Consider the following 119,218-nt stretch of genomic DNA (forward strand, 5'->3'; position numbering starts at 1 on the left):
GGTGAGTGTTATTTTTCTCTCCCTGCTCTGCTGACAAGTATTTTTCTCTGCTCATACAGAAGTATTAAAGGCCTAGTGCACAAATTTGGTGGAAAAAATGTTTTTATTATTCTTTATATTAATTATTTTTCATTGATTTGTCAGGGGGTGCTGTAGCACCCTCAGCACACCTACTTTCCCACGGTTATGCATATGCAGATCAACAACATGAAGAACTACCCATTTATAATGGGTTTAGCCACCACACACACACCTGCAGTACACTTCTCACCTGCCCCCTTTCCCCTGCCTGCCACATACTTACTCAAACACCTGAGATTTAAGGACGATTTAGGTCTGTATTTACAGTGTCTCAGAGTAGCATTGCTGATCAAGGATTACTGATCAGGTCCCACTTGACCATGTAATCAGCAGACGCAACTGCTATTTCAGCAGTGTTCAGCACTGAGGAGTGGTCCCCTGATTGAGTAATCATTATAGGAAAACAATTTTTTATACATTATTGTGGAGATTATTTCTCTTTATATTGAATTGTTGTGTCCATGTATTACATTTTATTATAGGTAATATCATGGAACGTAAACTGTATATCATGTTGTACAAGATGTGCAACCAGTGTATTTTTATGAGACAAGTGCACAGGTCTCTCCCCTCTATCCTATCAAGGGACATAGACCCTGTTATCCTGATTCAGACTCAGACCTGTTTCTTGTGCCACAGTGAACAAAATATTATAATGCTCTCTCACCTATGCAGAACTAAAACGCTTCAGTATTGATCATCAGATATGTGCTTTCTTGGTTATAAACAATGATTTTGGGGGTTCTTATCAACATTTCAGAAAAAAAGCTGATTTAATTAAGTTCAGTTGTATGCATAGAGTAGCCTCTTAGAATATCACTTGATGGCAGTAAGGCGCAGCAATTAACCCTGGAGTCTATTTGAACCCTGTTGGTATTTAGAGCTTTGAAATGTCAGATGATAAGTAGGAGTGACACACACAGAGCATTTAAAAGAGAGGCAGTCAGACTTTTGTATCACTATGCTTTCTTTATGGTTATATTGCATTTTACCCACCCACTCACTAGCCGTCAAAATCCTTGCATTCTTAGTCCTTGTTTCCTCCATTCCTTGCCTCTCTTTCAAAGCACATCGTAGGAGGAGGCTAGAGGGGAGGAACCTTCCATCCTCTCCCAAAATGTGCTTTGAGAACAAGGTCAGGCATGAAGGAAATACGGACAGAGGAAGCAAGGATTTGACAGCTAGTAAAACTTTTAGACTGTGAGTGAGTGAGTGAGTGAGTGAGTGAGTGAGTGAGTGAGTGAGTGAGTGAGTGAGTGAGTGAGTGTGCTAGAGCAAAACAACATGTACGTGTTTGTGAGTCTCATCATTCCTTAGAGTGGTCATATTAGATTGTAGGTCAAACCGTTCGGACGCTACATACGTTTTCATGAGAAGACTGATTGTCGGAATGTCTCATGGTCTGACAAGCACCGCTGTAGCTCAGCCACCTTCCACCGAAGTTGTGGAAGGTCGCCATTGTCGGATGTGGTGGATAGAGACACAGCCCATGCAAAAAAAAACAGATAAGCTAAATAGATTATTGACTCAACGGTTAAAGAGAGGAGAGTAATGGATGATGCAAGGATTTGATGGCTAGTCGGTGAGTGGGCAAACTGCAATGTAACCATAAAGAAAGCATAGTGATACAAAAGTATTTATTAAATGGGCCTTTTCCTATAATGGGAACCTCCTTGGTGCTGAAATAGAGGCTGTATCTGCTAATTACATGCACAAAGGGGACCTGATCAGTAATCCTAGATCAGCAATGCTACTCTGAGACACTTAGATCTTCCATAAATGTTAGGTTTGTGACATAGTACATAGCAGAAAGGACAAGGGGGGCGGGGAGAGGACTGTACTGCAGGTGTGTGTGTGGTGGCCTGGCCAGTCATTTGTCGGTCGTCTTTGTCACCTCAGACCTTTGGCTCTTAATCTGAATATCTCACCCTGCTCTCTACCTCTTCATTGTCACTCTGTTGAATTATGTAATTCTCTGACCCCTCCACTCTCCTCCTTTCCTGAGCCCATACCCTCAACAGACTTGCAACACCAGCCGAGCTACAGTACTGCACTTCTAAAAATGACACCAAATGACACCTCTCGCTAGTGAATGACACTCAACCTGTCTTCATCACAAGGTTGAGTCAGAGGTGAACAAGGTGATTAGCTCACTAAAGAACTCTAAAACCAAAGATGTGTTTGGGCTGGACTACCATTCTTAAAAACTACAAAGAGTCACTCATTGGCCCCATTACTAAGGTTACCAACACATCTGTATTCTATAATAACGGCCATATTTAAATCAGATGACCCTGCTGACGTGAGTAACTACAGGCCCATTAGTATACTACCTGTGGTGCCGAGGGTTGCTGAAAATTGTGTGGCAGAGCAACTGATTGCACACCTCAACAACAGCCCCTTCACATTACACTCCATGCAGTTTGGCTTCAGAGCAAAACACTCCACAGAAACGGCCAACTGCTTTCTTCTTTCTTCAAGATGGACATAGGGGGCGTTGTTGGGGGTGTATTTATAGACCTAAGGAAAGCTTTTGATACTGTTAACCATGAGATTCTCATCACAAAACTGTCCAAGTTCAACGTTTCCCCCCGATGCCTTGAGTTGGATAAAATTCTACCTTGAAGGCAGAATCCAGTGTGAGCTGTTGGACACTCTCAGTTAGGATTTGGGAGTGCCCCAATGGTCAATAGTGGGGCCCCTCCTGTTCAGCCCGTACATTAATGATCTGCCTTCTGTCTGTACTGGGTCTGAAGTTAAAATTTATGAAGATGATACAGTGATATAAGATAACAGTCAAAAGTTTGGACACCTACACCTACTCATATTTTTACTATTTTCTACGCTGTAGAATAATAGTGAAGACATCAAAACTATGAAATAACACATGGAATCATGTAGTAACCACAGAAAGTGTTAAACAAATCAAAATATTATTTATATTTGAGATTATTCAAAGTAGCCACCCTTTGCCTTGATGACAGCTTTGCACACTCTTGGCATTCTCTCAACCAGCTTCATTAGGTAGTCACCTGGAATGATTTTCCAACAGTCTTGTAAGAGTTCCCACATATGCTGAGCACTTGTTGGCTGCCTTTCCTTCACTCTGCGGTCCAACTCATCCCAAACCATCTCAATTGGGTTGAGGTCGGGTGATTGTGGAGGCCAGGTCATCTGATGCAGCACTCCACCACTCTCCTTCTTGGTGAAATAGCCCTTAAACAACCTGGAGGTGTGTTTTGGGTCATTGTCCTGTTGAAAAACAAATGATAGTCACAGTAAGCGCAAACCAGATATATTGTATTTTCAGCTGTTTGGAGCTGGTGTACAAACCCGAAAGTAAAAGATGCAAAAACTAAGCTTAAGAACGGGAAACATATAAATAGAGCACAGAACAGATCTATCGCTTCTTAGACTTGCTTTCAATGAGAATTACATATCTATAACTCACATTTCTATGTGAATTTGGTCAGGTCACCCAAAAAGTTACATATTGCAGCTTTAATAGATAAATGAATAGCTATTAAGAAGAATCCTAGAGTGTCAGCTAAAGACTTACAGAAATCTCTGGAACATGCTGAAATCTCTGTTGACGAGTCTACGATACGTAACACACTAAACAAGAATGGTGTCATTGAGAGGACAAAAAAAAATCATTGCTGCACGTCTGAGGTTTGCAAAAGTGCACCTGTCCACAAAATATTCTGTGGACAGATGAAACTACAGTTGAGCTGTTTGGAAGGAACACACAACACTGTGTGGAGAGAAAAAAGGTATAGCACGCCAACATCAAAACCTCATCCCAACTGTAAAGTATGGTGGATGGAGCATCATGGTTTGGGGGCTGCTTTGCTGCCTTAGGGCCTGGACAGCTCGCTGTCATCGACGGAAAAATGAATTCCCAGGTTTATCAAGACATTTTGCAGGAGAATGTTAGGCTATCTGTCCGCCAATTGAATCTCTACAGAAGCTGGGTGATGCAAGAGGACAACGACCCAAAAAACAGAAGTAAATCAACTACAGAATGGCTTCAACAAAAGAAAATACGCCTCCTGGAGTGGCCCAGTCAGAGTCCTGACCTCAACCCGATTGAGATGCTGTGGCATGACCTCGATAGAGCAGTTCACACCAGACAACCCAAGAATATTGCTGAATTGAAACAGTTTTGTAAATAGTAATGGTCCAGAATTCCTCCTGACCGTTGTGCAGGTCTGATCCACAACTACAGAAAATGTTTGGTTGAGGTTATTGCTGCCAAAGGAGGGTTCACATTCTTTTTCCACCCTGCACTGTGAATGTTTAGACAATGTGTTCAATTAATACATGAAAACGTATAATTGTTTGTGTATTGTTTGTTTAAGCAGACTGTGTTTGTCTATTGTTCTGACCTAGATGTAGATAAGATCAAATATTATGACCAATTTATGCAGAAATCCAGGTATTTCCAAAGGGTTCACATACTTTTTCTTGCCACTGTATACTGGAAATATAGGAATAAAGATTTAAATGATTAAAAACAAATCCTAAAGTAAATATTTTATGTTATGGGCCTTAATTCAATTGACTGGGAAATGTAAAATGTTGAATTCCAATTCAATTCCAACGATTACTTGGAATTGACCCCAAACCTGCTCTAGGTTGCATCTAATGTATGTAAAAGATCATCCATAGTAATTACAATGTCAGGTCACCACGTTAGAGTTTACAACAAATCTGAAATTTACTGGTCATTATTTGTCTTACAAATGTGTTACATTATATAACAGCCAATGCAAACACTTTATATGTCACCAAAGCAAATTCAAGCCAATTCACTTCTTGATTTACCATTTAAACTCTATACATACAACTTTTGAATGGTATCTAACGCAGGGACTTTTATAAACTTGTAAGGAACCATTCCACTGTAAATTTGACACCCGGCGCATGTGACCAATAAAATTCGATTTGATTTGTTAAATGTGTGTGTTTGTGTTTGTGCGTGTGTGAGAATGTGTGAGAGCATGTGTGAGAGCATGTGCAGGGCCGAATTAAGAAACCTTAGGCCTCGGGCCTTTGTTTTTTTATAGTCACACATTTCCCAAATGCTGCCTTCCCGACTGTAGGCATACAGTCAACTGCCAAAATAAAGGAAACACTTGAGTAAATATGTTATGGTGTGGGGTACATTTTCCTGGCATGGTTTAGGTCCACTTGTAGAATCTATGCCAAGGCACATTGAAACTGTTCTGGCAGCTCATGGTGGCCCAACACCAACATGTACGACGTGTTTGTGAGAGTCTCACCTTTCCATAGAGGGGTCATATTATTGTGTAGCCCAAACTGTTCAGACGCTACAGACAGAAGATTGGCAGTACCGACTTCAGATGGGTTCTATGACGCTTGTGGGGGGCGTAGAGCAAAACGGAGAACACCATCGTGTTTGTGAGAGTCTCATCTTTCAATAAAGGGGTAATAGTTTGTAGGCCAAACTATTACCCCTTTAATAGTTGATACAGTGTCGTCTTTATATCCGAAAATAGAAATTTTGGGTATCATCTTTCCAAGGGCGCCATCTGAATTCACCTGCCGATGTTCCTCTGCACTGCCACGCACAACTTTTTGTCAGCTGGCACAATTTGATTGGCTGCTGTCCAATTCAAACTGTAATCCGTTAAATGAAGAGTTGATGTGGTGCACACTTTTCTTAATAGCATAATTGTTTATATTTGTGTTTGGGGATTTTATCAAGTCAGGTTGAGTCAAAAGGCTCAAGTTCAAGTCAAGTCACGAGTCATTGGTGTTAAAGTCAAAGCCGAGTTGCAAGTCATCATATGTGTGACTCAAGTCTGACTCGAGTCCAAGTCATGTGACTCGAGTCCACACCTTTGGTTTGTAGCTTGTTAGCTAGCTAGCGTTATATCATATAGCTGACGACGTCTTAACTTTAGCTAATTTGTATTCATTATTACAAGAAAATAAACTCACAACAAGATCATTATTTACAAGATAATGGCAAGCTAATTACAGAAAATAGCTTACGGGTGTGAGTGTGATGAAATAAAAGCAGGGCATTCTAACGGATAATTTTTGAACTTGGACACTGTCTTGTTGGCCTGATGCTATATCCTAATTTGACTTCGGTGCAGGTCATGTTGTTCTTCACATTACCGTGTCTGATAAACACACACTATATAATGAATTCAAAAGTTTATTTGTCACATGCACAGGATACAGAAGGTGTAAACGGTACAGTGAAATGGTTACTTGCATTGTGGAGTCTTTTGTTTAGACATGTAGCTAGCTAGCTAAACAATGACATTACCATATCAAGTAAAATCAACGTTTATTTGTCACATGTACAGGATATAGAAGGTGTAAACAGTACAGTACATTGAAATGTTCACAATCTGTCAATCAATGGTGGTTACATTTTGTGTGTTCTCATGCACATGTTGGACAATACGTGGAGGTTATTGCATATGCCTTGCAAATATATGCACTGCATTTATGACACATAATGCTCGTTTTGACATCTCTTGGTGCACACCGATTGCACCTCTTCCTTTTGTCTCTACTGTCTCTGGCGGCCGTAGATATTTTTTTCTGGCCCTTGTATATCTCTCACCAATCCAGCAGAGGATGGTGTTGGAGGAAGGTGTTGGCGCCTTTGAGTGAGGGGTACCACCATGGCTTTCCCCAACTCTTCTAGGAATAGTCTCCTAATGAAGAATTTCCCCTGCTTCCAGCCTGGAATCACCTCCATCCACACCACAAACGCGTTGTAGGCCGACACATCTAGAATGTTGAAGAACACCACCATGAGCCAATGTGCCGTCATCCTCTTACAAGAGTATGTGTCAATAACCTGCAAAAGTGCAACAATCAGTAAATAAAAGAATGAGTACATACAAGTGATATTTAATGACTTGCATAGTAATGTGAAAAATTGCATCAAAGCGCTGTTTTAATTTATCACATAAAAAACATATTTACATATTTAAATGCGGCCTCTACATATTCACTGGGGCCTCTGAGTGAGCATTTTCTTGTTTGCTTATGGCGGAATACAGCTCATTCAATGCTGTCTTAGTGCCAGCCTCTGACTGTGGTGGTATGTAAACAGCTACGAAGAATACAGATGAAAACTATCTCGGTAGGTAATGTGGTCTACAGCTTATCATGAGATACTCTACCTCAGGCGAGCAATAGCTCGAAACTTCCTTAGATGTCGTGCACAAACTGTTATTTACAAAAATACATAGTCCGCCGCTCCTTGTCTTACCAGACTGCCTGGTATGGCAACTGCTCGGCCTCCGACCGCAAGGCACTACAGAGGGTAGTGCGAATGGCCCAGTACATCATGGGGCCAACCTTCCTGCCATTCAGGACCTCTATACCGGGCGGTGTCAGAGGAAGGCCTTAAAAATGGTCAAAGATTCCAGCCACCCTAGTCATAGACTGTTCTCTCTGCTACCACACTGCAAGCCGTACCGAAGTGTGAAGTCTAGGTCCAAGAGTCTTCTAAAAGGCTTCTACCCCCCAAGCCATAAGACTCCTGAACATCTAGTCAAATGGCGACCAAGTCTATTTGCATTGCTCCCCCCCTCTTTACACCACTGCTACTCTCTGTTGTCATCTATGCATAGTCACTTTAATAACTCTACTTACATGTTAATACTACCTCAACTAACCGGTGCCCCTGCACATTGACTCTGTATCGGTACCCCCTTTCTATAGTCTTGCAATTGTTATTTTACTGCTACTCTTTAATTACTTGTTACTTTTATCTCTTATTCTTATCCATATTTTTTTTTAATTTGCATTGTTGGTTTGTTAACAAGTAAGTAAGCGTTTCACTGTTAGGTCTACCTACACCTGTTGTATTCGACGCATCTGACTAATAACATTTGATTTGATTTCAAATGAATAGAATTGACTCCATATTGTTCACAAATTCAATAAGCATTTCACCAAACAACATGTATTATTTTTATGTTTTATGTTGCAGATACAAAATCTTTCCCGGTGTAAACCTGCATGTTCCAGGCATAACGTGTCCTGGCATCACATGCTGCCCATATCTTCATTCCATATTTAGATGGTTTGCTTGGCATGTACTGTTTGAATGGGAAGCGTCCCCTAAAAGCGACCAGACGCTCATCCACTGTGATGTCTGGACTTGGGTTATAGATGAGTGGCAGGCGCTCCACCCACTTGTGCCAAACCTCTCTGATCGCTGCCAGCTTGTCTTGTTGACGGTGGCCTGGTCTTGTATCACGGTTGTCGAAGCGAATCACCCGTGACAACACGTGAAATGTCTAGAGTGACATAGTGGCACGAAAAATTGCCCGACCAGACTCTGCATGCCATATACTGGTGGTAGATTCGTTTCTGGATCTGTACACATTGGCCAAAATCAAGAGACCCACGTATGACTGGACGTCTGTCCTCCTTCCAGTTGTCTTTGTTAACTTCTCCAAGTTTGTCAATTTTATCACTATAGTTTCGATTGACTCTGTCAGGAACAGTTCGAAGCAGGATTTTATGTCATCAATATGACGGATCTCGTTGGCCCTGGGGTCATCCTGATAACATTTTCAGCCGACAGCCGACCTCTCCTCTCAGATGGGGATGACGACCAGGACAAATTCCCGTTCTTTGACCGGAATGTAACAACAACCTCAGCAGGTGCCTCTTCCTCATCACTGGATTGTCCCACATCGGTTGTCCCTTGGTCTGGATCATATTCTGTGTTGTCTTCAACTTCTGACACTTCCTCCTTTAATGCATCTTCACTGTCAGTTTCCTGGCCTCTCTCCTCCTCACCAGTGTCATGTCCAAAGATATGATTAAGATCCTCATTACAGTATATCATTTGGTCATTGTGCTGCCAACAGAATGAATTGTGAGCAAGGCTTCAAAAAATCTTTATATACCAGAGCTGCGAGAAAAGTTCTATATATCAACAATGTTGCGATTGTTTGTGAGAATGCCAACATGTGTGCTTCCGCGTGGGGGAAATATTCTTTTGTGGAAAGGTTCCCGTGGGGTTTGCCACATAAGCCAAGAAAGGGAGTGAGGTGTGTGTGTGTTGTTGTGTGTGTGTGTGTGTGTGTGTGTGTGTGGTGTGTGTGTGTGTGTGTGTGTGTGTGCTCAAACACACATGCATGTGGGGGTCTGGGAGAGGAGGTTTGTCCATCTGATGAATGGGCATGTGCCTGAACTCAATTGTATACACCAATTGTAGTCTCACCCATACATTTCTAATGACGGTCATTTTTGACCGGGAACACCACAGGTGTACAAAAGTTGAATGACCAAAGGTGTCTGTACAGTGTCATGCAATATGGAGTCTTTATGGATGTGGTTATGAATGACCGAAGGTGTCTCACTTCAAACAAAGTATTACAGTACCTACATAAAGTGTCATAAATAGGTTATTAACGTTCTGCTGATTTATGAAGGTTCTCTCATGAGCCATAGGTTATTGTAGGGGGTGTGAGGTATTTAAATTGTTAATGGACCTGCAAAGCTTGTGTGTTGTGTTGTGTGTGTGTGTTGTGTTGTGTGTGTTGTGTGGTGTGTGTGTGTGTGTGTGTGTGTGTGTGGTGTGTGTGTGTGTGTGTGTGTGTGTGTGTGTGTGTGTGTGTGTGTGTGTGTGTGTCAGAAACAAGATGATTTGGAGTAGTCCAACCGGAGACTACTGCACCAGGTATTCCCCTTCTGTTCCCATGCTGGAGACCAGGGCTTGACTACAACCTGTTACAATGATGCCAATATTTTGAGGCTGATCTTTCTGCGGGGGAGTGGGTGAGTGTGTCAAATACCTGACTGGGTCCAGCACTATGCGGTATTGCTCGTTTTTGCTGTTTGTGTACTGAGGGAGATATAACTTGGTTTCAGAAGAAAGACACTATCAATTTCTTTAGGTTGGGGGGCGTTCATCAAGGTAAGTATTTATTGGTGTAACGTCTTCCCCGGGTAATTGCACACACAGCACATATAAGGCTGAGACATCAACCATTCAAAGTCGGGCTTAGTGGGAGTGAACATAGAATTCTGTAGGAGTGACCTTACTGAGTAAAATATTTGTCATCATCACTACTTAATACTGTCCCAAAAAATTGCTAAACCCTGCTCATTTCCACAAATGATCTTCTTAAAATGTTGGTTATTATAGCACCTTAGTGTGTATTTGACCTGTTAAGAGAGTTAGTAATTATTAGTTGGTCGAGCGAAAGATGGTGCTGGATGGAGCATGTTAATTTGGTAATTGTATTAGGTCCAACCCTTTCCGGTGTCTTTATAGGAATTAGTCACATTCCATCCATTCAGTCATTCGTAATGGCCTAGTCATTGTTTTACTACTGTCACCTAGTGGTGCTTTAGTTTAAGCCCTTTGTGGTAACATGGTTATAGTGATGCCTTTATAGTTTATATTCTAAGTGGTGTTATATAATGTAATTGTATTTCTATGTATGTTATCATGATATTAATGGCACTTTGTGTTCTGCTCTCTCCTACCGCACCCACACATTCACCCTTCTACGTCCATAGTTATGGATCCGTGGTACAAACAGTAGCCTTCCACGCCAGAACTGAGAGATACACTACAGTGAATCCAGGCTGTATCACATCCGGCCGTGATTGGGAGTTGCATAGGGCGGCGCGCAATTGGCCCAGCGTCGTCCGGGTTTAGCAGTCATTGTAAATAAGAATTTGTTCTTAATTGACTTTCCTAGTTAAACAAAGGTTAAATAAAAAACAAAAATGAATACCCATGTATTGCAGTCTAAAACTGCCATGTGGGTATATTCAATTAAATAAATAAGTTAATGACAATGTTTTTATATTTCAATCTTAAATATTGACTGGGTGTTAATTTAATGAATTAATTGTTGTAACTCTTTTTGGTATTTTCGAGTTGAACATTATTTAACTGTCTTGTGTCCTGCATTATGTTAATTCAACCACAAGTATACTACTGTAGTACTGAGCTATGCCTATGCCATGTGGTGGGAGGGAGATATATGATTCATTTTTTTCTTAGGACTAATAGCATATTTTAGTGTACTGTACGCTCTTCGACAAAAAGGTGCTATCTAGAACCTAAAAGGGTTCTTCGGCTTTCCCCTGTAATGACTGTCCTTGGGGGAGTATCATAGGCGCCCCCCCCTCCACAGTTTTTTAGGTCGTAAATTCCTGGAAGGGAACCTCTCCCCCTTTGGACATGCAGTATTGAGGGAGAGAGAACAAAGAGAGACTTGGCCAAACTCCTAATCCTCAAAATGGGAGAATTAAACAATATTTCTACTTTTCAGAGTGTGGGAATGGTCCGTGGACACTTAAGGGACAGTTATGATGAGTGTTTCATTTGGTGATCTCATGAAGGACATGAAACACACATAACTGTATCTCTTAAAGTGTACATTTCCCAGCTGTCAGGTTTACATATAAATATTGTGAAACGTATGTGATTAAACATGAAAATATTTGTGAACAAATGTAAGGTGATGTTAACCTTCTAAATGAGAGTATGGATTTTCATATAAAGATTAACTAGTCAGTGGCCACACCCCCGTGAGCCCAGACATCACATTAGACGTCATAGAACTGCCCCTTTTTCCACAGAGTATAAAACACCATCTGACAAAATATACATCAAGTCAGAGAACGCCGGGACAGAGTCCCCACGTTGGAATGGCTACAATTCTATAGACCATTGGATCATACAGCTCTAGTTTTGGCTACATGGCTAGAAATTGTTAAACTCAGACTATCGATTCACGGAGCAAATTCTAGACGACACAAATTACTAGTCTGCAGCTAGAAATTACGTAAACCTAGAACGAGAATACCGACAACCGCCGAAGCACCTATTCTATGAGAACATTTCTGAATAGTACTCTGAAGTATCCATCCTAACCATCTACAACCACGAAAGACATTGCGACTTCTGGGAAAGTTAACCAGAGACTCTCTGATGAACTGACTCTCCAGCAGACGGACAGGCGATTCCAACAGAGAAGACAACAAGGACATACGGGCGTAAATATATACATTGCAATTATTCTCGAATGAGCAGCCGTTCATGTGCACAGGATTAGCATTTCAATGAATATAACTATCCACTGTGTGTCATGAATCCATTTTGTCTTTCCCACTCTTCCTCAGTCCCCACCGCTTTCCTTTGTCTACCTGCCGTCATATCGGCTTCGTCCGCTAGGGACTTTTTCTTTGTAACCTAAATATCTACTGTTTGTTTGTTATGTAATTCTGTGTGAATATTTAGTTAGTTAGTAAATAAATAATTACGCCAATTTGTATAATGCTGATTCATTATGGAAACTAGGGTTTGTGTAGACAACCAGGAATTTATGACGTTTGGAATGAGAACTGATGAGGTAACAATAATTCATTAATAGAAGACTAATTGATCAGATATTAAAATATCTGAAGAGTTATATTCGGGAAATTATAACTCTACCTCTAAACATTTTCCGTGGTGCCCCGACATCCTAGTTAATTAATGTTTGCATGATTAGTTTAACCACGGAATAATTAAACCTAGAGAATTGATTTGATAATATACAGTCTTTACATTTAATGATAGTCCAGACACGACACCCCATAGGAGAACCCTTTGAAGAACCCTTTTGGTTACAGATCAAATATTTTTGGGCTCCAAGTAGAACCCTTTCCACAGAGGGTTCTACATGGAACCCAAAAGGGTTCTACCTGGAACCAAGAAGGGTAATCCTATGGGGACAACCAAAGAACCCTTTAGGAACCCTTTTTTCTGTGTGCAAGACAAGGGGAGGGAAGCACATGTATGAATTGAATTGATTTTCACATTCATTAAGTGATAATAGCTGCATAGCAGCTCACTTTGCAATCTGAAAAGTTAGTTAATGTGCAGTTTACACGTTCTTTGCTATTTAGAATCGTAGAAACGTTTAAAACATGGATTTTAATGTTGTGTATTCTTTATGGAATATTAAAACATAAAATCTACCTGCAGTGATGTCGCTCAACATTTACATTACATTCAGTCATCTAACAGACTGCCATCCAGAGTGACCCACAGAAGCAACCATGGTCAACGCCCTGCCCAAGGGCACGTCCACAGGTCTACCACCTACAATGGGGTTCCCGAACCAGCGACCTATCGGCCACCGGTCCAAGCTCCCAACCGCCAGGCCACCAACCCTCCAAGATCCCCCCAACATTCCTGAGAGCTGCCTCTTAACCATCTGAGACCCCTCCCTCCCACCCCCTTCACCAGTTTTGATCCTTTATATTGGGCAGACAGACTAGTTCCCTACCTCCTCCCGTGTAAGGGGTGCCTAATCGGTGGCATGGAAGTCAGATGCAGGAGAGCAGAACTTGGTAATAGCCGGAGCAGTTTAATAGCAAAACCCACGGCATAAAAATAACAAGAATAATTGGGTACAAAAACCCGTCGCGCACCAAACACATGCACTTACAATAAACAATCCCACACAAAGACATGGGGGGAACAGAGGGTTAAATACACAAAAATGATTGAGGGATTTGAAACCAGGTGTGAGGAAAAACAAGACAAAACACATGGGAAATGAAAAGTGGATCGATGATGGCTAGAAGACCTGCGACGCCGACCGCCGACCGAACAAGGAGTGGACCCGACTTTGGCAGAAGTCGTGACATCCCGCCTCCACCTGTCTCCTCCATTTTTGGGGCAATGCTCTAATCAATTGGTTGTGATCAATGGAGGAGACAGCAGACCTTTCCACACAATTCCGATCACTCCATAAAAGACATCACTTTACCATTCCAATTCACAATATAATTTAAAAACAGAATACCCTTTTCAAATATCTTTTCCATAAATACAGGTATTTTATCAACTAGCACATTTGAGTTCAACCATAACATTTGTACTATCTTTTCAGGGAGGTGAAATTGGAATTGTAAACAGCTCTGCAATGCTTGTTTGAAAAAGAGCGATACTTTGAAAGAGGTTTCATTTTCAATTAATCGAAAATGAGACGTGGCAATCTGCACAAATTCAAAAAGGCAATTTGTAAACAATGGATGAGCTTTTCTTAGTAATCTACTTGAAAACAATTTTGGGTGCAAGTAAAACTTTTGTATAAGTGAAGCTTTTAGAGAGAGGTTTAGTGCTTTTATATTTAATAATCTCAACCCACCTAGTTCATATTCATTATATAGATAGGCACGCTTTATCTTGTTTGGTTTAGCATCCCAGATTAAGCGGGGGAAAAATTGCTCATATGATTTGGAAAACTAATCATCAGGGGTAGGCAGCGCCATACGTAAGTGGGTAAACTGAGATAACTAAGGAGTTAATCACTGTCATTTTTCCATAAATATACAGGTATTCACCTCTCCATGGTTGCAGGATGTCTATTTTGACTAGTTTTCTATTGAAATTCATTGTGGAGAGCTCATTTATACATTTTGTGATATGAATACCAAGTATGTCTACTTCACCATCAGCCCATTTAACAGGTAATGTAAAGTTGTATTTTTAAAGATCCAATACGTAATATGATACACTTAGAGAGTCCAGAAAAGTTATATTCAATGAGACATTGCATGGATCTACCTTGCAGACTTAATATAAAACTTAAATCATTGGCATACATTGACACCTTTGTTTTTAAGCCTTGGATTTCTAATCCTCTAATGTTGTTATTTGATCTGATTTTAATAGCTATAACCATAACAAATAGATATGGTGACAGTGGACATCCTTATTTAATTCCTCTTGACAATTCAAAACTCCCTGAGAATTATCCACTATTTACTATTTTACATCTGGGGTAGCTATACAGTACATTACTTAACCCATTAAATAAGACACACCCCAAAATTGATCAAATCCAGGCATTTATAAATAAAATCCAGTCTGACTTTATCAAAGGCCTTTTCAAAAGACGTTATAAATACCAGGCCTGGCTTCTTAGATGTTTCACATTGTTATATTATTTCTAGTAGTTGTCGTATATTATCTCCAATGTAATTGTCCATGTAAAAACCTGTTTGATCAGGATGAACAATACCTGGTAAAACATTTTTAATTCTGAGTGCTATGCATTTCTCAGGTATTTTTTTTGCATCACAACATTGTGTGCAAGAGGTCTCCAGTTTTTTTAGATGGATTGGCTCCGTATATTTTCCATCTAGGCCTTAATAATAGCGAACTCAGACCTTCCTGCTGAGTACATGACAAACACTCATTTCTATAGTAGTTAAAACATGCTAATAATGGAGCTTTGAGTATATGAAAAAAAGGTTTGATATACCTCTACCGGTATGCCATCAAGCCCTGGGGTTTTTCCAGACTGAAAGTATTTAATAGCCTCAAAAAATGCATTCCTCTGCAATTTGGACTTCACGCTGATCTTTTTGTGCATTTGTTAATTTCAAAACAAATTTGGGGGGTGAATAATTCCTTACAGTAATCGTCATTCAGAGGCTGCGGATGAGACATCTGCTTAAAATATTTAGCTTCCTTTTTAAAAATATTATTCTGAGAATCATAGATGACTCCGTCTTTAGTGACAAGTTTCTGCAAATTCTTTTTAGTAGCGTTCCTGTGTTGGATAATCAGAAAGAACTTGGTGCATTTCTCTCCATATTCTATCCAGTTTGCTTTGTTTTTGTAATAGAATACATTGAATAAGTTCCTCCAGTTATTCCTCTAACTTACTTTGTATCTCTGTAGAACTGTTTTTATTGCTATCTACCTGTACTATTAGTTTGTGTATTTCCCTTAGTCTTGTCTCTTTTTTTGCTGTTGAAATGTTAACAAGGTCGTCAAAAGTAGATTGAAGTAATGCATTCATCTTATTAGCTAAACAGAACTAGTTTTTTAGCAGCAAAATCGTCACTGAAATCAACTTTGTTTACATAGCGGGATGAAACGAACAGTATTTTGGCTGTAATGATCTCCAAAATTCTAAGCGTTAGCTCTTCACACTGTTAGTATAGCAACAGACACTAACAGCTAATTGAATCCGATTGTGAAGCAGGGGTGGACATATTTTGGCAAGTGGACACTTTGGCATGGACAGGGCTTGGTCCCAGCTGCTTCAGCCACTGAGCATGTGCGTCCCATTAGTCTGTATCTCTCTCTTTCTCTGCACAGCTACCGGTAGAAAAAAAAAAAATTACTGAGTGAAGCAGTTCACTCATAAACACACTCAGAAAAAGAGACTGAGAAACACATTATGTGTTCACACTTCACCCCCTACTTTCATGCTGGCAGACAGACGCACCATTTGATTTGCTCTTAACTCTCTGGTACCAGTGTGATGGTAGCGTCCCACCTCGACAACAGCCAGTGAAATTGCAGGGCGCCAAATTCAAAACATCAGAAATCCCATAATTTAAATTCCTCAAACATACAAGTATCATCCACCATTTTAAAGATAAACTTCTTGTAAATCCAACCACAGTGTCCGATTTCAAAAAGGCTTTACTACGAAAGCATACCATGTGATTATGTTAGGTCAGCACCTAGTCACAGAAAACCATACAGTCATTTTTCCAGCCAAAGAGAGGAGTCAAAAAAACTAACCTTTGATGATCTTCATCAGATGGCAGTCATAGGACTTCATGTTACACAATACATGTATGTTTTGTTTGATAAAGTTCATATTTATATCCAAAAATCTCAGTTTACATTGGCGGGTTATGGTCAGAAATGCATTGTCTCAAACAAACATCCGGTGAAAGTGCAGAGAGCCACATCAAATTACAGAAATACTCATCATAAACATTGATAAACGATACAAGTGTTAATCATGGGAATATAGATAAACTTCTCCTTAATGCAACCGCTGTGTCAGATTTCAAAAACGCTTTACAGCGAAAGCACACTTTGTGATTATGTTAGGTCTGCACCTAGCCACAGAAACCGATACAGCCATTTTCCAGCCAAGGAGAGTTTCACCAAAGTCAGAAATAGCATTAAAATGAATCACTGTTATCGCAGGGTAAGGCGGATCTGATTGAATCTTAGATCCTTAACGGCAAACATTACCTCTAGCCAGTCTGTAATGGAGAGGAACAAAATGTAATCATTCTCGTAATACAAAAATATGGGGAAAATAACTGTCTCAAGGCTATTGGGTTGTGTTCATTAGGGCACGCAATGTCAAATGTAAAAATTACAATTTTGCAATGGGAAACGAAAATGAGCAAGGTTAATGTTAATTTTAGTGGTGTATAAAAACCAATATTTCACAAAACACATTTAGATTGTCATTATGTGTACCTTTCCAGCCTCAATGAAATCAGCTTTCACCTAGAAACTATTTAAAGCCAGGGGCCATTTCTATCTCAAGTGCTTAAACACAATGAAGACCAGGGCCATGCTCATTAGGCACCAAATGGAAGAAACGGACTGAAACAAGGAGGCACTACCTGGAGTTTTCCAATAAGAAATGCTCATTTTCGTTTCCCATTGCAAAATTGTAATTTTTACATTTGACATTGCGTGCCCTAATGAACACAACCCAGCAGTCCCTTTGGCGCTCCAGAAGCTTGTTCTGTCAACTAAATCCCACATTCTATATTTAAATCCCATATATTTTTTGACAGAAATCCCATGTTTTCAATCAGCAAGAAATAAGATGCAGCCCTCTGCTGGAAACTTGGAACGATCCTGGGAGAAAATACTGCTGGAGTGTCTTGAGAAGACAGGAGAACAAATAAAAGCACAAACATTGGAAAAGATGGAGTTGATACAAAGTGGTGGGACCGTGTGGGAGGGAATGCACTTCTAACGTCATAGAATATAGACTGATGCCAGTAAAACATAATGACGACCAGGCTCTCTTTGCACGCAAACACATGCACAAACACATGCACAAACACATGCACAAACTTTCCTTGGATTCAAGTACATCTGTCAATGTCTGCTATGGCTGTAGAGTGCCATTCGAAAGAGACAGATTCACACTCTAACCCACACATACACATAGACACATAATCAGTACACACACACTCACACACTCATGTGTATAGTACATACAGTACATAAACACTGACACTTTCACACACAGGCAGTGACATTGTTTGTCATTGTATACATTTTTGACACACACATGCATTTAATTTGACAGAGGCTCATGTTCAATAACGAATACGACCCACCCAGCTCCCTCAGGACGTTCCCATGGTCTTGGCTCTGGATGTACAGAGAGAGACTCTGTATCTAATTGGTATCAGTTGAACATCTGACTCAGGGAGCTTACATGTATGCAGATGGTGCCATCATTCTTTTTTTAAAGGCCCAATGCAGCCGTTTTTATATCATCAAATCATTTCTGGGTTACAATTAGTACTGTAATAGATTAACATTCAAATGGGAGAAAATAACTTTCTAGCAAAAAAAATATATTTCTCAAAACAGAATTTTGCTAGGACTGTCTGGGAGTGGTCTGAGTGGGGAGGCGAAAACTGAAAACTAGCTGTTATTGGCAGAGAGGTTTGGAACTCTTTGTTATTGGTCTATTAACCAATTTACCGCATGGTGATGTAACCATGGAAATCCGAACGTCCTGCCCATGCAACTTGCTGATTTTAAAAGGTCCTGTGTAAATTGTATTTTCAACCAACAACTATTAGGAAATGACATTGGTCAAATATTTTCAGACTTTCACAATGTTAGTTTCATCAGCTGTTGTACAATATGATATAAAATACAGGAAAAACTAAATATTGACTAAATATTGACTACACTGGGCACTTTAAGCCTTAAAGTATGCTCAGTCAAATTCATACTGACGCCATCCGAGATTAGCATTGTCAACAAATGGAAACTTTGTCTGGCTCAACTTGGTCATTGCATTTCTGTTATGAACATCAGAGAGGCTATATTCTTTTAATATTGGTTCCTCTCTCTGACTATTATGGTTGAGCACGGTCTGTTGACTTGGCATTAGCAGTTACACAGCACCATACTCAAAATATTTATTTTTTGTGGTTTATGCCATAACCCTTCTCTTTTTCAGATGGTACGTTTTAGAGTCTGGTTACGAGGTATGTCCACGGCCAGTCAAGGTCGAAGATACGATTGGTGCCTTATCAAGCCTCAATTATCTTTAGTGTACCATTTCAGTATAAAAATATGCTGCATATGCTGCAAAATATGCTGCATATACAGTGCATTCGGAAAGTGTTCAGACCCCTTCACTTTTTCCACATTTTGTTACGTTACAGCCTCATTCTAAAATGTATTAAATTGTTTCCCCCCTCATCACTCTGCACACAATATCCCATAATGACAAAGCAAAAACAGGTTTTTAGAATTTTGGGCAAATTTATAAAATAAAACAAACTTAAATATTTACACTGCTACATACAGTGCATTCGGAAAGTATTCAGGCCTTCACTTTTTCCACATTTTGTGACTTTAAAGCCTTATTCTAAAATGTATTAAATAGTTTTTTCCCTCAACAATCTACACACAATACCCCATAATGACAAAGCAAAAACTACTTAAAAATAAGAAACGGATATATTACATTTACATAACGTGCTTCGGTCATCAAGTGGATGATGGCGCCGGAGGGAGGAAAGGTTCACCTTCCAACAGGACAATGACCCTAAGTACACAGCCAAGATAACACTTTGGGACAAGTCTCTGAATGTCCTTGATTGGCCCAGCCAGAGCCCGGACTTGAACCCGATCTAAAAAAATGTAGGGCCTTCCTCCGCCTGGTATAGAGGTCCTGTGAACTTTTCCCTCGATCCTGACTAGTCTCCCAGTCCCTGTCACTGAAAAACATCCCGACAGCATGATGCTGCCACCACCATGCTTCACTGTATGGATGGTGCCAGGTCTCCCCCAGACATGACGCTTGGCATTCAGGCCAAAGAGTTCAATCTTTGTTTCATCAGACCAGAGAATCTTGTTTCTCATGGTCTGAGCATCTTTTAGGTGCCTTTTAGCAACTCCAAGCGGGCTATCATGTGCCTTTTACTGAGGAGTGGCTTCTGGCTTCAGTCTGGCCACTCTAGCATAAAGGCCTGATTGGTCGAGTGCTGCAGAGATGGTTGTCCTTCTGGAAGGTTTTCCCATCACCACGCAGAAACTCTGGAGCTCTGACTGAGTGAACATTGGGTTCTTGGTCACCTCCCTGACCAAGGCCCTTCTCTCCGATTGCTTAGTTTGGCTCTAGGAAGAGTCTTGGTGGTTCCAAACTTCTTCCATTTAAGAATGATGGAGATCCCTGTGTTCTTGGAGACCTTCAATGCTGTTGACATTTTTTGGTACCCTTCCCCAGATCTGTGCCTCAACACAATCCTGTCTCGGAGCTCTATGGACAATTCCTTCGACCTCATGGCTTGGTTTTTGCTCTGACATGCACTGTCAACTGTAGGACATTATATAGACAGGTGTGTGCCTTTCCAAACATGTCCCATTGAATTTACCACAGGTGGACTCCAATCAAGTTGTAGAAACATCTCAAGGATGATCAATGGAAACAGAAACCTGAGCTCAATCAGCAGATTCTGACGTCATTTCCGGTACCAACTTGTGGACTTGTTTACATGCTGCTGAGCTGTTTCTTGCTAATGTTACTTTGCTACCTGCCAGGTTGATGGTTTTGAACGTTTTATGTTTTCCCTCGCTCAACTTTTTTCATTAAAAACTTACTCACCCCGAATGCTTTATCTGGACATGGTTCTACAGGACCTCCACCAGCCGAAGCTAAGTAGTAACATTAACATTATGCCTTCTATTAGTCACTATACTAATAATATACAGGAGAATGATCGCCTTGTGGTGAGGATAGCCGTGCTGCAAGCCCAGCTTCAGACGCAATCGTTAGGCAGGGTAATTTAAGTGTAGGAAAGGATGAAACAGCGTCTGTGCCACCAATAAGTACAGATAGTAGTATAAATCCCCTCGCATAGTCCCCGCAGCCGGACAATTTTCTCATGGCTTCTGGAAGGAAATACTGTTGGAATGCTCAACCGGTGTCGTTCATTCAGCCAACAGAAACTTTCAACCTAGTTCTCCCCATTAAGCAATGAGTCGGAGTCAGAGGCCGAGCCTTCTCTGGTCTCTCCTCCACTCGTTACGGGGTCTGAGATGCCGAAGCCTCCCACCATTAGCTCTGACAAATTGAAAACCCTAGTCATTGAGGACTCCATTACTCACAGTATTAGACTTAAAAAGAATCATCCAGTGATCATACACTGTTTACCAGGGGGCACGGCTACCGACGTTAAGGCTAACCTGAAGATGGTGCTGACTAAGGCTAAAACTGGCGAGTGTAGCGATTATAGGGATATTGTTATCCACGTGGCCCCAACGATGTTAGGATGAAACAGTCAGAGGTCACCAAGCGCAACATAGCTTCAGCGTGTAAATCAGCTAGAAAGTTGTGTCGGCATCGAGTAATTGTCTCTGGCCACCTCCCAGTTAGGCGGAGTGATGAGCTCTACAGCAGAGTCTCACAATCGCTGGTTGAAAACTGTTTTCTGCCCCTCCCAAAGTATAGAATTTGTAGATAATTGACCCTCTTTCTGGGACTCACCCACAAACAGGACCAAGCCTGGCCTGCTGAGGAGTGAAGGACTCCATCCTAGCTGGAGGGGGGGCTCTCATCTTATCTATGAACATAGCCAGGGCTCTAACTCCACAACTCCACTGTTATCAGGCCAGGCAGCAGGCTGTTAGCCAGCCTGCCAGCTTAGTGGAGTCTGCCACTGGCACAGTCAGTGTAGTCAGCTCAGCTATCCCCATTGAGACCGTGTCTGTGCCTCGATCTAGGTTGGGCAAAACTCAACATGGCGGTGTTCGCCTTAGCAATCTCACTGGAATAAAGACCTGCTCCATTCCTGTCATTATTGAAAGAGATTGTGAAATCTCACATCTCAAAATAGGGCTACTTAATGTTAGATCCCTCACTTCCAAGGCAGTTATAATCAATGAACGAATCACTGATCATAATCTTGACTAAAACATGGCTTAAGCCTGATGAATTTACTGTGTTAAATGAGGCCTCTCCTCCTGGTTACACTAGTGACCATATCCCCCGCGCATCCTGCATTGCCGGAGGTTTTGCTAACATTTACGATAGCAAATTTCAATTTACAAAGAAAATAGACAGCATTTTCGTCTTTGAGCTTCTAGTCATGAAATCTATGCAGCCTACTCAATCACTTTTTATAGATACTGTTTACAGGCCTCCTGGGCCATATACAGCGTTCCTCACTGAGTTCCCTGAACTTCTATCATGGCAGATAATATTAACATTTTTGGTGACTTTAATATTCACATGGACAAGTCCACAGACCCACTCCAAAAGCCTTTTGGAGCCATCATCGACTCAGTGGGTTTTGTCCAACATTTCTACGGACCTACTCACTGCCACAGTCATACTCTGGACCTAGTTTTGTCCCGTGGAATAAATATTGTGGCTCTTAATGTTTTTCCTCATAATCCTGGACTATCGGACAACCATTTTTATTATGTTTGCAATCGCAACAAATATGCTGCTCAGACCCCAACCAAGGATCATCAAAAGCTGTGCTATAAATTCTCAAACAACCCAACGATTCCTAGATGCCCTACCAGACATCCTCCACCTACACAAGGATGTCAGAGTACAAAAAAATCGGTTAACCACCTGAGGAACTAAATTTAACCTTGCGTAATACCCTAGATGCAGTCACACCCCTAAAAACAAAAAACATTTGTCATAAGAAACTAGCTCCCTGGTAAACAGAAAATACCCGAGCCCTGAAGCAAGCTTCCAGAAAATTGGAACGGAAATGGCGCTACACCAAACTGGAAGTCTTCCGACTAGCTTGGAAAGACAGTAATGTGCAGTATCGAAGAGCCCTCACTGCTGCTCGATCATCCTATTTTTCCAACTTAATTGAGGAGAATAAGAACAATCCAAAATGTATTTGAACACTGTCGCAAAGCTAACTAAAAAGCAGCATTCCCCAAGAGAGAATGGCTTTCACTTCAGCAGTGATGAATTCATGAACTTCTTTGACGAAAAGATCATGATCATTAGAAAGCAAATGACAGACTCCTCTTTAAATCTGTGTATTTCTCCAAAGCTCAGTTGTCCTGAGTCTGCACACCACTGCCAGGACCTAGAATCAAGGGAGAGACTCAAGTTTTTTAATCCTTGACGCATTGATGAAAATAGTCATGGCCACTAAACCTTCAAGCTGCATACTGGACCCTATTCCAACTAAACTACTGAAAGAGCTGCTCAAAGACACTCTCTAATTGTTTTATATTTTCACATTTTAAATCAGGAAATGCAGCTCCATCTCAGGTTCTGCTGTTGTGCAGTGGTTGCACAGCCTTTCCTCTACAGGGAGCCAGGTTTTCCTGTGTCTACCCTTCTCAATGGCAAGGCTGTGCTCACTGAGCCTGTACTTTGTCAAGGTTTTTCTAAGGTTTTGATCAGTAACTATGGTCAAATATTTAACCACAGTGTACTGTCGATTTAGGGCCAGATCGCACTGCATGTTGCTTTGTGTTTGTGCTTGTGTTTCCCAATAAGCAATATCGTTTTCTTTTGACTGTGTTGCAATTTGGTTTATCCTGATTGATTGGATGTTCTGGTCCTGAGGCTTCAGTGTGTTAGTAGAACAGGTTTGTGAACTCAGCCCCAAGACCAGCTGGATGAGGGGACTCCTTTCTTTGCTCAGCTCTTGGCATTGCAGGGCTTGGTAGTGATATGAGAGGGGGTCACTGTAAATTAGATGTTTCCAAAACTTAATTGCTCTTTTTTGAGTTGTTATTATTAGTGGATATTGGCCTAATTCTGCCCTGCATGCATTGTTTGTAGTTTTCCTCTGGACATGTAGGATAATCTTACAGAACTCTGCATGCAGGGTTTCAATGGGGTGTTTGTCCCATTTGATGAAATCTTGTTTTGCAAGTGGACCCCACACCTTGTTGCCATAAAGTGCAATTGGTTCAATGACATATTCAATTCGTTTTAGCCAAATTTGAATAGGTATTTCAATTTGCTTTAATGGCGTAGAATGCCCTGTTGCTTTCGCTCTCAGTTCATTCGCTGCCTCATTAAGGTGTCCAGTTGAGCTTATTTTGAAACCTAAGTAATTGTAGTGTGTGCAGTACTCTATATATTTTGTACCAATTGAGAACTTTGGTCTAATTCCCTGAGATCTGGATCTTCTCTGGAAAATCATTATTTTAGTATTTTTGGGGTTTACTGCCAGGGCCCAGGTCTGGCAGTACTGCTCTAGCAGGATTGGCTCTGCTGTAGGCCATGTGCTGTGGGTGATAGCAGGCATAGGTCATCTGCGAAGAGTAGGCATTTAACTTCTGAATTGTGGAGACTAACACCAGGGGCTGAGGATTTTTCTAGAATAGTGGCCAATTTGTTGATGTAAATATTGAAGAGTGCAGGGCTCAGATTGCAACCCTGGATTATTAAGGAAGTTTAGAACTCTCTCTCGCTCGCTTGCTCTCTCCGGACCTGAGTCCTAAGACCATGCCTCAGGACTACCTGGCATGATGACTCCTTGCTGTCCCCAGTCCACCTGGTCGTGCTGCTGCTCCAGTTTCAACTGTTCTGCCTGCGGCTATGGAACCCTGACCTGCACCGGACGTGCTACCTTGTCCCGGACGTGCTGTTTTCGACTCTCTCTCTCTATCGCACCAGCTGTCTCTAACTCTAAATGATCAGCTATGAAAAGCGAACTGACATTTACTCCTGGGGTGCTGACCTGTTGCACCCTCTACAACCATTGTGATTATTATTATTTGACCTGCTGGTCAACTATGAACGTTTTAACATCTTGGCCATGTACTGTTATAATCTCCACCCGGCACAGCCAGAAGAGAACTGGCCACCCCTCAGAGCCTGGTTCTTCTCTAGGTGTCTTTGTAGGTCCCTGCCTTTCTAGGGAGATTTTCCTAGCCACCGTGCTTCTACATCTGCATTGCTTGCTGTTTGGGGTTTTAGGCTGGGTTTCTTTATAGCACTTTGTGACATTGGCCGATGTAAAAAGGGTTTTATAAATACATTTGATTGATTGAATTTTGAGTCTCATAGCAAAGGGTCTGAGTACTTATGTAAATAAGGTATTTCTGTTTTATATTTTTAATACATTTGCAAACATTTCTAAAAACCTGTTTTCACTTTGTCATTATGGGGTATTGTGTGTAGATTGATGAGGAAAAGCATTTGTTTAATCCATTTTAGAATAAGGCTGTAATGTAACAAAATGTGACCGACCGACTCGAATCGGTCTTATGTAGCAAAATTTGAAAAGGTGTTTTTTACTTTGGATAAAAGTAGAGTTACAAAATGGTATGTCAAACACTATAGTTGAGGAACAATGGGAAAGTAATTCTGCTTTGAAAGTTGATCAACTTGTAACCTCACTTTAGAGAAAATGGCCCTTGAATGTGTTGGTACCTACTGGATAGCTCTTCTTTGTCTACACCCATTCAGCATCGTTCATGCCCTCTTAAGTTTAGCCCCACACATCTCTTTAAGGATTCAGATGTGAGGCTATGTGCTAAACAATCAAAGATTTCAAGACTAAAGGCTGGCTTAAACTGCGGGTGTGTTCCTAAATTTAATCTGGAGTTGCTGGCTAAACAATGAACCATAATCCCAACTCATAACGTTACTACCCTTCATGAATCTGCTGGTAGCTAATCAACCATGTTCAATGTTAGCTATTTAACATTAGACTATAACTAGCAATGCAAATGGCTCTGAGATATTAATAATATTACTACACAGATCATACACGTAACTTTAGCTAGCTAGCCAGCCAGCTAACGTTAGCTAGTTAGCTAACAATACACTTTAATTTGAAATGAAAATGACTTTCTGACAAAATTAGAAATGTGTAATATCTGAAATGGTAGCTAGCTAGACTATCTTACCCGTATAGATGGATGGATGCTTCTCCCTCTGTCACGGATACCATGGTTACCCTTAATTTGAAGATGTAATCCGGAGACAGGTGTTTTATACAACAGCCTTCTGTGTGTTCTCTTTTCGAATCCGTCTGCATATTTGCAATCAAACGGCAGAATTTTCTCCATCTCCTTAGCTATCACACTCTTTCCACTGATTTCAAAACTCGGTCCTCCAGAAAGTGGAAATCAACACTTATGCAGTTGTACTACGTGATATCTTTCAAAAAAGCTGCATTAGACAGAAGTGTGCTACATGACAGACCAATCCGAACTGGTCTCTTGGCATATCCAGCCCACTCATGTCTAGCGGGAAGGTTGCTGACTTTTTCCGTGGCTAAACCTACTAGGCTCATAATTCAACAATTTTATTCGTATTTACAGATGGCATACAAGTTTGCTATTAAGGCACATGAAAGTTCCAGAAGGCATTTCTGCCCCAAAACGCATTTTGATTAAAGAAAGTTTATGTTCAAATGGTACTCCTGTGAAGCAGTGAGGCGCGACTCACGCCAAGTTTCCTGAAACGAGTCACAAATGTGGAAAAAGAGAAGGGGTCTGAATACTTTCCGAATGCACTGTACATAAGTAAGGAAATGTTTGATTTTGGTTAACCTTAAATCTTTGAACATAGTTTCTCCTCTTTCCTTAAGGATTTCACATTTGGGTGATCAAACTAAAATGTCATGGGGAACTGCAGTTCCATTCGGTCTGTAATCTTATCATCTCCCTTAACAACAACACACACACAAACACACACCTATACACATAGAACACACATAAGGGTCCAATGGAGGGGCAACAGATTGCCAATGGCTGATGTAGGTTCTCAGAGTAGTGCAGGTTCACTAACTGTCTCCTGCCACTCTATCAGACTGACTTGCTGCTGAATCACACTCCTCTTTACCCTGAGGGCTGACAGAGAGGGATCACACACACACACCGCATCCATCTATATTTCTCACCAAACATTGCTGCTTTCTCACTTTTCTTCTGTATCGACTAAATGTTCCATTATAAGAAATATGGATAATATATGTATCTGCTGCTCTCTAGTGGTGTATCTTCAGACCTACACATTTAAAGCTGTGAGAAAATGTTTTATGTCGCAATTTGGAATATCAAAGAACAGAAATTGAGAAATATTATAATATATATATTGAGTACAATGATGATTCTTACAGATGCCCAACTACTTACCAATAGCCAGCATCAGTTCACTGACTTGATTCCCTGACTTGGCCGAGGTCTCCATAAAAAGCAAGCCTCAGTCAATGGCAAGACTATGTCCTTCCTATGAAATAAATAGAGAGGATAAAATAGTAATTGAATATGAGTGGGAAGTTGCATTGCTGTCACGTGGTGACCATTGTGAAAGTACAGTACAATGTGTATGGGTTTGTGAGATGGGAGATGATTATGTCAGAATGGTCATCATATAGGAATGCTGGCAATATCCCCGTGGGACATATGTATGACTCCCTACAGTCTCCCTATAGTCTGTGTGAATGTGTTTGTGTATGTGGGTGTGTTATGAGGGTGGGTGCAAGTGTGACTATGCAAGAGTGTGTACATGTATTTGTGTGTGTGTGTGTGTTGTTGTATACAGTGAGTACAGTGTCTGTAATGTCACCTGGCGCAGCTCTGAAAGGTCCCCCTTGTTCCCTAGTAGAACCATCCCGATGGAACCTGGGATACAGTGCTTCTCCAGCTCCCTAAGCCACAGCTGGGACCTTATGAAGCGCTCCTAAATACACACACCCACGCGTGCACACACACACACGGATGCACGTAAACGCACACACACACACAGGGCATGCATTAGGTATAAGCAATCTACATCCAGTGTGTGTTTGTGTGCATTTGTGCATGTGCGTGTTAGTTTGACCTGCTTGCTGATATCGTACACCACCAGTGCATCGTGGGCTCCTCCGGATTATCCCAGATCTCAAAGCGAAGTGTGACATCATTCAGACATACCACCTGGGTGAGGTAGGCACCTGGGGGGGGACAGAATATACTGTGACACCAGGTAGAATAAAGACACACAGTAACCTACCCTATGAGGCAACTTTCTTCAACCAGATCATTGAGGTAGAGCCCAGTGACAGTATTAAAATGTTACTGACACTTATACCACATCCCCTGATACATACAGGAAATTATAAGCAGTTACTTTGGCAACCTTATGAAATAAATACATTTTTAGCAAAACAGCATAGCAAAACATTTTTCATGACAAAAATATACCAGAGACAACTTAGCTTGTGGTTTTGAAATAAGATACTACTACGGTATATGAAAAAACAAGTTCCAGAAAAATGCTAAAATTGCACAGCTGAAAGAAAATGCCAGGCGAATATGCACATAGCTTTGGCCACATAGCACTATGACCATAATGCTGAAATAGCCATTAATATGATACCAATACACTTGCAGCAACCATAGTACTACCAATGACACAGTTTTACATCACGTATGTGTACTCACAGCCTACAGTGGGTAAAGTGCCATTAAACTCATCCTTACTGAATCGTAAGTCAAGTCCTGGCCTCAGTGTTGATTGCCCAGGGGACCGGTCCCTGTTGATGCTCTCCTTTGAGTCCTCTCCACCATCAAGAGAGGAGGGACAACCACAGGATACTCCACTGTTACTGGTACAGACAAATCCAGCGCTCATAGAATCCAAATATCTGGTGTTGTAGTTTTAGCTTAAGAACTCACAAGCGGGCACAAGTTAATGTGAAGCCAAGAAAGAATGTGCAGAATTATGATGGTTTGTCTCTCTAATTTAGCTGATTATAGGTGAAGATCAAACCAAAGTCCAGCCTTGGAGAGCAGAACACAATATTAATTAATTGTACATACCCCATACCAACTTGTCACGACTTCCGCCGAAGTCGGCTCCTCTCCTTGTTCGGGCGGCGTTTGGCGATCGATGTCACCGGCTTTCTAGCCATCGCCGCTCCATTTTTCATATTTCCATTTGTCTTGTCTTGTTCCATACACACCTGGTTTTCATTTCCCCAATCAATCTACTTTTATTAAACCCTCTGTTTCCCATCATGTGTTGTGTGTAATTGTTTCATGTTATTGTGGTGTCCTATTACGCGCTTTACTTTTGTTATGTTCCGTGTTTTGAGCGCGTTTGATTTATGTAGTGCTCTCATTTTTGGAACTAAAATAAAAGTGTGCCTGTTTACATCACACTACTCTCCTGCACCTGACTTCGCCTCTAACACACCCTCTGAAACAACTAGGCTGTACAAGAATAAAGCCAAAGAAAATTCTGATATCACCTGAAGAAACAGTAAAGAAAGAAGTCAAGCTAAAGACAATACTAGTGGTAAAGAAAAAACAAGGCTTGTTCCCCAGAGACAAAGAGAGAGCAGCTACAAGTGCAGTATGGGCGAGTGGGTGTGTCGAAAAGGAATGTAGTGGGTGTGTGGAAAGGAGTGGGTGTGTCGAAAAGGAAAGTAGTGGGCGTGTGGAAAGGAGTGGGTGTGTCGAAAGCGCTCCGCTATAGGTTAGACGGTTTTGATTTAGTGTTTTTTTTTCTTCCGTTTCTTACCACCCAACTACCATACATTTGAGCTACCATATCGTGAGAGTTTGGACTTCTGCTTGAGTCTGAGACATATTTCAATGTTAGTTTTACACAAATAATTGTACATTTTCAGTTATAAAACTGACGATTATTTATTTTTGATTAAAAGTATTTATGATCGGTGTGCTGTTGCTTCATGCATTGTATGCTTGTGCTTACTGTGACTGTCGCCCTGATATTGGCTACTACAGTGGTTTCTCAATGAAAAGTTTTGAGCTTATGCTGCGTCCATTTGTGGTAGAGAGTGCAGAGTCCAGAAACAGGCAAGGGTCAAAACCGGGAGGACAAGAAAAAGGAGAATAGCAAAAGGAGTACGGAAAAACACGCTGATTGACATGACTAAACATACAAGACAGACTGGCACAGAGAGACATGAAACACAGGGATAAATACACTGGGGAAAATCAGCAACACCTGGAAGGGGTGGAGACAATCACAGGAACAGGTGAAACAGAACAGGACGTGACAATAATAGGACACGTGCTGCAAGCTTGTTATTTTTCCTTATTAGATTTCTTTGTAAGATTTTATTTCATCTTTTTAGACAGTACAAAACATACACATACAAACGACAACTACATCACACCTGCCCAGACCCGCATTCTCACACCCCCATCTCCAGCACCTGCATCACTCTCCGCCACATGGCCTCAAACTGCACCATTTTGTTTCTCTCCTATTGTAAAGTGTAGCCTAATGGCCAAAACAGGGCAAACTTGCAATGTATTCGATGCTTAAGTACTCTAAAGTTTTACGTTTCAAACTCAATATCACAGACCAGATGTACCCTAATGAAAAATGCATCAACCCCTACAAATATATGAATTTATTATAATCCACATAATAATTCAAACAAAAGTAGCTGTAGTGAGAGGAGAGACTGCATGCTAAAGACAATCATAAAGAATGTGTCTTTAACCCTGCATTATAATAGAACTTATTTTGAACGAAAGCCAGGAATGAGTGAGTCACTCAGCCCTATGCTGTTCCAGCTTCTGTTGCCTATTTGAGTGTTCATTTAATATCCTACTTATTCTATCATCACCAAGCCTCATGCAACTGCAAAATGTCAGATGAAGCAATTTCACAAATCCAGCTGTTTTTCAACTTTGCAGTGCTGTATTAAAGGCTTTACAATTTTTTTCTTCATAGAACAACCTTTCTGATATTACTTCAACTTTATTTAGTATGGTTTACACTGTTCCAAACTGTCAGGTAAAGTATACTGTAATCTAACAGCACCTGTTTGTCATGCAACAGTATCTCTTGCGCTTTTGACAATGATTTTACATGAGTCCTAATTCACATGATATGCCTAAAATACTTATATCCACATGGCTAATAAATGATCTAAATGTTCCTTTCAATTATTTAATTAACCTATATCATGTCATTTCAGGTTATCCCTTTGGAGCACATGCAAAAGCGATTCGTAGTTGTTGGACGGAAGTTTCAAAATGCATGACAATTGAATTTGAATTAACTCAATGATGAGGATAAAGAAGAAGGGTGATTGAATGTAATAATTGCTCTTCCTCTGTCCCACGCGCACACAAAAAAAAATGATATTACTTTGTTTATACTTTGTCAGAAGAAGTTGTAAATTGACTGTAGCATATTACTTACTAAAACTGTTTTTATTCTAAGAGAAACGAAAATGTTCTGTTTTATTCCATTATAAATCAAAGTACAGAGAGATCCTTGATGAAAACCTGCTCCAGAGCGGTCAGGACCTCAGACTGGGGCGAAGGTTCACCTTCCAACAGGACAACAACCCTAAGCACACAGCCAAGACAATGCAGGAGTGGCTTCGGGACAAGTCTCTGAATGAGAGCCCAGACTTGAATCCGATCTAACATCTCTGTAGAGACCTGAAAATAGCTGTGCAGCGACGCTCCCCATCCAGCCTGACAGAGCTTGAGAGGATCTGCAGATAACAATGGGAGAAACTCCCCAAATACAGGTGTGCCAAGCTTGTTCTGAATACTTATGTATATGTGATATTTCAGGTTTATTTTTTATAAATTTGCCAAAATTCATAAAAACCTAATTTGCCATTTGTCATTATGAGGTATTATGTGTAGATTGATGAGGGGAAACAACTATTTCATCCATTTTAGAATAAGGCTGTAACGTAACAAAATGTGGAAAAAGTTTCAGAATGCACTGTATTACAACAATGAAGGCTGTTTCAATGTAAAATACAAAAAACAAGTGAGTCAGTTGACTGCCCCCTGGGAACAGACATCAATTCAATGTGTGCCCAGTGGGTGGTTACTACTTTATTGTTGATTATACAAAAATGTGTACACAACCATCAGCAAACCTCATACACTTGCATGTCCTGCAGGAATGTATGGCCTGATTGTTTTATGTGGTTTGTTATGAAAGATTTATATAAAACCCAATATTGGCCTGTGTCAGGACCCGGTTACGAACTCGAGTCTCCGGTGTGAGAAACAGTCACTTAGCAAACTGAGCCACTAATAGTCAGCAGAACCCAGAAGATGAGGCAGACACAGCAGTACTTGAGACGGTGTTTTAATAAAGTAAAAAGGAAAGTTCTTCAGGCAAAAATATAAATCCACAACAACAAAAGTAATTCCAAGAGAAAAAAGGTAATCCTCCAAGTCAAAAGGTAAATCCACAAGGTGGTAGGTAGAGCAGGAAAAAGCCTCAAAAGATAATCAAAAATAAATAAACGAGAACAAAAACAGAATACCACAAGAGAGTCCAACTGGAGCAACAAATGTTCACAGCATCGCTAGGGCTGGGTGCTAACATTCAAACACAGGGCAAAGAACTGATGAAAACTAAGGGTTTAAATACATACAAGGGAAACGAGGCACAGGTGCAAATAATAACTGGAAACAAGGGAAAACAAAAGGGTCAAAAAAGCACAATGGGGGCATCTAGTGGCCAAAACCGGAACAATCCTGGCCAAATCCTGACAGGCCGGAAGGACAATGTGTGGTTTTACCCTGCAAAACAGGTATGGTGATATTGCATTGGAATTATATCAAAATCATTAAACAAAAAATACTATTTTTGCTAATGTAGTGAAACAAGTCCTTGACAACTAAACTCGAGTTGTTCAATGGTCAACCCTGTGTCTACTCAGTGATGTCTCTCAAGTCTAGATATCTCTCAGGTTCGTTGCAAGACATGTGACCAACACCAGAGGAAGGCATTGCTTGTAGGTCAAGTAGATTTATGAGCCAAACTTTTTGAGAAATGTCCAAGTTTATGGACAGTGTTCCAGATTCCAAAAACTTGAACCACACTTCTAAATATGCTATTGTCTGGGTTGTATTACTTCTATGATCAATTCAATGTATTTAATTGACTTCCTATAGTGATAATAGTCAAATAAGGCAACATGTATCAACAATTAGGCAACAGTTTGGCTTATGGAGGAACAACCATGACTCAATAGAATTTAAAGGGATACTTCAGGATTTTGCCAATGATTATGACTTTTTTATGTCTCTGTGTCCAGTATGAAAGAAGTTAGAGGTAGTTTTGCGAGTTAATGCTAACTAAACTTAGCAATTGCGCTAGCACTAGTTAACAGCTTCCTTCAAACTGCATGCAGAGATATCATTTTTTTATCAATGTGTTCATCGGGGCCGCAGTGGAGAGGGTCAAAAGCTTCAAGTTCCTCGGCATGCAAATCCCTGACAACCTGAAATGGTCCCTTCACACAGACAGTATAGTGAAGAAGGCGCAACAGCGCCTCTTCAACCTCAGGAGGCCGAATAAATTTGGCTTGGCCCCTAAGACCCCACAAACTTCTACAGATGCACCATTGAAAGCATCATGTCGGGCTGTGTCATTGCCTGGTACGGCAAATGCATCGTTTGCAACCGCAGGACTCTCCAGAGGGTGGTGCAGTCAGCCCAACGAATCACCAGGGAAACACTTCCTGCCCTCCAGGATATCTACAGCACCCGGTGTAACAGGAAGGCCAAGAAGATCATCAAGGATCAGCCACCCGAGCCATGGCATGTTCACCCCGCTACCATCTAAAAGACGGAGACAGTTCAAGTGCGGAGAGACTGAGAGAGACTGAGAAACAGCTTCACTACTAGCTTCACCAGTACCCCGCCCTGATCCTTAGTCACTGTTCTATCCGGTTACTACCCGGTACTCTATCCTGCACCTTAGAGACTGCTGCCCTATGTACATAGAGCCATTGAACACTGGTCACTTTAATAATGTTTGCATACTGTTTCACCCACTTTATATGTATATACTGTATCTAGTCATGGCTCATTCTATAGAACTTTACATTTTTCTGAATTAGGTGTGTATTTGTTTTATTTATTGCTAGGTATTACTGCACAGTTGGAGCTAGAAACACAAGCAATTTGCTGCACCTGCACTAACATCTGAAAATATGTGTATGTGACCAATAAATGTTGATTTGATATGACTGGGGAAGTAGATAAAGGGCCTCATTGACAAAATCTTAAAGTATCCCTTTAAGTTACAATATTACCATATTTTGTTTATGGCTAGTCTACAATCTGAATATTACTTGAAAAGCACATTATATAATTCCAAATAAATACAAATAGGCCTAACCCAATCACTGTTGAAATACTTCATAGGAAATTCATTGAAAGGACATGGAGGGAAAGAAAATATAATAATATTCTATAGAACATCATTTTCACAACAAATGGGGACTTTTGAACATAAGTGGATCAACTATAATGTTATTGTTGTGAAATATGCATAGCCATTTGTCATAGTCCTTGCCTTTAAGAAGTACACGACAAGGTTTGTTTTTAGCGCTCAAAACTCATCATAAAAATAGTGGCGAGGGTGTGAGAGACTGCTGTAGTCCCATGGCAATTTGGTGGCTGCCTGCATGAGCCCCGGAAAAAGAATTTGCGTCACACCCGCCATACGAAGCCTTTCATTTCAAGCATGCATTTACTTTAAAGGCTGCTCTGACAGCATCGCGTCTCTGTCCAAGCGTGTTAACCAAGTGGATTTACAAAGATACAATTAAAAATAGGTTAGATTTTTTATAGCATTTTTATGTTTAAAAAAATCTTACATAGCCTATTAAATTATTTTGATTCCATATCTGAATAGATATATTGCCAGTCAATATATCTTTATTATGCGTGTTTACCAGGTACTCAACTATTTGTGAATTCCTCTGGGCAGCTCACGTGTTACAAATGGGCGGATTCGATACAAACGACTGCAACATTTGTTAGAAATGTCCAATTTAGCGTTTGGATAGAAACCGGATGTAACCCAATGACCAATGTCGCGAGCGGTAACGAACGGTTTGCCCAGTCATTTGTGATTTGACAACTGTTTCTCCCAACATTGTGACAGGCTAGTTGTACTTTCTTTTCTTGAGACGTGCTTTGGATTTCTCTTCTACATCCAACGATTTGGACCAGTAGCCTAATTACCGGGCAGAAACCAAGACATGGGGACTCAGGGCAACGGACGTAAAAGGAATCCCAATAAGGACAGGTCGACGGCCGAGGATGATACCCTTAATCTCATTGCAAGAGAGGTACGTTTTTTTTATTAGAAAACTATACGGAAGTGGGAAGTAGCCTATATTTTTCACACAGTTATTGATAAGGTCAGTAGAACCAATGTCCACTTGACAGTATTCATATTACTTCACGCTCATCTTTTTCCCTCCCCTTTCACCAAGCTGGCAGGAATATATTTTGATATCTTCTAAATGTTGTGTTACAGCCTAAATTCAAAATTGATTACATTTTTACATCTATCTACACACAATGTATTAAATAAATTAGATATTTCTGTAAGTATTCACACCTCTTTGCCAAGACACTAAGTTGAGCTCAGGTGCATCCAATGTCCTCAAATGTATACTAAAATATGAAAATACTATTGTCATGTCTCAAAATGGATATCTATCTTACCACTATTTTTTTTATTTAACCTTTATTTAACTAGGCAAGTCCGTTAAGAAAAAAATCGTATTTCTTATTGGTGGCCAGTAACCGAAAGGTTGCTAGATCAAATCCCCTGAGAAGGTAAAAAATCTGTCATTCTGCCCTTGAACAAGGCAGTGTTCCTAGGCCCAATCTTGGCTGGATGTGATACAGCCTGGATTCGAACCATGTACTATAGTGACGTCTCTTGCGATGAGATGCAGTGCTTTAGACCGCTGTGCCACTTGGGAGCCCCACTATTGTTTCTTCTGGATTTTAGAAGAAAGATACTGTTGAACTGGTTGTCAGTCTTAATTCTCGCTCAGCATCCAGCCTAACTGACAAATTTTTTTTCCAGATTTTTGACCACTTTTATTTATTTTTTTCTCTGGCCTCCATTGATTTAGTCATTTTAATTTTGGACATCCTACAAGGGTAAAAACTCCAATAACTTTTGAATGGATTATGATCAAGACGTGCGGTTCGAACTATTGGTTTTCTTACAGGGCTATCAACACCAATGAATCTATTATTTTACCCATTGGTCAAAATATTTGTTTTGGATTGGACCCCCTACATATGGTGACTTTCTGAGGGTGCCAACGCACACTCTGTCTGGTTCTTAAATGGTCATATCATCATGCTGTACCAAGCCAACCATCTTAAGACTCTTTTGGTAATACAGCTCAGGCAGTTTTTAGAAGTACATGACAAGAGGGTGTAGTACTTCACCAGTGTGGTCCCTCTAATAGAAATGGGACCTGCAATGCACCACGGTAGAAACACCACTGTTGAATAGAAGGAAGTGTGGTCTGTTCAGACTCATACCGGATGTTGCATGAACTTTGTATCTCACTTCACACACCAGACACACTCTAGTGACTGCGGCTTCATCATTACCCTTGGCAAGACTGTAGCAGTTGGCTATTTGAATGTTTTACTTTTCTGGTATCAAGTTAGCAGACTTTATTTACTTTACAGTCTGTTTTTTTTTTGTCTGGAGTTGCACATTCCTGCAGTTTACTAATCGTTGCTTCCTGTAGTCAATGTGCAGTGGGCAGAACGTGAAGTTGCTAGTTGTGTTTAAAGGTTTGATAAATAGTGTGTCAAGGGGCAGTTCCCTATATCTGCCCTTGCACATTTCCTGAGTTATGGTTTGGTTAAAAAACAATTGTCATTGGACTGTTTGCTTTTCGAAGGTAGCTTGGTGTAGTGTCAGGACAGTTGGCTAAATGCAGTATACTTTAACTGCTATAGACAGTCAGTAAAGAGAAAATACAGTGCCTTTTTTAAGTGCAGATTGGGTCGAGTCCCACACTGGCAGCCCTCTGACAGGATGGTAGGTCAGTCCGGATGTGCTGGCCGATTCTGCTACAAGGGCTTTAAAAATAGAAAGCCCCTGAAACATCAGCTGTTACTGCACACTGCATTCAGATTGTCGTGGGGGGTAGGCCATGCCGATTTAATCGGTCAACCTCTAATTCTTATAACCTGACGATCAGAGGCAGTTGATCTGAATTAAGCCTCTATTTGTATGCCATTAATAATAGGGATCTTCTGGCTACACCAGAGTTACTCGTATGAACCATTCAAAACATATCCCACACGAACAGGTGGTAATATTCTATGGATGACAAACAGCCCACTATGTTTTCGATTCAAGAAACTCTGAAGCATTATTCAGACACCAAAGGTTGGGATATGGGAATGAAACAGTCCATCATCAATCACATTTTCTACATAGGTAGTGTCCTCACAATTGAGTCTTGGAATAGTACCCAGTGTTGATTGTAAGGAGGCACAGACTACATCTTTGAAATAGTATGGATGCAGAGGGATTTACCTCGTACATTTGATAAACAAAACAGCGACTTAACACTTGCTGAGGGGACACTCATAAACAGTCTTTTGGTATTTTTTAAATTTGTATTATTCCACTGTAAATACAGTCCCAAAAATATTTGCATGTTAAATCAAGTTTTCAAGATGTATAGCACTTTTATGCAGACAGAAAAACAGCAGGTATGACACCCTTTGCGTCTTATGATTGTATTTACAGTGGACTAATGGAGAGATTATTATTTATTTTTTTAAGGGCGCTGTTTGTCAGATAAATAGTTTGGGATCACCTTTGGCAAGCGAAGCAAGAGGGCTTACTGCTTTTGTAGTGGAACCACATGTCATTTTTATTAGAAAACAATAAGCGAATTGTCCTGGGTGCAAGCCCATACGAGTTTTCATTGTTTGTGTAATGCCATTGTAAAATTATACGTGCACATTTCTAAGGCATTTGGTTTGTTTTTAAAAGTAGCTAGCATTCTTTTTTTTCTGCCGTCGGAGCATCCAGAAGAAATTATCTCCGCACGTGTTTTCTATCATGGGTGCAACCGTGTGCTGTGATCACCTGTTCAATGTAGCCTATTCTGCGATCAACTCATTTCTTGACCTCAATGTCACCCTGTAAAATCTACATACTGTAGGGACCATGGTTCGACATCAAGTACTAGCTTCATTTGATTCATTTCCAGAGTTCAGACCCCGAATTAAGATTTGAATGTCCTAAATGGGGGGGGTTTAGCAAAAGTTACAATTAGTCACATTGTGATCTTGTTTATCTGTCTACGTAGGTGTCCTACATCCTGCGGTTGTAGTGAAAAGTGTGAACATGATCTTGAGTAATCTGAATGCATGTATGTTGAAAACCTGTCTTGCTACTGTCAGTGAGGATAAATGGATTATGTCTGTAGAAGGTGAAAGCTTTAGTGTAGGTTGAATAACCTGGGGATGCCTTTCTAAGGGATAGTGAGGGAAGATGAATCTATTGAAACCCTGAGAAAGGGTCAAATAAGTTCCCATTCGTCCTGCTGCAACTGCGTGACACTTTCTTTACAAACCGGCATGTCTTGGATTGCTGTATCATCTTTGCAGGAATACCATTCACGTGAGGGGTGGACGGAAATATAGACGCAGGGCATCCTGTGACCAGGCCAGTGTCTGTATCGGTGCTGATGGCTGTCAAGTATTCTGTTGACGGCGGTGTGTTTTGTCTGAGTGCGGTTGGGAGACAAAGTAAGCCGCGGATTAAGTTGCCAGCGTTAGGTGACAGACTGAGGGGCAGTGGAGCGATGAGGGGGTGAATCAAGTGTTAAGAGAGGATTAGTCTGGGACTCTGAAGCAAGGAGGGGCACAACACACCGTCTTCCTTAATCTGACTGTCATCAATGGGACAGGCCAGATAATCGGCAGTCCTACATGTGTGCGTTGGCACACCACACAAATGCATGCAGTCACGTACACATGCGCACACAGATGAATGCAGGGATTTATTTCAAAACTGCATACATATGGACAATTAGGCTAAATTATTAAACAATTTAACAATGAGCTGTCATTTCACTCCTGTTTGAACTCCAGCATTTCCAAATCTATTAGTTTAGCTAAAAAGTATGCCAAATAAAGAAGCAGACTGAGGCTCACACAAACATGCAGATGCAAACATTAGTTCTTCAAACATTTCCTCCATATGTTGAGACATGGACGATTGGGTTCAGTTAACCTAACCTGCTCTGACCCCTGAAAAGGGAAGTCTCCATATATGGAGGCACTGTGCGTTGGCTTCCTCTCGGTGACATCACACACAGTACCCGTGGAGATTATCACAAACGCCTTCCTGTTGATTTGCTTCTACTGGGCTCCCTCCCAACCTGGGAAGCACAGTTCATTGGTCAAAATCTCTTAATGCTTGTGTTGATTGGTTTGTAGGAAGGAAGAAGCAACATGTCAAGAATAAACATTACTGTCAGTGCTGTAGAGGTTATTGTGTCATATTGCCTAATCAATCCCCTCATTACAAGCAAAGGCATGTGAAATGTTGACTTGCTGGACACAATGTCTGTTTGAATTTGACCTCTATGTAGGACAAGGATTTTAAGATGAGTTGAGCTTATTTCTATTACAGCATATTGGATGACTGAGTTGGGTGAATGGAATAGGAATGACAATGTAACATTGATATGTTTAAGCTACCTGATCACATGCAAAAACAGTTCACTTTCATAGCAGCCACATCAACAGCATGGTCAATTTACTCGTTGTATATACATTTTGAAGTCGGAGGTTTACATACACTTTAATTAAAACTCGGTTTTCAACCACTCCACAAATTTCTTGTTAACAAACTATAGTTTTGGCAAGTCGGTTAGGACATCTACTTTGTGCATGACACAAGTAATTTTTCCAACAATTGTTTAGATTATTTCACTTAATTCACTGTATCACAATTCCAATGGGTCAGAAGTTTACGTACACTAAGTTGACTTTAAACAGCTTGGAAAATTCCAGAAAATTATGTCATGGCTTTAGAATCTCCTGATAGGCTAATTGACATCATTTGAGTCAATTGGAGGTGTACCTGTGGATGTAGTATTTCAAGGCCTACCTTCAAACTCAGTGCCTCTTTGCTTGACATTATGGAAAAATCAAAAGAAATCAACCAAGACCTCAGAAAAAAATGACACCTCCACAAGTCTGGTTCATCCTTGGGAGCAATTTCCAAAAGCCTGAAGGTACCATGTTGATCTGTATAAACAATAGTATGCAAGTGTAAACACCATGGGACCACGCAGCCGTCATACTCAGGAAGGTGACGCGTTCTGTCTCTTAGAGATGAACGTACTTTGGTACGAAAAGTGCAAATCAATCCCAGAACAACACCAAAGGACCTTGTGAAGATGCTGGAGGAAACAAGTACAAAAGTATCTATATCCACAGTAAAACGAGTCCTATATCGACATAACCTGAAAGTCCGCTCAGCATGGAAGAAGCCACTTCAAACCGCTGTAAAAAAAAAAAAAAAAGCCAGACTACTGTTTGCAACTGCACATGGGGACAAAGATCGTACTTTTTGGAGAAATGTACTCTGGTCTGATGAAACGAAAATAGAACTGTCTGGCATAATGACCATCGTTATGTTTGGAGGAAAAAGGGGGAGGCTTGCAGGCCGAAGAACACCATCCCAACCTTGAAGCATGGGGGTGGCAGCATCATGTTGTGTGGGTGCTTTGCTGCAGGAGGGACTAGTGGACTTCACAAAATAGATGGCATCATAAGGGGAAAATGATGTGGATATATTGAAGCAACATCTCAAGACATCAGTCAGAAAGTTAAAGCTTGGTCGCAAATGGGTCTTCCAAATGGACAATGACCCCAAGCATACTTCCAAAGTTGTGGCAAAATGGCTTAAGGACAACAAAGTCAAGGTATTGGAGTGGCCATCACAAGCCCTGACCTCAAACCTATAGAAGATATGTGGGCAGAACTGAAAAAGCATGTGCGAGCAAGGAGGCCTACAAACCTGACTCAGTTACATCAGCTCTGTCAGGAGGAATGGGCCAAAATTCACCCAACGTATTGTGGGAAGCTTGTGGAAGGCTACCCAAAACGTATGACCCAAGTTAAACAATTTAAAGACCATGCTACCAAATACTAATTCAGTGCATGGTAACTTCTGACCCACTGGGAATGCGATGAAAGAAATAAAAGCTGAAATAAATAATTCTCTACTATTCTAACATTTCACATTCTTAAAATAAAGTGGTGATCCTAAGATGGCATTTTTACGAGGATTAAATGTCATGAGTTGTGAAACTGAGTTTAAATATATTTGGCTAAGGTGTATGTTAACTTCCGACTTCAACTGTATAATTTCTTCTCGCAGCTGTCTACGCGCTCTTCTCCTCTCACCTTTTACCTTCCTTTCTTGATCCCCTCTGAAAGGCTGCACATAAACATGCTGTATATCCTATGTTCTCCATGCAAACTTGAACCCATCGGCAATACCATCGACATGCACTTTGGATCTTACTTCTGACACCAAACGTAGATAATTCTGGTGACAGGCATGGTCAAGGTTCCTGCAGCACTTTGTTAAATGGCACAGAGCTGTGTGTCAGCATCCTCCACTTTTGATGCAGTGTGATGAACTAACTCTGTGTCTTCAGAGGACAGTCACACCATTGAAATCCACCTAAATTAGTTGTTTTTTGACAACTCTGGGCCATATAGGCCAGAACAAATAGCTGTGCAGGAGAGGAGCAGCAGGAGGAGAAAGTGATTGCTCTCCCTCTCTCTCACGGACATTATGGTGTATTGTTATTTATTATACCTCCTATGTGATGCAGGTTTTGTTGTGTGTGTTTGTGGTCTACAGTGCACTGCAGGCCTTTGTATTTGTGCATAAATGTGAAACCCCAACAGAAATATGGGATGGGAAGATGTTGTTCTCTCTGAATAGTATAGGAAAGGGTCTGCCAGTATGACCGAGGTTGTGAGACCAAACAACTTTGTCAGCTTTCTAACTTCCTTCCTGTAATTGTTACAGTACTTGAATTAACAATTAGTGTTCAAACTAGATGTAAACCAACTTGTGTCAGCTGTTCCTTTTTACCCAGTTGTGAACTTGCAACGTTATTACCTTCTCTTCGGCGACAAAACTTGACTCCAGGATTACTTTGTATGTGACTGGGCGTGTAGCCGGGTGGGGTTAAAGTAATGCTTTGAGGTAATGACTAGTATTAGCAAATGCTATTGCTAATGACTAATGGCTGCATATAGTGCGTTTTATGGCTGCACTGACTGTGTTTTGATAAAGATGAGGGGGTCAGTTGTTCCTCGACTTTTGACCATTTATTTGGATTCATTACGTCTGTCATTAAGAAGTGGTTTGGTCCAAATCGGATGTTGGGTATTATATTTAATGAACATTATAAGAATCCTTTCAGTTTAAATGGCCAGTTTTGGTACAATCAATTGGCTTAAATTCTCAGTTAAAACATTCCTGAAACATTATTTTGTTGAAAGAACATTTATCTTAGAAACGGTTAACTACAGAAACCATTTCAGAACAATCTGAGATGGTGGGTGTCATGGCTTGCTGAAACTAAATGGAATGACCCAGTCCTTAGCTTGTGAGCCACTTGTGGTCGGAGTGGGACTTAAAGGGGATAGGCTAGGCTAATGGTAATGACAACTGCTATACCACAGGGCTCACAGGGAAAACTCTGCCCTCGGGTGGGATTTTAAGGCTGAAGCTAACAAGAAATCTCATGCCACGGAGCTCTCTATGTAACTCCTACTTTCCCCTGGGAGCTAACGAAAGATCAACGTGGCTTACTGGAGATCGGAGAAGTAAAGGCATGCCAAAGAGAAAGATCCACTAATCTTCTTTCTTGAACTGACCGTATACACACACACACACACATACCTACACTCTGCTTTAGAATTACAAGTACACTGAGGAGTGATTAACTGAGGGAGCAACTATCACACCATTTTAAAAACACATTAAAATAGTGTAGTACTATTAAATTAATGACCACCAATGATCCTGATGAACCCATTCTTGGCATCGCTACAAGTTGTTCATGGCTGTTTACCACTTATCAGAAAGGGATTTCCCAGAAGTGGGTCTCGCTTGGTAGGCACTAGGCAGCCTTCCACTTCTCTGGAAAATTATTCCTTGCCAGATGCTTTCAAGAACAGACTGAGGCGGATGGTCTTGCCGGAATCTAATGTAAACTCCAATAGCTGACATTTTACATTCCTCTAAACCACTACTATGTCATCCACCTTTCCTCATTGGTACTCTATGGCCTCTACCAGTGGTGTATGCTGTTACAGGAAAAAAGGCTCTGTTCCAATCGAAAATGCATCCTTCTCCATTCTTGAAAGTAATTGCTGATCTCACACTGTTGAATAGGTGACGGCTGGGCTAGCTTTCATATTATCTAATTGTTTGAGATCAGTCATTACTTCAAGAAAACTAGGAAGGCAGAACTCATTTCCCGTGTGGCTCAGTTGGTAGAGCATGGCGCTTGCAACGCCAGGGTTCATTCCCCACGGGGGGACCAGGATGAATATGTATGAACTTTCCAATTTGTAAGTCGCTCTGGATAAGAGCGTCTGCTAAATGACTTAAATGTAAATGTAAATTTCAACAGGGCCTAGAGTTGCATTGTGGAGTTCACAGTTCAAGGCAGTGGACTATAAACTGGTCTGGTATGTTTCACGACAGGGCGAGCGTTCTCTTTCACTACTGCCTGTATGGAACACAAAAGCAAGTCCTGCAGGCTCTAGTTTTGTCTTTATTATTGTCATGTGGTCAAGTGATGCAAATAAAGACCTAGTTAAGCGGCAGCTGGCCCAGAACAGAGTGACACATCTTGCTCTTCATGGTAATCAGAAGGCTAATATAAATACTATGCATGCCAGTCTCTCTTCGCTAAGAGTTGAAGAGAGACTGACTGCATCACTTTTTGTAACAAACGTTGTTAAGTTCCAAATAGTTTGCATAGTCAATTTACACACAGTTCTGACACACACACGCTAACCCTGCCAGACATGCCACCAGGGGTCTTTTCACAGTCCCCAAGTCCAGAACAAATTCAAACAAGCGTACTGTATTATATAGAGCCATTATTGCATGGAAGTCACATCTCATATTGCTCAAATAAACCCGCAAACCTGGTTTAAAAACACCGGATCAAGCAACACCTCACTGCAAAACGCTTCTCCCGTATTTGACATAGCCTACATATCAATACATACACACAATCTCTATGTCCCGTTTTTACATTTGTAGTTGTGTCCTTGAACTGTTCTTGTCTAATGTTCTGTATTATGTCATATTTCATGCTTTGTGTGGACCCAAGGAAGAGTAGCTGTTGCTTTCTCAACAGCTAATGGGGATCCTAATAAAATACTAAATGTCACCCTACATTTCTGTAGAAGAAAGTGAATGACGAGGACTTTTTTTTAACACGTGGTTCGGAGTTGGGGAAACGCAGACGGGCGAGGGAGGAGGCGTTGGAGCATTCTGTGCAAGCTTGTACAGTGACATTCTGACAGCCCCAGGGACAGGAAGGAAGTGCTTACTCACACGCTCTCTCACACTCTTGCGCTCTCGCTTTCTAACACTGTCACTTTGAAGGAAAAGGCCCTGCTCTCACTCAAGTGGATCCAAGTCAACACGCATGAGTACAAACTGCATGCGTCACACAAAGAGCATGGCCATACCCACAACAATGCTTTCCGACGGGCGACACGGCCTCTTCTTCCTAATATTCTGATGGCTAATGTCCAATCGCTAGAAAATTAACTTTGAACTCAGAGCAAGGCTTCAATCACAGAGGTACATCAGGGAATGCTGTTTCTTTGTTTGTACAGAGCCATGGCTTACGGACATTACACTCGACTCTGCTATTCAACCAGACAGCTTTTCCATTTTCCGTATGGATCAAAAGACAGGTTCTGGTAAGAGTAGGGGGAGGCGTATGCTTCCTCATCAACAATTCCTGGTGTACTGAAGTTGAAAACATCTCAAGCTCCTGTTCACCTGACCTGGCGTTTCTAATGCTAAAATGCCAACCCCACTATATGCTGAGGTAATTCACGTGTGTTATCACAGCTGTGTACATACCGCCACAACAAACATCAAGGTGGCACTCCGCGAACTGTGCAAGAATCCTCTCACCCGGAAGCAGTCTTTACTGTCGTAGGATATATTAACCAAGCACGTTTTATAACATTCTTCCAAATATCACGTGTATCCTGCCCCACGAGAGGAAACGTACTGGACCATGTACATACAAACATCCAATCAGATCACGTCTCCCTGTTCCTACTCCCCACCTACAAGCATCAATTCAAGAGCGAGCTACCAACAGCGGTTCTGGACAGAGGAGGCAGACGCAATGCTGCAGGACTGTTTTGAGAATATTGATTGGAATATGTTCAAAGATTCATCCACCCAGGCCTCATCCATCAACATTGAGGAGTATACATTTTCAGTCATAGGCTTCATTAGGAAATGTCTGTTTTACCCAAAATAACAATCCGGACATACCTCAACCAAAAACCCTGGATGACCGGAGATATCCGTGCCATGATGAGAGCCCGTACTGCCACATTCAATGTCAGCAGAACGAACCTTGATGACTTGGTGGCGCGCAAAGCATACAAGACAAGCAGGTGCGAGCTCCACAAATCCATTAGGGATGCAAAAAGACAATACAGACTCAAACTTTAATTGATTTTCTGCCACTCACACTCGCAAAGCATGTGTTAAGGACTACAGACTATCATGGACTACAAAGGTAAATCCAGCTGTCTAGTGCCCACCGAAACCTCACTCCGAGACGAGCTTAACACATTCTATGCTCGCTTCGAGGCAGACAACACGACCAGGTGCTTTCGCTCTCTGAGGCTGGACAAAAGGAACATCTGGACAAAAGGAACACCAATTTGAGAAAGTTGTTCATTGACTACAGTTCAGCATTCAACACTATTGTTCCCTCCAAGCCCTGCGTCTGGACACTACCCTCTGTAACTGGATCCTGGACTTCCTGATGGGCAGACCACAGGATGTGAGGATTGGCAACAACACCTCCTCCACACTGACTCTTAACACAGGGGCCCCCCAGGGGTGTGTGCTCAGCCCTCTGCTGTACTCCCTGTTCACCCACGACTGCGTGTCTTTGCACTACACCAACTCCATCGTCAAGTGTGCTGACGACACCATGGTTGTAGGCCTGATGACCAACAACGATGAGTCAGCCTATAGGGAGGAGGTAAGTGAACTGGCATTGTGGTGCCAGAACAGCAATCTCTCCCTCAATGTTAGCAACTTCCAATAAAAAATGCACACCAATAAAAAATACAGTAGAGAGTCAGCAGTTAAGTTCCTCGGCGTCCACATCACCGAGGACTTGACTTGGACCAGCAACACCACCAGTCCTGTCAAGGGCACCGCAGCGTCTCCACTTCCTAAAACGACTGAAGAAACTCGGCATGCCACCCCGGGTCCTCTCCAAATATGATCACTGCACCATTGAGATCATCCTGACTGGTTGCATCTCATCTAGCCTGGTATGGGAGTTGCTCCATCCAAGACCACAATGCCATCCAGCGGGTGGCGAAGACGGCCCAGTACAACAACTACTACATCTACTCGAAACGGTGCCTGACGAAGGCCCACAGCATCAAGGACCCCACACACCCCAGTCATGAGCTGTTCAATTCCTTACCGTCAGGCAGATGGTACCGGAGCATGCGTCTGATACCACCAGGCTCCGGGACAGTTTCTTTCTACAAGCCATCAGGCTACTGAACACTTGAACTGGACTGATCACCTGCACTAACTCTCGGCACCTTCGCACATACGCAACACACACATCGCAACTGCTGCTACCAGACTTAGCATACTGCACAATTTAAACACTTGCTCCCTCAATCCCTCCTTCCCCAAAACACGTGTAAATACACTACATGCTCGTCAAACATCTCATTCCAGAATCATGGGCATTAATATGGAGTTGTTCCCCACTTTGCTACAGCCTGCACTGTTCTGGGAAGGCTTTCCCCTAGACGTTGGAACATTGCTGCGGGGACTGGCTTCCATTCAGCCACGAGCATTAGTGAGGTTGAGCACTGATGTTGGGCGATTAGGCCTGGCTCGCAGTCGGCGTTTCAATTAATCCCAGAGGTGGTATTTTATTATTTCTTATTGTTGTCTAAGGAACCTGCAAGTAAGCATTTCATTGTACTGTGTATACCATGTGTATCCTGTACATACGACTAATAAAACTTGAACATTTCACGTCAATATACACACACGATTATTTCCGTAATACATTATTTATTTAAAGAGTCTAACTCCCTTTTGATAGCCGCTTATTTTACTCACATATCAGCCTTCCAAATGATACCTACCTTATTATCAAAGGTTGAATGTGTCTGTTTGCCTTTCCTATGTATTTAAAGACTAAATCATTGTGTGCCATATACTGTAGAATATTACAAAATAAGCAATGTTCTGATATTAATGGAAGTCGACGTGGTTAATTTCCCAGCAGTGCATTGCAACATACTGTAGTCAAACTGTTGGGAACATGAGCCCTGTCTAGGAAAATGATTTCTGGTGACATGTTCATCCTCTCCATTCATAGATGTTGGAGTTCATGCTAAACTAATGATCTCTCTCATTCTCCCTTGCTCTCTATTCATCTTCCATTTCCTTCTCCCTGTTTTCATCTTTCTCTCTAACTTAGGCAGAGGGCAGGCTTGCTCTGAAGAAGGCGGCCAGGGCAGAGGCCAGAGAGATCCGTATGAAGGAGCTGGAGAGGCAACAGGAGGAGGTATAACTAAAGAGCACTACATTACACCCCAATACACACATAATGTACACACTTATGTTATAGAGCACATAGAACACATGCACACAAACATGCATGCACATAGTATCCATAACTACAGAACAACTACAGTTCGATAATGACAGACAAAATCAGACCTGATGTAGTAAGGTACCTTACATGTCACATGACCAAGGAGTCAGGTCGGGAAGCGGTGTCTGTTATTAAAGACAAAAGGCATTTACTGTGAACAGTGTTTCATTCTTAAACGTCCTGTGCCAGGGTGGGTCCAGTGGTGACCAGTGTTAATGGTGTACCATGATCTCCATTGCACTAGAATGCACAGCTGGTAATTTCTACCAAACAAATTAGCCTACACTCTTAAGTCATAGTGCGAGACTTTGGCAACTAAGCTCTTTTTCCACTTATTCAGTCAGATGAATTCATGGATACTATTTTTATGTCTGCGTGCACTTTGAAGGAAATTGCTAACTAGCATTAGCGCAGTTGCTAACTACATAGATTTAGCACAACTGCTAACTACATAGATTTAGCACAACTGCTAACTAGTGTTAGCAGAATGACTAAGTCTTCTCTCACGTTATTTAGCAATCGCTTGTGAAACTACCTTCAAACTACACACAGAGACATAAAAATGAATTGCCAAAAAGTCACATTATCCCTTTAACACCATGAGTATAATCAACAGCCAAGAACATTATCATTAAATCAAATTGTATTTGTCACATACACATGGTTAGCAGATGTTAATGCGAGTGTAGCGAAATGCTTGTCTAGGAAATAAGGGATCCTAGTTTTGCCTTTTGGACCCATCATTTCTTAATAAGATTAGTCTAATCTTAGAGTGATCTTTAAGTCATGCAATCTTTACATCTAGAATATTCTGGAGCACATGGTACGATCTAGTTGCCAGCTTAGTGCATTCGGAAGGTATTCAGACCCCTTAACTTTTTCCACATTTTGTTACATTAGAACCTTATTCTAAGATGTATTAAATTGTTTTGTTTCCCTCATCAATATACAAACAATACCCCATAATAACAAAGCAAAAGCAGGTTTTTAGAAATGTTTGCAAATTTATAAAAAATTATAAACTGAGGACCTCCCGAGTGGCGCAGCGGTCTAAGGCATTATAACTGACCCGGGTTCATTCCCGAGCTGTGCCACAACCAGCCGTGGCCGCGAGTCCCATAGTACGGTGCACATTTGGGTGTAAAATAGAAAAAATATTACATTTGCGTAAGTATTCATACCCTTTACTCAGTACTTGGAAAAACCTTTCGCAGTGATTACAGCCTTGAAGTCTTCTTGGGTATGACGCTTAAAGCTTGGCACACCTATATTTGGAGAGTTTCTCCCATTCTTCTCTGCAGATTCTCTCAAGCACTGTCAGTTTGGCTGGGGTGTGTCGCAGGACAGTTATTTTCAGGTCTCTCCAGAGCTCTGGCCGGGCCACTCATGGACATTCAGAAACTTCGTTGTTTTGGCCGTGTGCTTAGGGACGTTGTCCTGTTGGAATGTGAACCTTCGCCTCCCCCCCCCCCCCCAGTCTGAGGTTCTGAGTGCTCTGGAGCAGGTTTTCAGCAAGGATCTCTACTTTGCTCCGTTCATCTTTCCCTCAATCCTGACTAGTCTCCCAGTCCCTGCCGCTGAAAAACATTCTCACAGCATGATGCTGCCACCTATGCATCACCGTAGGGATGGTTTTTTCCATGTGATAAGCGGTGCCTAGCTTCTTCCAGACATGATGCTTGGAGTTCTGCAGAGATGGTTGTCCTTCTCAGATTGACCATCGGGTTCTTGGTCACCTCCCTGACCAAGGCCCTTCTCCCCCGATTTCTCAGTTTGGCTGGGCAGAAAGCTCAAGGAAGAGTCATGGTGGTTCCACACTTCTTCCATTTATGAATGATGGGGCCACTGTGTTCTTGGGGACCTTCAATGCTGCAGACATTTTTTGGCACCCTTACCCAGATCTGTAACTCGACACAATCCTGTCTCGGAGCTCTACGGACAATTCCTTCGACCTCATGGCTTGGTTTTTGCTCTGACATGCACTCTCAGATGTGGGACATTATATAGAGATGTGTGTGCCTTTCCAAAATCATGTCAAATTAAATGAATTTACCATTTGTGGACTCCAAGTTGTCGAAACTACTCAAGAATGGTAATTGGAAACAGGATGCACCGGAGCTCAATTTCGAGTCTCATATCAAATTGTTGAATACTTATGCAATTAAACTTTGTTCATTTGTCATAAATTTGTGAACATTTCATAACCTGTGTTCGCTTTGTTATTTTGGGGTATTGTGTAGATTGAGGATTTTTATTTAATCCATTTTAGAACAAGGCTGTAAAGTAACAAAATGTGTAAAAATTGAAAGGGTCTGAATACTTTCCGAATGCACTGTATGCTCATATAAACCCAGGCTGGATGATACTATGTATTTCAATTAAATGTTTCAAGTAAAATATCACATTTTTTGTTGTAGTGGGGACAGTAACATTAGTTATCTCATCTTTATACTTTAATAATTTCTATGTTTAGCTCACATACACATTAGAAGTATGCATCAAGGTTCTGTAATAGATAAATGTGGCAAATGTTTTTTTTTTTTTTATATACAGCGCCTTTTATCAGTCATTGTGTGTGTACACACTACCATTCAAAAGTTTGGGGTCACTTAGAAATGTCCTTGTTTTGAAAAAAAAATCTTTTTTTGTCCATAAAAAAAAAAGAAAAACATAAAATTGATCAGAAATGCAGTGTAGACGTTGTAAATGACCTATTGTAGCTGGAAACTGCTTTTTTATTTTTATGGAATATCTACAGAGGTCCATTATCAGCAACCATTACTCCTGTGTTCCAATGGCACATTGTGTTAGCTAATCCAAGTTTATCATTATCAAGGCTAAATGATCATTAGAAAACCCTTTTGCAATTATGTTAGCACAGCTGAAAACTGTTGTGCTGATTTTAAAGAAGCAATCAAACTGTCCTTTAGAGTAGTTGAGTATCTGGAGCATCAGCATTTGTGGGTTCGATTACGGGCTCAAAATGGCCAGAAACAAGAACCTCGTCAGTCTATTCTTGTTCTGAGAAATGAAGGCTTTTTCAAGCGAGAAATTGCCAAGAAACGGAAGATCTCGTACAACACTGTGTACTACTACCTTCACAGAACTGCGCAAACTGGTTCTAAACAGAATAGAAAGAGTGGGAGCCATGTAAGGCAGGTTCTCACCGGCAACAACGTCGCCTATGGGCACAAACCCACCATCGCTGGACCAGACAGGACTGGCAAAAAGTGCTCTTCACTGACGAGTCGAAGTTTTGTCTCACATGGGGTGATGGTCGGATTCGCGTTTATCGTTGAAGAAATGACCGTTACACCGAGGCCTGTACTCTGGAGTGGGATCGAGGTGGAGGGTCCGTCATGGTCTGGGGCGGTGTGCCACAGCGTCATTGCCTGCAATGACAACAAGCACAGTTCAATCTCAACGCTGTGCGTTACAGGGAAGACATCCTCCTCCCTCATGTGGTACCCTTCCTGCAGGCTCATCCTGACATGAACCTCCAGCATGACAATGCCACCAGCCATACTACTTGTTCTGTGTGTGATTTCCTGCAAGACAGGAATGTCAGTGTTCTGCCATGGCCAGCGACGCGCCCGGACGGATCTCAATCCAATTGAGCACATCTGGGACCTGTTGGATCGGAGGGTGAGGGCTAGGGCCAGGGCCATTCCCCTCCCCCAGAAATGTCTGGGAACTTGCAGGTGCCTTGGTGGAAGAGTGGGGTAACATCTCACAGCAAGAAGTTTCAAATCTGGTGCAGTCCATGAGAAGGAGATGCACTGCAGTACTTAGTACCTGGTGTGTCCACCAGCAGCATTGAATGTTACTTTTGATTTTGACCCCCCCCCTCCCTTGTTCAGGGACACATTATTCCATTTTTGTTAGTCACATGTCTGTGGAACTTGTTCAGTTTGTCTCAGTTGTTGAATCTTATGTTCATACAAATATTTACACATTAAATTTGCTGAAAATAAACGCAGTTGACAGTGAGGATGTTTCTTTTTTTTTGCTGGGTTTAGTTACAAAAACATCTAATCTGTGCTTTAGAAACAAAATGGTGTACTTCTTGACCAATACCTGGTCATCAGCATTGGAGCGCAAAGTTGGGCACACAGATAATCTGCATTAGGAATTTGTTTTAAAATGTATTACATCGTAAAAATGTGGCGTAGACACAGGTAGCCTCAATAAATAGACTAAGATTTGTAGTTAAACAAGTCATTGCATGTAGGCTATAGATATTTGTTTTTACTTGACTTGTGACATGCTGTTAGAATGCACGACTTGGACTTGACTCGATCCGTTCTGCTTGGGACTCGACTCTGACCTTGTGACTTGAATAATAGTGACTTAGTCCCACCTCTGAGTTTGTCATTATATTTAGCATTTGTCCCATTTTTAGATGTGAAAAATGCCAGCTGAGACACTCAAAAGACACGTGGTTGAGCAAATGGCACCGTCCCTGTTATGGTAGACATGAGCAGGTGCATCATCTAGACCAACTATTGAGGAAGTTGACTAAACCATTTCAACCATCTCCCCCTATCAAGCAATGTTTGAAATATGTTCTACCCTCTTGTGGCTTTGAGTCAGTGACTCAATTAACACAGATTAACAGTCAGTGTCCAGATTAGTCTGGTCAGGAAGTTTGTGTAGTTTAAACCCTCAATCCAAGCCTCAAAGGAGCTTAGTGGTCTGTGCTCCTTAGTGAAGCCTCTAGTTGACTAACAGTGGTTCGCTCCAACGACGTTGAGTCTGAACAACACGAGCAGAGGGTGGCTATGCTTTCTGCTACTGTCCGGATGCTAACTTTAGGAGATATACTTTTCAACTGGATGAAACTCTCAAGCCAGAAGTGGATTACTAGCTGTATCTGTACAGTAACGCTAACCTGAATCATCAGGTCGTCGTTGTAGCATCATCTGACCTGGGAACTTTCAACTTCCCTGATCCCATCTGCAAGCCAGGCCGTCATCATTGGCGACGTCTATATGGCACACACTACGTTTGCGTCGTGACAGCAGCAGGACGGCCGGGCGGCGGTTGGCAGGGAGGGGGATCCGGGCTGCCCTTAGTGGGCGTCCGGGGACCCCTCCAAATAGAAAGGTGAGCTCGGTATGTTTTGAAGCTAGTTGGGACGTGAAGCGGGAGGTACAGTACCTAAGCTTATTGTGTGAATGTAACTCATCTGATTAATGGACTTGCGCTGCGCGAGGCAAGTTAAGTATTTACGTGTTTTTATATACACTTGAAAAATTAAGTAACGCTTTTCATTCTTGACCAAAAACGGCCACGCTCTGTATAGTGATGTAGGTCTTTCGATGTTGTACACATGAAATTGTCATGCCTAGCTTTATCCGCCACATTATATTCCATTTGGTGTGACTCGAGTCATTTCTTCCACCAGCTGTGCTGCGTGGGCTACACGCAGTTTATAAAAGGGATGTAATTTGGGTGTTTTTTGGGGCTTTTAAGGTCTTTTGGTCACCCCCACAGTGCACAACAAGCAATGAGGAAGTCTATTGCGGCTGGGGTAAGTAAAAAAAAAAATATATATATATATATATTTTATTTTTTAAACAAGTGAAATCACCAATTTTGTGAAGTGCACCAGTCCCACCTGCAGCAAAGCACCCCCACAACATGATGCTGCCACCCCCGTGCTTCACGGTTGGGATGGTGTTCTTCGGCTTGCAAGCCTCCCCCTTTTTCCTCCAAACATAACGATGGTCATTATGGCCAAATAGAACTATTTTTGTTTCATCAGACCAGAGGACATTTCTCCAAAAAGTACGATCTTTGTTCCCATGTGCAGTTGCAAATCGTAGTCTGGCTTTTTTGTGGCGGTTTTGGAGCAGTGGTTTCTTCGTTGCTGAGCGACCTTTCAGGTTATGTCGATATAGGACTCGTTTTACTGTGGATATAGATACTGTAACGTCCTGACCAGAGTTKTTATGTGTTTTGCTTGTTTAGTGTTGGTCAGGACGTGAGCTGGGTGGGTTTTCTATGTTGTGTGTCTAGTTTGTCTGTTTCTATGTCCAGCCTAATATGGTTCTCAATCAGAGGCAGATGGTAATCGTTGTCCCTGATTGAGAATCATATATAGGAGGCTTGTTTTGTGTTGGGATTTTGTGGGTGTTTGTTTCCTGTCTCTGTGTTTGTCTGCACCAGATAGGTCTGTCTCGGTTTTTTCACATTTGTTATTTTGTATGTTGTTTGTAGTGTTTCACTTGTGCTTTATTAAACATGTTGAACACTAGCCGCGCTGCACTTTGGTCCTCTCCTTCACCCCTGGAAGAAAGCCGTTACAGATACTTTTGTACTTGTTTCCTCCAGCATCTTCACAAGGTTCTTTGCTGTTGTTCTGGGATTGATTTGCACTTTTTGCACCAAAGTACATTCACCTCTAGGAGACAGAACGCGTCTCCTTCCTGAGTATGATGGCTGCGTGGTCCCATGGTGTTTATGCTTGCGCACTATTGTTTGTTCAGATGAATGTGGTACCTTCAGGCATTTGGAAATTGCTCCCAAGGACGAACCAGACTTGTGGAGGTCTACGAGTTGTTTTTCTGAGGTCTTGGCTGATTTTATTTTGATTTTCCTATGATGTCAAGCAAAGAGGCACTGAGTTTGAAGGTAGGCCTTGAAATACATCAACAGGTATACCTCCAATTGACTCAAATAATGTCAACTAGCCAATCAGAAGCTTCTAAAGCCATGACATAATTTTCTGGAATTTTCCAAGCTGTTTAAAGGCACAGTCAACTTAGTGTATGTAAACTTCTGACCCACTGAATTTGTGATACAGTGAAATAATCTGTAAACAATTGTTGGAAAAATTACTTGTGTCATGCACGAAGTAGATGTCCTAACCGACATGCCAAAACTATAGTTTTAACAAGAAATTTGTTGAGTGGTTGAAAAACGAGTTTTAATGACTCCAACCTAAGTGTATGTAAACGTCCGACTTCAACTGTACGAAGGGCCTACATGAATCAACTTTCACAGTGAATGCTTTTGTTTCTAGGTTATGTGCTAAGTAATTGAACTTTGCTAAATGCTTTAAAAAAATACTGTGCCTAATGCAAGCCTTCCTGTTAGATTGCAAAGCAGCACACAATTGAGCTAAATGTTTGGATATTAAATGCATGTCAAGTGCAGGTGTGCTGTTTATCACATCTGAAGACTGGGGACCATTTAGGACGTCATCTACTGTGGATCGCTAAAATATTATAATGATACTTCATCAATTCAAATTTTATGGTGACACTATTTCAAAGATGGTTTGGTATGGTTTAAAAACTTGGGAACCAAGCTTGAGCTATCGGTGTGGCCGGTTGTCGCCCGTTGAAATATCTTCATGCCTAGAAAAAAGAAACTCCAGGCTTCAGTCATAACTGTCCATTTTATATATATATTTTTTAAATGAATTACACAGGGCAGTTTGGGGGGGGTCCCTTCTGGAATAACAGACATTCTGGGGTAATAAATGCATAACAAACGTTCTCTAGTAATACTAGTCCGTGTGAATAGGGTTTAAGTAGATGTTGGCAGAATACTGATCTCTGCAGATTTGGAGCTGTGTGTGACCTGTGTGTGGGTGACCTGTACTCAATTTACAGCGGGCAAACAAGTTTGCTGTTATTCAGTCTGAATGCACATCAGTGTTTCTTCTATTTTCCCTGCTTCGCATATTCGATATTATGCTTATTGATAGCTTGCTAGCAAACATCCTCACCTATTGATTTATCATAGTAGTAGGCTAACAGGAGGCAGCAGAAATCTCAATGATCAGACCGAAACGTGATGAGAAGTGATTGGGTGAAATATGAAGCGATTGAATGGAGATCGCTTCGCTCTATCCAATCAGAGCAGCAGGATCAATGTACAGCCCACCCTTCTCTTTACACACAGGCTAACTAGCCAGTTGATTTATTGACAACATGGTGCACCTCCCCTCCGGTGGCTGTCTTCTTGGTGTTCACAATTTTTCATAATCATTACACTTTTGTTCTAAATTGAATCTCCTTACTCATCATCGATATTCAAATGTAGTTGTAAGGTCACGTGCACAATTGTTGGTAAACAGGCTCTCAATACTTTTCTGTTCGTGACTTAAAAATTCTGACAACAGTGCAATGTAAAATGCAACTGTTTAGAAGTCGGGGAAGGAGGAGGACATTGCTTTCGAAATGGCAGATTTTTTTAAATGACAAAATCAAATGGCAGGGGGAGTTGGCATATGGGTGTTCTAGTATTTAAAGTATGAGGAGCACTGTTGGCTTGGTATTGGGGGGGAGAGATTTTGTCTCCGCAGTCGCAGCTTGTAGACGGAGCTCAAAGGTACAATGTATAGAACAGATAATTGAAACCGGTAGTTGAACCAGATCAGTAGGAGTATCTTGTTTGGTTTGCTTATTTGCTCACGTAGGCGTCCACCAGCTCTGGATAAGAGCGTCTGCTAAATGACTTAAATGTAAATGTAAAAAGTTTGTACAAGTAAACTGGAGGCTATTTAGAAGAGACTCTTCAAACACTTTAAGGAACCACGCATATTGAGTTCATCCGACTTCATTTGGTGATTGCAATCGCTAATGCATTTCATAATTAATTAATTAATAAGCCTGTAAAAACATTTTTGTGTAAGTTGGAAAAGCAGAATATAGATTTAAGTTGTCCAAATGGACAATTTAAAAAAATCATACAAATTACGATATCAAACAATTACTACCCACCACTGCGACCTGTATGCTCTCGTTGGCTGGTCCTCGCTACATATTCGTTGCCAAACCCACTGGCTCCAGGTCATCTATGTATTGCTAGGTAAAGCTCCGCCTTATCTCAGCTCACTGGTCACCATAGCAACACCCACCCGTAGCACGTGCTCCAGCAGGTCTATTTCACTGGTCATCCCCAAAGCCAACACCTGCTTTGGCCGCCTTTCCTTCCAGTTCCCTGCTGCCAATGACTGGAACGAATTGCAACAATCACTGAAGTTGGAGACTCACATCTCCCTCACTAACTTTAAGCATCAGCTGTCAGAGCAGCTTACTGATTGCTGCAGCTGTACACAGCCCATCTATAAATAGCCCATCCAAACAACTACCTACCTCATCCCATATTTGTTTTTGTTTTTCTGCTCTTTTGCACACCAGTATTTCTACTAGCACATCCTCATCTATCACTCCAGTGTTAATTGGTAAATTGTAATTACTTCATCACTATGGCCTATTTATAGCCTTACCTCCTTACTTCATTTGCACACACTGCATTCAGATTTTTCTATTGTGTTATTGACTGTATGTTTGTTTATCCTTTTGTGTACCTCTGTGTTGTTTTTGTCACACTGCTTTGCTTTATCTTGGCCAGTTCGCAGTTGTAAATGAGAACGTGTTCTCAACTGGCCTACCTGGTTAAATAAAGGTGAATTATTTTATTTAAAAAAATACTTAGATCAGAATTGCGTCAGTGTCCTCCGGATGCGATGTGTTGGACACTTCTCCCAATCTCAGCAGAGCTCGTGGAAGTAGAATTATTTTTAGCAATAAACTGTCTGTGTGTGGCCCTTACTCTAATTACTGTACTGTTCTCTATCCTATCCTATCCTCTATCCTATTCGGTATGTAGCTTTACATACCGAATACAGATTTCCTTTCTTTTTTCTTTTCTTTCTCTCTCGGTCTATCTATTTTCTATTCTCTTTCTGTATCCCAATGTCACTTGTTTCTTTGTTTCCCTGGTTCCTCCTCCATTACCCTGGCTGCTTCAATAGATCTTTCCGGGTTCAGAAGGAAGGCTTGTTGCTACTTGCTTTTTTAAATGTATTTCCTGTACTGTTTTTCTACTTTCATTATCATCTTGTAAAAATATGCTTGAATTTAAATGCTAAGTAGTAAAAAAAAAAAAAGGCATTCCCATATAAATGTTGGACACACCTACTCATTTCAGTGTTTTTCTTATTTTTTGTATTTTCTTCATTGTAGAATAATAGTGAAGACATCAAAACTATGAAATAACACTTATGGAATCATGTAGTAACCAAAGAAGCGTTAAACAAATCAAAATATATATTTGAGATTCTTCAAAGTAGCCACCCTTTGCCAGCTGTTGTAAACTCTTAGCATTCTCTCAACCAGCTTCACCTAGAATGCTTTTCCAACAGTCTTGAAGGAGTTCCCACATATGCTGAGCACTTGTTGGCTGCTATTCATTCACTCTGCGTTCTAACTCATCCCAAACCATCTCAATTGGGTTGAGGTTGGGTGATTGTAGAGGCCAGGTCATTTGATGCATCACTCTCTTTCTTGGTCAAATAGCCCTTACACAGCCTAGAGGTGTGTTGGGTCATTGTCCTGTTGGAAAAACAAATTTATAGTCCCATTAAGCGCAAACCAGATGGGATGGTGTATCGCTGCAGAATGCTGTGGTAGCCATGCTGGTTAAGTGTGTCTTGAATTCTAAGGAAATCACAGACGGTATCACCAGCAAAGCACCATCACACCACCACCTCCATGCTTCACGGTGGGATCCACATGCGGTGATCATCCGTTCACCTGATCTGCGTCTCACAAATACATGGTGGTTGGAACCAAAAATCTCAAATTTGGACTCATCAGTCCAATGGACAGATTTCCACCGGTCTAATGTCCATGACATGTGTTTCTTAGCTCAAGCAAGTCTTCTTCTTATCCTTTAGTAGTGGTTTCTTTGCAGCAATTAGACATGAAGGTCTGATTTCACGCGTTCTCCTCTGAACAGTTGATGTTGAGATGTCTGTTACTTGAACTCTGAAGAATTTATTTGGGCTGCAATTTTTGAGGCTAACTCTAATGAACTTATACTTTGCAGCAGAGGTAACTCTGTCTTCCTTTCCTGTGGCGGTCCTCATGAGAGCCAGCTTCATCATATCGCTTGATGGTTTTTGCGACTGCACTTTTAGAAACTTTCAAAGTTCTTGAAATGTTCCTTATTGACTGACCTTCATGTCTTAAAGTAATGATGGACTGTCGTTTCTATTTGCTTATTTGAGTTGTTCTTGCCTTTTTAATATAGACTTGCCCTATATGGTAAAAGGCAATCTTCTGTATACCACCCCTACCTTGTCACAACACAACTGATTGGCTCAAATGCATTAAGAAGGAAAGACATTCCACAAATTAACTTTTAACAAGGCATACCCGTTAATTGAAATGCATTCCAGGTGACTACCCCATGAGGCTGGTTGAGAGAATGCCAAGAGTGTGCAAAGCTGTCATCAAGGCAAAGGGTGGCTACTTTAAAGAATCTCAAATATAAAATACATTTTTCTATTTCAAATATAAAATCTATTTTGATTTAGCATTCTTTTTTTTCTTTTTTTACTACATGATTCCATATGTATTATTCATAGTTTTGATGTCTTCACTGTTATTCTACTAATGTAGAAAATAGTAAATATAAAGAAAAACCCTTGATTGAGTAGGTGTCCAAACTTTTGACTGGTACTGTAGCTAGATAATAATGAAAGTCTGAGCTGTGAGTGTCCTTCCTCCACCCTTCCTCTCCTGCTCTTTCCTCAGAAATATTATGGCTTGGAGAGCAAAGTAGACAGTGACTGGGGACACGTCACGCAATAGATGGTACAGTCGCTTCCTGGTAATGGGGGTCAATAACTATAATTAATATTTGGCAAACCTATGTATCGCTGAATGAATTAGCTGTACTAACAGTTGTGGAATAATCATTTGTTTTGATTAATGCATTATGGAAATTTACTCATTTAGAATATTCAGAACTGTTGAAAAAGAGAGAAAGAGGTCATTTGGTCACAGTCATCGTCATTTTATAGACCGAGGAGAGATCCTGTTTCAATGAACCATGTTAAACACCAAGGTTGGGGTCAATTTCGATTCAGGAAGTAAACTGAAATTCCAATCTTCTTGTTTCAAAAAATGAATTGGCATTTCAGTTTACTTCCTGAATTGACTGTTTAACCACAGGTCAATAGTAAACATTTTCTTCCAAATACAGATGTTGTACTGGGAAATAAAATCAACTCCTTGTTTGTTTCCCACACAGATCTCAGACGATGATGAGCCGACGTTGGTGGGCAGCCGAGGCAGTGCGAGGGTCAGTATCACTCAAACTCCGCCATCTTTATTTTCAAACCAATTGCACAAACTCTGACCCTGTTAGTTAAGAGACTTGAGGTAGAAATTACCCCTGACCTCAGATCCAGGATCAGATTTTCTAGTTCCACATCCTAACTGTAGCCATTAGGACAGTAAAAATAAATATCTGACCCTGGACCAGTGGTTAGGGGCAATTTCTATTAACCTGCGTAAAGAGATGTGCGTGAATGTTTCCATAGCTGCTCACAAGGGGGTTGCAAGTACAACCATCACTTGGTGCTTAAACCCTTGGTGACGATGCTTTTATGTCATTGAGCAGTCGGATCTTGATGCAATAGAGGCCTACGGAGGAGTGGTAAGAGCTAATCCTTGCATGTCATAATGGTTCTTTTGTCGGTAACATTAGTTTTTATAATTTAAACACTATTCAGAGCAAGGCAAAGCTGGAGTACCAATACACGACAGTCCTCTTAGGAGAAAATTAAGTATACCAGGATCATGCACCAATTATGCCCCGGTAGTTTTTGCTCTTAGCGACGGCAAAATAGCTTCACAGGAGACCTACAGATTGTTCGGTTGGCTCATTATTTACATGAACTCAAACCTTCCATCAGTTGAACTGCTGACGTTATAGTTACTAACCATGTGTTTTAATGTGTGTTTGGAAGATTGGATAGGTGTGCAGTGTTGGGTTCATGTGTCTGTGCGTGTCACAAACATTAGCATGGAGGACTAATTGTGTTCAGACAATGGTGTGTGTGCTCAATGGAGAAAGTTGGCACGGCTGACTAATTGACATTTGTGTTCTAAAGTTGAGTTGCATGTTCTATTACCATTTACCATCTGAACTACTAATGATTGCAACTCTGAGCCATGTGTTTCGATGCTTAGTAAGCACTTGTATTAGGAAATTTTCACACACAGTTCTAAGCTATAATTCGAATTAGTTTGATTATTTGTTACATTGTATTTTTTCCCCCATTTGGTCCAGTTGGTTTAATATTTCCAAATGTCAAACTGAAATGCCTACACAAAACAAGTCATTTGTTTATTGGAGAAAAATGATCACGTTAGATGGATTTATGATTATCAAGAAGCATAAATTGCGCGTCTCATACTTTAGATTTAATTTCGCGTTGGTCTTCCAACAATATGCGGGAGGAAACAGAGCCTTAGCCTCTCTAACTGTGATGTGATGTGACTAGCCTAGATCCCTGGTATAGCCCCCGTCTCCCCTAATCTGCATAGGATGCGCTCATAAATGTGCTGCTACTAACACAATGTTTGAGGTATGATGTTATGGTACTGCGTGCATTTCATCAAATGCTCACAGCCAGCCAATAATACTGCGCGCCTCTGAATATTTTCCTGTGTTCTCACCTGCAGCGAACCGCACTACGGTACGAATGGATTTGGATGTTGTTTTGCCTTGTTTTGTGCGCTCCCGAGTGCATATAGAGTATTCACACCAGTCCAAACTAACCGAACTAAGGGGGAAACGCACCAGAGTTTGGAAAATCCAAACCAATTTGTTGGGAAAGCCTCCTTACATTCAATTTTTTACTTAATCACAATTCTGTTTGTACACTTGTTGACCTGGATATGCTTCTTAATAAAACCTATTCGAAACAAGCCATTACACTTTGTTATTATCATGGCTTTTAATTAGTATTATTATTCAGGTTATTACTTATAAATATGAATCACCAAATTTAAGATATGCCAGGTTGGAGAGGATCTGTCACATTTTCGTATATAGGCCTACCTTGTCCTTGTCCGTTGGCTTTTGTGCATATATATATTTTTAATACAGATCCTATTTTGATGCACAAAACCAGCCCAAGCTACTGAAAATAAGCATTTTTACAAGATTAAATCATGACATGAACGTTTTGATTCTTATTAAAGAGATGGAGTCCAGAAAGGGTACTTTTAGGAGACTTTCTGATTGGACATAAAGGCGTATAGAGAGAATGAGCAAACTCGCGCTGAGGCTATAAAATAATTAATTGACAAGGAAAGTATGAAGGGCACAGCTATGCTATAGTATGAAGATGAAATTGACAATCATTCAAATAGGAACTATTATAAATTGAATGGGTGTTTAAAAAAAAACAGACTTTGTTGATTTACTGTGTGAGGTGAAAAAAAATAAATACTTTAAAGAAACCAGACACATGCTCATTGCTCACATGGAGCGTGTAAATGATAGTATGAAATAAACCAAAACTTGTTTCTCACAAGTGTAACCCGTTGTGAACTCCACGAACAACGTTTCCACTCCGAGAATGAGAACGGTAAACTGCTGTAATGGATACATACATTGTCAAAATTAATGTAACCAAATGACAGCGATTGAATGGTAAATTGCCTGTTTTACAAACGGAAGGCTACCACATGGGCATTCGTAAAAGTGCATTGCGGCCGACGCTATATATCCTAGGGTACTAACCTACGTTGCGAGGATAGGAGGGCATCAATTTGTTTTTGTCTGGCCTAGAACGGCATAGCGACCAGGACCAGGCCTGATCAGCATTGATTAGTCTATATATTAAGAAAGGATTACGTATCAAATTATACCATGCCAGGTTGGAGAGGACTGGCACATTGTCCATTATAGGCTCAGAGCCAGAACAACCTTGTCAACTGCTGTTGAATAATTAGATACATTTAAACTTTTTTTAAATACCAATTTATTTATTTACTAGCAAGCGATGAAAACGTGCATTGTGTAAAAAAGTCCACACCAAACACTTTTTGTGTCCCATAGCGCTCTACACCCTGGCCCGTCTAGTGGATTAGCAGCTCGAGCATCAAATGATGGAAAGAGGAGGAGCTGGTGAAAGTTTGGTTGACTAAGTTAGCAAAACCAATTTCTTATCGTTAGTAAAGACTTCCACTATTAGGTAAAGTTTATCTACATGAAAATAAAGTTAATATAATCCTAAAATGAATCTAGGCTTATTTAAATGGGTTTTGATGTTTTATTTTATTTTCATGATGGTCTTTAACCATCAGTTATTCAATTTCAGTCACAGCCCTAATGAGTAGTTGCTTCAGCGGACTAATGTCTTGGGAAGTTCAGTACTGAGACTTTGTAATTTCTTCAAACAATAATCTTTATTTAATATTGATTCATTATTGCAATAATGAAACCATTGACCCCACACTCTGAAGTGTGTTGCCAAGTGCTTAACCGATAATGAAAAAACATGTTATATAGGACCTAAAAATGCTTAGTCAGCCTGATTCCAACCTTCCCATAAGCCACCTTGGTCCATCTCCTGGTTATCTGCACGGGATATTGTTTTACTTCCAAACCCGGCTTAGTTTCCCAGATGCCGGGAAGACGAGATAATGAGGCATTGTTCTAAACTCTTCCAGGCTATGTCTATCTCGGGTCACACACACCACATCTTGTCTATGGAATGCCAGCTTTTAGGTTTTTATCACCAAGTCATTGTCAGCTCAAGCTATCGCTAGCAGACTAACTGCAGGAAGCTAGAGTGGAAACCCATCTCTTTACAGAAACACAGAATTAAACAGAACAGAAATGTCCTATTTAAGTATTAATCGCTAACTATTAATATTAAACAAATCAGGTAAATGTCTAACTTTTCTATCACACTACTTTGTTTGTCCCTGGCTAGTGTAATGGAGTAAATCGACTGTTAAAGAGCTGGTTAGCCTGACTGCCAACCTTCTGTTCCAACACACAGGTCGCCTCCAAAATGGCTCCCTATTCCCTTTTATAGTGCACTAGTTTGGACCAGGGCCCAGTGGGTATCATAAGTATTCACCCCCTTTGGATTTGTCCATATTTTATTGCGTTACAAAGTGGGATTGAAATGAATTTCATTGGGATAATTGTTTTGTGTCGATCTACACAAAATACTCTGTCAAAGTGGAATATTTTTTTCATTTGAATTATTAATGAAAAATAAAACCCTAATGTACAGGTAACTGCCAAAATAAAGGAAACCACAACATAAAGTGTTTTAATAGGGTGAGCCAGAACTGCTTAAATGCACCTTGGCATGGATTCTACAAGTTTCTGGGACTCTAATGGAGGGATGCGACACCATTTTCCACAAGAATTTCCATAATTTGGAGTTTTGTTGATGGTGGTGTAAAACGCTGTCTCAGGCGCCGCTCCAGAATCTCCCATGGGTGTTCTATTGGGTTTTGATCTGGTGACTGAGCCAGCCATGGCATACATCGTTTCATGCTCGTCAAACCATTCAGTGTCCACTCGTGCCCTATGTGGAAGCACCTGCTTTCAACATACTTCGTATTTCTCATTTACCCCAGTGTTTCCATTTTTTTGGCAGTTACTGGTACCTTGATTAGATAAGTATTCAATAAATGTCAGATACATATTTGGCAGCGCGTACACGTAAGTCTTAGAGCTTTGCACACTGTGACTGTGCAATATTTGCTTATTGTTCTTTTCAAATTAGTATTATTTTGTTCAAGCTCTGTCAAGGTTTTGGGGGTCATGGCTAAACCTCAATGTTCAAGTCTTGCCATTGATCTTCAAGAATATGTAGGTCAAAACTGTAACTCGGCCACTCAGAAACATTCGCTGTCTTCTTGGTAAGTAACTCCAGTGTAGATTTGGCCATGTGTTGTAGGTTATTGTCCTGCTGAAAGGTGAATTCCTCTCCTAGTGTGCTGTAAAGCAGACTGAAGCCGGTTTTCCTCTAGGATTTTTCCATCCTGTTTTCTTTTTATCCTGGAAAACCTCCCCAGTCTTTGGCGATGTCACGCATACCCATACCATGATGCAGCCACCACCATGGTTGAAAATAAGGAGGTAGTTACTCAGTGATGTGTTGCATTGGATTTGCCCCAAACATAAGGCTTTGCATTTAGGCCAAAAAGGTTATTAATTTGCTGTGTTTTGTTTTTGCAGTATTACTTTAGTGCCCTGTTGCATGCATGCATGTTTTGGAATATTTGTGTTCTGTGTATTTTTATTTTTACTCAGATGTAGGTCATTATTGTGGAGTAATTACATTGTTGATTCGTACTCAGTTTTCTCCTTTCATGGCCATTGAACTCTGTAGCTGTTTTAAAATCACCAATCACCTCATGCTGACATCCCTGAGCAGTTTCCTTCATGTCCTGCAGTTTAGAAGGACACCTGTATCTTTGTTGGGTGGTTTAATACATCATTCACAGCATAATTACAATTTTAAGAGATATTCAATGTCTGATTTGTTATCTACCAATGACTGACCTTGTAGTTGAATCTGAGCTTGAAATCCAATACTTGACTGAGGGACCTTACATAGTATGTATGGGGGACAGAGGAAAGTGGTAGTCATAAAAAAAAATTGTCACCCCCTTCTTATTTGTCCATGTGTCTTACTTTTTTCTTTTTTCTCCTGAACTGATTTAGGCTTGCATAAACAAAAGGTGTGAATACTATCACAACTGTTTAAGTTATTAGATTTTTATAAATGTAAAACAATTTTAAATGTTCTTTTCACTTTGAAATGATGAACAATTGTTTGTAGATGCAACAAAATATGAAAAAAATCCAAGATTAGTGTGCATACTTATGCCCACTGTATAGGGAATAGAGTGCCATTTGGGATTCACACCGACGCTGCACTATTTTTAGCACTGTTATCTGAATCTTCAAAGAAGATTGTTTTATGGTGAGTAATCATGGAAAATATTGTAGTGCTAAGGTTCTGGAGTAGAGTTGATATGTTGAGTGAGACATAATTCCATAAAGGGGAACGCAAGTTGTTAAAACCAAAAAAGGGATGGGTCTAGGCCCAGTTGCATCAGTTTGGGATTTTCTTGGCTTTTGCACCCGTTTGCTTGTTTGACCCAAATCATAAGGTCACATATGGCTAACATCTTGATCAGTTGTTTGGTGATGATGGGAATCAATGAGGCGATTGCAAGGTTTCTGCCTCGCATCTTGCCTTGTTGCACATGTGTTCTTTCTGTGACATCTGGTACAGTATATCAGTAATCTCTGTGCGTGTGTGGCATGGGTAGCTAACAGGCCGATAGCTTTCCCGATGGGCGGAGAGAGCTCCCGACACACACCTTTACCCTCCTGTCCTATCTTCCTCTCCTCCACTCCCCTTTCCCAGGGCTGCTCCTCCCTTTCCTGGGTGAAGGACAAGAAGTCCAAGAAAAAGACAAATACAAAGATCGTGACACGTGAAGTCGAACGCCTCTGATCTTAATGAATAGCCCAAATAGATTTTTTCTCTCGGTATTCTTGCTTATTTGCGTGGCTTCTGTCCCTTACAGAGCAACAGTTATGACAATGGGCACAGTGCTATATCCTGTCTGGTTAGTAGTGTCTTTTAACCTGTAGTAAATGGCTAGTCTCCAGCAGGGTAAATGGATGGATGCCAATGGGTAAAAGTTGACTTCAGTTGGAACAAGTTAAATGGTCAGAAATGTGTGTGTTCAGTGCGCATGTTTTATAAGGGAGTTTCAGGATAGTGAGGTTTCCATGCCACCTAATTCCATACTGTTTTTTTCCCGTATTCCTTATTTCATCAGTCCACTGTTTTAAAAGGTCATTATTGACCACATTGAACTATTCAAAGATAGTTTCTTGACTGTTCCTTTTGTAACCAGTGAGGGAAGTTATGTTTATGATTTCGCAGATAGAAGGGTGCAAGTTTACATGGTGTGCTCACTTTGCTGTAGTTAGGTGCCCTGTAGTTCATTAGGCTTTCTCCGTCTCTCCTCTTCACCCACTCTCAGAGCTCCAGACTCCGTGATGAGCACAAGCACAAGCTTTCTAACATCCGGCGCCGGAAAGAGATGGCCGCCTCGCTTCGCGTTCCTTGGAAAATATGCAGTATTTTGCTTTTTTATGTGTTATTTCTTACATCGGTACCCCAGGTAATCTTAGGTTTCATTACATACAGTCGGGAGGAACTACTGAAAATACGATTAACGTCAACTCATCATCGTTCCTACCAGGAATATGACTTTCCCGAAACGGATCCAGTGTTTTGCCTTCCACCCAATACAATGGATCTGATCCCAGCCGGCGACCCTGTGCGACGCCGTAAAAGGGGCAAACGAGGCGGTCTCGTGGTCAGGCTTCGGAGACGGGCACATCGCGCTCCACTCCCTAGCATACTACTCGCCAATGTCCAGTCTCTTGACAATAAGTTGATAAATCCGAGCACGGGTAGCATTCCAGAGAGACATCAGGGATTGCAACGTGCTCTGCTTCACGAAACATGGCTAACTCAAGAGACGCTAACGGAGTCGGTGCAGCCAGCTGGTTTCTTCATGCATCGCGCCGACAGAAACAAACATCTTTCTGGTAAGAAGAGGGCGGGGGGGTATGCCTTATGATTAACGAGACGTGGTGTGATCATCATAACAACACACAGGAACTCAAGTCATTCTGTTCACCTGATCTAGAACTCCTCACAATCAAATGTCGACCGCATTATCTACCAAGGGAATTCTCTTCAATCATAATCACAGCCGTATATATTCCCCCCCAAGCAGACACATCGATGGCCCTGAACGAACTTTATCTGACTCTTTGTAAACTGGAAACCACACACCCTGAGGCTGCATTCATCGTAGCTGGGGATTTTAACAAGGCTAATCTAAAAACAAAACTCCCTAAATTCTATCAGCATATCGATTGTGCTACCAGGGCTGGGAAAACCCTAGATCATTGTTATACTAATTTCCGCGACGCATATAAGGCCCTCCCCCGCCCCCTTTCGGAAAAGCTGACCACGACTCCATTTTGTTGATTCCAGCCTACAAACAGAAACTAAAACAACAAGCTCCCGCGCTCAGGTCTGTTCACGCTGGTCCGACCAATCTGAATCCACGCTTCAAGACTGCTTCGATCACGCGGATTGGAATATGTTCCGCATTGCGTCCAACAACATATTGACAAATATGCTGATTCGGTGAGCAGTTCATTAGGAAGTGCATTGACGATGTCGTACCCACAGCAACGATTAAAACATTCCCAAACCAGGAACCGTGGATTGACGGCAGCATTCACGTGAAACTGAAAGCACGAACCACTGCTTTTAACCAGGGCAAGGTGACCGGAAGCATGACCGAATACAAACAGTGTAGCTATTCTCTCCGCAAGGCAATCAAACAGGCTAAGTCCCAGTACAGAGACAAAATCGAGTCGCAATTCAACAGCTCAGACACAAGAGGTATGTGGCAGGGTCTACAGTCAATCACGGATTACAAAAAGAAAACCAGCCCCGTCGCGGACCAGGATGTCTTGCCCCAGACAGGCTGAACAACTTTTTTGCCCGCTTTGAGGACAATACAGTGCCACTGACACGGCCCCCTACCAAAACCTGCGGGCTCTCCTTCACTGCAGCCGAGGTGAGTAAAACATTTAAACGTGTTAACCCTCGCAAGGCTGCAGGCCCAGACGGCATTCCCAGCCGCGTCCTCAGAGCATGCGCAGACCAGCTGGCTGGTGTGTTTACGGACATATTCAATCAATCCTTATCCCAGTCTGCTGTTCCCACATGCTTCAAGAGGGCCACCATTGTTCCTGTTCCCAAGAAAGCTAAGGTAACTGAGCTAAACGACTACCGCCCCGTAGCACTCACTTCCGTCATCATGAAGTGCTTTGAGAGACTAGTCAAGGCCATATCACCTCCACCCTACCGGACACCCTAGACCCACTCCAATTTGCTTACCGACCCAATAGGTCCACAGACGACGCAATCGCAACCACACTGCATACTGCCCTAACCCATCTGGACAAGAGGAATACCCATGTGAGAATGCTGCTATCGATTACAGCTCAGCATTTAACACCATAGTACCCTCCAAACTCGTCATCAAGCTCGAGACCCTGGGTCTCGACCCGCCCTGTGCAACTGGTCCTGGACTTCCTGACGGGCCGCCCCAGGTGGTGAGGGTAGGTAACAACATCTCCACCCCGCTGATCCTCAACACTGGGGCCCCACAAGGGTGCGTTCTGAGCCCTCTCCTGTACTCCCTGTTCACCACGACTGCGTGGCCATGCACGCCTCCAACTCAATCATCAAGTTTGCGGATGACACTCAGTGGTAGGCTTGATTACCAACAACGACGAGACGGCCTACAGGGAGGAGGTGAGGGCCCTCGGAGTGTGGTGTCAGGAAAATAACCTCACACTCAACGTCAACAAAACAAAGGAGATGATTGTGGACTTCAGGAAACAGCAGAGGAGCACCCCCCTATCCACATCGACGGGTCAGTAGTGGAGAAGGTGGAAAGTTTTAAGTTCCTCGGTGTACACATCACGGACAAATTGAATTGGTCCACCCACACAGACACGTTGTGAAGAAGGCGCAGCAGCGCCTCTTCAACCTCAGGAGGCTGAAGAAATTCGGCTTGTCACCAAAAGCACTCACAAACTTCTACAGATGCACAATCGAGAGCATCCTGTCGGGCTGTATCACCGCCTGGTACGGCAACTGCTCCGCCCACAACCGTAAGGCTCTCCAGAGGGTAGTGAGGTCTGCAGAACGCACCACCGGGGCAAACTACCTGCCCTCCAGGACACCTACACCACCGATGTCACAGGAAGGCCATAAAGATCATCAAGACAACAACCACCCAAGCCACTGCCTGTTCACCCCGCTATCTCCAGAAGGCGAGTCAGTACAGGTGCATCAAAGCAGGGACCGAGGACTGAAAAACAGCTTCTATCTCAAGGCCATCAGACTGTTAAACAGCCACCACTAACATTTAGCGGCCGCTGCCAACATACTGACTCAACTCCAGCCACTTTAAAAATGGGAATTGATGGAAATTATGTAAAAATGTACCACTAGCCACTTTAAACAATGCCACTTAATATAATGTTTACATACCCTACATTACCCATCTCATATGTATATACTGTACTCTATATCATCTACTGCATCTTGCCATCTTTATGTAATACATGTACCACTAGCCACTTTAAACTATGCCACTTTATGTTTACATACCCTACAGTACTCATCTCATATGTATATACCGTACTCTATACCATCTACTGCATCTTGCCATGCCGTTCTGTACCACCACTCATTCATATATCTTTATGTACATATTCTTTATCCCTTACACTTGTGTGTTGTATAAGGTAGTAGTTGTGGAATTGTTAGGTTAGATTAACTTGTTGGTATTACTGCATTGTCGGAACTAYAAGCACAAGCATTTCGCTACACTCGCATTAACATCTGCTAACCATGTGTATGTGACTAATAAAATTTGATTTGATTTGAAGCAGGGTCTCACTCCTCCAGACTAGACCTGCAGCTGGTGGGTTCCCTCTTTCCCTCTCCCTATTTCTTTCTTTTATAGTTCTGGTAAAAGCCCTACTGCCTTCATTTATTCTGCCAATAAAGAACCATTTGAATTCAAATGTATTGATCTGAAGATGGTTAACTCTGCATCGTCCGCTTTCTAAGGAAATGAATTGTGGCAAATGTGGCCTGTTTGATAGCAGTGTTTTCTTAAATGTTGTAGACATCAGGGTTTAATTCTCTCGCTCTCCCCTCCTCACCCACTCTCAGAGCTCCAGACTCAGTGATGTGAGCATTAGCAGTCTCTCACTTCTCCAGACTAGGCCTGCAGCCGGTGGGTGTCGTGTAAATGACTGTGCATTAATACTTTGGTGTTACCCACAGATGCTGGATCTCACTTCTGACCCCGATTGCATTGTGCGATATGTGCGTCTTACGTAACGCTCGCGCCTTCCTCTTCTCTCTTTCTCAGCACGGCTTGTCCACTAACCGTCAGAGTTGATATCTGCAAGTCTGACTCCTCTCACTCACTGTGTTTTTCTTCCAGTTAATCTGTGTTTTTTTGTTCTTTTCTCGTGTTTGTTTAGCGCTCTCTTTAGAGTAGCCACCTTTAGCTATAAATGGATATGTTCTCTTGTTCAGCATTTATGCCAGACGCGTTTGACATGATTATGACTTAGTATGACTCGGCGTGGTTTCATTCATCATTATTAAAAGTTTAGAAAGAAACTGTGAGCTGTGTGTGAAGTTACGGCTGCAGAAATAATGCTAATGGAGTACAGCTCAGGATTTGAATGATTTATTTAATACAGTCATTTTTTCTCATCTTCATCAAGGGTGTCAATCATTTCAGACTCCACTGTATATTGCGATGTCGGCTAGGAGGATGTTTCCACCTACTTTTGTAGTATTGAATGGGATTGTCATTGGCCAACACATTTCGACGTAGGTTTCCTAGTCATTTCGGTTTCCTCTCTCTTTCTGTGTTGCGTTTTATCTTTCAATCCCACCCCCTCTGCCTCTTTCTCTAATTGTAGGCATCCTATACTTCCTCTGACCTTTACAACAAAAATGGTCTGTCCTCTCCTAGACAACAGCTTTCTTCCTACAATGGCTACGAGGTCTGTTCACACACACACACGACACACACACTTCGAAGTTGTATGTGAAGACAAAATTACATCTTTCCTGAGGTGTGAACTCCCAGAACTGCTCCTAGATCGGTTTGTGCTGTTTTGCCAATATGTTTGGTGTGACCATGACCGTAGGAGTTGACAAGGCGGCATACAGATCTGGGACCAGGCTAGATGACATGGTCTTAATGTTACCCAGGCACTGACTACAATGTCTTTTGAATACATGTTGTGACATGTATTCTTACTCCCTCCCTACTGTACCAACATATTTAGTAATCTGGGCTACTCTGCCAGATCTACTACCGGCGCCATCACAGGGTTTGTGAAGGTATTCATTAATCTGACCTTTGACCCCACCCAATATGATACTGTACGGTGCTTTCGGGAAGTATTCAGACCTTGAGTTTTTGCACATTTTATGTCACAGCCTTATTTTAAAATGGATTGAATAGTTTTTTTCCCACCTCATTCATCTACACACAATACCCCATAATGACAAAGTAAAAACAGGTTTTAAGAAATGTTTGCAATTACAGCCTCGTGTCATCTTCATATGACGCTATAAGCTTGACACACCTGTATTTTGGGAGTTTCTCCCATTTGTTCTCTGCAGATCCTCTCAAGCTCTGTCAGGTTGGATGGGGAGTGAAGCTGCACCGCTAGTTTAAGGTCTCTCCAGAGACGTTCGATCAGGTCCGGGCTCTGGCTGGACCACTCAAGGACATTCAGAGACTTGTCCCGAAGCCACTCTTGTGTTGACTTGGCTGTGTGCTTAGGTTGTTGTCCTGTTGGAAGGTGAACCTTTGCCCCAGTCTGAGGTCCTGAGCACTCTGGAGCAGGTTTTCATCAAGGTTCTCTCTGTACTTTGCTCTGTTCATCCTTCCCTTAATCCTGACTATTCTCCCAGTCTCTGACGCTGAAAAACATCCCCAAAGCATGATGCTGCCTCCACCATGATTCACCGTAGGGATGGTGCCAGGTTTCATCCAGACGTGACGCTTGGCATTCAATCTTGGTTCCATCATACCAGAGTCTTGTTTCTCATGGTCTGAGAGTCCATTAGGTGCCTTTTGGCAAGCTCCAGGTGGGCTGTCGAGCCTTTTACTGAGTGGCTTTCATCTGGACACTACCATAAAGGCCTGATTGGTGGAGTGCTGCAGAGATGGTTGTCCTTCTGGAAGGTTCTTCCATCTCCACAGAGGAACTCTGCAGCTCTGTCAAAGTGACCATCGGATTCTTGGTCACCTCCCTGACCAAGGCCCTTCTCCCCCGATTGCTCAGTTTTGTCGGGCGGCCAGCTCTAGGAAGTCTTAGTAGTTCCAAACTTATTCCATTTTTAAAATGATGGAGGCCACTGTGTTCTTGGGGACCTCGAATGCTGCAGACACTTTTTGCACCCTTCCACAGATCTGTGCCTCAACACAATCATGTCTTGGCGCTCTACGGAAAATTCCTTCGACCTCGTGGCTTGGTTTTTGCTCTGACATGCACTGTCAACTATGGGACTTTAAATAGAGGCATCCTATACTGTGTGCCTTTCCAAATCATGTTCAATTAATTGAATTTACCACAGGTGGACTCCAAGTTGTAGTAACATCTCAAGGATGATCAATGTAAACAGGATGCACCTGAGCTCAATTTCGAGTCTCATAGCAAAGGGTCTGAGTACTTATGTTACTATAATATTTATTTAAAAAAATTCTAAATTTGCAGACATGTCTAAACCTGTTTTCATTTTGTCATTATGGAGATTGTTTTATTTAATCCATTTTAGAATAAGGCTGTAACGTAAAAACATTTGGAAAAAGTCAAGGGGTCTGAATACTTTCCGAATGCACTGTATATGCCAGCTGTAACACACACTTTTCCTACAGTCAACTAAATAACATTTCAACATGAGCTCTTAAAAATAAGCCACTCTGTGGTAAACAAGAAGTTCCGATCGAACTTACTGTACAGCAGCAATCACTTCACTTTTGGTTGTTCCTATTTTATTGGAGAAGTAACTGCACTGGAGAAAATCGGCTATGATTGTCACTGTGTCATGTAGACTAGCAAGCATGATCAGAGAGCACTGCCTCGAAAAATGTAATGGTGTGTGTGTGTGTGTTTGACATCCGATCCCACCCCTGCAGGGCTCTTTATATGAGGACAGTGCACAGTGGGTCTCGAAGGGTCATCCGCTCCAGTTCTCGTGTAAGACTCCCATTGTGTAACAGAATTGCGCAGAGACTCCGATTTTTCACTTAAAATGTATGCCAAACAAAACCCATTGATTTCAAAGTTTAACAAACCATACAACTCTAAGGACTACCGTTCACAATTTACACTGGACATTTCACAAAACACATTTAATGGAAGAAATGTGCAGATGCAAAGTTTGGTAACTGAATTTTTTTGCAAAAACTCCCTCTTTTTTTTGTGTCCACGTTTAACCAAAAACTCTATAATATCTGCTCCGAATTAAGATTCAACTATGTCTTCTGAAATAATGGGGTGTCACTGTGACATGACACATTGACAAAATTGAACTACAGTAAGTGAATTGGATTTACACTAGTTAACGGAATTGCGGTAATGGAATTTCATCATGGGTCCCTGATCTGTACTACACATAAATGCATAATTATGGATATGAATGTCATTCTCTTCATGGTGATGTGTCATAAATAGGTACACAAAGGTAGAAATATGTAATATCCTCCTTTGCATATTTGGGTATTATTCTACACACCAGCTATTATTTTAATGAGCTCTGCCCCCAAACAAGACCAAATTTCGTTGGACCGGACCAAATCTGAACCAATCATTGAAGTCTTTTTCACTAGTTTGGACATCAAAGTATAGCAAAGTACAGCTACAGAAGAGTAGAGTACATTTATTGTACTGAACTCTACTGTGCTGAACTATACTCAAAGAAAAGTAGAGGTGCTGTCCAAACCCGACTGTGGTTTGTGACGACTACTATGATTTCCCATTGTAGCCAATTCCATTGCAAAAATTCCATTCAGATTTTTGGGAAATGCCGTTACTGATTTTGGTAACGGAATTTCTAGTTTTAATAACTTCATTGATATCAGTAAACACATTAACTAATTGATAGATCTATATTTACTTGTTACTTCTGTGAACTTTCATTATCTTCTCTCTCATGAGGAAGAGAGGTTTGAAAACATCTTAAAGATATGTTGGTTTTTGGTAATGGATTCTCAAGGCAATGTTTCTTAAGTTATCTATTAGTTAGGGCTGTGACAGTAATTGAATAACCGACGGTTATGGATGAACACCGTCATGAAAATAAAATGACTGTCGAAACTGTTTAAATAGGGCAATTCTTTTAGTTTTTTACTTTATTTTCATGTAGATGGACTTTACCTAATAACGGGAGTGTTTACTAATGATTATAAGCAATTGTCTAAACTTTCTACAGCTCCTCCTCTTTCCAACTGTCTTTTGATGCACAAGCAGCTAATCCGCTAGGGGGTGCAGACCGCTATAGGCTATGGCACTATAGTAAAAAAAGAAATTGGTGTAGACTTTCTTTTATACAATGCACATTTTCATCACTTGCTAGTAAATAAATAAATCGGTCTTTTAAAGTTTGGATGTATCTGACTTCATTAATTATTCAACAGCAGTAGACAAGCTTGTTCTGGCTCTGAGCCTAAAATGTGCTAATTTTGTCGCAAATGAACAATGCGCCAATCCTCTCCAACCTGGCATGGTATAATTTGATACGGAATCTTTTCTTCATTTCTAGACTCATCAACGGTGATCAGGCTCGGTCCTGGCTGATATGCTGCCCTAAGCGAGACCAAAAAAAATGCCGCCTTCCTATCCCTGCCACGTAGAATAGTAGTAGCCTAGGCCAGGGAGTCTGAACATCAGACAGGATGTCGTTGTCTCTCTCAATCTGTGCAATGGCTACTGCTATAGGTTTCAGGGTGCTTACCACTCTCTCCCAAAATACATCATCCAGGAGGATCCTCTTGATGGGCCTATCCATATTGGCAGACTGTGATATGGCCATATCTTGGGGAGACTCCTTCCCCTCCAGGAGACTGTCAAACATGATGACAACACCACCCCAACGGGTGTTTCTGGGCAGCTTCAATGTGGTGCTCTTATTCTTCTCATTTTGCTTGGTGATGTAGATTCCTGCTATAACTTGATGACCCTTCACATACCTAACCATTTCCTTGGTGCTCTTGTAGAGTGTATCCATTGTTTTCAGTGCCATGATGTCCTTGAGGAGCATATTCAATGCATGAGCAGCACAGCCAATGGGTATGATGTGAGTGGTAGCACTCCTCCACTTTAGACCAAGCAGCTTTCATGTTCGCAACATTCTGTCACCAGTGCAAATACCTTGCGTGGTCCAAGGTCATTGACTGCCTTCAGCTCATCTGCAATGTAGAGACCAGTGTGTCTGTTGTCCTTGTGTCTGTGCCGGGAAGTTTACCTGAAAGTTTCCGTCCCTTTGCAGCCCTGCTAGCACTACACAGCTGATTCAAATAACCAACTCCTCAAGTTTAGATTATTTGAATCAACCTCGCACAATCTGTCTCAATTTTCTCAAGACTTAAATCCTTCTTTAACCTGTCTCCTCCCCTTCATCTACACTGATTTTAAAGTGGATTTAACTAGCAATATCAATAAGGGATCATCGCTTTCACTTGGATTCACCTGGCCAGTTTCTCATGGAGAGAGCAGGTGTTCTATACTCGGTGTATGTCCTTTCAGAAAGTTTCCTAAAGAAGCCTGTCTGGTCTCCATCTCTTTAATAAGAATCAAATGCTCCTGTCACAATTTAGTCTTGTAAAGGGCCTATTTTCAGTAGCTTGGTCTACATTATTTCTCTCCTTACCATATCCTCTCTTTGAGAGCATATGCCAATGTCCATTGAATGACCGCAGCAGCAGGGTTTGTGACGTTATGCGTGCACGTGTGTGTGTGTGTGCGTGCACATTGATGCTGGTGGGTGAGGGTGCCATCCCCAGCCTTCAGAGTACAGTAGTTATCGCTGCACCAGGTCCAGGGCGTCCTCCAAAGCAAGCTCAGTCCATGCCAGCCCAGTGGAGAGCACCCCTCAGTCACACTGTCCAACCATGGAACCTTATTAGCGTGACACGACCATTTAACGAGCATAATCAGACTGACGAATTTTAGTGGACTAGTCATATTGTCTTGAGTTAAAGTAAGCCTTCATAGTTGTACTTCATGTTTTTTTCAGTGAAGTTTTTTTTATTCATGGTGATATAAGACTTGAATGGTTTATGCATTTTCTGTCATTTTAAAATTTATATATTTTTTATTTGACCTTTTATTTAACTAGGCAAGTCAGTTAAGAACAAATTCTTATTTTCAATGACGGCCTAGGAACAGTGGGTTAACTGCCTTGTTCAGAGGCAGAACGACAGATTTTTACCTTGTCAGCTCGGAGATTCGATCTAGCAACCTTTAGGTTACTAGTCCAACACTCTAACCACATATCTCCTAAAGTCTTTGTCCATTGCAATTTCAATTATGTCTATGGCGTTCACAATTTGGCTCCTGATTTGCTTGTTCTGTCAATAAGGAATTAATTGATAATTGGAAGGGCAACAGTCGTCAATTGAGGCCATATTTCACAATAACCACCATCTCGATGGTCTTCGGTTAATTTGGTAGTGATGATTGGCAAAGCATTACAGGGTGCTGCTGCATCATGCCAAAATAAATCTCAGCGATTGCCCTGTGTTTTTGTGAGTGGGTTTTGTTTGACACAACAGGGCCAGAAGTAGATGAATGTATAACTGGCATCTTTCAGATGGCAATTATAATTGTTACAGAGAAAGTGATGTCTGCTACCCAATTCAGCCTTTTGCTGTAACTCGTATTGCGTTTAGAGGTTGCCCAGAAAAGCAACTTGTTTGAATTGTCAACTCGGGGCAAATATTCTATTAACCAGTGGCAAGAATATGAAGACTAGTTGAAGTCTGGTACGCTGGGTCATCCTACCTTTTACATATCATCCAACTTTCAATTATTTCTTTACAGGAATCCATTTTCATGTGGGCTACTGTGTATACTGTCTGGGATGCTCATTACTCTATACAGCTGTAGGCTGATCCTTGTTCCTAGAGTCCGTTTGACACATTCTCAGTTTAGCCATTTATTGTGTGTTCATTCATACATGTGTTTTGGTTGGAAAGAGGCAATAGACACGTGTATTTGGCTATATAGAGAGCTCTGTGTTTATGTGCATGTGAGAAAGTGACCTCCCTGAAATATACCTTGTGGCATTGCGCCCTCTGGTGGGCCCCTATGATGACTGCAGCTTCCTGCACGGCCACCGGCAGTAGCCTGCCCAGAGACCTGGGTCACATGACCATCCACGATTTATTCGATGTGAGTGGGGCGGCACTGCCTTCCCAGAGTCATGGCAGTGTGGTCTCAACTCTCACAGAGAGACTTGTCTGCTTTCGTGTGGAGTTGGAGGGTAGACCTAGAGAGAGTAACTGCTGTCTGACTTGGATTGATCCTGGATTGTATGGTCATTGTCAAGATGGGAAAGAGGAGACTAACCTTAGAAAGTGCTTTTAGACCTAATGAGATGTCAACACTGGCACTAGTTAATAAAAAAATATCAATTGCAAGGATATAGCATGCAGGTGGATGGTGTGTTGTTGATTAAACAAATTAGTGTTGTAGAATGGGACTAACACTATGGTGTGTCGTGGACTAGAACTACTTTTGACTCAACTATTTTCCAAGAACTCCTGTAACCAGTATTGATGCTGAGTTGATAGGCATGGTAGGTGAACAATATGACTAACATAGCATGTCTAATACTAAGGACAGTTTTGCTATTCCATATGTAGTCATATGTCAGTTGTTGTGACAGATATGAACAATGCAAGGCACTGAAGTTCACAGACCAGTCTGACAATTAGGCGTGCGCACTTAACTTACCCAGCAATTGTTGTTGCAACAGCATTTAAACTGCTGCTGGTTTATGATTGGATAGAAAGACTGCTGACTGTCCCCAAAGCTTTGGAGGGATAATGTGATTGGCCGAAGTGGAGAAAGGTGAAGATGTGATGGTGAAATTGAGTGCAGACTTGTGGCGGAAGAGTCAGTGTTTTTTCCCCCCTCCATTCCTTATGAATCCATGGCACTTTGGCCCTTTTTAAAGGCATGATGTGGCCCCTATTATATCAGTATGTCCCCTTTGTTCCCAGGTGGAGGACAGAGATTTCCTGGAAAAGGGATCTCAATCCGCTTCCACCCTCGCTTCACTCAGCGGGTCTTCCTCCAGGAGAGGAAGTGGCGAATCGTCGATCACTGGCGACACAGACACCTCCATACTAGAGATCAAGGTAAGAAAGCCATGGGTGTTCTAGCACCCTCTTCCATCACGTCCAATCGTTAAGAGCCCATCCCTGTGCAACGCACACTGCTCTGCAGATGTCATTCTCTACCTGTCGCTGTGCTCATCACTTCATCTATCGACCCTGTCGCAGCATTCGTCTGTCTCTTTCCTCACCACTTCCATGCTCTTCACCCCAGGAGATTCATGAGCTGAAGGATCAGCTCCAAGATGTGGAGTCAAAGTACATGCAGAGCCTCAAAGAAGTCGAGGTACACTACTTGACTGACCCACCCCAATGTAAACCAGCCTGCGTCCCTGTTAATGTTCATATGGGTTTAGTCTTCCCTTCGTAAGCTTTTGAGATGACCAATGATACTACTTTTAGCCCATAATAATTTTGGACCTCAGAATTAACCAATGGTAGGTTTAGACTTTTGTGTTAAAGTTGAGAGCCTCCTATTAAGCAATGATTAGTCCTAGCGACTGTTTAATTAATGTTTTAGACTTATTTTCTTACCTATCCCATTTCAACTACAGATAGTTTTAGACTCCTACCTTGCTATTAAATGGTTGCCTGAGGCTGGGACCCTCTAATTGTAATAGATGCTCTGTGATTTCTGTCTAGTGATGTTGAAAGTCCAGATCAGCAGGATATTTGGCTGTATTAAAACTTGCGGCAAGTGCCAAATGTATAGTGTTCTTGTCAGGCTAGATGGCTTGCCTATCTTTTCCCATAAATTTTTCAGCTTCCTTTCAAATCAGTCAACACGTTATGCCGTCCTGATGTCAAATTCAATAACATTTAGCAGATGCTCTTATCCAGACTAAAATCACATCAAATGTTATTAGTCACATGTGCCGAATACAACAGTTGTAGACCTTACAGTGAAATGCTTACTTATGAGCCTAACCAACAGTGCCGTTTAAAAAAAATATGGATAATAAGAGATAAAAGTAAGAAGTAATTAAAGAGCAGCAGTAAAAAATAACTATATATATATATATATATATACACACCCACAGGAGGGTGTCGGTACAGAGTCAATGTGCGGCGGCACCGGTTAGTTGAGGTAGTATGTACATATAGGTAAAGTTAAAGTGACTATGCATAGATGACAACAGTGATGTGGAGGGGGGGGGGAATGCAGTCATGAGTGAACAGGGAGTACAGAAGGGGGCTTAGCACGCACCCATGAGGGGCCCCTGTGTTGAGGATCAGTGTGGCGGATGTGTTGTTACCTACAGTTAGTGCATTCATCTTATGTGGATGTCCCACCTATCCATCTTATCACAGGCATAGAAAGTAAATGTAGATATCAGTAGAGTTGGAGCTCGAAGCGGGGGGGTTATTTACAGTACTGTTGGAACAGGTAGAGATTCAGATGTTTTCAGAAGATGGAGAGGGACACTGCTGTCCTAGCTTCAGGCGGAAGCTGTTTCAACCATTGGGGTACCAGGACAGAGAAGAGCTTTGGCTGAGTGGGAGCTGGGAGGGCCAAGAGGCCTGAGATAGTGGAATGGAGTGCTCGGGTTGGGGTATAGGGTTTGAGCATAGCCTGAAGTTAGGGAGGGGCAGTTCCGTAGGTAAGCACCATGGTCTTGTAGTGGATGCGAGCTTTGACTGGAAGCCAGTGGAGTGTGCGGAGGAGCAGGGTAACATGAGAGAACTTGGGAAGGTTGAAAACCAGGCTGCATTCTGGATAGGTTGCAGGTGTTTGATGGCACAAGCGGAGAACCCAGCCAACAGTGAGTTGCAGTAGTCCAGACGGGAGAGGACAAGTGTCTGGATTACGACCTGCACCACTTCCTGTGTGAGGTAGGGTCGTACTCTACAGATGTTGTAGAGCATGAACCTGCAGGGGTGGGTTACTGTTTTGATGTTTGCAGAGAACGACAGGGTGTTGTCCAGGTTTACTCCAAGGCTCTATGCACTCTGGGAGGGTGACACTGTGGAGTTGTCAACTGTGATGGAGAGGTCTTTGAGTGGGCAGGCCTTGCCCGGGAGGAAAAGCAGTTCCGTCTTGTCGAGGGTGAGGTGGTGGGCCGACATGCAAATTGAGATTTCTGCCAGGCACGCAGAGATGCGTGACGCCACCAGGGTGTCAGAAGAAGAAAAGTAGAGTGTCATACGCATATCAATGATAGGAGAGACCATGTGAGGATATGACAGAGCTGAATGACTTGGTGTATAGAGAGAAGAGGAGAGGGCCTAGAACCGAGCCCTGAGGGACCCCAGTAGTGAGAGTGGTGCAGACACAGATCCTCTCCATGACAATCCAAGAGTGTGCATAGCCTAAAACGTCCAGCTCTGAGAGGGTGGAGAGGAGGATCTGATGGTTCACGTGTCGAAGGCAGTGGCTAGATCTAGTAGGATGAGAGCAGAGGAGAGAGTCAGCTTTGCCTGTGCGGAGAGCCTCCGTGACACAGAAGAGCAGTCTCGGTTGAGTGACCCATCTTTAAGCCTGACTGGTTAGGTTAAAGAAGATATTTCTGAGAGAGATGATGCAAAAGTTAATCAGAGACAGCACGCTCATTGTTTTGGAAAGAAAAGAAGGGATACAGATCTATAGTGTTTGACGTCAGATGAGTCGAGTGTTGGTTTCTTGAGGAGGGGAGCAACTCGGGCCGTTTTGCCAGTAATCAGGGATGAGTTGATGAGGGAAGTGAGGAATGGGAGAAGGTCTCCAGAGATGGATTGGAGAAGGGAGGAGGGGGTCGAGCGGGCAAGTTGTCGGGCGGCCAGACCTCACTAGTCACAGGATGTCATCTGGAGAGAAAGGGGAGAAAAGTCGAGGTATAGCGGAATTTCTGTGTGAGTGAGACCAGTGGGCTCAATAGGCTGAGTGAATGTCCTAGGATGCGGAATGGAAGGAGAGTAGGGTCGATGAGGCAGAATCAGGAAACAGGAGGGAGAAGGATTTAGCAAAAGGGAGAGATGATAGGATAGAAGAGTAGTGGGAGAGAGCGAGCAAAGATTGCGACGGCGCATGACCATCTGCGTGTAGCGGCTGAGCGGTTAGGGTTGGAGGAAAGGGAGACCGAAATGGAAACAATGTAGTGATCAGAGACCTGGATGGGGTTGCAGTGAGATTAGTAGGCGAGAAGCCTCTAGTAAGGATGAGGTCAAGTGTCTTGCCTGCCTTGTGAGTTGGAAGGGATTGGGAAAGGGTGCGGTCAAAAGAGGCAAGGAGGAGAACGCGAGTGTTGGAAAGAAATTAAATCGAAGTAGTCATCGGGAGGTTTAAGTCACAAAGTACGAAGAGCGGTGAGCCGTTGTCAGGAAATGAGCTTGTCAAGCTCATTGAGGAACTCTCCAAGGGCACCTGGTGGGTGATAGATGACAATAATGTTAAGCTTGAGTGGACAAGTGACCGCATGGAATTGAAATGAGGAGATGGACAGGTGAGAGAGGGAGGAAAAGCGAATCTCCACTTAGGAGAAATGAGTAGACCGGTGCCAACACCGCGACCAGATGCTCTCGGACTGAGAGAAAATAACATCATCAGATGAAGAAAGAGCAGTGTGTTCTCTGGGGTGATCCATGTCTCCATCAGGGCCAACAAGTCAAGGGGCTGAAGGGCATCGTGGGCAGAGATGAACTTGGCGTTCTTGACCTCAGATTTCGAAGCAGTTTCAAACGCTGCCAGAGATCTGGAATTCCACATGGGTTGTGCGCGCAGGGTACACTAAATTAGAAGGGTTGCAGCCAAGGGTGGGGAGTGTCTATAAAGCCTTCAGGTAGAGGTGCAAACAGGTATAGGAAACACACACACACACACACAGTTGACAAAGTTACAAATGAGGTAAATACAGTATCTGTAAATAACTAGATAAGATACTCAAGTGAGAGAGTGGTTTGGAGCCTTCCTCTTTCCTTCCCGAGATGGAGCCTGAGAAACTGGTTATATAAACTCAGAAAAGAGATTAAACCACTCGCCCTGCAATACAGCCACTGATTACCAAAACAAGTCACAAATTGCCCTGGCACTTGATCCTGGTTGATGTGTCAACAACTATTTGCAAATGATGAGCAGTCAGCAGTTCACATGCGAAGTAGGCTACTGGGAAAACCGGCAGCACTTTAAGTAGTTGGCCCTAGCTAGCAAAAAGACAGTACTAGACCACAAAAGATAAAGACAAAATGATGCTTATCACTCCTGGAGATATCAGGAGGAGTCTAGCTAGAGATTGAAGCACACACAAAAACCCCACTGGCATGCAGTGGACAACTTTTGCTTTGGTCTAACATCATTACATCATTTCCCTGAATATGAATTATGTCCTTGGAATTCTTTCCATCCTCTATCACGTTTCTGACCTTTCCTCCCAGTTGAAACCATCCGAATGAGTACAGAGAATGGAAGTGGCAGCGTTTGATACAATACCCCTTTTTGGATATTGGTGTGTCTTTTGTGGGGGTGTATTATTTTGTATATTTTCATTTTTTGTGAGTGTTTGTTACTCTGTGTTATGTTGTCCGTATGTGTGTTCCCATGTGCATACACTGTCGTGTCTTTTCTATGCCGAATTAAGTGATATGACATGCTATTATAAAAATCATTTCTCTGTAATTAATATTACCTGATTTGAACTAATCGTGTAAATGTAATTAACTAGAAAGTTGGGGCACCACGAAAGAATGAGCTGTTATCTTCCGAAAAAACTCTTAAAGACCTGGTAATCTTTTACATCAATAGCAGTCAATTCTTAATCGTCACCTTATTCAGTCTCATCTGAAGTCGTAGAATTCTTGGTTATCTTCACGAACCCTGGCTAACAAGTTGAATCAGCAATACAACATTTGGTTTATTTATTTACTAAATACCTAAACAATCACACAGAATTACACATACACAGGATGGGTCATACATTGATTACTAATTATGTCATAAAAGAAAACGTCCCTAGCGGACGGTACAGATATGACGGCTGGTTACACAAAGAAAGGGGATTGGGTTTTGAATGAAAGCGCGGGAAGACTGAGGAAAAAAGGAATTTGCGTCTCTATCGGACTGCAATGCAGCTATGCTATCGTAAATACAGAATCTTATGCATTCTAATTAACCGCCCATTTTGGGAAAAGGAAAATGCAAGAAATATTTACTCTGAGCTGTGCTTCAATAGGTTGGTCATAGATGGAAGGCCGTGTTGCCCATCAGAGATCTCCCTTGTCCTTTGAAGAATATGTCTTGTGGCAGAACGGATACGTTGTAGTACCGGCGTCGTGTGGTAGAACAGATACTTTTTCTTCGTAAGAAGCATTTCAAGGTCCTGGAGTGGCCTAGCCAGTCTCCAGATCTCAACCCCATAGAAAATCTTTGGAGGGAGTTGAAAGTCCGTGTTGCCCAGCAACAGCCCCAAAACATCACTGCTCTAGAGGAGATGTAGCGGAAGGAATGGGGGAATGGGCCAAAATACCAGCAACAGTGTGTGAAAACCTTGTGAAGACTTACAGAAAACGTTTGACCTCTGTCATTGCCAACAAAGGGTATATAACAAAGTATTGAGAAACTTTTGTTTTTGACCAAATACTTATTTTCCACCATAATTTGCAAATTAATTAATTAAAAATCCTACAATGTGATTTTCTGGATTTTTTTTTTCTCATTTTGTCTGTCATAGTTGAAGTGTACCTATGATCAAAATTACAGTCCTCATCTTTTTAAGTGGGAGAACTTGCACAATTGGTGGCTGACTAAATACTTTTTTGCCCCACTGTATGTTTGGCTTGTTTTGGTCTATGAGCGCCGTACTCAGATTATTGCATGGTTTGCATTTTCCGTAAAGCTGACAAAGCGGTTGCATTAAGGAGAAGTATATCTATAATTCTGTGCATAATACATGTATCTTTTATCAAAGTTTATTATGAATATTTCTGTAAATTGATGTGGCTCTGTGCAAATTCAATGGATGTTTTGGAGGCAAAGCCAAATGTAAACTGAGGTTTTTGGATATAAATATGAACTTGATCGAACTGAACATGCATGTATTGTGTAACATGTTGTCCCGGGAGTGTCATCTGATGAAGAATATAAAAGGTTGGTGATTCATTTGATCTATTTCTGCTTTTTGTGACTCCTCTCTTTGGTTGGAAAATGGCTGTATGCTTTCTGTGACTAGTTGCTGACCTAACATAATGATATGAGGTGCTTTCGCCGAAAAGCCTTTTTGAAATCCGACACTGTGGTTGGATTAACGAGAAGTTTAACTTTAAAATGGTGTCTAATACTTGTATGTTTGAGAATTGAATTATGAGATTTCTGTTGATTTTGAATTTGGCGCCCTGCAATTTCATTGGCTGTAGGCGGAACCTCGTTCCCAGACAGGCTAACGCATATTTTCAACTGGTTGGATTACCGAAATATGGTTCTGTTCACCACCCTTTTGATGTTACCCGACTCTCTATGTTAACAAAAGGCTTTCCAACAGTCACTCTGTAGAGTAGAGAGAGAGGAAAGGGGGAAAGGTATTTATGGAGGTCATAAACCTCCCCCAACAGGCCAACGTCATGACAACACCAACAGGCATTTCTCTTCCTTTAGGATTCCCTTGTGGAGTTGGAGGAGAAGTACCGCAAGGCCATGGTGTCCAACGCCCAGCTGGACAATGAGAAGAACAACCTGATGTACCAGGTAGACAGGCTGAAGGACTCGCTCATGGAGCTGGAAGAGCTGCTGTCCGAGTCACGCCGCGAGTACGATGGAAAGACCAAGGTATGGGAGAGATGGCGAGGCAGAGAAAGGATAGGGCCAGATCAAGAGAAATATACAATTACAGTAAGATGAAAGATGATGGGAAAAGAGGCCAAGTTAGTAGAGTAAGGGGTAGGCTATAGAGGAGGGCGATATTAGGTGAAAACTGGGACTGACATTAGCCAAGTGGTGCCTTTTGGAAACTGTAGCTGCCTGTACCAATGCAGCAATGGAGGATTATATACATGAACTGTAAAGATATCATTTCCAGGGTTTTTTTCTGGATCGAAAAGGGGCTTAGGTGGTGGGCATGGCAGGGGGTGTGGCAATGGGCATGGTCAGCGCGGCTGATGTTTAAAGAATATTTTAGATGTCTCCATCTTGTTGGTGTAGAGAAGTGTTTATTTCTTTATTTGTAAGCCACTAAAAATGTCTCCATGTAACTGAGTGAAATGTTGTAAAGCAAATGGGAAAATGTTTCAGTTGTAAATGTCCAATATAGCTGTTTTTATCTCAATATCAAATCATTCCTGGGTAACAATTAAGTACCTTACTGTGATTATTATTTTTTAATAAAAGTCATAAAGAAACAAAAAAAGCTTCTTAGCAAAGAACAATTTCTCAAGCAATCATTTTTCTAGGACTGTCTGGGAGTGATGAGGGGAAAACTGAAAAATAGCTGTTGGTATTTGGCATAGAGGTTTGGATCTCTATTTCTTTTGTTTATTGACTAATTTGCTGCATGTCGATGTCATCATGGAAGGCCAAAACTTCCTCCCACAATAGCAGGCTGAAATTTCAGGTGGTCTTTTCAAACAGCTCTTACACTACAAGGGCATTTTTTCACATAGTGTGGAAATTGGCCCTTTTTAAAGCACATTTTATGTGATTCTATATATTCTGCCATGGAACTGAGAGATGTGTGAAGTTTTAAAGCTAATTTCCTGCAATTCTATGCATTTTGCCATGGCTTTGTTCTTTTGCTCAAACATAATAACAAAATCAATAATGCAAAATTCATAGTTTTTGTAATTTTCAATTCTCCCTGACTGTCTAGCCTTTTATTTTGGTGATTTTGTTAGTTCTCAAAGGTTATATTATTTAAAAATACTAGCAGCACCCAGTCCAAACAGACAGTAAATCATTGGAAATTAATAATTACATTTAATGCAATCCCCCCCCCCCCCCCCCCCTGTAAATTAAAAATGTGTTCATCTGTTCAGCTTTTTGGTCTCTGGATATACCAATATTCTCAGCTCCGGAGCATAAAAAAAACGCCCATAGGCCTATATCCCGTGGGATCATGTTTGTGGATTAGCCACACCTGTTGCTGACAGGTGTATAACATCGAGCACACAGACATACACTCTCCATAGACAAACACTGGCAGTAGAATGGCCTTACTGAAGAGCTCAGTGATTTTCAACGTGGCACCGTCATAGGATAGTAGGCCACAAGCTCACAGAACAGGACTGCCTAGCGTGTAAAAAGTATCTGTCCTCTGTTGCAACACTCACTACAGAGTTCCAAATTGCCTCTGGAAGCCGCATCAGAACTGTTTGTCGGAAGCTTCACGAAATGGGTTTCCATGTCTGAGCAGCTGCACACAAGCCTAGGATCACTATGTTCAATGCCAAGCGTCGGCTCCAGCGCCATTGGACGCTGGAGCAGTGGAAACGCGTTCTCTGGAGTGATGAATCACACTTCGCCATCTGGCAGTCCGACAGACGAATCTGGATTTGGCGGATGCCAGGAGAACGCTACCTGCCCGAATGCAAAGTTTGGTGGAGGTATAATAGTATAGGGCTGTTTTTCATGGTTCCAGTTAGGCCCCTTTAGTTCCAGGGAAGGGAAATCTTACACTACAGTATAAAATGGCATTCTAGACGATTCTGTGCTTCCAACTTTCTGGCAAATAAAGGCCTTTTACTGTTTTAGCATGGCAATACCCTGGGGCACAAAATGAGGTCCATACAGAAATGGTTTGTTGATATCGGTATGGAAGAACTTGATGGGCCTGCACAGAGCCCTGATCTCAACCCCATCGAACACCTTTGGGATGAATTGGAATGCCGACTGCAAGCCAGTCCTAATCCCCAACATTGGTGCCTGACCTCACTAATACTCTTGTGGCTGAAGGGAAGCAAGTCCCCTCAGCAATGTTCTAACATCTAGTAGAAAGCCTTCACAGAAGATTGGAGGCTGTTAAAGTAGCAAATGAACTGTAATAAGCCCTTTTGTGGGGAAAAACTCATTCTGATTGGCTGTGCCTGGCTCCCCAGTGTGTCGGCCTAGCTCCCAAGTGGGTGGCCCACCCATGTCTACGCCCCTGCTCAGTCATGAGAAATCCATAGATTAGGGCCTAATGAATTTATTTAATTGACTCATTTATTTTATTAACTGTAACTCAGCAAAATCTTTGAAATTGTTGCATGTTGCGTTTTTAAAATTTTTGTTCAGTGTATATATTACGCTGTTTGGATTTAGGCGATCCAACAAAAAAAAACGCTTAGGCGGTCTGACCAATGATTTCTATGGCCGACAAATCCCTAAATTCGTAGTGTACAACACCCTTTATCCAAATTGATTTAATCCACAACTAATGTAGCTAATGCGACTTCCTGGATTATAAGGCAGCTGTTTAGGGCCAAAATGATCACTGCATATTGTTAGTCCATTCAAACATCTCCTCTGTCATCTTTCCCAGGACATTGAGCGTGAGCAACATGCCTACGGCGTGCTCCAGTGCCAGTTCAACGTGATGAAAGAAACGCTAAAACAGAGCGAGGAGTTACTAACGGTGAGTCCTCCAAGGAAAACCCCAAACTACCTTAACTGCCACCTTTCAGTTTTCTTATTTCTGAATTTCCCGGTCTCCTTACTTGCATGCTGATCTTCTACTGTTTTCACTCCTCTCCCACACACTCTCCCTCTCTCCTATTTGTTCCATCATCTGCTTTTCCACTGTCCAGGAGGTCTGTCAGTTGCGTCTCAAGCAGGACAGCTTTGTTAGGGAAATATCTGACCTGCAGGAAACAGTAGAGTGGAAGGATAAAAAGATTGGGGTATGCCCTGTGAACTCTGATCCATTCACTTTGTTAGTACATTTGGTGTATGTATGTGTAAACCCCCACACACAATTGTGATATGTGCACCTGTGTTGTGGTCTTAAAATACACTTATTCACTTATGCAGAGAAGTTAACTTTAGCCAAGTGCATGAATACTTGAAACTGTATACTGTAGGCTCACTTTCACTTCCTTCACCCATATCACTCCTTTGTTCTTCACCTGCACTTCCTCCTCCCCACCACTGGGGGGCACTGTTCAGGCCTTAGAGCAACAAAAGGAGTATTCGGACGCCGTCAAAAATGAGCGAGATGAGCTCAGGGATGAGCTGGTCCAGCTGAAAGATATTCTGAAGGTACTTTGTCATCTCATGGGAGTCGGAGCTCTGAATATGCAACAGTGGCCCCTGAAATAGGGTTTATCTATTGCAGAGTTATGCAGCTATAATTTACTGTTGTGAGACCCAAAAGCCTGTCATCAGTCTGTGTTCATGTCCTACCCAGAAACATGGAATTGTCCTCGGACCTGACCTGACCACCAATGGGGAAAAGGTGGCAGTGGTAACTGAAAGGTCAGCTAGTAGAGATCCAGCTTCTCAATTGGCTCAGGACGGCCAGACATCACCCACGGAAGGGGGGAACATCATGCTCGGTAAGCACCATTACTGGACAAATATCGCCATATGTTGGAATCATCTTTTGCTTAACTCATAGCTTTGCCAAATTACAGCTAACTTGAAAACTTAAATCACGCCCACACCCAATCTAATGCAAACCAGTATAGGTAACATGAGTTTGGTTGACTGGCACAATTTTTTGGGGGGACTTCTGCGACCTAACTTTTAAGCTTTCACTACTGATTCTCCTCCCAACCCATTGCCACCCCTACACCTGATTTTAATTTGAATTAATCTATCTGAACCATGATTTAAAGCACATGGCGTAAACACCATTGTTTTGGTACCATGTGTATCCTACATAGTGGTTTCATATTGAGATGGTCATATGGCCGTCTGATTTGTGGAAGTGAGCGTGACCCCCAAAGCAATATAACACCACAGCAGACATTTCAGAGTTTAAAAGATTTGCAGCTTGCCAAAGTTTGAGGTACCAAAGTGCCTCTGACTTACTCCTCTGCTTTGACAATTCATCTACGTTCAAGAGCTTTGTTTTTGTGATCTCCTCCTATTCTTCTTCCCTTTCTTTCTTCTCTTCCTGTTTGGTTAGATTTTGGCCAAATTCTTTCATTCTGCTTTGCGCTAATTGGCCCAGCTTCAACTGACAGATCTTGATCATCAGAAAAATTACAATACTTGAAACACCAGACCACAGTGTTTGGCCTGTATCACCCTTACGTTCTCCCCTCATGATCTCTTAGGCAGAGCTCAGGATATGGAATTGGGGAGTAGAGGAGATAAGATGGTGGATCCAGGAAGGTCCAGGCAGCAAGTGGAAACACATGAGGCGGTTCAAGAGAACCATCTGACCTCGCCCACTCCCTGTAGCCTCGCTGGTGTTTCTGAAACCGAAACTTCTTTGGAGGCTCGGCCATGCTCGCCCAAATTGGGGGATGAGGTTGAGATTGAATGCAGTAATGTCAACAAAGTCTCTGACAATGTCATACCGGTAGTAGAGGTCAAGCATGGACCGGTTTGCGATTCTAAGGTAATTGTGGTTGTAACAGTTCCTGAGGAAGAGCTTACAGAAGAGGGATACAAACCACCAGGCATAGAGGGGACAGTGCAAGGGAGAGTAGAGGCCACAAACAAATGGGAAATGGGAATAAAAAATGACAAGGCAGATGATATGGAGACCGAAGTCGCCAAGAGTAGTGATCACACAAAAGAGCCTACCTCAGAATATGGTGCATTAGCTGAACAAGATAATATAGCATTGAGTAAAGAGGTTGTGAAAAGTATAGACTCATGTCCTCAGCCTAGGGAAACCATTGAGGACACCATACAGAATGGCACACAGATTAGCCCAGGGACTGACCATGATACTAGTAAGAGCACAATAAAATCAGAATGTAAGCCTCAACCTAAGCTTCAGAAAACAAAGGCAGAAGCGTTATCAAAGTCAACTGACCCTCAGCCACAGGCCCAAGGAGGCAAGAAGAAGAAGAAGAAAGGCAAGAAGGGAGAGAGACAAGGTGATGAAAAGCAGGAAGACTATAAGAAGAGCACAACAGAAAAGGGTGTAGTCTCCATGAAGAATTGCACACCGATTCCCCAAGGGACAAACCTTGATACTACTAAGAGCCCAGTCGAATCAAAGCCTGAGCTTCAGAAAACAAAAAAGGCTGAAGTGTTGCCAGAGACCACTGACATGCAGCCACTGGCCCAAGGAGGCAAAAAGAAGAAGAAAGGCAAGAAGAAGGGAGAGACACAAGGTGATGAAAAGCAGGGAGACGATAAGAAGAAGAGCAAAACAGAAAAGGATGTGGACTCAATCTCAACAGATAAGGAGCCAGTAGTGGAGGAAGTTATCACAATGGACACACAGCAGCTTCTAGAGGAGGGGACCGGTAGTTCACCAAATCGAGAACTCCAAAGCCCTAAAGAAAAAGCACAAACCATAGCTGAGGGAGGGAACCTGAAGGAAGAACAACAACTAGCAGAGGGCCGAGTAGAGGTTAAGAGTGAGGAGCCTCCCATTGAAACCCCAGAAGTATCTCTGACTGACCAAGCCAAGAGTGAGGAAGCTGTCAAAAAGAAAAAGGACAAACAAGAACCTTCCATGGAATCAGAGAAATCAGAAGGCGAGATATCAGTATTATGCCATGAGTGCGACATTGGTATTGTGGATCCTGTTGACCAGCATTGTATAACCAGTGCTGATAACCCTAAAGAGAAATTAGAATCCACAACAAATACTGGTACCCAAAAAGACGAGTCAGGGTACACAACCAACCCTGATAACGTTGTAGACTGCCTGAACTCTTCAGCTGACCCGAAATGTCCATTGAACTTGAAAGAGTCCACTGCTGGGAATTCAAACAATGTCAAAGAAGAAGATGCAATCAAGGTCTCAGTTGATGAGGCTCAAACAATCCAAGACACAAAGGAACAGGGAATTAACTTTCACAGTCGCATAGTTATAAGACCGGCGCTCGAGAAGAGCATGGTACCTGAAGACCTTATCGCCAATGATAGTGTCATTACTCACCCAGAGCATGTTACCGAAAATGCCATAAAATACCTGAAAGTGGCAGGTCAGGATGAACAAAATGGGAGCCCAGATGAGTGTAAAAATACACTTGAACATAAAGACATTTCGATAGCATTGCCAGCAAATGTAGATAAATGCAAAAATGTATCAGGAGAGAACTGTGGCACATCGCTCGACAGCAACTGCCCTGCTGCTGAGACCATAAGACAGCCTGAACAATTGATGGATCTACCTGGTTGTCCAGTAGCTGACAAGCACTTAGATGAAAACAACGAGCCAGTAACACTTGATGAAGAAAAGGTATCAAATGGCGGGATCTCCACAGAGACCGAGCTGAATGATACAGAAACACGACTACAGGACCCTGTAAAAGAAACTCCGGAGACAATTGACTCTTTTAGGGAACAGGTCTACAAAGAAAGCAAACCATGCACTATGGTGGCCGAAGCAGAAGAGCAAGACGATCCCATTGAGGCCACGCTGGAGGGTAACAAGGTACCTGAACCCAGTGAGCAGGGGAATGATGAGGGGGACGATGATATCGATGAGGGTCAATTGTTTGACTTTAACGACCTAGATTCGGTGGTTTCTGCAAATGTGTTTCCAGTAACATCCAAAGAGGTCAGCCAGGAGGTGAGAATGATGGAAGGCAACAAAATGGAGGTAGAGCCAGGTAGAGAGGAGGCAATCAAGGAAGAGGAAGACTGGGACAAGTCAACAGGAAAACCGCAGGGCACAGTAGAGGGAGTTGGCACAATAGTGGCAAAGCAGCCACTTGAACGGGGGTCAGATAGTGCACCAGAATAGCTCTGAAGAAAAAGCACAAACCAGAGTTGCAGGCCAGAATGCCAATGAAGAACAACAACTAATCACTTATTTGGGTAATATACGAACAGAAAGACATTGCAGAGGGAGTGCGTGTGACTGAACAACAATGTGTAGGTGAGAGTGAGAGGCTGCAGAATGCAACAGAGGTGGGGGCTTTGCCAGTAGAGGAGAGGGAAGAGGAAAATCCCGTATGGGTCAAAGCAGGGTAGAAGAGAGCGTAGTCAAAGTACATATTGAGCAGGGGGTGACGGAGCAATCTAGGTCAGGCTCGGAAAAGGGCAGTAAGAAAGGAAAAGGCAAGGGGAAAGAGGAGGACTGACGAATGACCTAGTTTTTAGGTCTGCCCTCAATAGAAACTGCAAATATTTATGATAGGAATTGCAGAGTTTAAACTGCTGGAGCCGAAGCACCTTCAATTCAAATGAATTCCAAAGCAATCAGAGAGATGTGTGTGGGTATTTTAGCTCATTTCGATTAACCCTTTACACTCCTAACCGTATACAGGTTGAAAATGGCAGAATTGGGCACTAATAAGCACCTAAATTGGGCTGCACAGTAACATGCTATACATGACATCAGAGCTCTGGCTCTGCGCTTCACAACGCTGTATGGGGTTTGACAAACAGCCGTTCTGAACTTGAGCACAGTGCGCGACAAGAAGTTTCCCCCATTCCTCCTAGTAATTGGGCAACTTTTGTACATTTTTTGTACATTTTTTGGTTGTCTGAGTGAGGGAAAAGCTCTAAATTAAGATGACTATGTATTTTGAAAGATGAGACGTTGAGGTTTATAATAACGCTTTGGTATCATACAAGCAAGCCAAACACCCGAGTCCAAAATTTGAACTTCAAATTTCCAAATCATAAAACTCATGTCATATACAGTGTCGATGTTTATGATCACTATGTTTGATGTACAGTGGCAAGATGACATGGCGTTATACCCTGGGTTGTTCTGAACAGAATGAGCTTATGTTTATTGTGAAGCAAATTTGCCAGGGCACAAGCACCTTAATTCAGTCATGACTCCTTTTCTACGTGCGCCAAAGTTTCTCTGAATTGCCTTGTGAAAGCCTAACACCGTAAGATTGTATTTTATAACTTAGCTTGTGTGATGGCGGGGATGAAGTGTTGTGTTCCAAATGAAACGACTACACGTGTCCTTGCTCTAGCTCCTGAACGGCACAGCTAGGAGAGGTCTAAAAAGTACCTTGTAGTTGAATACTCGTCTTTGTGTCATAGAAGCGCATTGGAAATTGCTTAGGAACTGTGCACACTTTGGAGAGGTGTATGGCCACTTCAAATCAAATTTTATTTGTCAAATACACGTGGTTAACAGATGTTAATGCGAGTGTAGCGAAATGCTTGTGCTTGTAGTTCCGACCATGCAGTAATATCTAACAAGTAATCTAACATTTTCGAAACTCCGAGACACCAGTTAGTCCTCTCACTCAAACCCTTGTCATTTTTGGGGGTATTATGTTGCACCTACCCCACATTCTCCAGGAATAGTCTTATGTTACTGAATTTGTTAACAAATGCGGCAAAGTACAGTAAATGTAAAATGCACATAAAATCAGTGTAATGTTATGATTCAGTATTGTCAGGTGAACAGTTGTGTACTCACCTTTGGTCTAATAACTGTCCCATCTCTAAACTGTTCCTTTTCAATTGCTACCATGGTTATGCAATGATTCTGTAAGAAACTTCAATTTATCCTTATCCATATAGGCCAATTCCCACGAGTGTAAAAGGTTACACCATTTTTTTTAGGTGAAATGCTGTGCAGAATCGTCTAATTGTCTTGATGTTCTATATTATCTTGAATAGATGTTAATGTGCATGACATCCTGTAGATCAACATGGGTAAAATGATGTTGAGTAGACAATTGCAGCGGATTATGTATTTATTTTGTTATTTCTTTGAACTATGCTTATGTCCCTGTATTATTGTCCTTTATATTGTACAATGCGTTTTCCTATGTGAAATGCACCATTAGCGTTTTCCAGTTGTTTTTTTGCTTAAGTGCTTTGGGAAGTTGGTCATAAAATGGGATGGGTAATCTTACCATGCAGACTTTTCCCCCAAATTAGCAGTAACTCAACTGATTCAACTAAGAAAGCTAGTTGTAGTAGTTAAGTAGAATCCATCAGGTGTGTTACTGCTTGCCTGGAACACATTGGCCCTGGCAGGGTACATTTCCCATACTCTCATATAAGCACCTATATAATGTAATAATATTGATTTGATTTGAATTATTTTTTATTCTTTGCATCTATTCAAGGGACGCATGATAAAATATCTATATATTGTGTAATTACCAAGAGAAACAAATACTGTAGCAATTAATTGCACATTTATTGCAATACCTTTCATCTTCACAATGTCAAAATGTTACCCAGAACTAAAAAATATATTTGGTGGTATAGGTAGGAAAAAGCGTTTGAAGAAAAAAACGAACAGATGGGATTGTCTCAAGTCTCTCATGCAATAAAATAATTGGCTGAAAAATCCTCCTTGTTACAAGTCAATTCCATGTAGGTTATGTCAGGTGAAATCCAAGCCCTGGGCTATTACTGTATGTGCAAACTGTAAAATTGCATTGTGTTTAGTATACAGTGCGTTCAGACCCCTTTATTTTTCCCACATTTTATGTTACAGCCTTTTTCTAAAATTGATTAAATTGTTTTTTCCCCCTCATCAATCTACATACAATACCCAATAATGACAAAGCAAAAAAAAAAAATTCTGAAATGTTTGCAAATGTATTTAAAATAAAAAATTGAAATATCACATTTACATAAGTATTCAGACCCTTTACTCGTTACTTTGTTTTAGTACCTTTGGCAGCGATTACAGCCTCGAGTCTTCTTGGGTATGACACTTCAAGCTCAGCACCTGTATTTGGGGAGTTTCTCCCATTCTTCTCTGCAGATCCTCTCAAGCTCTGTCAGGTTGGATGGGGGAGCGTTGTGTCGTGGAAATTCTAATCAATAATGAGGAGAGACGAGGTCAATCACCAATCAGGATATTACTTTATTCAAAACGTATTAATAACATAGATTAATTATTGCAATAATGAAGCTGGTCGATGACCCACTCGTTGGTTATTCGAGCGGATTTGATAGCAAAGTACATCCTCCTGAATGTTCATGACAAACAACAGATGTATGGAATGGGTCACAAGGTTAGGATCTGTATGAACGATACTAATCATTTACAGCAGGCAGTATCTGCTGTAAAGACTGTTCTCATTGTGTAGAAACCCATACCCAAGCCATCTCTCCCTGGTACCTTCCAGTCAAACCGTAGTCATCTCCCTCACATGAATGGAATATGGCCTAAGGCATTGTAAATCTACTGGAAGCATTTAGCCCCAGAGGCCCAATTTTAGAAGACCACGCACAGATGAGTGTTCCAAAAAAAACATTCTACTCGATAAAACAACCATTTGATGCAATAACAGCATTATAACATAATCTTGAGATGTTCAAGTCCGGGCTCTGGCTGGGTCACTCAAGGACATTCAGAGACTTGTCCCGAAGCCACTCCTACATTGTCTTGGCTGTGTGCTTAGGGTTGTTGTCCTATTGGAAGGTGAACCGTCGCCCCAGTTTGAGGTCCTGAGAGCTCTGGAGCAGGTTCTCAAAAAGTATCTCTCTGTACTTTGCGCCGTTCATCTTTCCCTCGATCCTGACTAGTCTCCCAGTCCCTGTCGCTGAAAAACATCCCCACAGCATGATGCTGCCACGACCATGCTTAACCGTATGGATGGTGCCAGGTTTCCTCCAGACGTGGTGCTTGGCATTCAGGCCAAAGTGTTCAATCTTGGTTTCATCTGACCAGAGAATCTTGTTTCTCATGGTCTGAGAGTCTTTACGTGCCTTTTGGCAACTAAGCGGGCTGTCATGTGCCTTTTTTACTGAAGAATGACTTCCGTCTGGCCACTTCACCATAATGGCCTGATTGGTGGAGTGCTGCAGAGATGGTTGTCCTTCTGGAAGGTTCTCCCATCACCACAGAGGAGCTCTGACAAGCTCCAGACTGCCCATCGGGTTCTTTGTCACCTCCCTGACGAAGGCCCTTCTCCCCCGATTGCTCAGTTTGGCCGAGCGGCCAGCTCTAGGAAGGGTCTTGGTGATTCCAAACTTCTTCCGTTTAAGAATGATAGAGACCACTTTGTTCTTGGGAACCTTCAATGCTGCAGAAATTTTTTGGTACCCTTCCCCAGATCTGTGACTAAACACAATCCTGTTTTGGAGCTCTATGGACAATTCCTTTGACCTCATGGCTTGGTTTTTGCTCTGACATGCACTGTCAACTGTGGGACCTTTTATATAGACAGGTGTGTGCCTTTCCAAATCATGTGCAATCAATTGAATTTGCCACAGGTGGACTCCAAACAAGTTGTAGTAACATTTCACGGATGATCAATCGAAACAGGATGCACCAGAGCTCAATTTGGATTCTCATAGCGAAGGGTCTGAATACTTATGTAAATAAGGTATTACCGTTATTTTTCATTAATTTGCTAAAATTTCAAAATTGTTTGACGACATTTTTAAAAATACATAAGGCTGTAACATATCAACATGTGGAGAAAGTCAAGGGGTCTGAACCTTTCCGACGGCACTATGTCATGTGTGCTGAATTCATATAATGATATGACTGCTAGACAAATTGTACACCGTGTAAGAATATGACTGCTTTGTTAATCTCTGGTCTAAATGTGTCTTCATGTGCACTTTTTGTTAGGAAATACCTTGACCCTTTTCCTTAATGAATAAAGTAAGTCATTACCAGCTTTGAGAAAGGAACTGTAGTACTTATGCATTATTGTATAATATGTAGCGGTGTCTGCCTGTCATTGACGCACAAGCAAATCTCTTATGTTTGTCTTCCCTCATCCATTCGCTGTTTAGCATAAAATGCCCTAGAGGTTGAGTGTCCTCTCCACAGTTTCTGCATGCTAACCATAGCCCCACCCCTCACATATCCTCTCCCAATGGACACCTGCTCCATTGCATGCATCAAGGGACTCTAAACTCCTCCCACTCTGACTCAGCCCCTCCCTGTGCATGTACTTGGCTCCTCCCACCCCTGGTATGTCAACATTGGTTTTACAAGTTGTTCTTATGATTGTTCTTGCATGAACGTAATGCAATTGTGTGTAATAAATGGGTTATAGATGCTTACTCATAAAGTTATACCGATAATTGGGAGAAGTCCTGTGAGACTTTTAATGTGTATTTAATGTACAATTAATGTGAGACTGATCCTGTACTGTAAGCAGTTGTCCAACATTTTCTGTAATACTGAAGTGAAGCAGATGAGCTCTAAATCTCCTGTGTTTCTTTCAGAGATCCGCCTGAGGAAGCTGGTTGACGAGCGGGAGAACTTGATAGGACAGGTGAGGAAGGACATCCATCCATAGTCTGTCTGGGTCACCTGTTACGTTAGCTGAACTCCCCACGTTTGTGTTGCTGCTATTTCTTGTTGTTTTTATACGGCTGCAACTTTTCTCAATCTGAATCTGTAGGACCTAAAATGAACTTGCTGCAGCTAAATTGTGTAGAGATGAACTAACGTTAAATCATGCTTGGTTGAAATGATAGGCCGGTAAACCGAGGTGCATGGGTGACTGGACTAAATTGTGAAGTCACTGTACAATGTGAAGTCACTCACTTACATACAGACAGATGTTTTTAACTATGTTCTGAATGTGGTCCTCCCTATAGGTGAAGAAACTGAAGGCCCAAGTAGAGCAGAAGAAATTGAGGAACGGGACTGAGGGCTGCAGCCCAGAGGGTGAGGTTCTGGAGAACGGCACAGACCCCCACATACAAGACCTGCAGAGTAAGATCCACAGCTCAATGCAGGCTTTTTGGTTCCTTGGCATCTGACACACACCTGAAATGTTGTGACCTATGAAATGAATAACTCAAGACACAAATTAATCTTACTCCTAACAATGCTATTTCCATAGCATTCATATGCTGCACATCAGATCTTGATTTCTCCCCCCCCCCCCAACCCACATTTGCAGGAGATGCCAGCAGGCAACTTAGTGACCTGAAGTTCAAACTTGTCAAATCAGAACAGGAGGTGACCGCTTTGGAACAGTATGTAAGTGTACTGTCATTAACCTGGTTAATTGCAGAGGGATAATCATCACAGATAGTTACTATTAATTTGACTCGTTATTGGCTGAGATTCTCGTGATTCTCACCAATCCGCAGGTTACCAGGCTCGAGGGTCAGGTGACCCACTACAAGGGCGCGTCAGAGAATGCAGAAGACGAGTTGAAGGCTGAGAAACGCAAGCTGCAGAGAGAGGTATGGCCCCCGGCTGTCAGTCATGTGGCTTGAATCAAGCTGCTATGCAGAGACCAGATGTCAGGGGCCTACAATCTTCAGAACATTGCTTCTGATGTAACATGTTAATTGTACTCTCCTTGCGTTGTGTTTAGTTCAAAGAAGTCGCCCCAGCCAGTGGTCCCAGTTGAGCGTTATTTATTACCTGTGATTAAATAGGAAACAGCACGTTAGTTGTGCAGGGCTTAATGATGTTGATGGCTGTCGATGGTAAAATCTGTAGCATGAAAACTGTGTTAGCAGTGAGCTTATGTGACCATTACATCGGTGCATGCTAGCTAACACACTCGTATACCAAAGCACATCCCAGAAAGCCCCTTAATCCCTGACAGGTACCATATACCCACACATGTATAATTCAGGAATGTACAGCAAACTGGTACACATTTTAAAATAGAAAACAGTATTCAGAACGTGACTTACCCCTTGCATCACGTTTTCACACTGGGGAGACCTGACAGTCGCGATCTCTCCCTATCTGCAAGCGGGGGCAATAACACGCCTTATTGTCATCGGAATTGAACCAACCAATAAGAGTGCTTGAACATTAAATACACATTTCTTTAGAGGCAAGCAGAAACATAACCAACCCTGTTACACACACTTTTGGGAGACGGTGAAGTAAGGGAATTGGGCTGTAAGGTACAACATTTATTGTATTTTTTGTAAATACAAAAACATTGGAACAGCATGTTACTAATTTATTGTTGATCTGTAATAATAGCATCTCCGATTTAAAGTTAATGATTGATCTTTGTGCCTTCTGTTCCTTCCTTGATGGCAGTTGCGGTCAACGCTGGATAAGATAGACGAACTTGAGTCGAACAACAGCCACCTCTCCAAGCGGCTGGACAAGATGAAGGCCAATCGCACCGTGGCACCGACTCCCTAACGATGACCTGCCAGCATAATTCCGACCCTATCCTGTCTGTCCACCAATGGCTGCCCTGCCCACGTAGGACGGAGTGTCCGACCTTGCATTGGGCTCTCCTCTCCATCTGCCTCACAACCTTATGAAAAGAACCTTGAGAAATTTGAGATATCCTTATCGCTGAAGCGCACAACACACAAAAATGCGCAATGTGCCATTTTCTTCATGTCTTTGTTTTTTCCAATGATGAGAATTCTTCATAGGTATATATGACACAGTAAATGACACCCAGAATGCCCCTACCAAGCACTACTTGGCTGGGAAAGAGGAAGTTTGTGTGCCTCACTTCCTCTACCAGGGGGTGGCGCTGCTCTGCACCAGAGAATTGTAGGAAATGGGGCACTACAGGGGAGCGACTGGAGGGGGTTCTTTGGACCGCAACTGGCTGCTTGGGCTACATGGCGGTCCTATCCACCCCACATCCCCAGTGTACAGACTAATACTGAATGTCCCTCTGTCCGGAACCACCCACCTCCTCACTCAACCCCCTATGTCCACATTTACTAAATACTGGACTGAACTGGGTTAACATGGTGTGCTGTGTATATGAGAGCATTTATTTTGTGTGCACGTGTATATATATATATTTTTTTTTATCCTGCTCTATCCGCATTTCTCTCATCTGTGTCCTAAAGCCAAAGTATGAGCACATTTTACCGTGGTTGGGTGTGTATGTTTGTTACCTGTTGTAAGTCCAAGGGCTTGTGTAGTCTAAAGGCCATGGAAGGTTGTGTGTGCATCCCACCTTCCCAGGCTACACCGTCTCTATTACCACAATCAATATAATCATTGTCACACAGAATGTTTTTACATGCCGACGTGATTTCAACCATTTTTCTAACTCGGATTCATATATATATATATATATATATTTTTTTACAGATTTGTCTTTGAATGTACCCTGGTCATGTTCATTAGGCACCAAACAAGAAATTGTAAAACAGGGAGGGACTACCTGAAATTGTCCAATAAAATACGCTCATTTTCATTTTCCGTTGCAATCCTTTTGCTACAGTTCCCTAATGAACAGGACACCGTTGTTAGGTCCTAAACAGCGTGACTAAACTAATTAACCAATCCACTACAGCCACAGCTTTGATGTTAGGCTCAGGCAGCCAATGACATGAAGCCTACGTACCCCCCCCCCCCCCAATCTGGTAGAGCTTCCTTGAAGTTTGTCTCAGGGAAGATCTCGAATTTGCATACTCCTTGCGTCCTCTCTCCTCAAAACCCATTTGATGAGAAAAGCCAGAGGTCCCTCCCCTCTGGCCTCTTCCATGGGTTTTAAAGAGGTGAGGAGTTGCAATTGAGATTCTTCCCTCAGTCTCGAGCAATAAGTCACCTGGTGGCCTGCCACCTCACATACTCTTGCTTTGTTGAGACATGCTAGTGCTGATGATGCTTTATGGTGATGAAAAATGACTGCATAAAATGGGGAAGGGAACATTTGGTAGGAGACCCCCTCAAACACACACCACACACACTCTCTAGGGCACATATGTCAGAGTCAAGGCCCGCGGCCACATCCGGCCCGCGAGAAGGTTTTTTACGGCCCCTGGGATGATCTTGATTATTATTAGAACCGGCCCGCAGACCGCAGCAAGCCGGCAGCCCGCAGATCTTTTACACGCACCAATACTACAATTTCCCACAATGCAACGGTGACGCACCGAGCAGTAGGCTGCTTCATTCAATATTTATTGGCACAGCAGTCGTCAGCATCACAGTAAAGATTAACTTCCAGATTACCCATCAAAAATGGCAAAACGGAAGGTGGACACTGAGAACCGGGGTTTTCAAACAGGTGGGAGTCGGAGTATATGTTCACGGAGGTAGCTGGAAAACTGTGTGGTCTTCTGTGTGGAGAAAGTGTGGCGGTACTGAAAGAGTATAATCTGAGACGACATTATGAAACGAAACACGCGGAACAAAAACAAGAATATGGACATGGAACAAAGGCTACAAAAGGCAGAGGAATTAAAACGAGGCCTCAAATCTCGACAGGCTCTGTTCAAAAAAGCCAAATCACAAGGCCAGGCCTGCTGTCAAGGCCAGTTTTATTTTGGCAGAAGAGATCGCTAAAATCAGCCCGGCCATTTACGGAGGGGGATTTCATCAAAAAACTGCATGATAAAGTTTGTGACGAAGTTTGCCCAGAAAAAAGGCAACTCTTTTAAATGTGAGTCTGAGCAGAAACACCATTGCCGAGAGGAGTAGACCAGTTGTCCATCAATCTAAAAGAGCAGCTTGTGAAAAAAGGGAAAAGATTTCATTGCATATTCCTTGGCTTGTGGATGAGAGCACCGACATTTCTGACATTGCCCAGTTGTCAATTTTCATCCGCGGAGTGGACTCCAGCCTAAGCGTGACAGAGGAGTTTTTTGGCTTTACGTCCTATGCAGGCACAACTACGGGGCATGATTGTATGAAGAGGTGTCAAGATGTGTAAATGAGATGGAGCTGCCTTGGGAAAAATCGTGGGTTTGACAACGACGGAGCACCTGCGATGTGTGGACACAGGAGCGGACTGGTGGCGAAGATACGGGAAAGATGCAAGAGGAAAACGCGACAGGTGAGCTGACAGCTTATCATTGTATCAACTACACAGGAAGCGTTGTGCGGTAAAGCCTTGAAAATGGAGCATGTAATGAGCATCATCACGCGCACAGTAAACTTTATCAGAGCCAAAGGTTTGAATCACGCCAGTTCAAGGCATTTCCTGACGGAGTTAGAAACGGACATGTGATTTGCCTTATCACACAGAGGTGCGATGGCTAAGCCAGGGAAAGGTGCTTCAAAGATGTTTCGAGCTTCGTGAGGAGATTTGTCTGTTCTTGGACAGCAAAGGGAAAGACACAACACAACTCCGAGACGAAAGTTTCTGTGTGAAATGGCTTTTCTGTGTGACATTAACGAGTCATCTGAATGCAATGACTTGCAGCTGCAGGGTCGGGATCATGTCATCTCTGATATGTACAGTAAGTGAAGGATTTAAAACCAAACTGACTCTGTGGGAGACGCAGATGCGGAAAGAAATTTGAGCCACTTTCCCAGCTGCCAGACCATGAAAGAGAAGCTCTCTACAGTGCGTTCCCGAGCGCACAGTTGGCTGATAAAATAGGTATGCTTGCGCTGACTTTCGACGCCGATTTGCTGACTTTGAAGCACAAAAAAGCAGGTTGGAACTGCTCGGTAACCCATTTGCTGTTGACGTGGAAAGCTCACACCACCAACCTCCAAATGGAGTTGATTGACCTCCAATGCAATGATGCACTGAGGGCAAAATAATGCGGCAGGTGGTGCTGCGGAGTTCGCCCGTTTCCTCCCCGACACAATGCCCAAGCTGCGCATCCAGGGCTGCTCAAACGTTGTCTATGTTTTGGCAGCACATACTCTGTGTGAACAACTGTTTTCTTTGATGAACCTGAACAAAACATCACACAGAAGTCGACTTACTGCTGAACACCCTCCACTCAATTCTGGGATTCCCTCAGCTCAGAGCCTTACCCGAACATTGATGAACTTGTGGAAAAGATGGGACACCACCAAGTATCACCTCACCTCAAACAAGTGAACATTACTGTGCAATCACATATTTAGAGTTTTTACTCAGTTCAAGTTTAAAAGTTCAAGTTTAATTATTTGTTTCACTGCATGTTACTTCTCCTTAAACAAAGTGTTGTTTTTGATTAATAGATTTTGCACTTTATTTTATTGTATTTCAATCCAATTATATTTTAAAAATATTTCAGTTGAGTGGATGATAGAAAATTGCTATTATTGTTTTTTTCTTTGAAGTAAATTTAGCCACTTTTGCTAAAATAGGAAAATATAGGCTACTGATGGTGCCTTGAATACCGGTTTCTTTCATTTAATGTTCATGTTATGGGGATTTTTATATAAAGGAAATTTGTCTTTTGTGTCTGTTGAAAATTAAAGATTACTGACAGAGCCATAAGAAAATATTGCTTTATTTATCTGATCATATTGGAATATATTTGTTAGGTTTTCAGTAGGTTCAATTAGGTTCACTAGACTATATGCGTCATTTAAAAATGTTTCAATGAACATTCGAACAGTCCGGCCCTCGGCTTGTAGCTAAATTTTTTATTTGGCCCTCCGTCCATTTGACTTTGACACCCCTGCTCTAGGGAGATGCTGCTTCACTGTTTACAAAGCTTTAAAATGTTTGTAAGGAGACTTAAGGAATTGTAATATTTGTGCAATAAAATGTCCAACCATGCTGTACCGGCAGCTGAGAGTCTAAATAATTGACCTCCAATAGATGAGTGATTGATGTGCCCACTCTCAATTTTAGTTCTGTCTACAAGTACAATGATCAAATTCTTCCCATATTCAATGACATTCAACATGAAGGAAGGTGAAATAGAATTCATGATAAACTGGCTCACTTACACACATTCATAGAGGCTTCTTTAATCTAAGGTCCATGGTGTCTCAAATTCATATTTTAAAGCTGCTAATGTGGCAGTCAGGTGAGCCTACGATTTGGAAAGAAGTGGGAATTTCATGTATCGGTTGTGTACTCCAAAGGCAGTGTCCAGAAACCCTAGCGCCTACCCCTTACGTACCTATTAAATCCTGTCAGACATATTAATTCACCAGTGTCTAGGGGGTAGAGATTGTTTCTGGACATGGACTGAGTTTCAGAGGAGCATCCTCAGCCAGATGAGCTAGTGGGCTGCAGGGAAACGTAGTCTCCGACTCAGCCCGTGCCACCCTAGCTGGCAGGGAGGAGTATGCGCAGCTCTGACCCATGCGACAGTCATAGAAGTTCTGATAGTCCGGCGGCAGTTCATTTCAGAATGTGTAATGCCCTCTCCAGTGCCTGAAAGGCCGAAGCAGGTGCCACAGGGTTCTTATTACCGTAGGCGTCCTTGTAACTTTCTGCAAGCAGGTGGCACCAGAAGATGTTGACACTCTCGCCAAACTAACGCCGAGGTGTTATGGAACCACAGGGCTGAAGGAGAGGGAGGATATTGAACTGTTGTACAGGAAGTGCACAATACTTTGCTACAGTATATAGCTAAATACATTTACAGTGTAGATTCAGGCAATTACACTTGTTTCCCAGGAATTTTCAATTCCATTCTATTTTGTATTGGGGTCAAATTGAACTGAATTTGTTTTGACTTGAGTAATCAGCTCTTAGTTTCATCATCCAGTCTTCCAATACCGGGGTTGAAGAGCAAGTTTCCAGGTTCCAGCACAAACTCGTACCGCTGAGCCTTCACAAACTCCAGGAACCGCCCCAGGTCTGGAGACGACAAACACAGTTAGTTACATTTCATACTGTTTTCTTTTTCTTTCAATTAGTTTGGTGGTTTACCAATGGTTTATCAATCAAATGTATTTATAAAGCCCTTCTTACATCAGCTGATGTGACAAAGTGCTGTATAGAAACCCAGCCAAACAATGCAGGTGTAGAAGCACGGTGGCTAGGAAAAACTCCCTAGAAAGGCCAGAACCTAGGAAGAAACCTAGAGAGGAACCAGGCTATGAGGGGTGGCCAGTCCTCTTCTGGCTGTGCCGGGTGGAGATTATAACAGTACATGGCCAAGATGTTCAAATGTTCATAGATGACCAGCAGGGTCAAATAATAATAATCAGTGGTTGTCGAGGGTGCAACAGTTCAGCACCTCAGGAGTAAATGTCAGTTGTCTTTTCATAGCCGATCATTAAGAGTATCTCTACCGCTCCTGCTGTCTATAGAGAGTTGAAAACAGGTCTGGGACAGGTAGCATGCCCGGTGAACAGGTCAGGGTTCCATAGCCACAGGCAGAACAATTGAAACTGAAGCAGCAGCACAGCCAGGTGGACTGGGGATAGCAAGGAGTCATCAGGCCAGGTCCTCCGAGAGAGAGAGAGATAATTAGAGAGAGCAAGTAATTTTTCCAACAATTGTTTACAGACAGATTATTTCACTTATAATTCACTGTATCACAATTCTAGTGGGTCAGAAGTTTACATACACTAAGTTGACTGTGCCTTTAAAGAGCTTGGAAAATTCCAGAAAATTATGTCAATGGCTTTAGAACCTTCTGATAGGCTAATTGACATAATTTGAGTCAATTGGAGGTGTACCTGTGGATGTATTTCAAGGCTACCTTCAAACTCAGTGCCTCTTTGACCCAAGTTAAACAATTTAAAGGCAATGCTACCAAGTACTAATTGAGTGTATGTAAACATCTGACCCACTGGGAATGTGATGAAATAAATAAAAGCTGAAATAAATCATTCTCTACTATTATTCTGACATTTCACATTCTTAAAATAAAGTGGTGATCCTAACTGACCTAAGACAGGGAATTTTTACTAGGATTAAATGTCAGGAATTGTGAAAAACTGCGTTTAAATGTATTTGGCTAAGGCGTATGTAAACTTCCGACTTCAACTGTACATGATTGTATAGTTAAAGAGACTATGCATATATGATAAACAGTGAGTAGCAGCAGCGTAAAAGAGGGGTTGGAGGTGCGGTACAATGTAAATAGTCTGGGTAGCCATTTGATTACCTGTTCAGGAGTCTTATGGCTTGGGGGTAAAAGCTGTTGAGAAGCCGTTTGGTCCGTTGGTATCTCAATTTGGAAGCAGTCTATTCCACCCTTGTCTGGAAAACACTAAAAATATAATTGTTATAGCTAACTCACTCTCTTTTGTGTGTTGGTAGCAATGATGAATGTGTATAAATCGTCTTTGGTTGGTTAGTTGGTCCTCAGCCAGTCTCGACTGGCTAGCAATCTTGCTGACAATTTAGTGACGCTAGTTAGCTAACAGCAGGTTGAAAATATTGAAATGTCCATGTTAGGTATACTTAGCTAGCCAGTCTAATAGAGATAAATACAATTAGTGGGGTGGTTAAATTGTGTATTGTTGTAGGTGGAATCTGATTCCACCAACATGCATTTCCAACCCCTAGCTCTGCACAAGGTGAAGGTAAATTGGCCAAAATATTTACAAGCTGATGGCAATTTACAGTAAGCATGATAAAAATGAATTGGGAAGTGTTTGTATGGTTTGTGTTATTGGATTACAGGTGGTTAGATGTAACCTGAGGAGCAGAGTACCTTCCAGACAATGTACTCAATTTAGTCTACCCCTCTTCTCTTTTGACCTTTTCTTGTAGTTCAAATTCAAGCTATTTGGAGTCATTCCACAGTGACCTGCTGAAAAATACCCCAAATTGGGGACATTTTGGCTACACAAGCTCGAGGGAGCGGACACACCTTGTGGTTATGGAGCACAACAACATTCTGGCTCTCCATGGAGGAGGTGGTGTGGGGGTGCTTTCCTGGTGATACTGTCTGTGATGTATTTAGAATTCAAGGCACACTTAACCAGCATGGCTATCACAGCATTCTGCAGCGATACTCCATCCCATCTGGTTTGCACTTAGTGTGAATATTGTTTGTTTTTCAACAGGACAGTGACCAACACACCTCCAGGATGTGTAAGGGCTATTTGACCAAGAAGGAGAGTGATGGAGTGCTGCATCAGATGGCCTGTCCTCCACAATCATCTGAAGAATCCCAAATATAAAATCAATATTGATTTGTTTAACACCTTGTTGGTTACTACATTATTTTATATGTGTTATTTCATCGTTTTGATGTCTTCACTATTATTCTACAATGTAAAATAAAGAAAATCCCTTGAATGTGTAGGTGTGGTCCTGTTGATTGTATTTTGATTAGTTTCAGCGCTATTTGGGTTGTTAATTGGATTCGCCCACAAGTTCTAATTTATTTGTATTGTACTTTATACATTTAAATTATTTGTGTTCTTGTTTGACATTGTACTACAGTGTTAGGATATAGTAGCATAAGCATTTCGCTATTACATCTGCTAAACTGTGTAAGAGACCAATAAACTTTGATTTGATTTAACTCGATTTTTTATTTCCGAAAGAGATGGCTTACTATTAGATAAATGTCTTGTGCAAAATTGTCTTTATCCACTCCTGTAAAGACAGGGAGTGCAACTTTCTCCTGGTGTTCCATAACTTAATTTTATAGACCTGAACTCGACAGATATGGCTGAAGTTCCATATGCGAGCATGTATCAGTGTGACACTATTTACCTTCCGCAAAAATGGAACTATAGTATACTAGCCATCAGTGGGTGAATGTTGTGTTGTTTATATTACTTAAAAATACAAAGGTAAAACATATGCATATAAATATCAAATATGTTAAGTAAAGTACACATTAAGTAATGTAGTAATTATATCTCAAACGTTCATACTTTTCGATTTTTATCGTCAGAGGTTGTATAGTAACCAAGTAATGTGTACCCATGTTTTCTGTCGGACGATGCAGACTAAAGGACCGAGTTGCTGTGGGAGGAAAAGATGGCGCTGCCCATGTTAAGAGGTTGCTACTGTAGCAGGACGCCTTCAGTACTGATTCGTTTCTTGAAACCTGATCACGTTGTGCAGCCCCAGTCCAACAAGACTACTCGCCTGGCTCCAACTTTGTCCGTTGGTGTCGTGTCCACAGTCCGACCTTACAGCTCTGATCGAGGTGGAGGTAAACAAAACCAGAAGGTGGTTGTGGTTGGCATCCCCAACCCTTTCATATGGTTTCGAACCCGAATATACTATTTTTTGATTCGGGTTTATTTTGACAAGGAATTCAAAATCGAAGAATTCACAGAGGGATCGAAGCAGGTAGGTAGGCTACAGTCCGTGGAATAAGTGGTCTCTAGCTAGTGGAAGCCAGTTAGACCAGAAATACTTCATTTCTTAAAAGTATGCTTGACTAAACACCCCAGCTTGCCAAGAGAAACAACGTGGGCGTTACTGCAAGCCAAGTTTTGTACCCAATCCAGTTCTTGTGAAATGTTTGACTGTTTCCCCTTCTAATCATCAACAGTTGAACTTGTTCCTTAGTGCATCTTACATAATTGTTACGTTGTGTCATTATAGCTAAAATATAATATGTTGTTGCAGGCATTCTCCCATGTTTCAAGACTGTTGTCAGGGAGTCAATTTGAGTCTCTTGAAGGTCTGGTTGCTAAAGATGTGAGTATTATGACTGGAAACACTTATCTCCCTCACTAGCTTTAAGCACCAGCTGTCAGAGCAGCTCACAGAGTACTGCACCTGTACATAGCCCATCTATAATTTAGCCCAAACAACTCCCTCTTCCCCTACTGTATTTATTTTGCTCCTTTGCACACCATTATTTCTACTTTGCACATTCTTCCACTGCAAATCTACCATTCCAGTGTTTTACTTACTATATTGTATTTACCTCGCCACCATGGCCTTTTTTTTTGCCTTTACCTCCCTTATCTCACCTCATTTGCTCACATTGTATATAGACTTATTTTTCTACTGTATTATTGACTGTATGTTTTGTTTATTCCATGTGTAACTCTGTGTTGTTGTATGTGTCGAATTGCTATGCTTTATCTTGGCCAGGTCGCAGTTGCAAATGAGAACTTGTTCTCAACTAGCCTACCTGGTTAAATAAAGGTTAAATAAATAAATAATAAATAAAATAATATTCTCAGACATTTTTGCACAAGTCATTTCAGTGTAGCATTGATAGGAGAGCTGCTAGTGGGTTGGGGGTGGCAGCCAGCCCTAGCGGGTTTAGAACATTGTAATCGAAAAGTTGCTGGTTCAAATCCTCAAGCTGACTAGGTCAAAAATATGCCAATGTGCCCTTGTGCAAAGCACTTATCCCTGATTGCTCCTGTAAGTCGTTCCGGATACTAGCGTCTGTTAAATTAGGGGTTCCTAAGCTTTTTCACTCAGGCCCCCTTTCAAGCATTGGGGAACATCCTCCGCCCCCCACGTCAGTTTCGATGGGCACAACCACTGTTCATGACACAAACTGTTCACACCCCTCTGTTTTTTCTTTCTTGCATTTCTATACATTTTGCCATGTCTAACGTGTATTCATGTGATATTTGAGTGACTCAAACATTACAACATAATCTACGGGCCAAATGTTGCTGACAAGGGCTAGTTCATCTAGACCTTTCTTACAAGTTATAAATGTCTCTTTAAGGCAGGGTTTCCCAAACTCAGGACCGAGTTTGGAAACCCCTGCTCTAAGGTGTGCATAGACTGACATGACGAGAGGAAAACTGACGATGCACTACCAAATTTTGAAATTGCACCTTGTGCATTCTACTATTACAACTTTCAGGAGTAAGTTGAAAGCCGAACTACTGTGCTAAATAACTCAAATATAAATGTATACCACATTATCTGCAGGCATTGGGCCCTTTCTCATATTTCCTCTCTCCATTTTCTCCCTCACAGCTGATTGCAAAACTGGAAGAGAAATGTGCTCTGCTCCCTCCCAGCCACCTGCAAGCGCTTTCTGCAGATCCGGAAGACTTGATGTACACAACACCAGGGGATGTTGGCATCTATTATGATGATGATGGTAAGAGCCAGGTTATGTCTACACAGCAAAAAACAACACACGAAACCACCTACTCCTTTACTGTGACTGATCATTTCTGATGTCAACGGTCAGTAATATGTTGTAACTAAATGTGGGTGGATTCCAATAAAATGATGTATTTCCTTCTGTATTGACTTCGATCGCAGATCTGTAAGGATGGAATAAGTGATTGGATTAGTAAGCACTGTGCCATTACATTTCAGATTGACAAGTGGGAGCTCATCAACGGAAGGAAATTAGTTTTCACAGTAGTCTCATTCACCAGAGCCTGTATGCCTGGTGTGCAATAAATGCATTTGCCATAAGCACTGAATGACCTGGCATAGGTGTTTTTAGGGCTGGCATTATTACTGTATAACTGACGTTTATGGATGAAAACCTGTCCTGAAAAAAAAAGTACCCCCCCCCCGACAAAAAAAATGGAACGAACAGCTGATCAAAGACGAGACGGTCAGCATTCGTGCGGTTGAGTCCATTTCTAAGGTAACATGTACTATTTACAACACGATGAAACTTTGTTGCTCCTTGCTGAAACAAGCATGGTGTTGTAGCAAACAAGTCTTTGGTTACCTAGGAAACACCCCCCTCCCTGCAGCAGCAGCAGCACACATAGCAATAGAATGGATACTAAATGAGTTAAATGTCTTACCTGTGATTTAAATGTTTTCCACACGCATAGCTACTGTACGTGTAGCCTACTTGGACACCCTGTCCCCACAATTTCCCACTCCCCATGTTGAATAGTCTGGAGCCACAGGGCTCTTCTCCAAGGCCCGATTTCCTTAAGTGGGAGCATTGCGAACCACAGGTGGGAATTTTGATCTGGTTACATGTACATAGAACAACACAGCAGCTTGTCAGCATGCTTTGTTATTTCTGTATAACAAAAAAAAGCAATGACGAAGTTGGCTCTTTTACACTGGGGGTCAATGGGAAAGAATGTTGTTTTCTACAATTTGTAGGCATGGTCGAGGGGGATTTGTTATTGCGTAAATATTGACTTGAAGTATGGCTGCCTGGTATTGTGATGCAATAATTTCCATGGTAATGTAAATATTAATTCAAATTATGTAAACATGGCTCATGCAATGAAATGTATTTTTTGTATGGTCAGTTGAGTTGAATCAACAAATCACAGCATATTGATGGGTACACTTCCTGCTTTTATCTTCAACCTAGCTTTTACGTCTTGATTTTATTTCCTGCTTTGCTCCTATGGGTACACTTGCAATAGCCGCCAGTCCACCCATTATGCCACCATCGACTTGAATGGGAACGCCCATTCTATTCATTCTATTTTTATGGCTGCACATGCAGTAAGGAAAGGAGGAGGGGAGAAAATGTGTGTCTAAAAAAATATATATATTCAAACATTTATAACGGTGACCACTTTCATTTGGCTGACCAATAACTGCCATCCAAAAATCCATGACTGTCACAGCCCTACTGTAGGCGTTTTGTTGTTGTTACAAAAACATTTCTCTCTATTCTTTCAGGGCGGAAGTTTGTCAGTATTCTGATGCGGTACTGGTATCTAACAAGTGCCCGGTTGCCTGAGGAATCATTGGAGGGAACACGCATCTTTCAGGTGGCCATAGGTGGTGAGGGTGAGCCGGAGACTAAGAGACTGCTCACAGCGAACTATGAGTGAGTTTTTTGTTGTTATTGTTGCTAAAGTACAATGTGTCACAGCTGATTTAATGGTCTGCAGTTGGAAGTGGCTGTGATTAAGCAATTCATACTAAGTATCTCTCTGGCAAATAGAAAGCATTAAGTCTGCAAACAGTCTCTCAGGGATGAGCCACTCTTAGATCCTAGATCTGTTCCCAAGGAACAACTACCTGCAGTAACCTCCTTTGCATGACTGTCAAGTGTCTCACTTGCTTAATGTTTAGACTTCCTGTTTAACAACCCTTTTGTACATCATGGCTGTTTGCAGATTCCAAAGGGAGTTTACTAAGGGGGTGCCGCCGGACTGGACCATCACCAGGATAGAGCACTCCAAGCTGCTGGATTAAACTGGGATTGTGAATGGAAATTATAGGGGGAGATGGAGAGTGGTAGAGAGGCCGAGAATGGAAGACCATCCTTCCTCCTGACCCTACAAGAATATCCCCCTAACTGCTAAAATCTTGAGATGCTCTCAAAGATAGCTCTCAAACTCAAGACCAGAAAAGACATGGGGAATATTCGGGGCAAACTTTCTATCATAATTGTACTACTATACGGAAGTCTGTGTAAGACCAGGTTGCTGAGTTTTTTTGCCCTTGTCTCAGGCAGCACCGCAATCAGTGGTCAAAACTAGGCTTTGTCAGTTCTGCCTCTAAGGTCTGAGATTCATTATTTTGTTTAATGGGGAGGGTAGACAAGGGGCATACAGACAGTGTGAAGAAACAGAATGAGCTCTGTATTGAGATTCTGTCTTCGATCTGCTGCTGCCCCGCTTTGGTGTCTTGAAGTAGAGCGTGCACACAGACTGAAGAAAATGTCACACTTTAATGTTTAGGATTCAGATGTAAAAAAAATTAGGATGATAATTCAAGCATGCCCTGAGCAAATTTTTCTCAAACCTCATTGTACTCCTGCATTTACACACTCAATAGTTATGTAGAGAGGATGAATTCCAACTATGCCATAAAAATTACTATAGCTACTGTTTCCATTTTTTGAGATGTGCTCTGTCATCAGAATTGTCCATCTGAAAATAAGTGATAACCAATTACTGTTGGTGACTGAAAGTATACAGTTGAAGTCGGAAGTGTACATACACTTAGGTTGGAGTTATTAAAACTCGTTTTTCAACCACTCCACAAATTTCTTGTTAACAAACTATAGTGTTGGCAAGTCGGTCAGGACATCTACTTTGTGCGTGACACAAGTCATTTTTCCAACAATTGTTTACAGACATATTATTTCACTGATAATCCACTGTATCACAATTCCCGTGGGTCAGACATTTACATACACTAAGTTGACTTTAAACAGCTTGGAAAATTCCAGAAAATGATGTCATGGCTTTAGAAGCTTCTGATAGGCTAATTGACATCATTTGAGTCAATTGGAGGAGTACCTGTGGATGTATTTCAAGGCCTACCTTCAAACTCAGTGCCTCTTTGCTTGACATCATGGGAAAATCAAAAGAAATCAGCCAAGACCTCAGAAAAAAAAATTGTGGACCTCCACAAGTCTGGTTCATCCTTGGGAGCAATTTCCAAATGCCTGAAGGTACCACATTCATCTTTACAAACAATAGTACTCAAGTATAAACACCATGGGACCACGCAGCTGTCATACCGCTCAGGAAGGAGACGCATTCTGTCTCCTAGAGATGAACGTACTTCGGTGCGAAAAGTGCAAACAACAGCAAAGGACCTTGTGAAGATGCTGGAAGAAACCGGTACAAAATTATATCCACAGTAAAACGAGTCCTATATCAACATAACCTGAAAGGCCGCTCAGCAAGGAAGAAGCCACTGCTCCAAAACTGCCATAAAAAAGGGGAGGCTTGCAAGCCAAAGAACCCCATCCCAACCGTGAAGCACGGGGGTGGCAGCATCATGTTGTGGGGGTGCTTTGCTGCAGGAGGGACTGGTGCACTTCACAAAATAGATGGCATCATGAGGTAGGAAAATTATGTGGAGTTATTGAAGCAACATCTCAAGACATCAGTCAGGAAGTTAAAGCTTGGTCGCAAATGGGTCTTCCAAATAGACTGATAGACTACTTCCAAAGTTGTGATAAAATGGCTTAAGGACAACAAAGTCAAGGTATTGGAGTGGCCATCACAGAGCCCTGACCTGAATCCCATAGAACATTTGTGGGCAGAGCAAGGAGGCCTAGAAACCTGATTCAGTTACACCAGCTCTGTCAGGGGGAATGGGCCAAAATTCACCCAACGTATTGTGGGAAGCTTGTGGAAGGCTACCCGAAACGTTTGACCCAAATTAAACAATTTAAAGGCAATGCTACCAAATACTAATGGAGTGTATGTAAACTTCTGACCCACTGGGAATGTGATGAAAGAAATAAAAGCTGAAATAAATAATTCTCTCTACTATTATTCTGACATTTCACATTCTTAAAATAAAGTGGTGATCCTATCTGACCGAAGACAGGGAATTTGTACTAGGATTAAATGTCAGGAATTGTGAAAAACTGAGTTTAAATGTATTTGGCTAAGGTGTATGTAAACTTCCGACTTCAACTGTATGTTTCTTCTTTTGTACAGTGAGTACTCTTTTGTGTGCACATGACGAGTAGTGATGCGATTGCATTCCCACTGACTCACATGAAAAGTGTGTGTGTGTCAGTAGAAAACTACTCTCAGTCCATTGTGCAATTGTCTTTGGCAGTCACTCATTGTTATAAATCAACAAACATTTTTGTGAAAATATTATTTAAAAAATATACACTGAAGTTTGGTAAACATGCAACATACATGTTAATATTATATACATCAAGATAATATGGTTTACATATGCTTCAAATCAAATAATCAAATTTATTCATAAAGCCCTTCTTACATCAGCTGATATCTCAAATTGCTGTACAGAAACCCAGCCTAAAACCCCAAACAGCAAGCAATGCAGGTATAGAAGCACGGTGGCTAGGAAAATCTCCCTAGAAAGGCCAGAACCTAGGAAGAAACCTAGAGAGGAACCAGGCTATGAGGGGTTGCCAGTCCTCTTCTGGCTGTGCCGGGTGGAGATTATAACAGAACATGGCCAAGATGTTCAAATGTTCATAGATGACCAGCAGAGTCAAATAATAATAAATAATCACATTTTATTGGTCACATATACATATTTAGCAGATGTTATTGTTTGTGTAGCGAAATGCATGTGTTCCTGTCTCCCAACGGTGCAGTAGAATAACAATTCACAACAATACACACATCTCAAAGTAAAATAATGGAATTAAGAAATATATAAATATTAGAACGAGCAATGTTGGAGTGGCATTGACTAGAATACGGTATATACATATGAAATGAGTAAAACAGTATGTAAGTATTACTCAAGTGACCTGTGTTCCATGTCTTAGTACGTAGGGCAGAACCCTCTAAGGTGCAGGATTGAGTAACCGGGGGGTAGTTGGCTAGTGACACTGACTAAGTTCATTGAAGGGTACTGGGTGGATGCCGGCTGGTGATGATATTTAACAGTGATAGCCTTGTGATAGAAGCTGTTTTTCAGGCTCTCGGTCCCTGCTTTGATGCACCTGTACTGACCTCGCCTTCTGGATGATAGCGGGGTGAACAGGCAGTGGCTCTGGTGGTTGTTGTCCTTGATGATCTTTATGGCCTTCCTGTGACGTCGGGTGGTGTAGGTGTCCTGGAGGGCAGGTAGTTTGCCCCCAGTGATGCGTTGTGCAGACCTCACTACCCTCTGGAGAGCCTTCCGGGTTGTGGGCGGAGCAGTTGCCATACCAGGCGGTGATACAGCCCCGTTGCGCCTTCTTCACAACGCTGTCTGTGTGGGTGGACCAATTCAGTTTGTCCGTGATGTGTACGCCGAGGAACTTAAAACTTGCTACGCTCTCCACTACTGTCCCGTCGATGTGGATAAGGGGGTTCTCACTCTGCAATCATCTCCTTTGTTTTGTTGACGTTGAGTGAGAGGTTATTTTCCTGACACCACACTCCGAGGGCCCTCACCTCCTCCCTGTAGGCCGTCTCGTCATTGTTGGTAATCAAGCCTACCACTGTAGTGTCGTCCGCAAACTTGATGATTGAGTTGGAGGCGTGCATGGCCACGCAGTCGTGGGTGAACAGGGAGTACAGGAGAGGGCTCAGAACGCACCCTTGTGGGGCCCCAGTGTGAGGATTCAGGCGGGTGGAGATGTTGTTACCTACCCTCACCACCTGGGGGCGGCCCGTCAGGAAGTCCAGTACCCAGTTGCACAGGGCGGGGTCGAGACCCAGGGTCTCGAACTTGATGACGAGTTGGAGGGTACTATGGTGTTAAATGCTGAGCTGTAGTCGATGAACAGCATTCTCACATAGGTATTCCTCTTTCCAGATGGGTTAGGGCAGTGGTGCAGTGTGGTTGCGATTGCGTCGTCTGTGGACCTATGGGGCGGTAAGCAAATTGGAGTGGGTCTAGGGTGTCAGGTAGGGTGGAGGTGATATGGTCTTTGACTAGTCTCTCAAAGCACTTCATGATGACGGAAGTGAGTGCTACGGGCCGGTAGTCGTTTAGACCTCGCCGCCGACCCCGGACTGGGGACCTCGCAGCGGCGACTCCGGACAGGAGGGCGGCTCCGGACAGGAGGCGGCTCCGGACAGGAGGCGGCTCCGGCGGCTCCGGACAGGAGGGCGGCTCTGTCGGCTCCGGACTGACGGCCTTCGTTGGAGGCCTCGTGCCATGACTCCTCACTGGAGGCTTCGTGCCATGGATCAACACTGGAGGCTTCGTGCCATGGATCATCACTGGAGGCTTCGTGCCATGGATCATCACTGGAGGCTTCTTGCCATGGATCATCACTGGAGCTTCGTGCCATGGATCATCACTGGAGGCTTCGTGCCATGGATCATCACTGGAGGCTTCGTGCCATGGATCATCACTGGAGGCTTCGTGCCATGGATCATCACTGGAGGCTTCTTGCCATGGATCATCACTGGAGGCTTCTTGCCATGGATCATCACTGGAGGCTTCGTGCCATGGATCATCACTGGAGCTTCGTGCCATGGATCAATACTGGAGTAGAGAGACACACAGGAGGCCTGGCTCTGGGAGCAGGCACAGGACTCACCAGGCTGGGGAGACATGCAGGAGGGTTAGTTCTTAGCACAGGCACAGGACTCACCAGGCTGGGAGACATGCAGGAGGCCTTGTCCTTGGCCGAGGCACCGGATACACTGGGCCGTGGAGGCGCACTGGAGGTCTCGAGCAAAGAGCCTGCACAACCCGTGGCTGGATGGTGACTTTGGCCCTGCACGTGCGGGGCGCAGGCACAGGACGCACTGGGCTGTGCAGACGCACACGGAGACACAGTGCGCAGAGCCGGAGCAGGATATCCTGGGCCGTAGAGATGTACTGGAGGTCTGGAGAGCAGGGCTGGCACAATCTTTCCTGGCTGGATGCTCACCCTAGCCCGGCAGATGCGAGGAGCTGGAATATAGCGCACCGGGCTATGAGTGCGCACTGGGGACACCGTGCGCATCACCCCATAGCACGGGGCCTGACCAGTCACATGCTCGCCACGGTAAGCACGGGGAGTTGGCTCAGGTCTCCAACCTGACTCTGCCACACTCCCGTGGTTCCCCCCCCCCCCCCAAATGGGGGGGGCTGCCTCTCGGGCTTCCTTGCCAGCCGTGTTCCCGTGTAATCCTTGGCCCCTCTCCTAGCTGCCTCCTCAGGGCGGCGATGTTCACTCCTCTGTCCCCAGGGTGCCTTGCCTTCCAGGATTTCCTCCCATGTCCAACTCTCCAGGTAACCACGCTGCTTGGTCCTCTTTTGGTGGTTGGTTCTGTCACGGCCGTTTAAAGGAGTGGACCAAGGCGCAGCGTGAATTGAATCCATTCTTCTATTTATTAAACTAAGAACACTTAACAAGCTCACAAAACAACAAAACGAAATGTGAAGCCAACGTAGTGCTCACAGGCAACTAAACAAGGACAACTACCCACAAAACCAACATGGAAAATGGCAACCTAAATAGGCTCCCCAATCAGAGCCAACGATAAACAGCTGTCTCTGATTGGGAACCCACTCAGGCCACCATAAACCTACATACCCCTAAACAATACAAAATCCCCATAGATAACCCCAAAAAACCTAGACAAGACAAAAAACCCTAGACAATACAAAAACTAAACAAACCACCCCTTGTCACACCCTGACCTAACCAAATAATAAAGAAAGCACATATAACTGAAGTCAGGGCGTGACAATCTGTTGATCCAGTAAACCTCTGGATTACTGGATCTGTAATCCAGTAATCCAGAGGCGGGGCAAAGGTACAGGACGGCAGGCAGGGTCAGGGTCAGGGGCAGGCAGAGTGGTCAGGCGGGCGGGTACAGAGTCAGGACAGGCAAGGGTCAAAAACCAGAAGGACGAGAAAAGAGAGACTGGGGAAAAGCAGGAGCTGACACAAAATGCTGGTTGGCTTGACATACAAAATGAACTGGCAACAGACAAACAGAGAACACAGGTATAAATACACAGGGGATAAAGGGGAAGATGGGCAACACCTGGAGGGGGGTTGAGACAATCATAAAGACAGGTGAAACAGATCAGGGTGTGACAGTTCCCTAATAATTAAATATGCAAATATATGCTACAACATGCCAATAGTATCTCGCTAGCTCGTGCTAGGCTTTGCCCACCTCCTTGCTTGTTCTGCCCACTATGTTTCATTTCCTCCCACTGAATCGAAGAATGAAAGATGGTGGAAGCAGAGGTTGAAGTGGATTCTGAATACAATGGCGGTAGAATCAAGGAGAATTGGAGTATTGTCCAAAAGAATGGAAAACGGAGCAAAGTAGTGTACAGTGATGAGAATTATCCTTCGTATCTAGTAGGAGTACGGTGCACCAGACGAGTCCACGGTAGTGGATAGGCCTACACTGCAGGCTGCAGGGGTTGCCGTTCACCAGCAGGATCTGGACATTTTAAAGATTAAGAAGGTGGACTTTGTGGCCTTTATAGCTATGGTAATTAATGGCACTGCCAAGGTGGAGAGAAGGTCCAGGAAGATAGTAATCATAGTGGATGTGGCAGAGCAGTTTCTGGGGTTGAAAGATTTCTCAGCGAAGGAGTTACATGGAATATTGGCACAAGCCGTACCACTCTCTCAGGTTGTAGAGAAATATGGAGATTTAAAAGAAGGAAGAAGTGGGAGATTTGTTTGTTTTGGCAATGTACTATTTTTATTGGGGTGGATTAACTTAGTTTCACTATTACATATGGATTTTTTTTTACCTGTCCAGTTGCTGGCGGCAATACACATTTTTGGGTCGTAGTCCACTATAAAACCCATAAAAGAA

At 42.2% G+C, this 119,218-nt stretch overlaps 3 protein-coding genes and 1 long non-coding RNA gene across 11 annotated transcripts; 2 read left to right on the forward strand and 2 right to left on the reverse strand.

The window, feature by feature from the left end:
* The first annotated feature begins 34,644 nt into the window (after positions 1–34,644).
* Positions 34,645–100,210, forward strand: LOC111973494 (leucine-rich repeat flightless-interacting protein 2). 8 transcript variants are annotated; one of them, XM_024000920.3, is made up of 15 exons: positions 34,645–35,172; positions 47,671–47,757; positions 59,905–59,955; positions 78,591–78,728; positions 78,919–78,990; positions 85,264–85,434; positions 88,121–88,213; positions 88,386–88,478; positions 88,744–88,836; positions 88,985–89,132; positions 97,840–97,889; positions 98,218–98,335; positions 98,526–98,605; positions 98,719–98,814; positions 99,638–100,210. In XM_024000920.3, the coding sequence occupies exons 1-15, from the start codon at positions 35,083–35,085 to the stop codon at positions 99,743–99,745; spliced, it is 1,488 nt and encodes a 495-aa protein (XP_023856688.1). In that variant the 5' UTR covers positions 34,645–35,082; the 3' UTR covers positions 99,746–100,210. The 8 variants fall into 8 exon arrangements, with proteins under 8 accessions (XP_023856688.1, XP_070302925.1, XP_023856657.1 ...); XM_070446824.1 differs by lacking the exon at positions 78,919–78,990; XM_024000889.2 differs by lacking the exons at positions 97,840–97,889; positions 98,218–98,335; positions 98,526–98,605; positions 98,719–98,814; positions 99,638–100,210 and adding an exon at positions 89,859–92,833.
* A 4,118-nt stretch (positions 100,211–104,328) lies between these two features.
* Positions 104,329–105,075, reverse strand: tyw5 (tRNA-yW synthesizing protein 5; the record flags this gene model as incomplete). The annotated part of the gene is given in 4 exon segments (XM_023999638.2): positions 104,329–104,605; positions 104,607–104,736; positions 104,738–104,765; positions 104,982–105,075. Coding segments are annotated over 4 exon segments (444 nt in total), but the record flags the coding sequence as incomplete, so codon positions are not given.
* Positions 105,076–105,556: 481 nt separating this feature from the next.
* On the reverse strand, positions 105,557–108,186 carry LOC139028750 (uncharacterized). Its single transcript, XR_011480972.1, has 3 exons — positions 108,099–108,186; positions 106,321–106,425; positions 105,557–105,656 (listed from the first exon to the last, which is right to left on the reverse strand). It is a non-coding gene; the product is annotated as an uncharacterized lncRNA (long non-coding RNA).
* On the forward strand, positions 108,156–112,615 carry maip1 (matrix AAA peptidase interacting protein 1). The gene is made up of 5 exons (XM_024000930.2): positions 108,156–108,473; positions 108,756–108,827; positions 110,082–110,208; positions 111,726–111,876; positions 112,169–112,615. The coding sequence occupies exons 1-5, from the start codon at positions 108,156–108,158 to the stop codon at positions 112,245–112,247; spliced, it is 747 nt and encodes a 248-aa protein (XP_023856698.1). The 3' UTR covers positions 112,248–112,615.
* Positions 112,616–119,218: the final 6,603 nt, after the last annotated feature.

Source organism: Salvelinus sp. IW2-2015, linkage group LG2 (genome assembly GCF_002910315.2).
Source record: "Salvelinus sp. IW2-2015 linkage group LG2, ASM291031v2, whole genome shotgun sequence".
NCBI classification, from domain to species: Eukaryota; Metazoa; Chordata; class Actinopteri; order Salmoniformes; family Salmonidae; genus Salvelinus; species Salvelinus sp. IW2-2015.

What these genes read in the sequence shown, in the direction of transcription:
- maip1 (XM_024000930.2), top strand. Translation starts at nt 108,156, where the DNA reads ATGGCGCTGCCCATGTTAAGAGGTTGCTACTGTAGCAGGACGCCTTCA. An exon ending in TCACAGAGGGATCGAAGCAG is followed by an intron (nt 108,474 to 108,755) that starts GTAGGTAGGCTA and finishes ATGTTGTTGCAG; the next exon opens with GCATTCTCCCATGTTTCAAG. An exon ending in AAGGTCTGGTTGCTAAAGAT is followed by an intron (nt 108,828 to 110,081) that starts GTGAGTATTATG and finishes TCTCCCTCACAG; the next exon opens with CTGATTGCAAAACTGGAAGA.
- LOC111973494 (XM_024000889.2), top strand. Translation starts at nt 35,083, where the DNA reads ATGGGGACTCAGGGCAACGGACGTAAAAGGAATCCCAATAAGGACAGG. An exon ending in AGTACGATGGAAAGACCAAG is followed by an intron (nt 85,435 to 88,120) that starts GTATGGGAGAGA and finishes CATCTTTCCCAG; the next exon opens with GACATTGAGCGTGAGCAACA. An exon ending in GGAAGGATAAAAAGATTGGG is followed by an intron (nt 88,479 to 88,743) that starts GTATGCCCTGTG and finishes GGCACTGTTCAG; the next exon opens with GCCTTAGAGCAACAAAAGGA.